Source organism: Malurus melanocephalus, unplaced genomic scaffold (genome assembly GCF_030028575.1).
Source record: "Malurus melanocephalus ecotype Western Australia unplaced genomic scaffold, MMel_1.1 scaffold_365, whole genome shotgun sequence".
Taxonomy (NCBI): domain Eukaryota; kingdom Metazoa; phylum Chordata; class Aves; order Passeriformes; family Maluridae; genus Malurus; species Malurus melanocephalus.
In genome coordinates, this window is record NW_026623597.1 from 518,565 (window position 1) to 662,743 (window position 144,179).

At 40.1% G+C, this 144,179-nt stretch overlaps 2 protein-coding genes across 2 annotated transcripts in view; one reads left to right on the forward strand and one right to left on the reverse strand.

Moving 5' to 3' along the window:
* Positions 1–11,389, forward strand: part of ANKRD33B (ankyrin repeat domain 33B) — a 45,651-nt gene extending 34,262 nt beyond the window's left edge. Inside the window, exons 3-4 of the mRNA XM_057378593.1 lie at positions 2,427–2,567; positions 8,988–11,389. Coding sequence (XP_057234576.1) covers positions 2,427–2,567; positions 8,988–9,835 — 989 coding nt within the window. The 3' untranslated portion in view covers positions 9,836–11,389. The remainder of the gene's footprint in view (positions 1–2,426; positions 2,568–8,987) is intronic.
* A 15,539-nt stretch (positions 11,390–26,928) lies between these two features.
* DAP (death associated protein) lies at positions 26,929–78,657 on the reverse strand. Its single transcript, XM_057378580.1, has 4 exons — positions 78,511–78,657; positions 72,014–72,110; positions 30,512–30,554; positions 26,929–28,584 (listed from the first exon to the last, which is right to left on the reverse strand). Exons 1-4 carry the CDS (start codon positions 78,563–78,565, stop codon positions 28,465–28,467), a joined length of 315 nt encoding a protein of 104 aa, XP_057234563.1. The 5' UTR covers positions 78,566–78,657; the 3' UTR covers positions 26,929–28,464.
* Between the last annotated feature and the right edge of the window lie 65,522 nt (positions 78,658–144,179).

Below are 144,179 nucleotides of genomic sequence, written 5' to 3' on the forward strand. Positions count from 1 at the left end.
ATCTTCCTAACAYGCCAGCTTATCCTTCTGCCTGCATTACATCGATTATTAGGTGATATTGTCATCATTATAGCATTTCCTTTGTGGCAGCAATTAAGTGAATTAAGCTATTACAGACATCTGTGCTGATCTCTGAATATGGCTCGAAGGGAGAAGTGAGCCCTTAGCATGCCAGTTCTGCTAGGAGATGGATCTGGCTTACAAACAGCAAGAGCCTGCTTTGAATTCACTATCACCAAACTGAGCCCAGGCTCATTTATTTTAGAGCTGCATACAGCTTCCATAGCAGACTTAACATCACAAAAGGCTCACCTGGTTTACAATTTAGGTACAGACACAGGAGAACCAAAGCAAACTTCATGGCCTTAAATCAAAAGCGTTTGACAGGATTTGAACAAAAACTTGGCAGCTCTGAGTTTTGCTTTGAATTTGGTATCTGTTTGAACTGGAAATCTGAAGCAAACCTCAGAGGACAGAGGATCCTCCAGATTAAAACAAGTGGTTTTAAGGAATCCCTGAGACACGAAACTTCTGGGAATCACAAACTTCTTTGTTTTCATTCTTATTTTATTGCTGGTATTTTTTTTCTGTCTCATTTGAGGCTGTTTCTACTCCCCTGGAGAGTTTTGGTTAAGCAAGATCTTTCAGGATTAATTCTTCGGATCACCTCAGATTTCCAAAACAGAAGTAATTATAYTTCTGGCAAAGGAAAGAACATCTTTAGTGATGTAATAACTGCTGAAAAATCTTTCATGTTGTTATTTCCACTTGTTTCAGTTTGTCTCTGGTTTCTGTGGTCAAAAAGCAGTATTGTAGCTGTTCCAAAACCTTCATGAAGGCTCRTGGTCTACAGCACTGAAACAGAGCATGTCTTGCAAAACAATTTGGGCACAAAGATTCTCCCAGTAGTAACTGATTCCTTGCTAGGATTTGATCTTATGCCATAAAGCCAGTGAAGCTGAAACCTCTGTATKGAGTAAGCAGGACCAGGTCACTTGATCCCACCCTGAACCCAGTTCACTTCTGCTTTGTTCAGCTTATTGTGGTTTGCTGCATCTTTATATTTTGTTCTCACTGGACTGCACAAGGTACAGGGAGATTTTTATTTGGTTTTCTATGACTCTGGAGTTGCTCATCTGGTCTGCACGGTCTCTACATCTGCTTAGGTTTCATGAGAATCTCCAGTTATGCAGAAAGGTAACAGAGTCAAAAAATTGTAGGAAAGAGTAACACCTGCAACACATATTAAATTAATTGGCAATGATTTTCTTAACTTGCTTCTCAAAGTGAATGGACGAGTGTGCTGGTACGAGTGACTGCTGATGAAATCTACACCAGATGTGATGCTTTTAAAATTGTCCTGTATAAATTATAATCTGCTTCGGTAACATTTCTAGATGAATTTGAATGGCACGCATTACAGAATAGTCATCTGGACTGCAGAGGGAGATGAGAGAATATTTTTACAGCTCCTACTAATTGAATTGTGATTGTTGCAGCTGCCTGACAGACARCATTATTTTATAGAGCATCAAAGCATCATAAAATGATTGACAAGTGAAGGAAAAACTCTTTTGAAAGAGTCACAATGGCACTAGCTATTCGTCTGATAGTCCAAATATAAAGATTTGATRTCTTAATTGGTCTTCCAACCATATAGCCAGAGATGTGTTCAGATCCTCRGTACAGCCTTGTAGACACCAGTAATCCTGCCATACAAGGCACATGAATGGCAACAACWGTTGCTTTTAGAAACAGAACTTAAATAATTGATTTTACTACCAARACTGAATATCAGTCCCTTTTTCCAACTGCAGGAGAGTAGACAAGTGGCTTTCCATTGTCAGACGGAAAAATAAAAATGTGGGATCCTGCACAAAATATTCCTTTCTTGTTTATCAAGCCTGGCATGACTCGTTAGCATTGTTGGCTGGAACAACTCTCACAATCATCACAGTTTAATGAAGCGCCAGGATTGTAAGGCTCAAATTTACCAGGGAAGAGAAAAAGCTCAACATTTGCAGTCAGTTCCCCATGGGGGTGGGCCTTCCATAAGCTGTAGGGATCCCCTCTGCAGTGCTACTCCCTGAGTCAAAAAACTGGGGCCCCTTGCAAACTCAGAATGACCATCTCTGATACTCAATTATTTCCTTACCTTAAACTGACTTTCAAAAAGGAGAGCAGCTTAAGAGAAGGTGGGAAGCCAGGTTTTCCACCTCCTATCCCAACATTCCGATCACAAGTCAGGGCCACTTAATCCTAAGGCTGATGACTGCAATGAGTGGAAGAGGGCACAAAAAAAGAGATCTTATAAATTATCTGCATTTTCCAGTTTTCAGATCTGCAGGAGTAATATTTTGGTGTATCCTTGAGACAGCATCTTCATTCTGTGACATATTTTCTCTGCTTTTTTTGTTTCTTTAAAGGGCACATAACKATCACAAACTATTTGCTGAACTATTTTCCTGGGCTCGATATTGAGAAGAGAAATGCGTTTGGATTCACAGCACTGATGAAATCTGCGATGCAGGGCCGAACGGAATGTGTGAAAGCCTTGGTGATGGCAGGTATGCAGAGTGCTTTGCTTCTTCTTTGTCATCATCTAACTAAATACTAGACAGTCACATGCAGCTACCCAGAAGAAAATTGGCTCTTGGGGTGTTTGTTCTGGGAGCTGTGGTACAGCCTTCCCTGGAAACGGGTGCGGCTTTTAAATAAACCATAGACAAGGCAGTGAAGGCACAAGCTGTGGAAGCACTCAGTTTGCCTACACAAACTCATGCAGGAACTCTCCTAGAGCTCTCAGAGTGGTTGATGGTCTCCAGGAGAGTCTGGGGAGCAGGGTTGTCAAATTTGTAAACAGGAGTTAGCGAAATTCATGGCACAGCTGGGACAGACACGCAGGTCTCTTGCTGCCAGCTCCGTGTGTGACAGAGCAAGGGTGGGACCACAGCCAGACCTCCACTTCAGCCTTGAACTGGGATTCCTGTCACGAGAGTTGGGTGCAGGAGCCATATCCCACAGGGAACATTGGTGGGAAATTTGGTGACTTGGAGGTTTTTTGTTAATGCCTCTATAGCTCTGAGCTTGGTCTCCAGGTTTATTTTATAGACAACAGGGCACCAGCAGGGYTGTCTCTGCTGCAAGCAGGGAGCTGTGGCACAGGGAGTGAGCAGGTCTCTCTCTCTCTGCCCACCTGWCTGTCTTCACATCCAAGAACAGGAATTGTTTCTGGCTCTTGGCTCTTGGGTGCAGTTGAATTTCCAGCTGTATTGCACTGCAAGGCAAAGGRGTGCTGGAGAGGAGACTCTAAGGCCCCTTGAGGGGTGGGAACCTGTACAGGAGCAATCGTGATGTACAGCATCTTCAGCTACAGTATTGTACGGGTTTTTATATTAAGTGATTGGTATAAAAACTATTAGATGATAATTAAATAACTGGCTTGTACTAGCATATATTGTTGGTTTTCAGTTGCAAATACTTGACACAAATTAAATATTATGGAAATAATAACAAATGGCATCTGAGTAGTGTTACAGTCTAGATCAAGAGTCCTACAGGTCCATTTTGCTGAAAAGATCTTGAATAAGTAGTCCATTCCAGTGATTTTGTTGTCACAAGAGTCTAGCCCCTAACAATCTGAATATTTTAAGTCGTAGGCTTTTATCAAGCATGGTGATTTTACTATCACTCATTTCATAATATCCAGTTTCTAGACATKGATAAGACACAGAAAACATGATGTGGTAACTGCTGTGTTATTTTCTGCAAGGTTCTGCAGCCTCTTGCACTGGAACAATGGCTTAGGAATAAGATTGTTCATTTTAGAGTTAAACTTCTATGACAAAAAAATATGGAACTACTGTCAGAGCTCGAGTACAGCTAGAAACAGATGCACTTTCTGGACTCACACATATTTCATGCAGATGCTAGTTCAGAATTTCCCAGAGCATGTTATAAATCATYGCTTAAAAGGAAACTTCAATCCTGTGACTTGTCAAATTGGCCTTACAGTATCATGACCTGTTATTATCACCAGACATCTGATGGAAGCTTGTTCTTTCTGTTTGGGTCACTAGAAGTTGTTTCACACCCTGTCAGCTATGTAAATTACTCAGTACTTGTTATTCTGATTCTTATAAAAAAAAGTATTGCTATCAAAGTTCACTGCTGTGGTTGCTGCCTCTGGCATCTGAATAGCYACTTCTTGTTTTCACAATTTGTAAGAATGCAGAATGCTGGGGAGAACAAACCTTTTAGCCAGCCAGAAAATGGCCTTCTTGAATTCCATCTTGAGTTTGCCTCCAGAAAGTTTTATTAGCCTGTTTGTGCATCAGAGATAGTGAGGATAYCAAAGATCCTCCATGGACTAAAGAGCTGTAGAGCTAATATTCTCTTGAGTTTCTAAATTGCAGTTTTGGTTGAGTACTTGCAGTTCCTCACATTTTCAGCTCACAATAGGGGCCACAAAGAAAGTGTGGTAAATTGCATGCACCCTTTTTAATATCCGAGTATTTTTTAGCACTGTGCAGTCTGGTGAAATGGAAGGAGGGAAGGCAGGAGATGCTCATTCAGAATGGGTTTTGAAGTAATTTGGGACTTAAGGGACACTTAAGTGTCTGCTGACAATGAAGTGTTAGTGTGCTGAAGAAGGTAAAAAGTCGTTATTAAAAGATTCGGTGAAAAAATCAATCTCACAAATAAAACAGCACAATTCTATATTAAAATGTAAAAATGCAACATAGAGGGGAAACACCCATAATCAGGTCTACTAGCACAGCTACAAAGCAGGTATGTGTGTCTAGAAAAGAGTTAGAGCCAGGAGGTTTTTTAACCAGTATCTGTTCAGTGGCTTGGGTAAGAYCTCTGCTGATGGCCAGCAACTCATATCAATGCAGGAGGTCAATAAAGCAGAATAACTCACCTCCCTAGCTGCCTAAACATGGATTTAGCGCAGTCAGATGGGGAAGGAGGTAACAGCAATGTGTGACAGATGGTYGGAGCTGGATTGCCAAAGTGACTGYTCTTTCTGAAATKTGAGTTCCTGGAGGGGGGCCAAGGTCAATCACTACAAGATTAAGGCACTCCGGGACACTTGGCCGTAATGTTGCTCTTTCAGAGGGGGTCTTTGGAACAAGTGAATTTGCTTTGGTGAGTGCACAGCGGCTGAAGGGGGAGCCGGGTCTCCCACCAGCAGTTTGTCACAGGCTGCTGCGCTGCCAGCTCCACACTGCCAGCGCTCGTCAGGAGAGCCAGCCAGAAATGCTGGTTGTTATTCACGTGTCAAGCCCTGCTGTAATCTCCAGTGTAAACTTGGTGCTGCTTCAGTAGTGCTGTCGGAGTGCTCCTGGATCTGGAGTGTGGGCTTTAAATACCGCCGATAAAACGGGCTGGTAACAGATGCCTGACCTCCTCAGCCCTGTCTTTAAACTCAAGGTGCCAGTTCTGCATCTCAAAKGACATTAAACATTAATAAATAGGATAATGATATCCTAAAAGAGCATGTGTATTCAAACTAATTGTGCTGAAAATGATCTTCAGGGAAACCTTTAAGAAAAGCAAGGCAAGTGGCAAGTGCAGCTTTCATAAAAGAAAACTTATGGGCTATACTTACAGTGAAATGACAATTAGTTCAATAAGACTSTTACCACATTTACAAAGGGAAATAACTACTTATGTCTATCCCAGATAAGGCATTCTGCCAAATGACAGGTTTGTTCAGGAATGTCTTCTGATTTGTGCAGAAAATCAATAAAATAATGGTATTTAGAAGAGATTTTGTGATATAAGGTACAAAGTCATCATCAATTTCTGTTGGAAGGTTGGGATTTCAATACTCTGTAGTATTGTTTTCTGAGATAAGTTTCCCAAACACCTGGGGGCTCATCTGTCAGAAGCAGTGGGCTCCTCCTCAAAGGGAGGTGAGCCAAGGGTAACAGCAAGGCCTCAGCACCAGCCACATCAGCAAAAGTGCTCCCTGAAGTAATGGGGCAGGGCTGGTGACAATAACCTGGATCAGCCAGCACTGCAGTGATTACCATAATGACAAGGGCAAATCCACAGAGACAAGATAGCTCTGAGGTCAAACAAGAAATCAAGTCTGTGGGTCATGGTCAAAACCAGCAGGGCACATGGCCAGGCACAGGGATAGCCCAGAGGAGGACGAGAGCTCAGTGCAGTCCCCAAGCAAAGGCAAGGAGCCCCCACTGAGCACTGTCACACTGCTCTTTTTGAACTACTCTGCTCCAAGGTCTCACAGCTGCAYCATATCAGAGTGAGAATGTTTTTCTTGAAGTTAATGGAAAAACAGCTGTTTATACCTCTTGCTTATTTACAAGCTGAGAATTAAGATTTGTATGTGAAGACARTTTCTTCAGCTGCTGTTCTTCCTGTATTAATTACTTTTCTTCAATCCACAGCTAGTGAAGTCTTTGATTTGATTGATTCTTCCTCTTTTTTGCTTCCTTTTTGCCTTCCATTCTGGGTCCCAAGCTTAACTCTCTGCAGTGTCATGGTGCTCTCTCTCTGAGTGGTCCTTCCTGCAAATTTCACTTAAATTACATTTAAACTGTGATCAGCAATTTTGCTAAGGGTGTCTCCTTCCACGTTCACTCTTGGTCTGTGTCCATAGCATCCTCTTTTCAGGAATTTTCTCAGAGATTTAGCAATTTACTTAATAGAGTTAAAATTGAGGTTTTGATGAGTTTTCCTATGCTCTCTTTCTTCCTTTGTTTTCCTGTAATGACAAGACATCCTTTGTGGGGAAGGTTATACTGAACCCGTCACAAATTGGTTTGTGGTTGCTATCAAGTCMTCCTTACTTTGGTTTGAAATGCTGTCACCAAGGTAATCCACCCTGAAAAAAAAATATCATGGTATTCTCTGACCTTTTCCTCYGGTGTCTGGACATCTTGCAAAGCAATGGGACAGACTCTTTTCTTTTTGTGACTAGATCTGTGTAGATCAGTTTTGTTTTAGCTGTTTGAAAATGATCCTTCATCTGGTAAAAAAGCCCTTCAACAAGCCAACATTGTTTGTATCCCATCTTTAGACTCTTTCAAGAAACCCAGAAATTACCTACCAGGCCAGTAATAGGAATAAACCATGAGTGAATGTTGCAGAGCTCAGTTATGTTGAAGGCAGGCGGGCGCAGTGCCCATGCCTGTCCCACAACAGGCTGCAGCCCTGCTGAACAGCCTGCAGCATGGAACGTGCAAAGCTACTTCAGAGATCAGTCAAAGCTCAAAGGCAGAATAGAAAACAAAGGATTTTCAGCTTGAGAACTTGCCTGCCTTACACCAGAGAGTATTCACTCATTCTCCTCTTGATTTCGTTCACCTTCATACCCATACTCTGTAAAACATCAAGATGTGTGTGCCCAGGTGGTGTGTCCGGGATCACTTGGATGCGAAGCGCAGGACACAATGCCAATTGTCATGTCCTTGACACATCCCTGAGATTCTTTTTAATTGGTGCCATCAAGCCAGTTTTTGGACAGGTCCTTTGTATCCTTTAGCATTCACCAGCTGTAATCTGTTGGGTGTTTGCAACAGTGTCCTGCCAACTTCAGCTTTCAGAACCAGTTGGTGCTGCTCTGTGCTCTGCAGCAATTCTTACAGGGGTGTACTCTGAAGTGAGCTTCCTCTGTCCTTTACAGAGCTCTTCTGTGTCAGCAGGACAGGGCACATGCTACCCTCATTGACAAATGCCCACAGTCCCACCCTAAAATCACGGGAGGACTCCTCTGCAATTTTTTGGTTGCCAAGGAATGTGGATATAGTACTAAAGAAGATGTAAAGTACACCATGGAGCAGACTAGGACGCCTGCTTCTCCTGTTACTCTTGTACCCTCTTTTCAAGCATCCAAGTGCCCTGGAGGAGCAGAATGTAACCCCACTTGAAAACAAAGAGTGATGAACAAGGGCAAAAACCAATGTGTGGGGTCTTACCGGAAGACGGAGAGATCAAAAGGAAGGCAAAGATGGAAAAGGATGGAGAAATACATGAAAAAAATAATCATGATGGAGATAGATGTCAGAATTGTAGCAATAAAGATTGTAAATTGGGAATGGGAGGAAGATAGGCCACCAGAAATCATTTCCTTCCAGGACCTAACTCTTCAAATGTATGAGCCTATGCTGTGTAGCCTGAATCCCAGCTGCCTCTTATGGCTGCTGTTATTGGCAATAGCAGAGTGTTTTTGCTAACAATTACTTAATTTCCATAGGGCTGGTATTCTCAGGTAGAGGAGAACAGCTGTTCTGGACTCAGACTGAAGGTCAATCTCACCCATTATCCGCTCTCTGAGATTTATGGAAACTTTCCTTATATTTGATCCCCCTTGTTACCATCCTCTCAACATTTMCTGATTCAGCAGGGTCATTTCAGACATAAGAGAGCCTGAATTGCAGGTTTGTTGTTTTCTCTATTTTATCTTCTTTTACTTTCTATTTTTCTCCATTTTTAAAGCTTTTTTAGAAATTCATTATAATTTATTTGCTGTTTTTACTTGTAGTGAGAAGTGAATATTTCCATGGAACTTGTGATCGTTAGCYTGAGAGCTTCCTTCCAAGTGGCAGTGATTGGTGCAAAGTCCCCTATTCTATATGGGAAAGGCTTTTTGTGTAGAGAATAGTTTCTTTCCATATTTTTGTGAGCTCAAGTGAATGGATTTTAAAATGGCAGTCAATTGTAAGTGCAGGTGAAATTCATTATTTGTAATTTTAAAAGAATTTCATATATACAGTCTTAATATCTTTCTTGTATTAAATAAATCAGAAGTTCAGAAAGTCAGGAACCCAATCTCTCCTTACTGCATTTTCATTTTGACAGAAATATTATTGTGTCTTTTATGTGACACTGTCTTGAAGGGATCTGTCTTACTCGCCTCTGATCACAGCAACAGGAGTGTGGGGGGTTTAAATAATTAATGCTAATTGTTTTTTTGTTGTTGTTCTTATGTTTTTGCTTTGTTTTGTTTCTTTGAGGGGCAAATGTTCACGCGACTGACCCAAGCCGTGGGCTGACTTCATGGGAATGGGCTTGTTTCACGGGAAGATCAGAATCTGCCTTTGTCATGCAAAAGCTGATGGACAGGCCATGCCCAGAACAGCTTTCTGACCAATATAAACCAGAATGGCCAAAAATGAAGGAACTTCTTGCCAAGGCTGCAGAGCCAAAAAGCTGCTTGCAGAAGATTTCTGAGTGCGTGAGGGCAGCTGTCTCATTCCGGTCTTTCTACGGCCCGGAAGAGGATGGGGTCCTTGACCACATGGTGAAGGTGACCACAAGCTTGGGAAGTCCCTTCATCGCTCTGGCRTGCCGGACCGTGTGCCCAGGCAGCCCACCTTCTGTGGGGAAACGCAGGCTGGCTGTGCAGGAAATCCTGAGGAAGCAGAGAGCAGAGGAGATCCGGTCTCTAGACAAAGACCACGTTAGCAGCTACGAGAAGCTCTTCCAGAACTCCAAAGTCACAGTGATCCCCAAGAAGAAGGAGCGCCGAGCCAGCCTGCAGCCCATCAGCGTGGCAATATCTCAAGTGAACACAGTAGCCACGAGGAAAGCAAGCCTCCTGCCGCTCCACCTGCTCAGAAGGAGCAGCGTCCGGCCRGGATTTGTCATCCCCAAAGTCCGCGTCAGCAAGGCTCCTCCGCCCACCTTCCAGCCGGAAAAGAGAAGGAGAAGCAGCGCRAAGGATGACCCCTATTTGCAGATTCCCAAATGGAGATACAAGGAGCTAAAGGAGGAGCGCAGGAAGGCAGAGGAGCAGGAGAAGAACAGAGCAGCAGAGGCCCAAAAGCCCAGGCAGGCGTCTCCTGCCCAAAGCAGGACCTGATTCAAAGGCAGCTGCTGAGAAGGTTCTGGAGCCGCTGGTCTCGTTATCCGAGTAAGATAACAGACTGAGAGCCTCTGTGCATGCCCTCTGYTCATGGAGCTGGGACACTGAGTCACGGCCTTCAAGGGGCAGAAACACAGCAAGGGCGATGCCACAGCATATCTGAGGGTGGAGCAGGATGCTGTTTGAGGGGGAAGACTTACTAAGATTACCTGTCTGCTGATTACAGGAACTTCTAAGTGGTGCAGTCCTCTTGTGGACTCCTGTCTTTTCAGCTCCTGGTGAACAACTGAGAAACAGCTTGAAAAGCACGTGTGTGAAAGGATCGTATTTTGTGTTTGTTCATTTCGTAATGGGCAAAATTAAGGAGYTGTGCTTTTGACACTAGACATGCCTCCCTCTCCTTGCTTAGGTAAACAATATTGCGAAGATTTTTAGTAATAATTTAAAGTTTAAAATATACCACAGTGTTGTTTGGCAGTGAAAATCCAGGTCTGCAATTGTTTTGGATATACTAAGCACTTTATTTCTATTCCAGTAAAAAGATTTTAAGGATAGGCATTAAACTCTACAGCTCTATACAGTCTGTATGGATGCAGTTCTTAATGCTATTGTTTGCTCTGTTGAATCTAAAAAGGGCTTAATATGAAATTTCTCTGCAGGTGAGATATTCACATCTTCTGCAGGTATAAACCAGGGGCAGGGACTGATTTCTTTGCAGCAACAGAGAAGCTGAGATAATTTTTGAATGCCACCATCACCTAAGATTTGCCTCCCCCACTAGATTTCCCTTTATCCATTATCTGTTGTCTCCTCTTTAGTCTCAGGGAATTTTTTGTCGTTGCTTTTAACTGTGAATTAAGGAGATGGTGAAGCACAGTGGATGTTTTTTAGGTTGATATTTAATTCCTGTTTAAAAAACTCACCAGGTTTATTGTGAGACTTTCCAGATCAYAGCCAGGAGAAGAATATTATGCAGCTTTCAGATGTTCAAGCAACTTTCCCAGGCGTCAAAATGAGCTGTGGTCAGAGATGCAGTATCGGGCAGCTCAGCCACTGATGTGGCCAAATGTCACCATAAGCTTTGGAACGACACCTCTGCGTGCCCAGAGAAGGCAGTACCTCACCCCTTTGTCTCCACATTGGCAGAGAACCTTCCCCAGCATGGAAGTGCACCCCCAAGCAGCAGTTCCCTCGGGCTGCTGCAGGTTCTTGTGCTCCACATGAAGGCTTTGGCTGCTCCAGCAGTCAGCCCAGACAGCACACCAAGCCTGGCCAATTCTGGTCAGGAAGGGCTGTACACCTGCTGCTGGCTGAAGGAACAGCACACTCACAGAAGCAGAGGTCAGATGCAAACAGCAAGTCACAGAGCACATGCCCAGGGTAAGGTTTTGCTCAGGCTTTGCACGTGTTTGTACTGARATGTGCTGCAGCATGTCCTCCCAAAGGCGTTGCTGTGCTGGAGCTGCTGCTGTTGTCACCAGCTTCTCCCCTCAGTTAAAGAGTGAAAAACTTTTCCATCCTTTAGTCCTACAGCACAAAGGCTGGCCATAGTCCTACTGAATAGGTAATGAAACTCTGCATGTCATGGGAGAAGTAAATTCAGTTGATTGAAAACTAGTGCCCAGATCAGCACTGCCAGCTCCCATCTGCGGGGGCTGACAGAGGGTAGCACAGATGTGTGAAACAAGGATTTTTCCACACAGCCTCTTCTTTTTATTTCTTGCTGTAGTGGCTGAGCTGGCCAGACTGCATTTCCAGGTAGCCTCCTAGGCAGAGCTAGAGGAATATGCACCTGCTAATACACCTGCCCAGTCCTGGGAATATAAAGAGGATTTTAAYCCACAAGTGCATCAGTGCTATGCAATTCATGGGCACCAATTTTGTTATGGTTTTGGAGTGACCAGAGTACAAGCTGAACTCATTTCTTTGGAAAACAGGAAGACAATCATTTGGCTCTCTGTGGCAAAGGTGTCAGGATAGATTTCAAACTGGACACTGGACGGAATGGTTAAACTGTTAATTTTTGTTTACTGCCAACCCAGCATTTTGAAGATTTAGCACTCAGATTCGGTATCTGAAACGCAACCTGTGCTGCAGCTGAGCACTGGAGTTTGCATTTTCAGTGCCACTTGCAAGAGACCGACAATTGACAGGTGCTCTCAGGGATTAACGTACAGTATGTTAGAATTAGGGGCTGGAAATTAAGCCTATTTTATAATCCTTTGTAMTTTACTGTGTTTATGTGCATAAATGTGATATTTCCATTAAAAGAGGCACAAGCTGTTATACTTATTTGGCCCCCTCATTCTTCACAGGGGTTTGGGGATACCACTTTTCACTTTCCAGTGGATCTAAAAGCCCATTCACTTTCACCAAAGGACTCATCAGCACCACCTGGAAGCAGTTTGGTTTCCCTGGAAGGAGTTATTGTGGGCTAACTTCCAYTCCTTGTGATTTTTTTCCCTAGGAGTGAGGGAAAATCACTACATTTGTACATTTTGTTCCTCACCAGCTTTTGGCTGGTCTTGTCACTGGAGAGGGGACACATTCCTTTCCTGGCCTGTGTCCCCATTGCTGTGCTGCACACAGGTGGTTTGCCAGCATCCTTGAGGACAGTGTGACTCTATTTTGGACATCTGTGAAAAGCTTTGCACGTGCTAGTTTTGGGAGTGCAGGCCACAGGTCTTTGTGTCCTCACTGCCTTCCTCCCCTGCTGTCCCCTCACTCCCCAGCCATCTTCTCCTCTTCATCACTGTCCTCAYCCTAAAGGCTGCACCCCTCATTTGCAGTTTATCTTGCCTGTCTGAAGGTTGCAGCAGGCAAAGCTCCCACAAAACATGTTCCCTGAAACCCGTGGCCAACAAACCACAKTGGAGGAGGAGGCACACCTGGCTTGTTTCCAGCCACCTGCCCCCTTGAGCTGCTGCTGCCGAGGAGGATTTGATTTCTGTTGGATTTCAGCACAAGTGGAGTGATTTGAGTGTTTTGTTGTGGATATTTTTTTTTCCCAAGAGATCCGTAACTATGAAATGCCAGGCAATACTGGATGCACTTCAGGTTGCTCCTGTTCACTCAAGCAGCACAGTTTACCTCCTAAAAAAGAGCAAGCAAACCCTTGGCAGCACTGCTGGGCAGCTGGAATCCCTGAGGGAAGGCAGAGGTGCTGCTGCAGAACCCTCAGAGGGAAAAGGGACATTAATTCCTAGGGCAGAGGAAGGTTTTSTACCTGCCTTCAGTGCCAGGCTGCAGTCTGGCACATCAGTGGGAAGAATGTTCCGGAGTGTTGTGGCTGCAGCAGGGGCTGTGTCTGTTGTCACAACCATGGCTTGTCTCGGTACACTGGGAACATCTCACTGTGATTCTCCTGGAAAGCTCCCAGCCCCATGGCCGACTGAATTCTGCAATAACTGTATTAAAAGGGATTTAATACAGTCACAGTGGAAGGTTGAAGTCCAGCTGCTTCCCAAYATTCTTGAAAAGTCCATTGTGCTCTCATCTCCGGTGAAAAAGAGCTCCAGCATGGGGGTCCCCAGCAGCCTTCCTCCCGGCAAGCACCATCTTCCCCATCACCCAAACACCAGCCACTGTGCTGAGCATCATCCAAGTGAGGAAAAAACCCCAAAAAGTAGTCATAGATACCTATGAATATAAAAATGAGAAGGGGCAACTTGTTTTGGAGAACAGGAATTTCCTTCTATCTGGAGAATTCCTATGTACAGCTAAATATAGCATTTAGGRAAAATCTTTATAAACTCTGGGCCCTTTTTGCTTTGGCTGTGGAGCAGCTGACCCCTGGGAAGTATAAATTATATCAGCCAAATCCATGCTGAGACTGAGATGTGCTTTGTAATGCTAAATACGCTAAATAAGGATATCCCAGATTTGGCAAACTGGATGCTTCAAAGCAGCTGCCCACTTAGAAAACACCAAAGTATTTAAGTTATTTTAATTATACAGGTTASTACACTAAACCATACCTATAAAAATATTTACTGGTAACACATAAACATAACATAACACACATAAACATCATTCATATATAAAGTAATAATGAGATACCTATATAAAACATCTATGCATACATATTTACAGATTTATAACATATATATGTATAAAAAGCCWCTTACCTCCCAGTGATAATGTGGAGCACTTACATATGTAATTGATGACCACCTTTAAAAAAGGCAGTATTAAATAATTGTTCTGTAAGAGGAACAGATCATTCAGGGTATGATATGGAGGCTACAAAGGGAAAACAGACCAGCTGCCTTTTCACTGAGCACTATGAAGCACTTGCATGGGGAGAGGCAGAGGATTATGTGAAAATTGTAATTCATCCAATARTTAAAGTTAATATGCATATTAATTTTGCCTAGTCAGGTTTAAATTTGYCACTTCTCTTGGCACATTTAAATTTACAATGGTTGTAGCATGCTTTTATATCTATAAAACAGTACAAAGGCTTGTGGATCCTTAGTGGGCCAAATGCTGCTGTTTCAGTCTGCTCTCAGGGAAGGAGAAGAGGTTGGGAAAATGGGTTCAGGTGGTTCATTTTCTAGCAGCTTCCCACATAGATGATAGTTTGCTACTTTGCCCAAGCCCTCCTTCCCAAACAGATAAAAAATAAACAGAAACCCTCCAGAGGCAGAGGTGCAAAATCCATGCTGGTAGGTGCTGTCCTGGATGCACTCAGTGGTTTCTCACAGGCCCTGATGGAGCAGTGAGCTGCTGTAAATGTGGATCAGGAAAGGGGCACGGGGAGMKYTGGAACACCTYTGCTCYGTGCGTGTGTGTGYGTGTGCGTGCCAATGGTATTTTTACTCTTGGTGCCATAGAAACTGAAGGCAGCTCAGAGCAGCGTTAACCACCAGAGGTGCTTCCTGAGTCTCTGTACGCAGCTTTCTGCTGACAAAGGTGATAAAATATTTACTTTCACACCACATGCAGCAGCAGGCAGTTAAGGTTTCCTTGTGTTTGATGCCACTATAGTGAAGCCAGCTTTTTGCAGAGGTCAGTAGTGTGGGGATGTTCTGCATTATYGTGTGAGAGTGTTAATGGGACACAAATCAATAGGTAAGTGGGGAATTTAAGTGATGGCCCCACTAAAAGTTCTGTTCCAAACCAAGGTGGAACAGTGTTTCAAAAGAATATACAAATGTCGTACTGAAAGCAGACGTGCTGTATTATCAGTTTGGCTGCCTTCCCAGACAAGAGTAGTGGAATAGTCATCATGCAGCATTTACCCAACTTCTGTGCAAGGAAAATGTGGTTTTTGACCGCCTGGTATCCTTTTCAAAAAGCTGCAGTTGCAGCTTCCTGAAGTGCATTCATATAGGTGAAATAAAACATTTGTTTGGTGAGCAATAGAACCAAACATACCAGCCATATTAAAYTAATTTTTCTTTGCTTTGCTGTCAAGAATTTGTTTAGCAAACACAAATTCCACTAACACACTCAGTTAAAAATATAATTTATGGGTGTTTTACATGATCAGTTTTTCACCTGTGGCTTTTGAAAAAAGTGGGTTTTATTCTTTGCATGACTGATTGTATTATCCTTTTTTTACATTAATGGACACAATGAGCAGTGTTTACGTTTACAATGAGCAGTGTTTGCCCGTGGTTTCCCAGCTCTTCTGCAAGAGCCTTTTTAGGCTTCTGAAGGGTTTCCAGCCCTCGTGAGATTCTGCACCTGCTCTTTTCTAGGAGAAGCTGTCAGGTACTGAGTGGTTGAGCCACAAGAACCAGGCTTTGCTCTATGATGGTGGCCGTCTCGGTCATGGTGACTGATGGGCATTACTTCTGGCTATATGCTCAAATGTTCCCTTGCCCAGCAATTAGCCCACTTATGAGCCTTAAATATCCTCAGCTATCTTAGGATTTCCATGACTAAACTACTGTGTTTAGTGAAAGCCAAGGAAAAAATGTTGTGTGTCAATTGTCCAAAGATGAGATAGCCAGGTATCATGGTGAGGCTTGGTCTGTATTCAAAAACACCACCAGAAAAAACAATTGGGTTATTTTAACTGAAAAGTTAAACTGAACCAATGTGCACAAACCCTCTTGGGCTGATTTTAATCAGGCTGATAGTCACTTGACTTAACCAATCAGAACCAGTTTGTGAGTAAAGCCATATAAATCATTCATCCTGAAATYAGTTTCCATGAAGAGAGCTGTGGCAGCTTAAGTGAGTTGTTTCCAGCAAAGAAGGCTGCCCTGCCACATCCCTGACCTAGGGCAAGGCTCTGACCTGGGCKCTCTGCCAACCCATCCTGGTTTCCTTGCAGCTTTCATTTTCCAACCCGGTACTTGTTTCCCTGCTACAGTATGTTTGTCGTTGATGAGCGCTCTCACACAYGGCACTCGATGGCATCTCCTGGAGCTGCTCAGTGTCCCTTGCTCACCTTCAGTTCATTAGCGGTGTCACTTTCATTAACATGGCTCACAACTGCCAGGGGTCTTTCCCTTCACTATCCCCAGCACCACGCTGCAGCTTTGCTCTGTCATTTGGATTTGGGAAACTCTAAACCCCCACATGCAGCGCTGGGTAAAGAGCCGCATTGTCACCGTCCTCCGCAGAGAACTGCTCTCTTTCCATCAAGTAAAACACTGGCTTAATCTTTAATTCAACACTGTCTTTTGAGGATCACAGCCCCTGCTCAGGAACAAAGTGAGCCTGACAACAGTCAGAGGCAGAAGATGAAATATTAATCCATGCTTTCGTGACATCCAGGCTGGATTATAGTAATTCCCTGTCTGCAGGTCTCCCAAGGCCGCCTCCTACAAAACACAGCTTGTACAGAAACCAGCCGTGGGATTTAACCCTGTCCTGCAGACAAACAGCCCACCTCCCAGACTCTAAACTTGGGCCTTGACCTCTCTTCCTTCTTTTTCTCCAGGTATGCTCTTCAATTGCCCAGTGCAGATCACATTCATAACTGCAGCTATTTTTAGTCTCTAGAAAAAAGCCCAGCTTCAAGATGTGTCAAATTAAAAACAAAGCATAAAAGCCATAAATAGAGTAGGAAGATCCTACGAACATGACAGAATATGGCTCTGGCTCTTTTTCTCCTAAGCCCATCATCCCAAGACACATGACCTATCTAATTTGGGTCACTTCTCTCCTTTTAGGGTGTTGAATGGCATTTCCTCAGGGCAAGAATCACTTAAATTGGAAAAGCAACAAAATGAGGCCATTGTGAAGAGCTGAGTGTTGTACACCAGTCAGCTCAGATATGACCAAATCAAAGAGAATGTGAGGTTGAATGAAAGACAGAAATCCATGACCACAGAGGAATATGGCTGAAGGAAACACTGAAGGAAGACAGGTTAAAGCCAATCACCATCTGGGTGTTTCCAGAAGTATCAAAGATGCATCTGTTCCTGTGCTGGCACATGTTGGATCACATGCAAGGCTTGTTCCAGTCAGACTTGCTTATGTCCTATGTGCCTAAGTATACCCCTCCACTGAAGAGGAATATTTTCCTAAATCCCAGGGGAATTCATAAGGTCAGCTCTTGGTTATCAATTAATGAGGGAAAAGGATGCATGGGAAAATTCATAGAAACAAAACCTCGTAACAAAAACAATGTCAATCAAGCAAACAGAGAACGTCATCTATCTGCTTTGGAAAACCAAAGTTCCTGAGAGAGGGCAGAGGCAGCCCCTGGGAAGGCYGGGGCCAAAGTGGAGCCTGTGGCAATCCCAGTGGCAATCTTCAGATGTCAAGTGATGGTGAGGCTGGGCACATCCAGGACACAGAGCATCTGCTGCTCRCAGCGGGAAAGAGCCTGAGCCCCAGAAAAGGGCAAGAGTGCCCATGAATTCCCTACAATACAGACATACAACATGAAAGAGATCCTCCTCCAAAATGCATTAAAAAGCATGCTTCCCTCTGAGTAACAGGAGGCTTTCAGCGTCTTTGGCCTGTTTTACCCACCAAGTGTTTCTTTAGGAAAATGGGTATTAGCGAAAGGTATATGGAAAGCTTAGCCTAGAAATGCAAGACTAAGAAAGTTTTGCATCATGTACCACCATCATGCCCTACTTTTCTGAAGAGTTCCCAGCTTTTGAAGATTCCAGTGGGCTATTTAAGAGATTTATGAAGTTATGAAAGCAAAAGTTAGGTCCATGCAGTTTAAATGCCATTAAATCCCTGTGCTGCTGTTTCCCATTAGCTGGGTTCTTCTGAAAGCCTTGTGCCAGCTGAGAAGACACATCTGAGAATGACACTTAGAAGGAATTTAAATGAACCCAGGGCAGGGAAAAAGAGGAGGGAGAGGCAGCAGCAGCAACCCTGAAGGAGGAGTTAAGTCAAACAAAGCCAAGATCTAATTTAATAGTGATCATCCCCAACCCAGTTACTTAAAAATCACATTAATGTACGGACATGAATCTTCTTACATAAGTGTGGGTTTACACTCATCCAAAATTGCCTTTGGACTCCTAGACCCATGGAAGAGTGAAGRAATCCTTGTGGCTTGAAGGTCTCTCCCTCATGCCAGAGAAGGCTATGCTGCTCACGGTTTAGGGTAGTGCCAAGGAAACCAAAGTAGTGAGAAGGAGCTGAAGTGGGAATTCTTGAGTACCATGCTACACCCAGACTTCTGCAGCAAGGGCTACACCTGCAGAAAGGTGAAACACTTTGGGAGCCACTCATACCTTTCCTAGGATTCCTTGCAAAGTGTTTCTGCTAATTTCAATTTTATACACATCTTTCCTTTGAGAAAATATCTACRGAGTCAGGCAGTGAATGCTGGGATGCTGGCAGGGCATGAAGCTATTTAAGGACTTTTTCACATCTGTTTTCACAGGCAAACCCTATTAAATTGTAACAATAAACCACACGGATTTTACTGGTAAGCAATCAATTTCCATGAAAGATAACAAAAGCTTTCAYTGAAATGGGCTAGAAATCCAAATCCCTTAAAATCTGAGTCCGTATTATAAACCCCACGCTCTAGGCACTGCCGTAAACACTGCTTATTGAGGGACTCAGGATGTGCTTTTCTTAGGTTGAGCATCACCAGCAGATGCAGTCACATGTGGYGTGCTACCCCCACACGTTTTATGTCTGCTGCAAACTCCAAATGTACCCCGGGGTCCAGAACAAAACAAAATTCCTTTTGCCCCCTCTCCCATCAGCTGCTCACCACCAGCACAAGCCCTCAGACTCCCCTGGTGGCTGGATTCTGCTTGTCACAGAAATGCCTCATGGGCTGGGACTCTGAGGTGCCTGATCCCCAAACACCACACGAGGCAGTGTCCTGAGTAGTGGCCTTGGCCCTCCAAACTCCTGCCTCAGTAAAACTCAGGTATAAACCTCAGACACCCTCACCAAGGAACAGTACAGAGATCATATTCTGATCTTCCATGCTGGCYTCTGGCTAAGAACAAAGGCTGTCCACTGATTCATCCAAAGAACTGGGGCAGAACAATCAGGAACTCAACTCTAATACAGAAGGGTCATGGGAACACTTAAAAGCACTTTCTGATACTGTATAGTGCCTTCTAGGTGTTGTTGATGCTCAAAGGCATCAGCATTTCCAAGGTGCATTTCTAAGAAATCTGTAGCATCAAACTATCAAGGTTAGAAGAGCYCAGCTGCTGTAACATCACACCATTGTTTATCATTAATATCTTCCCCAAATTCTGTTCATCTGCCAAACCATCTCTCAGCGAATCTACAGAAAATGCCTGCCTGAGGCTTGGCATCCAGTGGCAGTTTTAGGCAGTGAAAAGTGCAAGTTCATCTTGAGGTCTCTCTCCTGGATGCTCTCCCAGCCACTGCTTTTAGTCMCCTCCCCACACCTGGATGAGTTCCCCCTCTGAGCAGTCTGGCCCACAACAGAACACKACACCAAATTTGCTACATCAAATTTAATCTGTGGCTTTGCAAAGCACGGGCAGGAGCCAGGCCATGAAATGTCATGACAGCCTGCCCTTAGGAGTGGCAGCACTGGGAACTGAGATGCCAGCAGATGACACAAGCCTACATGTCAGACCCCGCTGCCTCAGTGACTCTGGGGGCACAGGGACTGATGATTTGTCTTTGAGAAGCATTTCTGTCAAGTTTGCAGAATAAAAGCAACTTCACCTCTCCTTCCACACTTGAAGAGTTTCTGCAGCACAGCTGRTGAAAGGCAAAAAGTCTTCAGCTCTATTGTTATTGATGCCAGCAAATATGGCTGAAAAAATATACAGGGCTCATATTCATTCTTTGTGGTTTAAATTACCTATTAGAACCATTATGCTATCAAAGTAATGTTCTCCATTTACATTGGCTCGAGCGTTTTACCTCGAGTACAAATGCTAAGCTATCAAAATGCAGTGCTCAGAATGAACACGAAGGTGCCATCTTTATCCAGCCACCTTTCAGAGTACCAGTGATGGGTCACTAATGCTATTTAGAATTGCTTCTCTGGGTAATTGGTACAGCTCTTCTTCCTGAACTKCTGGGCTTTAATCTTTTCACTCTATAACCTCGGCCTCAGAAATACTGGTATTTTCAGAACATAAAGGAAAATGAATCAAGAGTGAAGTTCCTGCTTGATTCTGACTATTAAAAGCATTTCAATGGCACCTGCAGGCTGAGCAGACACCTTTGCCAATTGTTTTGCAGTCTTGCTTGATTATAGGCAAAGTGACACATAAGTTAGAGAGAAACTGCAGAGCAGTAACCCTGGCACTGCTCTTGTAAATAAAGTATATAATTTTTCAAAGATATCTTTAGATCATTCCTCAAAACAGGGCTGTGGTTGGGCTTATGCTTGTTTCTACTGAAACAGACTGTCCATGTCTTTAGTAGTGAATGAAAAATTAGGATCTTTTCCCCCTAGTTATTATACTGAATTACACAACAGGAATTTGTTAAATGTACATGTACACCTGTGTGTTACAATGGTGATTCTCCCCCTTTTTCCATCTCATAAGCTAATTTACTCTGAAGCATTTTGTTCTACTGTTTTCAAAATAACTCACATTTTCACTCATATAATCTTTTCTTCTAAACTTGCTCTTCCAGCAAGGAGCACTGCACAGACAGATGKTCCTTCTTCCAAGGAGCTCTGTTGAATTCCAGTCCCTTATTTTTGAAATCATGGGRCCCACACAGTGACAGTCTGGGGTAATATTTTGCATGACAAACTTCATTTCACGCCCTGAAGCCAGAGCTTTATAACACATCTGTGWGTCAGGAAAAAGCCCAGAAATCAATCTTAAGAAAATGGTTTAGCAGGGACCAAGCTGCAGAACTGAGAATGGGACACAGCCCCATAACATTGGCATTCCTGTGCAGGACTCCACAAACAACTCACATAAAGGACAGGATCGTCCCACAWCTCTTCTTCACCACTTTTCAGATTGACAGACCTTACAGTGTTCGAAAAGAGAGACATTTGGAGGTCTCTACCTCATATAAAATACCTAGTTYTACTCTCTAGTGCTGCAAAATAAATCTGAATTTACCTTAATTCCTTGGAGAGTATCAGTGAAGTTAACAGGACTGTAAACACTCTAAACACTGATATACTCTAAAACATTGGTGGCCTGCACGAGATGGGAAAATAACCTGCCTTGAAAGGACCTACACTTGTAGGAATCCTAAATCTCCCAGGAGAGATCTGCTTAGATGATTGGTAACATTAATGTTACCAATGTAACATTATGTTCAGATTCTGCTTTTTAAGATTCTTTTATTCTGCACCCACCAGCAGTCATTCCTGTTGYGAAGGACCATCAGAGAGTGACATACACAGCACACCACAACAGTCAGGACAAAACCAGGTGCGTAAACAAACTAAACCTATGAATCTGGGGAAGAGGAGAATCATRAGTTGTGATGAACAGTCGGATCAAGCTCTACACTTTCTGTAAGTATTTATCTTGGCCACAGCTGGCTGGTGGTGAACCAGCCATCAGCACACAAAGCACAGATCTCACACTGTGAAGTTTTTTGTGTGGATGCTGTAGGAGCTCTTTGGGGCCACAAAATGCAAAGCCTGAGTGTTTAACCAAGAGCCTCGTAATGAGCTCAGTTGACGGGCTTATTTAAGGATTCAGCTTTTCATTCCAAGCCCCTCCAGCTGTCACAACTGTTACATCAGCAGCAGGCTAATGTTTATTATTTTCTGGGTAATAAATCAGGCCCTAAAAGGAGAATTCTTGCTTTTGCTATTCATTATCTCTTGTCCAGAGGGAAGGAATTAGGTAAGGAATTAGCTTCTGATGTAGGTATTTTTTTATTAGCAATTTAGATGTAACACAGCGAAAAGCTACCTGCAAAAAGGATGTTAAAAGGTGTTCACCCAAAGTGCATGTGCCCAAGAATCTCATCTCCTGTTGCTTAACATCTCTGGGATGAATAAAATCTTACAACCTAGTTTTTAAAATTGACTGGTCTCTCTCATGGTAGGAATACACACACACACACACACACACACACACACACACACACACACACAGATACAGACAAAGAGACATGCAAATACTAATTAGTTCAACTAGAATATGTCTTAGTTCTACATTCTATATGCACATACGTGCTGCCTTTTGCAGTGAAGAGAGATTATATTTCTTGATGATTAACCTTGTAGGTTAGAAGAACCAGAAATTTATTAAAATGTATTTGCATTTGCAGATTTCCCTCATCCAAAGGCCTCTTCCATGCCAAAAATATTCAAGGRCATGTCAATTTACAAATCAAAGAACTGACCTCTCAGTATGTAATTAGACAGTGAAAATTGAGGTCACTAAGCAGCATAAGAAATGRCCAGTATACAATTCTGAAACAATATGACAGCTCTGTTTCTTTCCCCTTATCATCTGACAACAGTCTTACAGAGCACAACTGAATCCACTTCTGTGTTCCTTTTACTACTCTACTTTGAATGTTTAAGGCTTTACTTCTCCAATCACAGCTCCTGTTCACTGCCAATGTAAATCCACCAGAATGTAAAATTAAGTGTGCAACGTTCCACTGGCATGTGCCCCAGTCTGCTGGTCTTCAAGAAACAAAGCCAGAAGACCTTTATCTTTTTCAGTAATATCACTTGAAAAATTAAATAAAGCTTAAGATGAAGTGTACATGACTTTAGAAATAAGGTGCTTTTTCTTTCTTTTTTAAATACCAAGCAAAGTTTTCAGTTAAATGCATTAGGTTCACAAGTAAGYCCAAAACCAGGAAAAAGGTGATGCCTCTCTTGCTTCAGACCCAAACACTGGCACTGGTGCAATTTTACTGAGAAAAGCATTGAACATGTGGTTTCAGTCACATCTGAAACATGACAAGATATTTGTCATTTCAGCCACTATCAGCATGCAGAAATTAGTGGCTAAGTTTTGCTTTTCATTTTAACTAAATTTACTGTTCTGTATTTCAAGAGCCACTGCTCGTTTAAGAGTGAAGCCAAGTGGGTTCCATCATGATCCTGAGATTAACTCAGCTGGCCAGAGCATCAATCACCCCAGGGTTGCGGGTCCAACCCCCATGTGGGCCGTGCACTGAAGAGTTGGACTCCCTGGATCCTGGGGAGTCACTTCCAGCTCAGAATATTCTGGGATCTGGGAAYTGTGATCTCATTGCTGTGCTCTCCAGTTCACTCGCTCCACCACGTGTAACAAGGTGATGTCACCATCCATCTTAACGTGGCATTAAACATCCATTGACACCTGAGACAGCTACCACACACGGCTTCTAAGAATTCATTTTACACACTTGAGCAACCTCCTGCTGCTTCTCTGCCAGAAAGGAGAATAAAAACCATTTTGCTGAACCAGCTTTAGTCAGRACAATGTGAGAATATACCCAAGGTAACATGACATGTCCTTACTGACACTGATGCGAGCTCCAGTGTCTTAAACAGCTAGCCAACTGTTATAATCCTTAAACACACTGTGGATTACTAATGCTTTTCTTTTTCTAAAGCTACGAGTGACCAGACACTCACATTTTCTAAAAATACCTCCAATGTAAGCTGGACAGCACAGATTATGTTACAGGGTTTCTTTCAAGGTCAGTTGCAAGATCTGTGCTTGTCATGGTTTTAGTATCCTGCATTTCAGTTTTGTCATTGACAGCATTCTGTGTCATCAGGAACCATGCATGCCTGTCAGCTCCAAATAGTAACCAATTACATTCTCAGAAAGAGGTATCATATTCTTTTCTCACCTCTGATCAGCATTCTTAAGGGAAACAGTCATTGCAACAGAAATTACTTGTTTGTTCATGGAGTGCTTTGTTGAATACAATGCACTCCACCTCTCCTCTCAGGTCTTATATCTARATGCTAGCGCTTCCATTTTACAAAAGGATTAAAAAAAATGGTATACTCCAGATGCAGTCTTTTCTCTGATGGGGGATGAAGAAAATCAATACATGCATGTTCCTAAAGGAGTTCCAAGAACACAGCGACAAGCAAAATACAAACCTCCACCTGCCTAAGAAATTAGCTTCACTAATTTTATATAATACAGCMATGCACAGCACTTACCAAAGGTTACAGCTACAATGCAGATTTACTTTACCCATGTGCTGAAGAAATCCAATGATTGGACTCAGTTTCAGTAGACATGACTCAGTTTCTTCTTGAGGAGTCAGCCAGTCACTATGATCTGCATCCCTCTGCAWCCTTACAGAGCACATAATGCTAGCTGTAACTAGTTATATTTAATTGGCTCTATTCCTGTGAGAGGTTTGTGTGCAAAGAATTTAAATTAAAACAGAGATTTAATTCTTTACATCACTGCATCACAGCCTCTGACCAGCAACGTGTCCCCCACTGTAAAATTAACTGTGCCCACACTAACATCCCCACATTTTCTAAAATGCAATTATGTGTATTAATCCAACAGCTTAAGGCATAAACTTAGACTTAAATCTCATTTTAAACTTAATATACCCAAATCTGAAGGGGACWCAAGAAGTGCCTTATAAAGCCCACACCTTCCTACTCCATGAAGATGAAGAGTATTCAGAATAAAGTTATTCCAAAGGGATTAAAACCTATGTCCATTCATTCCCTTYACCTTTGTATGGAAGACTGCTGTGAGTATTTTCATGAAACAGCATGTGATGATCACACTACTGKGGAAAAAAGCACAAGACTTCTCTTTCAAAGCATCTGGTGACAAAAAGGTAGATCATACCGTTGGCATTAAAAGTAAATAATTTCTAATTACTAATAWCATTTGTAGTACTGCTGATAACAAAACCATGGAATTTGGAGTAACAGTTAACAACTCCATCAACAGCATGCCAGACATCATGCACATGTATTTTTCCAATTTTAATCAAAGAAGATATCTTTTAAATAATGCAGCATGAAAAGGAGGCTCAGGGGAGACCTTCTTGCTCTTTACGACTAACTATTTGTAAGAAGGTGGTAGCAAGGTGGGGGTTGGTCTCTTCTCCTAACAAGTGACAGSATAAAAGGAAATGGCCTCAAGTTGTGCCAGGGGAGGTTTGGATTAGGTATAAGGAAAAATTTCTTCAGGCTGCCCAGGGAAGTGATTGATTCACCACCTCTGGAGGTATTTAAAAGATGTTTGGATGTGGCTCTTAGGAACATGGTTTAGTGATGGACTTGGCAGTGCTGGGTTAATGCTTGGACTTGATGACTTTAAGGGTCTTTCGCAATCTTAACAATTCTACGAATACGTGAGCACAGAGTCTAAGGATGTAATGTTGCAAATGTCCCAGGGCAGTAACTCTSATCTCTGCACTGTATTGTATTATATAATACAATATATACTGTATTATATACACACTACACATACGCTACACACAGGATGCCCAAAATATCAGAAACCTCCCAGAAATACTGTGGCAGTTTCTCCATATTCTTCAGCAATTCACTTACATTAAGGCATGCATTGTGTAATATTAACTGCAGCTTTATGAAAAGCATGACACCTCTTCTGATTACAACACTTGCTTTTTCTGAAAGCCWAGAACTTGAAAAGCAATGGAGAATGTTACATTTAATTTCCTTTACCATCCTGGTTTATTACCAGGGTTAGATTCTATAGCTGCGCAGGGGCTGAGTGAGCATTTCCAATTTCATAATGGAAAASAGCAACTCCCATTCTAGCTGGTAGCATCCACTTTTTACGTTACATGAGACTAGACTATTCAAAATAGCTCATCCRCTGTGTCATAAAACTTCATAATAAATTTCACTATCTATAAAATTTTGATTAGTCATGCAGCAGTCTGTAATAAAATCCCATAAATCCCACAAAGCTGCACCCTGCAGATTTACATTGCACTTACAGAAAAAAMGAGTCCAATATACAACTTCATGCTTTATTGTTGCATTATTACCACATTGCCAATTACAGAAAATTTCTTTTGCACTCATTTCAAGGTAACATCTGAACATCTCCTGTGCTTATATGTTATTTAACATATTTTAGAAGTATCAATAACCATCAGTTAGAAATCCAGTTCACCAGTTATGATTCTTTTGGATAAGGTAATGCTTTGGTAAGGATACCTATGAATAAACATGGATACCTCCCAACAACATATAATATGCTTTCATACAGAGACATTTTCTAATCATATATGAATTTCTGCACTCTAAAAGCCACTAAAGCTATCTTAGGAGTCATATTCCATTGTACAAACGTACCATATCTATCTAAATAATCAAAACCAAAAATCAGGTATTGTCTGTATATGCTGTATATATTGCATTAACAACCAGGAGGAGTAATTTGTAATTCGAAAGCATCCATGCTCCAAACTTTTACTGTCGGAATGGACATGTAGTGTGGCTTTCAAAAGCATTTCTATCAGTTATTCCAAGACATGGAGCAGAGGTACCCAGCCCCACCTAACCGTGTGCCTCCACACTGAGGTTTAGTTTTTCACTGCAGTCAAGGCAGCCAAGARTGATTCAGCTCCTCCTGAGAGACATTTCCCTTGGGTCAACAATGCCATACCTAAACTCTACTGACTGTCCTGACTGCACCACCACTGACTACACCGGGGTCTAGACACTGCTCCAGAGGTAGGCACAGCAAAAGGCAGAGCTGAATCCCACCCAGCTCCCCCTCAGTACCAGAACTGACTGCGATGATCTGCTCCTTCCTTGGGTTTAGAATAAATATATCCATGCATATAATTTGCAAAACATCATTTCCATTTCAAGCCTATAAAGAGATGGAAATGTCAGGTCCCTCACACCATATGAAGTGAGTTATTCCATYTGTGAAATGGACCATACTTCTCATTATTTTGTTGCTGTTGTTTTAAATCAGCTACTCAGGAAATAATTATTTAATCTGCAGAATTTCTTTAAAATAATAGTTTTTAAACTTYCCTCACTATTTTTTTAAAACATAAACAAACTGGTAAAGACCCGAGTAACCCTAAAATTTTACTGATTTGCCAGATGAATGGTTGTAGCAYTAACTCTTTGAAATCATTAGAAACTTCATAAACCTAGAGGGTACTAAAGGCTGTATTGTATTTGTAGTCAGTTAAAAACAGAAAGACACTTTAAAAAGGTAGGTAGAATGTATAAAACTTTTCTCCTGGTTTTTACAAAGATGAGTTACAGAAGGAAAATAATAGAGCTAAGTGATACTGAACTGAGCAAYCAAACAATTTAATTATGTGGTTAAAACTAAAAACAATTGCTCTATTTGAAAAATAAGTTTCTTTTTACTCCCTCATATCACTACTGTTCTTCAAAATAAGAAGACTAGGAAAAAATATGATGAGCAACAGAGGTTGGATCCTAAATGTATTTATCCATGGTATCTCTTAATTTCAAATAGTGATCTCAAATTCTAAATTAAAAAAAGTAAACAGATTTTTCACCAACCTATTTTAAGTTCAGGATGGAGGGTCATGAACTCCTTCAGCTTGTTACTGGAATTGGAAACCATCAYCTCAAAAATACAGCCCCCAGTGAGACCCATGAGATCACAAATGAGCTGTCTACAGCAGCAGTGCTCTCGTAATTCTGATTTCTCTCTCTGCTCTTCATACTCACAGACCGCCAGAGAGAAAAATCTCAGCAAGACTGTGAGTGCAAAAGAGTGTAAAGAAGATTCAGCTGGATCTCTGCCCACTGGAGAATGTATGAGGGCCCTTTTATCATCTCCCTGGTTGAACCCAGAGGGCACTGGGGTGTAACACCGTAGGGTACTGAAGGCTGCAAGGGTTCTATGTAATCAAGACAAGCGCTGATTTCTGTCTCGATACACACAACAAACTCCCTCCAGACAGTAAAAGTACCACTACAAAAGGGCTGTTCTTCCTTACTGGCTTAGCACAAAATCTACATTAACTATCTGCTATTGTGAGCCCACAAGTAAAAGTACAAATTKTAACCTCTTTAATCATATTATTAATATTCAAGTTTTTATCTTGGCAATAAGAAAATCTCATAAAAAAGCACCCCTGATCAGCAAATACTTAATACGGAATTTTCCATCCAGGATATCAACTGAACAATGTCTTCAATCTTATTAACCCTTAAGAATTAAAGTAAAAGAAACAGCATATTATTTTAGAGGTCAATTTTACTGATTTGACAGCATGAATCCCAAAGGGTTTTTGTCTTCTCTTGGCAACTCATTCACTGACAGCAGTTCAGCAGAGATCCTGATAGGAGCTCATTTGCGAGGCTGGTGGATCTGCTGTTTGACGTGTGGAGGGTGAGGAAGCTTCTCCACAGAAGGATGTGGTTTCTGGTGAGCCACCTGAGCYGCAGCTGGAGGGAAGTCCTTATCACCCTGTTGGAAGAATACAGCAGGAAATGTTTAAGGAATCTTAAAAATGCACTTTCCACTTCAAATTGATCCAAGTTCTAAAACATGTTAAAATCAGATGGAAAACAGTGTTGCATGTTACTTTGGAGTCTCCCTGTACACATTCTATCTTTCTATTCTTTTAGCCAACTTCTAAACTTTTCTTASATGAGCTTCAGTTCCAGTTAAACACACTATCCAATAATATAGTAACTTAATGACACCCTAGAGAAAGAACCCCAAATATTGCTATCTTCAGATGTGTTTGATTTTYAAAAAGCCACTAGAAAGAAGAGACTATTTTAAAAATAAGGCAGCATGAAAAACTTCCTGCACAAAAAGCCAGCTGTAGGAATCAGAATCACAGAATGGCCTGKGTTGGAAGGGACCTTTGAGATTATTCARTTCCAACTGCAGTGCCATGGGAAGGGATGTCTTCCACTGGACCATGCTGCTCAGGACCCCATCCAAAYTGGCTGTGAACAATTGCAGGGATGGGRCATCCACAAYTTCTTTGGGCAACSTGTTCTAGTGCCTCACCACCCCCACAGTAAATATCTTCTTAACATCTAATCTAAACTTGCTGTCTTTCAGTTTGAATCCACTCCCCCTTGTCCYGTCATTACATGTTTGTGCAATTAGACACTCCATCTTTCTTGTAGGCTCCCTTCAGGCACTGCAGGGCTGMAGTCAGGTCACCCCAAAGCCTTCTCTTYTCCAGTTCTTTAGGAACAATGCCAGTTCCTTAGGAAGAAAGTGGGATCTAAAAGTACTGATGACTCACATCGTAGGGGTGGCTGGCTTTTAAGTTTATCACGCGGTTTTAAGCAGCTCTGCTAGTGTTGGCATTCAGGTGCTGCTGTTGGGCAGTCTCAGTTCAGGTGTAACCCTCATGTCACCTATTTACCACTGACATTTCTAGGCTTGGTCCCATGAAGCTTTCAAAAAGCAACAGGAAACAAATACTATCAGTGCTCAGTGACAATAGCAGCACAACTTCCCCCTTCAGAAAATTGGACAAATGTATCATAAACCAGAAACTCCAGCATTCTATTGGCTCACAGGGAAACAATCTTACACAATTTTGTCTTGKTTTTTTTTTTWWAAATCACTATGTYAACTTGTTAGATTTCACATTTYTTGCCCTACTMCAAGTTGCYTCCAATTTTCAAAGATCTCCCCAMCTCAGACCTGACATTTTCTACCTTCTGTCCCCTGATGCTGCCAGTTGCCAATTCTTTACAGGGTAGGTTGAATGGCATCAGCTCACATTTTCCATCTATGGGATCTGACACAACCACAGCATCTTAGAGTAAACCACATCACAAATCCCAGTGATGTAAGGTTACCTTCACATAAAGCCATCATAAAACCCCTGTCACAACAAACAAGGCACAAATTTCTCATCATGTGATTAATGGCTGGTTAATACTAAGGATTCCGCTTACGGATTTACAGGTCCTGCCTGCTCTTAAAATCCAGGGAAAACCACCTTGAATCCTAAGTACATTAAGGCACTTATGGCAGCTGAAACACTATCTTCAAGCATGTAACCTTACAGGGGTGTTGCTCCTCATTACTGATCAAGCTCTAGCAGCGCTTTAATATGCAGCTGCTTCCAAAGGAAATGAATGCAGTAATATCTAGCTTAGATATAAAAAGATGATCCAATAAACTTAAAGTGCTAAAATTCAAAGAAAAACGGTGGAAATAATTTCAATGAATAATTTCAATTTCACACAAACCCAGAAAGAATGCTCAAAGGGCCTTACACGAATATAGAAAACATAAAGCCTCTTCTCATAAAAGAGAAAGGGGTATGAAAAAGATTAATTTTGCTCTGATTGACGATAATTCTGAAAAGACTTCAGTAATTTTGTTATGAATGAGAAAAATTTACTGATAATCTTACCCTAGCAATGACACCGGAGATGAACACCGCTGGTTTAGGTGGGCTGAAAAAAATAAGAGGGATTATTTGTACCAGTTATTTAGARGGTAAAAATGAAAAGGACATCACACACAATAGAAAAAAAAAAAAGGTGGCATTTTTGGCAAGTGAATAATGTTTCAAATAGACAAGACAAAATTTCTCTTCAATTGACTATTGCCTTAGTAGTACTTACTGCAGCCAAAACCAGAACTACAGGTTTTGGCTGCTATTACTTCACATTGATTGTGACAGCAGTAAGAGGCTAGTCCAACAATACTGCYTCTTCTTAAAGCTGAGTCTTTGTTTGCATTGGTTTCTTAATCCTCACATTTTATACATAAGCTGCCAGTAGTACTTTAGGCTTAGTGTATTTGTATTGCACAATGAAAACTGTAGCTGGACTAAAGTCACTGCCGTGTTAGARAATAACACAAATTTCAAGTTTACATCTGTCAATCAAATGAATTAGGATTTTGAGTCTCAGAAAGAGCAACACTCAGTAGTTTAAATCACAGATTTTCAAGCAGATAGTTACCTATTCTGTTACAAGAAAAAGAATCATGTCTGTAATAAAAGAAGTATTAAAAAACATAAAGCACAGCGTGTCCTAGTTTTTCATTTGCAGACCCTCCACCCMCACCAATAGGAAGAGACTCTCCACAGCCAGAGGTCTCTGAAGTTTGGTCAGCACGAGCCATGGTTTCCCTGAGCCACTGATCTCCTGAACTGACCAATTCCACCTGGAGGCCACAGTGCAGTCACATCCAACTGCTTGCCCTGCTGGCATTGCCGTGTCTGAATTACAGACACTCAGCAACCTCAGTGGCCTCCATGGCGAGTAAAATCATACATCTGCATGGAGTCTGAAGAAGCTCCAGAAAATCTCCACAACAGAGGTAATTCTCCTGTAAGAAAATGATGTAACCTGAGGCACTGCAAAGGGAAGCAGAGAGGGGAGGTGAGAGCATCCCTCCCTCTGAGAACATCTGTAAGTGGGGACTCTGAGCAGGCGGTTCATTAATCTGGACTATGAGAAGGGCTCTACCCTGTGATGTTACAGCTCACGAGGTTGGAACAACACAAATCAAATTACTTATTAGAGGAATGATAGTGATTACTATGATGCACTTTACAACTACATAGCTCGTAAAAATTTATTAACATGACGTTGTGTGAAGTTAAGATAACAAGCAGCACAGTATTAGACTTGATATCATGAACTCATAAATATTGCCTGAGCCCTGTTTAAGTCATGGGATTGGTACTCAGTCTCTGAACAGCCTGGTTATTTGACAAGGCTCAGAATCCCTCCTAGAAATTTTTTAAAAGTCAGAAAGATGAGATTAGAAAAATGGAGAAGGGAAAGGAGTTCTGCTCTAGAATAAAAGATTAAAGAGTAACCATGATATTTCCTGCAATGAGAAATAATATTTTGATAATGGTATTAGACCTTTCCAAACAAATGTTCTCTCAGTACAAACTAATAACAAGCAAAGATCAACAGCAAAACACTTTCATTTARTCCTAATTATTCTGAGCCAATAAGTATGTTACAGTCTGCATGAGACTTACTGGATGCTGAGTAACAAACTCAGAAATAACTCTGATTGAGAAAAAAAAGTACTGCAATGGCTCAAGGTACAATTCACAAACTAACACAATGACATTATAAAGGAAATGAACAGTAAATGGAAAAAAAAAGTGTGGCAAGTTATTCTTCAACTATACATGGAATATGGCTTTAGTCATACTCAGAGAACCTGTTTTTTTCTTGACTGTGTTATTAACAATATTGGATAGTGAAAAAGTCAAAACAGATGGATTTTTTAAAATATTCTTAACATGACCTTTCAATGTTCATTATGCTTGGATGATGCATGAAATTCAAATCAACATTTYCCCAACAGAGCCTGCATTTGCTGAATGTGCCACGACTTGTTCACTGACTACCACACTGTATTACCTGCTTGTGGTTCATACTTTACTTKTTTAAAAACAAGGGCAATGTTCCAYGGCTTTGGCCAAAAATGACAACCAGAAGGCATCTTTGGCATAATGGTCATTTCAAACACCATTTTTACTACTGCAGATTACAAAAATCTTCACAGCAACCTCAGTCTCCTGTTGCAATRTCATACTATTAAAATTCAAAGGACCCAAACTTGCAAGTGTTATGTTGCCCAAATACATGGTAGAGCTGGATAGAGTTAAATTTTTTGGCAGATTTATGAACTTGTTTTATCTTAGTTGCATATTCTGATATCTCAGGAACTAGGCTGAAGATCCTGCAAAGATCATTGCCTGTTTCAGTTAAGCTAAAATCCACTCAGAGGTTTATGTTTCAGGTAGTACCGCAGAAGCAGCTAGCACATCTTTAAAAAAAAAAAGAAGACAAATATCAGCAACATCATTTCCCTGGTAAAAACTATATTCTTTTATATAAACTACACAAAGCATTTATCATGAACTCTATCACGACACAACATATTCAGCCTTGTTTGTGTGCAATCGGCTGTGTGACCGCCTGCAGCGGCACTGCCTTGGAAACAGGGCACTGCTCAGGGCTCTCCCATATGTGTGGGGTAGGTACCAAAACACCTCACCTGGGGTTCATGTGGCACATGTGGCACATTCATGTGGACAGTGCTGGCACACAGGGAACAACCTAACAGGAAATCAGAGCTGCAAAAATGTATCCACTCCCAGACGCAGCTGGAACAATTTTCTCCTYCACTTTTCCCCTTGTTTGTTCTCTCCATGGATTTTTCACTGGACAGTTTCTCCTTTATGCTAGATTTCCAGCTTTTAAAYGGAAGAACTAATGGGAATGCTGCCCTGGCTTCCAGCTCAAGTGGCTCTACCTTCCATCCATAAAGATCTTACAGAAATCCCGGCATCTGTTTCTGGTTGCCCCGAGTTTCCATGATCGGCTGTGGGTGTGCACTGTAATGAGGCTTCACCTCTCTGCCTAACTCATTACACAGGCAAAATACTTCACTCCTGTGGAAGAARCACCAGCCTAATAGGAAGCTCATTTCCATGCATTAATTATCCTGCAGCAGGGAAAAAGACAGAAAGCTGGCCAGAAATGSCAATGATTGAGTGTGTTGGTATTTATGTTCTATGTCAAAGCTAATGGTTATCCTCACATTTTTAGCAGATTACATTGTTTCAGAAAAAAAAAAATAATTAATATTTAATATTATTCATTATCTTTGATGATCTATAGAACCAGAATCAGGCCAGAGCATATGTAATCACACATCTATACTAATGAAGATATTCAACAGATCAGAGAAAGACCTGGATAATCAGTCACTGATTCAGACTTTAATTTCATTCCTAATGAGAGAAATCTTTCCACAGATGAATTTTGTSATGATAAATTCAATCTCTACTGCCAGACTCCAAACCATTGGTTTTTGTGGACCCAGATTAGCTGCCAGGACCATAACTCCATAATTGCAYTCTGAGATATCTACTGGGATTGCAGTGTTGCAACATCACTATGCTTTCCAAGAACCTCCTGAAAAGAGAAACAAAAATGGAGAACAGGCACAGGCTATCATTACTACATTTGTAAAAYACTTTCAAGTGCTTTAAATTCTATTGGTGTTTTATGCAAAGCACAACCTACATTTTCAGTATTTTGTAAGCTGTGATGGTTGCTCTGAGGATATACTTAATCTGATGAAAATCGGTTTGACAGATGTTGTTTTGAAGATGCAGCATTCCTTTGTCTAGGCATCAGTAAACAAAAAAGCAAAAAAAAWATTATTTTCTGACAAAAACTGATTTTGTTTATACATATATGTGCTTTACAGCTATTTAATGCACATGTTTATTTAAAGTTAATTAATATCCACAGCTGATACTGTGAAAGGAATACAGTTTTGTGTTTGCCAAGACTGGTTAGTGTTTGTGTCAATACTTCCAGAGCAAATCCTTATTTTGTTATAACATATGGAGAAAAAGAACACATCTGTTAAGATCTAAGCATTCAGAGAACTTACCCTGATCTTACATGTGCGATGCTGCACCTGTTTAACATCAGATTCTCTACTGGTTCATTTATCCTGACTGCATTCAAATAGAATAAAGATTTCTATTATTTCATAATACTTAGCTTAAATAAGATCTTTATCTGACAYGGAAGGTAAATCACAAAGAAGATGAAATACTTAAAAAGATCATTAACTAGATGAAATGAGGCATTAATAATACTAAAACCTTATGCCTTCACCTTAGAGGGATTGGTTGAACTGAAGTATGACACACATACTGCAAAGACAAACACAGTGACACAGGAGTTACTGTGAAATCTCCTAGAGGCCACAGGGCAGACACAGGGCAGATGAGTCTTTATCCAACTCCATTAAAATAGAGAAACTGAATYAATCAGTTTTCTAATTTAACAGGGATATTTATAGTCAGCTCTACCTCTCTCTATAAATGCAGTGAATGTGTGCACAGACGTGTATACACAGTGAGATTACACAAATTCACAGCTGTTCCAGGGTGGTCCCAAATGCAGAACAAAGCAGAGCACATTCCCACTGCTGTGTGGGGATGAACACCTGCAGCCACTCTGCTGTCTGCAGCAGCCAAATTTCCTACTGCATCCTTTACCTGATGGCACGGATTGGATCTAATGCTGCCTTCCAGCAGCAGTTTGAACAGCAGATCCACTCTGGGGGAAGGACTGTGAGCACTGCTTCACAGTGCAGACCAAACCAAAAGGCAGAGTTGACAAACCAAGAAACACACCCACACAGAAGCATTGTTCCTGCTCACACGAACATAAATGCTCCTAAAAGGGAAAATACGTCTCGCTGCAGCCAGACAGTGCAGAAGGCGAGTGCTCCATGTACACTGGTGATCAGAAAAATCAAAATAGCATGCCAAGACAAAGACAGAACGAGAAAAAAACAATAGTAAAAATAGTACCTCACAGTATATCTCAATTAAAATATGGTATTCAGGCCAGGAACACCGTAAGTGAAGAACTAAAGGAAAAACAGAGATGGAAAAAGAGCTGAGAGAMCCTACATAAGGAGAGAGTGAAGAACTACTAGCAGACAGTATACAAAGAAATAGGTAATGTTGTTCTCAGTTACTTTCTTTACAGTGTAAGTAGAAAGTGACACTTGCAGAAGACTACATTTAAAATTAGTAATAGCAGATATCTTTAAAATTCCATAGAATTAAATATAGAACCTCCTGAAAATAAAGCATCAGTCTCAAAATTTCCACTATGCCAACATTCAAAACAGGTTAGCCTACTATAAAAAGGACAAAACTACATAGAAGCAAGGCTTTTGTCAGACTAGATGATTTGTCAAAATATGTTAGACGAAAGTCAAATTACTAAAACTGTGTTAAACTAATCTTCTTGTTGGAATGATTCATATTTATGATTAAAAAAAGGGAATTATTCATATTTATATTTTCATACTAGTGGGAATTAATGATATGTCTTATTACTGTGATCACCTTTTGCTCTTTTGAATGAACCTGGCAAACAGACATGTGGAATCTAGAAATATGTGTTWTTCAAACATTTTGGAACTACAGATTATGTCATAATTTTTAACTATCCAAGAATAACACTGGACTTTGTTACTTGGTGTTTCCATTGTTTTAATCAAATCATCCAGTGGCACATAMTGCAACTCACAGTTGGCCTTTAGCTGTGGAAAGCGGAGGAGAAATTTCTGTGATGGACTTGGAGAAAGCAAAGGAGAAGTTTCTGCAAACTGAAGAGATTACAGCASAGAACCTGGAGTTACACCCAGCTCCCTAACCCTTCAGGCAAAGGCAGCACACAGACAGCACACTCCTTACCTCTCCAGCACCCCAAAACAGCAGGGACTTGAAAAGTGAGCACAACCTTCCACTGATCAGCTTGCCCCTTATTACCCTGCTCATTTCCAAATAAACACCATTCACTTTCCTTATAATTTGCTTAGACAAGCAAAATGAAAACTATATATGAAACAGCATGATCTGCAGTTACTCACTGATCCCCCAACTTGACATGCACTCCACTGACAGAAAGTTCCCGAAGAATTCTGAGCAAAATTTCATTTTCAGTCAACAAAACTTCATACTTTAATCCTGCTCTTCTGCAATTAAGAGAATTGTGCCCAGTTGYTCAAACCATCCTGCTTAATCTTCAAGGCTGTTTGGGAATTCCTATTTTCTAGTTATGAAACATTAAAGTTAACTAGTCTTAGTTTCCATCTAATGCTTCTCTAAAGATGTCCAGATATGTCCAGATATGTCTTTATAGGGGTGCTTATTTGAATTTACATAGTTGCCTTTGATTTTGGCATTGTCTGCAAAAATAAATTCCAAGATGATTAAAACCACACCGAGATGATTAAAAACACACTTCTCAGCAACAGAATAAAACTAACAAGCATCCTGCTCATCAGCTTGCTTGAAATAATTTCCCGCTGGCTATAATACCTTTAGGTTATTAATTTTCTGGACAGAAAAGTAATAATTAGCCTGACTGACTACCAGAGGGAAATGTTTAGCTGATTGCATAGGGACATACAGTATCTGATATTCTATGATAATTTATCCTGTTGAGGTAATTTATTTATCTGCCAGAACTTTCAGATCTTTAAGATCATCCACAGGATGGCACTGTTGAACCTCAGAGCCTCTCATACATGAAGTAGGGAACAACTTCAAAAACACCCAGGTGCTGCAGCAAATACTAAAACAAGCAAAAACCACTACTTCCCTTGCATGCATGACAAATCTTGACTAAATGCAGGATGTACACACACACACACACACACACAAAATTCATACACATACTGCCAGATGCTACATTTGGGATATAATTTTCTTGTCCGCGTGTATTAGGCTGTGCCCTGATACATCCCAAGAGAATGCAATGCCCTATCAGAAAATTTTAATTATTATTTGTTTTGCTATTCACATACAGGCAAATTGGGTGTCCTGATCTTTAAATGAGGTGGTAAAGGGCTGGCCATTATATTTAATAGCAACTGATTGACATTCATTATTCTTTCACTCACTATCAATGCATTGCAGCATATGGCTTGATTAATCTCACCAGCCTCTCATTCATCTTTGGTTTTAGTGCATGTAGTAGCCATAAAAGGAAATTATTTAAGAAAGATATCCACCATCTCTTATCTATATTGTTGCACATGATACTGCTATCAGAGAATAAATTTCTCTTTCATGACACCTTCTGATCACAAAATGAAGATTTAAGTATTTCACCTTTTCTATAGACTCAGAAGATATAGAAATMGTCTGCAATTCTCCAACTGCTGGTTGATTTATAAAGGTTCAACCCTGTTATTGCAGTATCTCCATTAGCTCCTAGTGAACACCCAGGACCAACGTCTCACATACAGTAACTGAAGCATTAGCCCACTTAATAATCTGTAACTACTTAAMTGTGGAAAAAAGAGAGGTATGAAAACTTACATAAAGCAGGTAGTGCTTAAATGGTGACACAACTCAAAGGAAATTAAAAAATAAGGAATGAAATAGGGCAGACTTTAAACATCTGGAAAATGACCAAAGACTGTGATTTATAAGGGAGAGAGGACCAAGTCTTCCATGTGTTTCTCAAGTGCCAAAGTGCATCCCTGTGCACGTTTCTATGACTTCCATGTGCTGAGAATATCAGGACCATGGGCCTGCACTGCAGTGTCTTAGCTACRGAGACACAGGAGCCAGTTGTGGCAYTGTTGTACTCCTCCATCTCTCAGCAGATGAAAAAGATGGAGTGCAACAGGAAAAACAGCATGACGCTGTACGAGGAATACAGGGTGTCAGTGCAGTGAGAAAGACMCAAGAAGGTAGAAGCTGACAAGGTGAAAATCTTATCACTCCTGCCCAGGTGAATCWGTGTTTGTCTCAGAGACACACAGCAGTGGCCCAGAATGTCCCAACCTTTCCTGTTAGGAGTTCATAACCTGAATCTTGCTTTCCAGTGTTTCACAAWATTAATCTTTCAGTAGATGTGCACCTTTCACTATCCCACTGCTTTGAGCGATGGCAGTACAGTTTGTTATTATCCCAAAAACCACTGCAGACAAGATGTCAAATACGCAGGTGTCTGTGCATGCATAAATAGTACACTACCTTCCACAGCCACACAACTGTTGTGAGGAGCCTTCTCAACCCAATTTCACACACACATTCTGAATGGTTTCCACTCCATGGTTGCACCCTACTGTTATGTGAAGCTCTCCAAAGCTAAGTCTCKGCTCACAGCACACGAGACCATGAGGATGTTCTTGACCATTTCAATAGGCCACTCCTGGGGAAGCTCTGAACACAATAAAGGATGTTGTGAAAGGTTAYGAAGATACTCTGGTAGTATCAGATCCAGCTGAAAATTGTGTAAGCAGACTGTTCTTGGCCAAGGATGGGCTTTAGTTTAAATCTTGCCAACATTATCGACACAATTCTCCCTATTCTCTAGCAGCAAGTGGAGGCATAAATGATGTCATCCAGACACAGAAAATATTCTTTAAGTATGCAATTTTATATTCAGAGCTCACAAGGAGCAACAGAAGACAGAATTAAGCAATGTTTTTAACTKAACAGCTTACTTTTAATAGCAAGAAACCCCCTAGTCCCTAATACACTTAGMCCAGCTAGGTTTTTACTGTGACAAAGGACAAGGAACAAAGTTCTCTCAAAGGGTTTCAGACATGGGTGCATCTTTGTTTAAATGAATGTGGCGAAGTGTAATTTTTCCACACAAAGCTGACCTCCATTGACCTGAGAGGAAGCAAACACTTGATTCCTCTACGGCCATCACTACGCCTATGCTGAGCGGTTGCGGTCAGAAAGGCATCATCATTTTCCATCTAGAAACATCCAGTCACCAGAACATAATCAGAACAGGCTGTTTCTTCCTTCCATATTAATCTTAAGGGTTTAATCTAGAAGGTCAATACCAGATATTACTAYAATCATCTGCAAAACTTCCACTGTCAATGGGACTGGGACTTGGTGCCACGAAAATACACAGGAAATGACCTTGAAGAAATCAATAGCAATGGGATTCAAAGCACTGCAATCTGAAGGATGTCAAGAGGAGTTCTTAGACAATAAGCTTTCACTCAGAGTGRAAATAAATGTCTAGCTTTGTAAAGTGATAATACAAGCCATGACAATTCAAATGGATAACAGATCAATGTGCTGTTAAATCTGGATATAGTTCTAAAGTAGTACCCATTCATTTCAATGGGATGTAGAAATCTTAAGGCAACTACAAACTCCTGAATGTCAATATCACTACTGATTTTTCTGTTAATCAAACAAGAATGACTGCTACTTTCCTAGTTAAATCTCTTAGATCTGCCACTTSCTGGTGCTCCATTTGTTTGAACGGCTTTTAATTGCTTTAATAACAGCAAAAGCAGTTCAYTTCTTTAAAGAAGTACCACAGCACCTGCAGGATGGCAGCTGACCACCTGGCAGCATTACCTTCTACCATACAGAGCAGGGTTTGATTACATGTGATGGACAAGTAGCTTTGCTTCTTCCCTTTGCATCTATAAGACAAATACATTAGCCTCTCTGAGGAATGAAAATAAAACATAATACATGCACAATTTCAGCTGAATTTACATTCATTAAGCAGCAGCAGTACTGGTGGYACTTCATGCTGGGAGTTTGGAGCAGTATTTCATACTGGTCATTTCCATGCACAACACAACAAAAAAGAAAAATTACTTATTTTAYTTTATCCACTACCAGGTGGGACAGTTCTGGCTGGAGAAAGGTCTAAAGTTACGTGTCTCTAGCTGTAGGTGAAGAGTCCTTAGCAAGAACACAGTTTTTCCCAAAACAACTGCCTGATGATAGTACCTCTGGCCACTGTCTGGATATTATAAAAGGTGACAATRTAATAAATGGAGCTGACTTAAGAAATCATTACCCTGCTCACCTTTGAAAAGCGTAACTGTTTAAGCATCACCTTAGCTTGAATTAGCAAAAATAACAATACCATTCTTCTGTTTGCTTCACAAAACCTATTTCTGTCATCCTCTGTATATTGGGAAATGGAAATATCTTAATTAATGGCTTTTTATTTACTAATGAAGTGGGATTTGCTTTGTAGAAGCYTATTAACATGCAAATGTAGAGATCTCTCACAATTCAGATCATTTTTACTCCCATGTAGTTCAGCGGAGTCCCAATACATCTGTGTGAAGATTAATGAAAACATACAACACCACAACCAGATTTTTAAACTATTAAAAAGTGAAAATAGCAATTGTCACAATAAYTACACCACCTTTCATAACACAACCAGGTGTGCAATTCGTAAACACAACTTTCCACAATATGGTGTGACTTACAGCTTGTTCTTTTCAAATTTTCACACTTGGAGGGAAAATTTTGTAAATATGAGCTATTTCCACTACAAAAATGTATTTTCCATTATTTACCACTTGGTTCCATTATATTTTCTTATTTCTCTTCTCACCATTAAGACTCCTCAATATGCTGGGACACAGAGCGAAACATCAGTGTATTACTGACTATTTTAACAGTTTSGTATAAAACACATGACTGTTGAGTTTTCATTACAAAAACAAGTGGTTAGAGGGAGCTAAAGATCTGCAAGAACCAAAGGAATTTTTTTAATAGTATTTTTTGGTAGAGGGTACAGGGGAGGTAATGATCCTGTCTTTCTCTAACAGTCTTGTAGCTCCCAAGGGCTTGATCCCAAACGAGTAGTTTTTTTGGTTGTTTTTAATAGCAACGCATTAACTGAGCAACAGTGGCAAGTTAATCACCAAACTGTTTATTTTCTATGATGTGATGACTTTGGATAGTGTATTTCCAAAGTTGATGCTTTTCTGAGAGAACCTCTCTGTAAATTGCAGCATGATCACTTCACATGTAAATAGATCAAGAATTCAGAACTTGTAGCAACCAAATTTTGCTGCAGGTTGGAGTCTAAGATGATGCACTGCCTGATTCAGCTGAACTCTTCTGAATTCACATGATCTTAGACACTGTTGAAAACCTTTGCAAAAAGAAGTCTTAGAGGAACAACAGTACCAATTTGGATCTTACCGTTCTTCCTTTTTTTTTAATCAAAGACTTGGGGAGAAGATAAAAGAGACACTGCCCTGGGATTACTAAGTCAAAGAACACAGGAAAGGATTCAGATGGGTTATTCTGCTTTCATCAGAAGAACATACCATGAATAAGTGTGAGAGACAGAGTAGAAATCATACKGACAGAAATACATGTATCTGAGAAAAGTCTCAGATTCCACTAAGGTTCTACATTCTGGTTTGATATCTTATAGATAATCTTAAAAAAATTTGGCCTTGCCCAAAAAAAAAATTGAAAGTTTTCATTTAACTGAAAATTAGAGGTATTATTTGAATATTTTATTCAGATGAGAGCTGCAAAACATAAAATAGCAAAGATCAGTGGAAAGCAACAAATCTAGAAGYAGCAATAATGTATTTTGGGAAAGGATGCCTATCTGTGGACACTTCTCAAACTCCTGGTGACTCCCAGAGCACCTACCCATGGCAGGTGCAAAAAGTCGWGAGGCCAGACTACATGGCAGGCTGCTCTGAGACACAAAAGGCTCAATGAAAATCTACTCTCTGATAAGGGCTGAAAAAACACATGTATTACTACAGGTTTTTGGTAACAACCAGATAGCTGTGATCTCAAAAAGCTCAAAATAAGAACACATGAAGCCAAATTAATGTCTGAGATACTTACTACTTACACTTGTATTCACTCACAATCCTCCTTTCACAGTATTTTCTGAGATCACATTTTATAAACTGATATGTGTAAATTTTTGACCAACAAATAAGTCTGCACATTCTGTTCATGTTAAATGCCTACCCATTCATTCTATCACCACAAAAAAGCAAAAAGAGCAGGTGTAAAGTGAATGTCCTTAATTTATCAAAAGGCCAAATAATTTTCTAATTTCCACCCTCCATATTTATGGAAAAACTTTGTATTAACCAATGTGGCATACCTATTATTAACCTGCACTGTCAAGAGARGAAAAAGACCTCTTGAGTATTCTTGCTCTGAGTACTTGCTGCTATGACATTAAAATTGACAGAAGGGTATTGGGCTCCTGTCATATTTATTTAAAATCTTCATACAGAAGAAGCCCATAGAGACATACCCTAGGCACCCAGATGACAGCAATGCTATTGCTGCTACATAATGGCCAGCTGCAAACTGCAGTTTAATTTCATTTTTGCCTATCAGAGGGATCTCTTCTAGCTACTTCCAGTTATAAAGAAATTTCCATGAATTTTACAGCAGCAATCCTCATTCATAACTGCAGCACATCAAAAGAAGTAGAAAGTAAAGCATACAGGAGTTTTAAGGGAGAAAAGCAAGTTTTGTTGTGAAGCTCTGTTATGGAGAACAATAACACTTCCTGATGCAACTCGGAGAGGATAATAGCAAAATCCAGAGTTCAGAAAAAAACACAGTACAATCATGCTACTTGATCCACGGGTGGAAGAAGAGAAGGGTCCATTCTTCCTAGTTTCAACAGTTTTTTTGAGTGCTGGGCAGAAGTACAGTAGTAGAGGAAACTGCAAAGAGAGGGGAAAAAAAGGAAAAGGGTGAGGCGAAGGAAAAAAAGGGAAGGGAAAAAGAACCTCCACTCCTCTGGCAGCACTGCTGAATATGCATTAGGAAAAATTTCCTAAAACACAGTGGAAGTGTAAGCTACTATGACAGGCCCAGATAACAGGGCAGAGGAGATACTCAGAGATATGCTCCATGTCAAGCACAAGCTATCTTGTTTTGTAGACAATCGTAACACCAGAGAAAGCCTATAAAAAGACAATGCAAAGATGCCACTGATCTGCCATTGAAGTGCTTTGATGTCGGTACCACAGGGTTTCAGTAACATTGGTGCGGGCTTCCCACCTCGTGCAGACAAAAGGGCTCGGTCATGACCTTGTTAAGCATACAAAGGCAGACAACGCTGGTGCACAAATATTCTTTCTTCTCCCCCTTTTCTGTGAATGGGTTAAACACAGCCACACGTACACAACTCCTACCCCCCCTCCCCTTCAATGTTATTGATGTCACATGTGGAAATAATCCAAGTGTTTTGTAGCCTATGGAGAGATAAGGACCACTGTCATTCTTCTGAAAGACCACCAGGCATCTATGGATGAGTTTTAGTACTTCTGCTATTTCCTGAAGCCTTGTTTCCATTTAGACCACTGGAGATCCTCAATCTTTTATGAAACAGAATGTTGTGACATGAGCATCTGAAATAGAAAGCCTCTCCACAGAAGAAAAATGCRTGGGAAATTGCCCACTCTCTGTATCTGTCTGTGCTGGCAGGACACAAACCACGCTGTGTGACACAAAGCATCTACCTAGCATTGTGTCAAAGGGAGAGCTATGATCACCCTTGGAAGTGGCAGAAGTCATGCTGAGTTTAGCCTGCATTTGCTTTGCAGGGCTTCAAGTAACAGTAGGGTGTTATGGATGGAATAGAAAYACTCCAGAAAACACAAGCTAAGCCAATTCGCTATTATGAATGTCCAGCCTGAAATAATTTGTCTGTCTTTCTCTGGGTCTCACACTCTCATATCTTTCTCATCAACCATCCACTGCTCAAATGCTCAAAAAGTTTCATTTTATTTCACCAAATGTTATCTCAGTGTCACTCTTGACATATGAAGCAATTTCATCAGCTGTTACCATTCCTTTTAGGTATGGTAATCTTGAGGAACAAATTAATTAAAAACTTAAACCAGACTGACAGGTGTAACTTCAGCAGCAGTTTTTTAATGGAAATGCATATTTAGACTTCAGGAAGGCTTGTAATTATTTCAAGTAGGTCAGGTTTTAGATCAGATGAAAATATTAACATAGCAATAGGAAGGTRTAATTTGGTGGTGTTTATGTCCTTGGAAAATCTAATTTCAGTATCTCAGCTATTGTGCACATAATACAATAGTTTGAAATGCAGTTTGTAAAACTGAAGTCTGGATATTTTCATTCATATACCATTCTGCATTTTCCAAAGGGCTTAGGCCTTCACAAATGTGACTGATTTAAACAGGAACAACTGTGCCTCTGAATATTGAGTGAAGAGTATTAAGCAGGGTACTTGCACTTGAGAAACACTTCTGGATTTTCAGTAGAATGTGTGACTGARCCTGCAGAACCACAATCACAGAAGCATGACAGAAAGGGAAATATCTGATATAATCCTTGGGGAAAATATGAAAAGAATTTGAGCACWAATTAACACATAAACAGCATAAAGCAAAAGACCCAGTTGTTCACCATCTCATACATGCTTTTTTACTATAAACAATCTGGTTGTAAAGACAATGAAATATTGTGCAAAATGTGGAGTTGACAGCCCAGAAGACCATAATCCTTTAAWGCACAGAACAGGCAAGGCAAGCAGAGGCCAACTCAAACACCGTTGCTAATGTGACCTTGTCCCYGGACCTGCACTTCAGTGTCTTCCCTAGTGGTTTATCTGGCTGCAGCTTATGCTCGATCAGCAGTGCCACAAACAGATGCCAGCCCACAGATAACACTCCCAGCACCACAGCGATGTGCTGGGTCAGTGCTCAGGGCAGGCTGAATCTCTGAGGTTCAAATGCCCATGGCAGTTGTTTCACTCTGAAGATYATGGGCTTTTTCTTCCTTCATGGAGCATGTCATTTTGTATATATATATGTTTTTGCACTCATATCCCACACTGGCAGTCTACTGATCAGACCTCTGGTTACTTTGGACCAATACAGTTATAGAGACAACTGAGAGCTGGTTCCACGTTGTCCCATCAGATAATTTATAAGATGTGGGGATGACTGTACAAGGTCACACTCTGGAAAGGCTAGATGGCTCTCCTGGATCATCCAGTCCCTAGTATGTGTTGCTTGGGTGGCTCCTCCTGGAAAGCAGCACAAAGGACAAGTGCTTCTTCCTCTAAGATCCCTCTTACTAGAGGTCTGCCACCACACTTCAAATAGAAATTTAAAATCAATCTTAGATTRTATCACTTTCAGCCTAAGAGAGTCTTGGAAACACTCATTCCTAGYCTATTCTCTGGACATACTATTTACAGAGTTCAGAAACCAAAACTGCCTTCAATGATTTAAGAACTAAGCCTAGTCTAGCCTGAAAGTCTAAAAGGCAAACAATCCCGAAAAAACTAATAAAACAAATTACAGAACTGTAATTACAGAGCACTCCACAACAGAACCACAGGAAGGGTTGAGACTGGCAGTGACCTATGGAGAACATCTGGTCCAAGCCCCGGCTCAAGCTGGGCCATCGAGAACAGGCTGCCCACAACAATGTTCAGGCGGCWTTCTATTATTTCCAAGGATCAAGACTCAACATTTTCCTCTTTGGGAAATCTGTTCCAGTGCTCAGTCACTCTCACAGAAAACACATTTTTTGGTTTTTTTTTTGACTGATGTCCAGAGGAAACCTCTTGTATTTCAGCTTGTGCCCATCATCTCTGGTCCTGTCACAGGGCACCACTGAAAACCGCTGGTCTCTCTTTTCTTCGTGCCTTCCTTGTAGGTGTTTACACATATTGAAAAGCTCTCCCTGGCTCTTTCCACCTTGCTTTACAGCAAAGGTGCGCCAATTTCTTTATCATTTTGTGGCCCTTCACTGAGTAGACTCTCTTCAGTAGCTCCAACTCTCTCTTGTACCAAGGAGGCCATAACTGAACACAATCCTGTGGCATATCAGCCCTTCCTCTCAGTATTGTCATATACAAACTTGCTGTGGGCAGTCTGCCCCACCACCCAGACCATTAATGGAGATGTTGAAGAGGACTGGACCAGATCCAGTACTGACCACAGGGAAACAGTGCTAATTAGTGGCCTCTAACTAAACTTCCTTCCAATGATCACTGCCCTCTGGGCCCAGCTATTGAATCAGTTTTCAATTGACCTCACTCTGCTCATTCAGCCCATACTTCACCACTTCCTCTCTAGGAAGATCTTACAGCAGACAGCTTTAAAAGCCTTTCTGAAGCCTAGGTGGACAACATCCAAGGCTCTCCCCTTGTCAGTCAAGTTAGTATTTTCACTGCAAAAGTTTATCATGTTTATCAAGTATGATTGACTTTTCTATCACTTTCATGTCCTTCTRTTGCTTGAAAGTAGTTTCCAGGATTAGCTGCTCTATCAGGAAGTAAGGTGGGACTAACCAGCCTGTAGGTCCCTGGCTTCTCCTGACTGCCTTTATCGGAGTGCTTATAAATACTGGGAATTTTCTTATTATTATTCCAAGAGTTTCTGTTAGGCGCTTCAAGAAAAAAAAAAAAAAAGCTATTTTAAGGGTGGGACTTAAATGTTAAAATTATGAATATTTTATTCTTCAAAAKATTTTAACTTAGCTGAATCTTTTAAATGTCAAATACAGTTCCACACAAAGCATTCAAAACTTTTTAAGTTGAGATACAGACAACAGATTATGCAGTGATTATTCTGAAATAAATACCAAAGATAATTACAGAACTATGAACTGATGAGGTGATCAAGACATCCACATTTACATTTTATGGTTTCAAATTAACCATATACATGCACATACCTCTAGGAAAAACAGGAGACTAGTGAATTTCAGCAGTATTACACTTTGCTACAGATACGATCTTAAAAGTTATTATCTACAAAAAAAGTTTTTACGTAGTGCTATTGGACAGTAGAATTTTATTTACTCCTTGCTTGCATTTATGAAGTCAACTTCTGCATAAAACAATCCAACCATTCTAATACAATCATGTAACAGCAGAGAGACTTCCGTGGTAAGGAAACTTCAGGATTTATTATATGGAGACATATTTGAACTAAGCAGTACATGTAACACTAAAACATACTGTATCACTGATATGAAGTCTAGACAAATYTTGAGCTCCTAAAAATGGGGAAGATTTGTGTAAAATTTCTAGAAGGYAGACAAACTGGAAAACAATGGGTCTCCACAGTCAACCCTGTTCATCTTCACAGAAACTGTGCGGATTAAGAGACATTAAAAACTKAACAGAAGACTGGTGAACTTGTGACTCAGCAGCATTTTAGTCAAATCCCATGACAATTAACTTGTAAACTGCTTTTTTTTTTCCCCCCATTAGCCTTTTTTTCACCCTAAAATAAAGCTGTCCAAAGGTTGGCTGGCTGCTGTTTAATCCCATTTTGTTGGGAAACCAGAATCATGGTAGAGGAAGCAGGGTCTCTGTAAAAGTTACCACAGTAAAACACAATGACTTTAAAAATCCAGTTTGGAGAGCAGAGAATAGGGAGCCACTGATAAAAGTGACATCCCAAGAGTAATTCTGTAACTGCAACATGCAAACAAAGGCAAACAAATGAAATCAGAGCCTAAGAACTGCCTTTTCTTTTAGTGGGCCTGAGATGCTTCATGTAGCTTGGACATGGAAACCTCAAAATCCCCTTTAAAAGGCATACATAATACCTTCACATCAAAGTGTCCTTTGGCTCAAATTAATTCCACAGCTAGGAGAAAATGCTGGTATCAAATATCAAAATGCTGGTATCTCATAAAAAAGGCTGGTATCAAAATTCAGAATAACGAGTTTCTCTTAAGAGTAAGACACAGGGCTGACCTTTTTCCTATAGAAAACACAAAGCCGTTAACAAAAATTCTTTCCATTTTTCCAATGATAYAGAGATCTAGACCTTAGGCTTTCTAGTTTTGTATGTGCCCAGGCCTATTAAACTAATTTAAAAAAAACTCCAGTGCAGAGCCAGATGACTATTCCTGCGCTGTAGTTCAATAGCATTAGTTCATTTATTGGAGACAACTTCAACTATGAGAGCTTCATCCAAGATAATGTCTGTCTCAATAAGAATGAACCCCTTATCCAGGGCAGGAAGACGCTGATTGCAGCAAACTGATGATAATCTCACATGTTCTATATTATTATTCTCTGAATTTCCAAAAAACCTAGCAAAATTACCTCTGTTTCTCCCAGAATACCCTAAGAATAGCAAACAAAGGATTGTTTTTTGGGATCAAATGGTTCTTGCAATTCAGCTGAGGRAACGTAAATGCAAATAAAGATCTTGAAGAGATGTACAGCAGAAGTCACAGGGTGGAACTCACATGGCATTACTCACTAAAGCCTCTAGCTACACACAAACCAGAACATATTACTTCTTAGCTTATTAAAAATTCATCCTGATACTTCTAGAAATATTCCTGTGTGACTGACAGCCAAACCAAGYGAGTTCCAACCAGGATTTGACTTCCTCCAATGAGGATAGCAAYGAGGCTGTCCACCCTCTGCAGGTAGAAGTACCTACTCCATAAAGTGCTAAAAACAGGGATGTAGCTTAACTCTTTRAATAACTATCTTCAAGGGAAGATCAGCTGCTCTGCCCTGCCGAGACTGGAAGTGACTTTAAGAAGTTGGGGCAGTGCCACAGCTTATCAGGGACTCAACTGCCACTTGTTTGTCAAGAACATTTTTTCTCGCATTTGTGAATGCAGCAAAAAAAATGAGGTGTTGAGATGACAGTACTGTTCGGATCGAAATAAAGCAAGATGTGCAGGAAACTTCAGGCGCGAAACAGAAGTCTCAATATTTCAAATACATAAAGGTTCACGAGACCRAGAGGTCATCTAAATTTTCAGCTCTGTTAGGAGGTCTAATGAGATACACCATCTGTGCTTGCAGATAAGGCATTTCAACTTGCAGGTATCTGCTCTGCAGGGCTAAGGCAAAGCAATACAGCTCACACCACACAAGATTTCTCAAAGCTTCATGAGGCAAATGAGACTGTCCTGCAATTTTGGCAGATAACAGTATYCCCAAAAACAACACATAAAACACCAGCTATTCTTTATCATCACTGCTTCTGTGTGTTGTCCCTACTATACGCTATTACAAAGGCAAATCCCAGGAGATCCAAGGACAGAAAATATGAGCTTCACAAGCCAGACAAGAACAGATGCAGACAAAAAAGGCAAAAGACTGGGATTTGTGAAAAAAAAAGAGACACYGGAAGCTAAACTRGAGAGAAACCTGACGCAGAATGTAAGTTATAAAATATAGGCTAGAGATGATGAGGCTTATGAAGAGATCAGACTAAATTTTACAACTAATACACCTAATTTCTCTCCTGCATTCCTGGTGAACAGGAGGCTGAACATGAGCCAGCAGCCTTTTCCARAAGCATATAAAGCTGTCATTATTTTGTGATGAGGTTAACCTGCTCTGCTGAGTGTTCACTAGACTACATTGGAAATAACGTATTCAGTTCTGAGCCCCCAAAACATCAATAAAGTAGTGTGAGCACAGGGAGGGCCATCAGAATGTTTAGGGTGTTGGATCACCTATCCTGTGAGGAAAGGCTTGGAGAACTGGGCTTGTTCAACCTGCAGGAACAAAGGCTTTGGGAAAACCCAATAGCAGCTTGCCAATGCATGCAAGGATGTTACCAAGCAGACAGAGCCAAGCTCTAAACAGTGGTGCATGGCTGCAGGATGAGACAGCAGCAGYAAGCTGAAAAAAGGGAAGGTGTGTGAGGAAACACCATGAGGACTGTGGAGCAGAAGAACATGTTGCTTGTAGGGATTGTGTAGCCTCAATCTCTGGAGATCTACAAGACCTGGCTGAATAAAGCCATGAGKATTCATTCTGGTCTGAGCTCATGTTTATCCCTTTTTTGAGCCTACAGTAGTGATCTCTCAAGGCCCTCTCCAACCTCTGTTTCCTCACAATCCAGAGTCTGGGCCATGTCCTTAGATGCTATGGTTTGTAAGAAGCTTAGAACTTTAAGCCATGCAATCTGCACCTGGCAACAGGTTTCTAATAGTGACCAATTGCAAACTTCAGTGAAAGTGCTAATGACTAAATTAAACTCAAAGTGATCACTTCCCTGCTATTCATCTCATCAACAGCTCTTTGTCTTAATCTGTTCCCATCTATCTAAGCAATTGGATGAGAGATTTCCAAAGTCTCACCATGGCTTTTGGTGKCAGCACACATTTGAAATCACCTTCAATTAACATCCCCTCCCATCTAGTAGAAAACAAAATTCTGCTAATGGTATGTAAATGGTTTAAAATGAAAGAGGCTGAGAAACTGAAAGAAGAGTGGCATGAAGGTGTGTATAAACTGGGTGTTACKTACTGGAATTTAGATGATTCTACTCAGTTTGTCTAGTACTAAACAGAATTCACAAATTGCACTGAATGTTCGACTCATGTTTTTATGTTACCCTCATTTAACCCCATCTTTCTTCAGCAAACAGAACAGACTTCTGGTGAACAATGAGGATTAAAGTGCCCTTGCTGTAACAGCGGAAAAGGGTTTAGCAAAAAACCTAGGGAATGCTCCACAAAGAAGACATCYAGAACTAATCTAGTCATTTCCCAGAAAATATCCCAAAGCTATACTTAGCGAATCACATAACTAAACTTTTCACAGATTAAACTTGCTTCATTTTTTTTTACAATGTCCAACTTGAGATGCTTAWTTCAATGGAGGAAAGGCCAATGCAAACAAAGGCAACAGGAGCTATAGCTGGAAAATACCAAGTGCTACATACAAGCTAAGTATTCTAATATGACTGTGTTTTAGGGTCACGCTGGCCAGCCCATTAATTGTACTCTCTGCACTTTAACTTCAAACTTGGCTTCTTCATACCTGAAGAAGGCTTTAAAAATAAACTGATTCTGAAAGCACTACTTATAAGCACCATCAAAAAGCCCATAAGGAAATTATTCGAAGACTGCTGTGAAAAAAAGATTTTTAAAGTGTAATAAATAGGAACTAGAGCCATAGGAAAGTCAATGGGATTATAAAAAGTTGGGCAAGTACCTTCTTAATGGCATAAATTCTGTGGAATAAGGCAAGTTCTGAAGAAAACCTGGAGAGCTGATCATGCAACTGAAGTCTGTCASTGAATATATAGATGGGAACAGACTTAAYCCCAATCCTTAGGTTTGGGGGGAGGTTGTTTGCTTGTTTGAAGTGTCATTGTTATTTTAAAACAAMTTTACCACATATGGAGCTTCTGATTGGCAATATTTCAGTGTGATGGTCTAATAATTAAGAGAAGATAAATCTAAAACAGTTACTGAATTCTCAAGTCTGAAACAACTGACAGGTTTTCTGCAGTCCCCACTGGTTTTGTAAGAAAACACCAAAACAAAGGCCAATGATGTTTAGGTTGATTTCTCTTTTTTAAGCTTAGCTTAGCCTACCCTAGTAATATTATTTAGACTGAAATCTTTCTTGCAGCAGGATAAAGAAAAGAGAGAAAGCATCTTTTTTCTTCTGAAGTTCGCTTTCACAAGGGCTGAAGGGTTACACACAGCTTATTAGATGGTAAGGCTGCATGGGATTAAATCTTCAAGTTTGCCTTTAACAAGTGAAGCTGGAAAACAGATTTCATCATACAAATCATCACTCTGATGAAGGTTAGCTATTTAAGCCACAACTGATAGTAGTAATGAGCTGTCACCCTCTGTGCTGGCTAGTATTGCAGGAGGGAAGGACACTGCTAATAGCTGGTGCCCAGTTCCTGGCCACAAAGGAGAAGGAACAGAACTATTAGACGCAAATACATTTTTCTGCACTCCCTTCTGTTTCTCAAGTTTAATCCTTTGTGCCATTCTATCAAATTTGGATTTTGTTCTCTTCCTTCCTCTCCCTCTTTTTATCCAGCTCTTTATTAATTTCAATAGGCCTACCACTCAGTTTTCTGTATCTGTACTTCTATCTAGTACAGTTCACGTGTTTCTCTCACACTCAAAGACAATTACCTTCCAATTATCTTTTCAGACAATTGCAATCTTTCCTTCCAAGAGTCTCTTATTCCTTGACCCTCCCTTCTTTGTCCTAGAAAGATAGTCACCCCCTCAGGATCTTTAATTCCTTTCCCTTATTATCTAGCTCTGATAAATTATTGCTTGGAGACATTAGTCCCTGGGTAATTCTACAGCCAGGATCCTCTGCTGATTTACATCTTGTTGCAGGATCAAAAAAGAACTTCAGAAAACAGAACATTTCCCTGCTGCCACTAACCAGTATCCCTCCAGAGATGACAGCAAAGAGAAAAACCTCTGTAATAAAGAAACAAATGCTTACACATATTTAAGAGTCAACTTGAAAGTTTTGCTAAAATTTTTCCTGGTACTGTTGAGCAGTTTTGGCTGCTGTCACAAGGCAAGAGCCAATAAATGTTAAGTGACTTCTTCAGAAAATCAAAACAACTGCTGGAACAAAGCAAAGAGAAGAAACTGGTGGCAGCAGTAAAGACAGCTGCCTACAAAGACAGTACTTAGTCCAGACTGGTGCATGAAGTCCTACYTTCTTTTTCTATTTCAAAGCTGGTCTCACAGCAGCGTACAGCAAGCTGCTTTTAACTTTTGAGAGAACTCACCGCATTCTGTGACTGCCCAAAAGGTAATGCCTAATTACACCAGTCTGAAGCAATAACAATAAAACTTTGATGATTCATACAATTGGTTCCAAGTTTATCTATGCGATTTGCCAGGCAGTTATTTTCAGTCTTCACTTTGATCAGAGAAAGTGACCTTGCTGTCCTTTTAATACCAGCTGTAAAATAAGCTTGCAATTAGTTCTTTAAAGTTCAAGTGATACTAATGAAATCTCTTATGACCAAAAATGCAAATTAATTCTTTAGCTCTACATCTTGGTAGTTTGGGAATTCGGATTGCTCTCTGTCCCGGMTATGTTAGAGTAGGGAAGAAAATATTAACAAAACCAAAACCAGGATAAACATACTAACGTTGCCAGAGCTAGCAATATTTTTATGCTTATGTTAATTAGCAAAGATCATGAAACAAGAGTACAACAGTTTCTAAAAGCATTTGATGAAAAGAGTACAAAATCTTGCATTATTTCTATATAAGCAAAACTTWTAGGCAGCTGTTCCTAAAAACATGCATGTTTCAGCTCTTCCTTTCTCATTAAGCCAAACAACGGTTAGATAATAGAACTGAAAACGATTTTTGGTACCAATGTATTTATCGCGTTTCCCAGCACATCACGCTTTCAGACTAACAATTAGTTTCATTTCAAATTAAACCTGACAGGCAATCCCTTGGTGAAAGAACACATGCTAATTTAACTAAAACACATCCCTCTTCTCTTTCAAAATACYGCTTCCATCAAGCACACAGCTTTGTGATACTCTTCCTGATAGATTGTACTGCTCTTCCTGCCATTCCACAAATTCTTACAAAGAACACAGCAAACCTCTTACTTACCCTCAGGTGGTAWATAAAATAAGGGTTTTCTCTGCTCCCTAAAGAAGCAGACATGAAATCCAGATTTAGGTGTCACCATCATTCCCTAATGACCCTGCTAATAATGTATAGGAAACAAGRTAACTTCTGTATTACCCCATTAAATAAGGATGGCAACCCCCTCTGAGGAACTGACATTCAAGAAGCAGARTACCCTCTACACTTCATTGCTTTTCCTCAGACAGATTCTTCATCTATCTGTGCCCTTACCCTTTCACAAYTGAGGTCTACAAAGTGCCTCCAGGATTGAGGAACAACAGCCAAAGTCACGCAATGGGAACACTTGATGTTTAGCTACCAGAAACCAAAGGACACTGAAGGACAGCTGTCYTCCCGTATCAAATGAAAAGAAACACCCAAAGAAATGCCAGGAAAATCAGCCTTGAAGACTTGGTATTTTTAATTCAGTATCAGTCAGTGTTCCCTTTCCTTAACAGCCTCATCTTGCCTCAGGAAGAGGTGTCAGACATACAACAGCAAGCAAACTGTACCAGAATCTGCTTATAAGGAAATTTCTTCCTACTGTGTCATACGGAGGCTGGTATTTTTTAACAGAGATCGTTTATACACAAATTAGACGATAAACATTGCTACTGTCAGTCTTTCTTCTTCAAACCCTCCAAAGCTCTTGTTTGCAATAACATCAAATCTCTAGGTCATCTGTTAAACACCGTTTTTTTTTTTGCTTGGACTTTAAAAGTACAGTAATAAGAACTTTATTAGACCATTGAATATCGCTATTCAATGGTCTGAAATTCCCCCCTCCCAAATACAAAACAACATAAGCACTACCTGTAGACACAGAACCACCAAATGGTTTGGTTTGCAAAGGTTGTTTAAACATCTTCTAGCTGAACCYCCTCTGTCATGGGCAGGGACATCTTTAAGGCTGCATTGAGCAGTCTGCTCAAGGTCCCATTCAAACTGAGTACTTCCATCTGCTACTTCCCTGGGCAACCTGTTCCAGTGCCTCACCATGCTCACAGTAAAGATTTCTTCCTAATGCTTAATTAAACCCACCCTCTTTCAGCTTAAACCATTGCTCCTGGTCCTAACTGGTCCTATTAAAAAGTCTGCCCTCATCTCTCTTGTAAGACCCCTTCAAAAGCTGAAAGGCCACAAAGCGGTATCCTGTGAATCTGCTCTTCTCCAGGCTTAATARCCCCAACTCTCTCTCAGCCTTTCCTCATAGCAGAGGTTCCCCAACCCTCTCAGCATTTTTGTGGTCCTCCTCTAGACTGACTCCAACAGGTCTGCTCTTTATCTTGGGAGTCTCCAGAGCTGGATGCAGTACTCCAGGTGGGTGCAGGTAAGACACAACTTGCCTTCTGGACTGCATGTGCACACACTCAGCCTCTCATCCACCAGTATCCCCACAAGTCCTTCTCTGCAGGGCTGCCCTCAATCCATCAATTCCAAAGCCCCTGTGATGGCAATTGTCCCAACCTAGGCACAGGACCTTGAACTCGGCCAAGCCACGCTTCTCCGTGTTCACACTAGTTCCCTTCTCCAGACTGTCAAGCCTGCCAATCAACCTCAACTCAGTCCTTCTGCTCACTTAGGCAGGAACTGCCAAATTATCTGGCAAAACTGATTCTTTTTTTTTTTTTTTTTAAGAGACTTGGAGTATGTCAGACAGATTTTCATAACCTCCTCAGAACATTCTTGTAGCGTATTTTGGTGAGGAAACTCAAGTTCAGCAGCTGTGTTTATTACATGCCAGGTAATGAAGAACTGAACCATGCAGGACTTTCATTTGAAACCTTAAACTCCACAACTGATTAATGCACTTCAGTAAGAACCAGCAGAGATCTCAACAGAGCAGTGGCACAGATGCAGAAGATTACTTCATAAATATTTTAAGGAACTGTGCACTGGATACTGCTTCTCAGTGGGCYCTGATGAAGCACACAGCACCATCTGCACTACGGGGTCAAAGATCCTATGTTTAAAGGCAGGTAAAAAAAGGAGAAAGTTTTTAAAGCTGGTCTGCTTACCCTAGGAGTGTAACTGCAACCTGCCTGCCTTGCAGGGCTCCTCAATAATATCTTGTCTCATCTCACCCGGCCTGAGTACAACCAAGCTTACGGTCTTTAAAACGCACCTTAATCCCTGAAGAATTTTTCCATATATTACCCAGAGCAGGAAACAGATACCCATAGATAACAGCTATGTGGCCTCTAGGGCAAAAACCCAATTGCCTGCAATTTCTCTTGGATATCACACACAGGTGGGAACACAATCCAACTGTTTTCACAACCAATTTTTTTTATTTCAGAGATTGCTTACAGAAATGAACACTTATGCTGCCTCTTTTTCTTTTTTTTTTACTATGACAAGATCATCAATTTACAGTCAGTAGTTTCTAACTCACAACTRGGTTCATATAAAGTGAATCATTCACCTCTACAGAAACGTGAGAGAAGTAATAAACTTTGTCCCTGCACACGGTTCTTAATTATTTTCTCCTCAAGAAGGTATTTCAAATTGGAGTTAGAAGGTTAGCAGTATAGTCTGCAAACCCAAAACCACTACAAGCTAGTTCCTGGCTAAGATGAAAAGTAAGCACAAGGCTCAAATGCTCTGTAGATAACCTCAGGCAACAGATTATTCCTCCTAACTGGTAGAAGTGGGGGAAGGCTATTTCTCTGTCTGCAGCCTCGACTTCAGTAATTTTATCTGTAAACCAGCAGAAAACTATGTTAGACCATGGCCAGGGCTTGCAACAGCAGCAGAGCTCACACTGCAGAGATGTTTGACTGTTTTTTTCTGACAGCATGCTGTCCCCACCTCCACCTTTCTGTCTCTCCCTACCACCATGCCAGAGACACAGGATGCAAAGGTATCACATGAATATTTCAGAGAGTAACAAGACTGCCAACCACTTGGAAGTGTTTCAATGTGCAAGGCAAAGCAGGGATGACAGTACAATTGGAGGGCTTTTCATCTGTTTCTCATGTTGTTGTGATATTTGATTATAAAACCCACTCCCTATTCATGGGATTAATCTGAATTAAGACTGGGGAAGATTAGCAAAGCCAAAATAATGGAGGTTCTTGCTTATCATAAACCTTCTAGGAAAGAGCTCCAAAGCAGGGCAGCTTGAGAATGGAAGTGACCAGGAAGGACAGGTCCTTCCTGAGGTCAGACCAACCTTCCAGCTTCAAGGTGGGTTTACACCAGGTTTTCAATACAATACCACTGACAGAACAAACACCAATGGCACTCACCAGCCTAACTGACAGCCCATTAAATGCCCTACCAGTGACGAGGAATTCCAGAAGGGCATCAAACTGTGCAAAAAGAAGCTTTGGATTACAAAGGCTCCTGAAAATTTAATAGAAWATGGTTTGCTGAGGGCTACTATATACAGGAATACAAGAGGCTGCATGCTTTCAGAAGACTCTTCTCACCTCAGGAAATGCTGCTGTTGCTCTAATTTAGAGATTTACTTTTTAACACTGCTGAAGAGTTTCTGGTCCCAGCTACTGTGTGGGCACGTGACAGACGTCAGCTGTGATCATCTCTGGATTGCCTGTAATTACCAGCTGACAAGTGCTACCACAGAAGTCAATATTTATGCTGCCAAWGCTGCTTTCACCAAATGTGAACTCTTCTAGGACATTGTATCTAAAAGAACATCCCTTACAAATTATTTCAAGATGCCTAGCGGCAGATGGACCACAGATTCAACATCCTAAATGAAAAGTATCACACCAGGGCTGCAGGGGGCAGGTGGGTGAAGAGAAGCTCATTACCAAACATGAAAGGTCATGAACACCAAGTATTACACACTGAATTAAAGCAACTGTACTCTGCATAAAGATTTTCCAGGCCTCTTTCCATACAGCAATACTTTGTATCTTCCAATGGTTTACTTTAGGAAAGTGAAAGTAAGCGATGGATGTRCAGAACCAAATTAAACTTTTCCATCAAAACCATCCATCTATTGACTTTCATCCAAAGATTGACTGATCTCACTAGAATTTATTTGCAGAGACTGTGCTAGTTAGACTAACATGTAGTATATAAATTTTTCATCTATATTTACCAGGTTGTTTTCTCAATTTTCATCTGGAAAAACAGACAAATCTCAAAAAAAATCTCTGCCTGGTAAAGTTCTTTTTTTCTCAGAACGCTTACATTGSCTTCCTTTTCCATATTTTGAAAACTAAAACATGACTTTTAGGTGGTTTTTTTTTCCCTCCTCTTTTAGTCATGCTTATTTTGGCAGATCATGAATCACCAACCAACACTGGAACTCTTACCTTCCTTCATTTCAAGAAAGAGAAAATCAAACTGAAAAATGTACCAATTGAGGCTCTTCTCTCTTTGCTTTTCATGCTTTTTTTTTATCTGCTAGAAAAGCTCAGTGCMTATTTATGTCCATGACTACAGTCTGAAGAAATCACAAAATAATTAYTCATATTGAACTTATGCCATCACATTAAAGATAATGGATATAAATCTAAGGAAAGCCCAGAACTAAGGTGCTAATTCATACACTGTTATGCCAAAACGGAACTCCTGGAAGCACTCCTTGGCAATCAAATATTAAAAAAACAAACTAAAACAAAAARCCATATGTATGCCTTGAATTCACCCTCCCCTGAACTAATTCTCAGAATCTAGTCATGAGACATTTCCTGATACTGTAAACACTATCAGCATTATGTCTGAGCAATTAGATTTACATTTTTTCTAGCCCTTTTTGCCTAGGGAATCTTGCGAGATTCAAGGTATTAATAATATGTTCAGCAGTGATGAATCCAGACAACAACACTGCTTKTGAGTTGTTCCATGAATTTGCTGGAGTACCTACAGACATAGGGCACACAACACAGGGTACAGAGACCCAATCCTCATGTAAGAATCTTATGGAGGCAGGCCTGTCAACACCACTTGAGTCCAGCCTACTTAGCCTACTTAAAACAGGACTAAGAAAAGCAGCAGGTAATTAGAATAATTTAGAATCAGTTCTAAAATGTCTTCCTAGAAGGTTCTTTCAATTTTTCAAGTCGTGAAAATCCCACGCAAATGTTTTGCAGCCTAATGCAGCAGTATTGAGTTGCCTCCATAACCAACTAATACTACCACAGCTACTGAGAGGAAATTCCCAAACCTTTCTCTTACTCAGTTTCACTACAATAAATCTTTAATGAGATCACCATTCCTTCCCAGCACATCTCTCTCAGAAATAACAACTGATCTTAACATTAACTCAGTCTACAATTAGCTGGATGGGGCTGGACCAAATCCTCCCCTTGCTGCCTCTCAGGGGGCAGCAGTGAACACTGGGCAGGAGATGAGRATGGAGCATGCAGAAGTGTGTTCCTAAGAGCACTCTCCAAAAATCTACTGCTCAGGAACTTCCCAAACCAAGGCTGTGTCCTTGCATTGTCCTACAGTACCAACTACATTCCATGAATTTTGTAATCCAGAAYTTCTTTTTGCAGAGTTTATGGATGTGCTTCTGGAGCTCCTCACCGTTGGTGTGACATTTAACTAAGCAAAACAGCTATTTACCATCAGCAGACTTGAAGACTTTACTCCCAAGGTCACAGACAACAATCAACTCTTTTACTGTTGCACAGATCAAGTAATATGTCCACCATTTCCATAAACATAGCTTTTGTTTATTCATTCAAATCCTAATGCATGACTGTTTACCCAGAACCTTGGCTCAGTACTGCTTTCTCTACTGAAAGGTGACACATGCCATGGAATCTCATGGCTGTAAAAACTCCCCGAAATCATGGCAGACTAAACATCAACAGTGAGGATTCAATAATTCCAGTCAGCGAACATCACTTAAAATGCCGTGAAAATCCAAGGGGTTGTCTGATGGAAATTTTGCTGCTAGATTCTTTGCACAGATGCTTTGTCCCATTTGATGATAATCTTTTCCACCCCTTTTTGTTGTAACATAATTAAGTTCAATTAAAAACAAATAAGTGCCACTTACCTCAAAGAATCTATTTATTTGCCAAGGTTTCTCTCAAGTACGTACATAAAAAGAGCTTAGAAAAGGAAATATTAAAACCAAGCAAATAGAGATTTCATTTCTTTTAGCATTATAAGTACTAATTTAGATTCAGAAGATGAATCTATTACTTAATTCCTTTGTTTGCATATTTTTGCATGCCAACTAGTGAGTGTAACAGTAATAGGAAACCTTAGCTGAGGATTTTCGAAAGAGAGAATGAGTTTTTTTTTAAGGTAAAGTCACTGTGAATTACCCCAAAAGAGAGGTTATATTTGTTGGCTAAATATTTAATAAGACTGGCATTAAAATTGGAATGAATGATCAAATGACAAAAGAAACCCTTCAGTCTATTAGGTATGCACAGAAGCCCAAAAAATGCAAACAAGGCTCCTCAGTAAATAAACTGAGTTATCTTGGGATATGGCAGAAGACACTCTCGAGAGTCACAAACTGAAAATGGAGCACAGGAATAAATCAAATATCATTATGATGGAGGTTAACAGTGCGATCCTGCAAGAAACTTGAAAACAGGTCTAAATAGATGACAATATATGCTAATATTAGTGAATTATTCAGGATAAAAAAAGCCTGAATGTAAACAGTCACAAGAGATCTCAGAGTAGTGACAGAACAATAAAGGGAAAGAAAAAAGATGGCACCATGATAAATGCAGAAAACACACACTGTAAAAAAAAAATCCTAACTGTACCTACACGATGATGGCCTCTATTACAGTTATTAAACTCAAAAACAATGTTGGAATCACTGGGAAAGTATTTTCAAAATCAGYAGCTTAATATTTTAAAGGCAGTTAAAAAGACAACTAGAATACAACAACAATTAAGAGAAGGAAAAGAAGCAGAAAAAAAAATCATACCAGCWCATAAGTCTGGGGCAGGCTTTTACCCTCCCACCCTGCAATTCTAGTTATGCCACCACAAAACCAAACAAAAAGATAAAAGATAACTCAATAAAAATACACAGTAGAGARGAGACTGTAAAACAAATACTGTTATTCGCTATATCTTAGTAAACAAGACTTGCAGGGCACAGGAAAAAGCTACCAGGCATGCAAAGACTTTTTGCAGCACACACTGCTTAGACTGTGACACTGCCTTTTCAGGAAGGTGATTATCAAGGTGAGACATGTATATATGGTCAAAAGAGAGAYAGAGAAAGAAGAACTAGGTCAAATGGCAGTAATGTGATTAGCAAGTTTCTAAGCAGTTTATTTGGATTGCTAGGGGAGTTCATCRGGCTCATTCTGTGGAGATTCTTCTTGCACACTGCCCCAAAGGACCATCTGATGGGGAATTCCGCACAGGCAGAGTTCTGTGCTGGTACTGCAGAGACATCCATGCTCTTTGAAACAGAAGAGAAAGAGACTACAATATTTTAACTCCCTCTCTTCTTCATTGTATTACTACTTAWGTATTGTTTTAAGTGATGTGCCAACAGGCAGGAGAAATATGAAACATCCAGTGTCTTAAAAAAACATTAGGTAATAAATGCACAAAAATTTTTAAAAAGGCGGAAAGGAAGACAAAATCTGGTGCATTAACTGTCAGCAGTYATCTTCCCTTTCCTCCTCCCATGGCAGAGAAAAGCAGTGTGCATTAACGTGGCAATTTGCTCTTCCCAGCAAAAGATATAAAACCTGACAAAATTATCAAAGAAAAAAAAATCTTCTAGCCAACTTGGTTTGCAGAGATGTCCAAAAATGTCAGTAAAACCTCTTGTTGAACTGAGTTAGCATAGGATAGAGGAGGAGACACTCTTGAAGATGAGGAACTGGAATAATCAAATACAGAAATGACACATCACTGGCTTTAAAATATTACTATTACCTATCTATTCCTATTAGAGCTGTAGAGCTCCTAAACAGTGTATTTATTTATTTCTCTCTGACACAGAAAGTTTTTACAAAAGAGCCAAGTCCTGATTATCAGACCAGCTAAATTGTTAGCTCTGAATGGGAGGATGAGAGGTATAAAGGTGTCTCAGCATTAGAACTTATCCCAGGAAAAAATCCAAACCAACAGGATAAGAACCACTGGTGATGATTAACTAATATATAAATAATTTCAAGGGTAGGACACAACATGAAATAAGATCTTAAACCAGGAAACAAGGTATCAAAAAGGGAGATCTTCAGAAGAACAACAGAAGGAATAAATAATACATTATAAGCGGGAATTGCACATTTTCTGTAAATGTGATTGCTYATAAGGTATGARGGAAAAATGTAAYATTAAATTTCAAAGCCATACAGASGTCATCGAGACCAACCCAATACAGGGAAGGAACCAAACCAACCAGTGTTACCAGCCAGAAGGCCTTTGCTTGGAGAAAACAGCAGAACACAAAGCTCCCCTCCTCAGAAGCTTTTCTTGTTCTGGACTTTTTTTCCCCATTGTAGACTGGAACAAGAATAGAATCTTTCAAACACACCAGAAACAGAACTGTGTAATCTCTGAAAACAGGAAATTAATTCTACAGCAGTTTTCAAAGCAATAAATAAGAATGCTAAATTTCATTTAGTCAAAAGCCTTCTAAATAGCCTTATGTGGGAGAATTTCTGGTAATGCTATTAGTGTCACTGTTGATATAAAACAGCATACACATGGCTAAATACACTTTTCCTCCAGAATCACAAATTAACATGATACCAGAAATAAAGGAAAAAATCACGTAAGTGAAAAACACTCAGTTCAGTTTACTTAAATTTCATTCCATCACCTCCCATACAAAAGCAACATTTTAACAAACAAGCCAAATGGGATTGTGCATTAACTGGCTGGTTAATTTATTAGTGCTCCACAAAGTCAAAAGTCTAATASATTACATGCAAAAAAAAGTTGCTAATTAGCAACAGTAACATGTTGCACATGAGCACATATGCTAATAAGTTGCATAGAAAAATAAAATATGTAAACAAAAATTAAAATCTAGCAACGGCAGCTTTCATAAGTAGAGTAATGCAAAGTACTCTTGATCATCCTAACAACCCTTGAACAATAAACACAGTTTACCACTGCCTGTTCTAAACACTCATGTGAAGTTGCAGTTTCAGGAGAGTGACCACCAACAATGGAAAGCAGTCAAGCTTATTATCAACATTCAGGGTGTACAAGGACGCACACAGTGAGTAACGAGATTTTGCTTAATGAATTATTTTGCAGATTTTTGATAGTTTCAAATACTCTCAAAAGAGACACTTCAGCTTAAGCTGTTCTAGCAAAAAAAGCCAGCCTATCTCTTCCACTGTAACACTCAGAGCTCTGCATTTAGTTACTTATTTAAGGTAAGTGAGAAGGCTTTAGAATAGGGTTTGGAAAGCAATAGTAAATACTCAGCATGGCAAAGTACCTGGATCTCAAGGGATGTCTGATCAGTTCTGCAGTGTGAGGTGCTAGATGAACCAGAACATAATTAAGAGCTAGGCTAGCATTTTAATTACAACTCTAACAACCTGGGAAGAAAAAAAAAAGAAAGAAAAAAGTTGCATTTCAAGATTATTATGGAAAAAAACTAATCACTTTGGTTGTGCCCAGCAGCAACATAGCCAGCTGCCCTTTGAACATAGGGCCAGCCCCAGGCTGACTGCATTACTACATATATTCTCAGCAATGAGTGCCGGAGAAACTGAGATTTGTGTAAGTGTTGCTAAAGTATTTTTTTACTAAATGCCATCTATTTAATACGATGTCTGTGACCAAGATGCGGTCACTGAAATATTACACTGCTATCAGAAGGCAGCAAGCCTACTGCAGTGAACACTCCCCAGACAGCAATGYGCTGCAGTGAACAGGTCTATGAGCTGCTACAGCAGCCTAAATAAAGCTCTAATGATGACAATATAACAAATATTTTCACTGTTCTTACCTATCATGTATGTCCTGCTTTTAGTGCCAGTGTCCTGGGAGCAGCTGGGAGTGAAATAAATTCCCTCCTATTTGGCCCAGTAACAGTTAAGAAATTATAATTCAAAGTTTATTTTAATATTAAACTGCTTCAAAGTTTGGTGACAGTTAAGAAATGATAATTCAGAGTTTATTTTAATATTAAACTGCTTCAAAGTTTGGTGCTTGATGCAGCTGAGGCAGAGGAAACTTAAGGGAGAGGATGGTGCTACTGAAAAAAGATCCCCCTCCTTGGCACACACAGTGTCAATCGCACACACCTCCTACTCATTTCCAACTCATGGTGACTTCACTTCAAACATAGGTTTTTGATACTAAATAAATGAGTAGCATCTGGTCCCCACTGCAAGCTTTTTCTAGGAGAAATTCATACCTTTAGCTTTAGAAATACTCTCGGTGTTGTTGTTAACGCTTAAATAATAGAGATTTGGGCTCAGTTGCATGGTGAAATGGATTTGGCTGTACTTTTGGGTTTGAAATTTTTTGAGCTTATAATGCCTGTGTAGTATCTGTTTCAACACTGTGCCTTCAGACTGTAACAGTCAACTTCAGCCCATGCATTCTGATACTTCAGAAAGGTATCAAGAGAAAAGAACTAGGAAAAATACCACACAGGAGACTAGTTTAGGATAATTTACTTTTTGCTGCTGACGTGGAATGCTGTGCTAACTAAGCTGTGCCACTGTAAAGCGATCACTTGCCATCCATTCTCCTCTCATATACGACTAAGCTGTTCTCACCTTCCTCATCACACAGAATACAAATTAAAGACTTTCATTCTTTTAAAATCTTTTTTCTTATACCAGCTTGGCTGACAATTCAACTTAGCTTTCCAGCTAATTTCATAAGACAGCATATGTTTTTCTGGGACTGAACCTGGCTCTCACTGAGGTGGATGGTGTTATCTTCTATTCACTTTGAGGGGGTGAAATATCAGATCTTTTTTAGTTCTTTCACACATGCACACAGTACTTCAGGAATATGAAAGGAGCTATCCATATAATGTCATAACTGGCACTTACACTGATGGATTTATCAACTCACTGCTTCAATCATCAAGAAATACTGGAAGCATGAAACAGTCTTTTGGAAGACTCTCATCTTCCGGTATGAGAATGCTTCATTCATAATCTTGCCTAGCTTTTTCTCCATTCTCTACACTCCAAGATATTTTCAGTTCTTAAATGGAGATATTCACAGCCTATTTGATTGCTTTACAGTAGTTCTGCATTTAAAAATCAGTATTACACATTCTATTTTCTGTACAAACMCTTAAGTCTGTTACTGCATAGGCATTTGATAGAGTTCAGCAGAGGTCATAGCAATTACTTTGCTACTTCTCCAAGTAACCTCTCATCTGCAGAAGGTACTGTCCTGAAAAATCACATGAACACAGCTGCTACCGTTTTCAGGTTTTATAACTAATCAAAATATGTATGTATAAACTTTAGCAGACTTGAGCATCTGCTAATCACAAAAACTGTGCAAAAGGTTGAGACACAAAGATTATTAAAGTAAAAAAATATATTAAAGGCAATGCCATTTATGTAAAGGAGAGCTACTATTAGGAAGCTATTCCCTTAACTGTAAAGTGAATTTAAGTCCAAATTAATGAAGTTAAGAAGGGGGAAGGTATAAAAAAAAAAGCAAGCACTAAGCACAGAATCTTTTTTGGAAATAAAGATGTTTTGGAGAAGGTAGGAAGCTATTTCCCTTACTGTGCTATGTTCAATATTATGCTTAATAATATTACAAAATTACAGTTGCAATTCTTTGATAGCCTTTTTCCAGCAGGCCTTTCTTTTAATCTTTGGAGTATTTTGCCAAGTAAAGAAAAAGTTAGTCACACAAAACTCTGGTATGGCCATGGAATAATGTCCAATGTTTGGTGCAATTTGCATGTTTCCCACAAAGCACTAGCAGGGTATTCAGACAGGTTGCTTTTCCACTGCATTTCCCCAGACATTTCATTTTGAAGGCCAATTGCCTCCAAAGCTCCATACGCAACAAGAGCTCAAAGGCTAAAGATAAGAAAAAAACCCCTTTGAGTCATATCCATTCTATCCATACATGTAATAAAATTTAATTTTTTACATAGTCAAGTGTAAAATGACAATATAATCTGTGAACATAACCTYTTTTGTGAAACCCTATCAAATCACAGAGGTAACACGATCAGGCCACAAAAAGAAGGGAAAAAATGGTGGTTAGAAGCATGGTGGAGGAATTTTGAATTCTGCCAAAGAAGAGGATGACAGATGCTTTTACAGAGTACCAGTTCACTTCTTCAGGGTTGTCTCCACTGACACAATAACCCAAGAGACCTTTGAAGCAAAAGAGGACTCAGTCAGTCCTCTACCCACCAAAGTTGCACACTTCCTCTCCAGAAACTTAAGCAGAAGATGTAGCAGTCTATCTRTCCTGATCTCTTTCTTTTAACGTAAAATATTCATCACACTGAGTCAATACCTGCTTACTTTTTKTCCCAGTATTTTGGTTTTACAGATGCATGAACATAGGTAAAAAAGGTCTTTTTCAGCTTTATGTAAGTGAACTACATGGGAGAACCACAAACGGTTTGTTTACTCCAAGTATTTACAGAAGTACAATGCTGCCTGTTCACATTTATACGGGTTTGGTTTCCACGTTAAACAAGCTACCAAGTTTTGGTTTGGTTTTTTTTTGTTTGTTTGTTTTTTGTGTTGTTGCTGGGTTTTTGTTTGGGCTTTTTTCCTTTTTGTTTATTTTAATTTTCTTTTTAAACATAGAACTCTCAGGATTTCCCTCTGTCAAACACCTGTTCACTCTACAACAGACAACATCAAAATCACCTGGACTGGAACATCTTCATACCTGATGGAAACTGTCTCCTAAAGGATGTGCATGCAAGTGAGCTGAGCACTGCTCACCATTTCGCAGGTCTCGGCTGTGCTGCAGAGCAATTGCCCCCAAGCTAAATATCAGAAATTTGACTCTACACTTTCTACCCCAGCTAAAACAACCAGAACAATAAAACACAAGGAAKAGAAATTGTTTCAAACACTTCCATAATCAGGATGTAAACAGACACACAAACCTTCTCTAATGGCTTAATTAAATAACCTACTTATATTTTCTAAATTCTGCCAGAAGTTTGGTCAACATGGGTCATTACAAGGCAAAAATGAAGAATATTTCAATGGCAACAGAATCATCAGTGAAAATAAAAAAATGGAAATAATGCCTGTGATTTATTTCTTGTCAGTTGCAGCAGAGCAAAGTGAGGGAAAGGAAAAACAAATTTACTCTTGAATGAAAGTATATACTCGCAGCCAAGCTTCTGAGATTTTCACTGCACTTCTAAAAGAAAAGAAAAACAGGTTCAGCTTAACTTGTGTAYTTAGACTTAACAAGTAACACTGAAGGGCAGCGGGAGCCTTTGACAACTCCTCTCACCACGTAACTAAGTACTGAGAGTACTCTTTGACATACAAACACCCATATGCTTCATTAGCATGATTTTGCTTTTGAGTTACCACATTCTAAATAACCCTCTTGGTTTTTTTTCCTTTCACCTGATGGATATTACTAAGGCAAATATCCTCATCCTGAAAGTCAGGCATAAGGCTGTGTTCACAATCTCCAGGTAGGTTTAAGATACAAAACACAATTTACATATATGGAGAGAAACTACTATAGTGCATTTATCTTGAGTAATTAAATCATGGTTATTATCCACCTTGTTTCCAAAATATAATAAAAAGAGAAAGAAAGAGYCTTTAAGACATAACAGCCTTTGCAGTTTACCCTGTTGGTTAAAAAAAAAAAAAAGCCAGATATTTGCTTTAAGTATTTTTTTGAAATCCAGATCCTGTTAGATAATTATAGTTTCTTCTTCTTGAGATCCCAGAGTGACAATTAATGAATCTCTTGTGCAAAACTGAACAAGCAGCTCTCAATTCAAATTATCTGTCTTTCAGGAGTRTTTATTATGCCTAGAGTCAGCTGCTGGCACAGGAATGCACATGATACTGCAAATCTCAGTTAAACAGGCATTAATAGGCTTTTAATAAAGCCCAGGAACTATGAATAGCCTATTTTTTCCAAATAATTTCTATGACAACATACAGTCCTGGAAAATGATGGTTTTGATTTATAACCATACTTCTATTTATGTTTTACCCTCCTCTAGCATCACAATAAAAGCCTTACGGCAGCAATCAGTACGACTGTCAATCAATAAAAACTGCAACCATATGAAATAACCCAAACCAACACAAGTGAASAAATTACAAAAACCTAAGAAAAATCAGTRATTCATCAGTAAAGAAATTCATYCAGCTAGCATCCTAGCTCTAGCCAGRTTGATAAAAATCACTCATCTTGAAGAAAATGTGGGCCGACAATCCAAACTCACAATCTAGTTTAACAGTGACACCTTGACCCACAAGGGTGACACTGGCTTTGGGTGCCACACATATCTTTAGTTCACCTAAACCAAACTCTGCAACTTGTACCTTCTTTCACTGAGTCTTCCCTACCATATAATCATCCAGACATTCCCCTTTAAGTAAAACTATATTTATATCAGACACATAAAATTATTTCTGCTACAACTCAAGGCTGAGACGTGCCCTACAGGAGAAGTTTAAATTTGTGYAAAAGTCTTACCACATACAGTTTTAAGGGATCGTGAATCACCATCCTGACAAATCTCTCTGTGATTTCATGAAATGGGAGGTTGTCATAACAATTTTATTTTAGGAAACAGAATTGTGTAAAATACTTTGCTGAGTAACTTACAGTAACTAGATTGCAAGTTGCTAAACAACCGAGAAAAAGATGTATCAAAGAAGACAAACCTGGTGAATGTTAAAGTCACCTTTATCACAGCACAGTTAGCTGTATCAGGGTGTTTACCTGTGTCAGATTTGTTTACATTAAGACTAGAAATATTGATCCAAGTCTTTTCCTGCAAGYGTGCTGCAAAAACAATGCCAGCTGTCTCCAAAGCCACAACTAGTCAYATGAACCAAAGCTGAAAACTTTCTTGCTGAGCAACTGCTCAGATTTGTGTCATCATAGGAGGCCATGTGCTCTCAGAGAGAGAACTCTAGGAGAAATTGAATTCTTCTGCTTCCATTTACTGCCAGTTCCACTAATCTGTCTTCAACTAAGTTTACAATGAGATTAAAATAATGACTCAGTCATCCTAGCCTCCCTCTTCACACACAAATTACTCTTATMAGCTGCCTGTATCAGCTGACAGACATTTCCTGAAGGGCTGTTTGCTTCTTTTGATTTCAAATGCAATGGGGAGSAGAGATTGCATCATATCAACAATACCACCTTAAAATGGCAAACACTAAAACCATGACAAGTAGAAAGTTAAAGACACAGATGTTTCCACATCTGTTTAATCAAGGGACATAAAATACTAGCTAACAAAGCCCCAGAGGTACATATTATATTGGTGCAGGAGAAAGCAGAACAGAATGTTCACTTCTCCCCTCCCAACAAATCCATACCCATCTCCTTATAAACCACCCCTCACACACATCAGAAATCCAAGGGTTTTCAAAAAGCACCATGAATTATTGGGAGCAGACACAAACTCTGGGGGTCTACACCTTCTGGCACAAAAGCAGCTGACATGCTGCAAATCTAATTTGATTTTGACTAGCTTACTCCGTCTATGGCTAAATACCTTCTTGYTCACATCAATAGCTTGTACTGTCACCAAAACCGTGCAAGTATTCCCACAGCAGCCTGCAACAGGCTTACATGCACAAAAGGGTCTCAGTTCCACCAGGAAAACAACTCTTGTGCTGTAAACAAACTTAGGTTTCATAATAGAATTCATATTAATTCCCACCTATCTATGCTTCCTATGTCCCTCCTGCTGCTTTCTTTGTCAAGAGGATTAGATCAAAGAAATAAAATAGTTCAGCTCAATGTTTTCAGTGTTTATACACAGTCTCAGAGTAACTGTATGTAAAAGTGCCTAATACAAACCAACTATGTATCCTCTACATTAAAACCAAAGCAAAGGGCACACTCAAAGTGYGTGTTTTGACAATCAGCTGATCAGGTAGACGAAGGAATGGATTTTGASGTTCAACAGCCAACTATTCACTGTTAACAAGGTATCTCTCTGAGTCATTAAACTTTCTCCTGTCTTAAAAGCATAAACTTTGCTCACAGTTTCAATATACAGTTTGGTTTTGCTAGCATCTACAGATCAAGACTCCCAATCTAGCCTAGTTGCCTAGGCTTTGTTTCACACTGTGGCTTGGTCTCAGGGCACCTCACTTGGACTCCCAGCAGATGATGCTAAACTGGCACACATGGCTCAAGGAGACACCTAACACATGCCAGCTAGGACTGGTCCTTCAGTCCAGATGACCAAACTAATTAATCTCCAAAACACACAGAGTATGAACATGAAGTCCTCAGCATCCACTGAGCCCTACAGATGTGCTGGTACTGTGCCACAGCACCTGTTACAGCAGATACAGCCACAAATATCAAGGTTAAATTTTAACTTCTCCCTGAGCTATTTGATTGAAAGACGGAAAACATAATTTTGTTTGAAGAAAGGAATAAAGCTAGTGCTATGTTGTGACAGAGGCTTAGTCTGTGAACGGGCACAAGAAGTCTTGTCATTTGGACCCTAAGGAGGCTCCTTTCCAYGAGGATGGCATGCCAAAGAAAGACAAGAAAAAGCAGGTATACAGTGCTGTGCTGGGTCTCGCTGAGGTGATAAATTCTCCCCGTAGCAGCCCTCACAGTGCAGTGCTTTGCACTGGAAGCTAGAAAGGTGCTTGTAACACACCAGCCTTGGCTACTGCTGAGCAGCACTTCCAACATAAGCAGCTTCTCCAACATTATCCTCTCACCTGCAGGCAGTGCATAGGAGATCTTGGAAGGGGACACAGCCAGGACAGCTGACCCCAATCGACCAAGGGGATATTCCATACCATCTGCTCAGCAATACAAGCTAGGAGAAAGGAGGAGGAGGCAGGGACAATTCCTGGCTACGATTCCAGACCAATAACCACACGTACAGCAGCCCTGCTTCCCAGGAAGTGATGGAGATCATCTGCTGATGGGATGTAGTCAATACATATTTTATTTTCCTCTGMTTCCATGCATGGCCTTTGCTTTTGCTTTATTAAACTGTCTTTATCTTGACATGTGGTTTTTTCCATCTTACTTTCTCCCTCCTCATCCTGCTGGGTAGGGGAATAACAGAGCAGCTTTGTGGACACCTGCTGTCCAGCCAAGGTCAACACACCTCAAATAAAAGGATGCAGAATWACAAGATGACCAACTTTGCTGATGAAGAAATTACATAAATGTTCATTCTCCTGCCTTGTATKTAAATATATTAATGAAAATTACTTTTCCCTTCTCATAAAGCTGTTTCCTATTCAAGTAAATAAATACATTCAGGTTTATTTCTAGATGTTTTCACAATGCTTATTGATTACCATTGTTTTACATGTAAAATAAATATAAYCTAAGTCAGTCTACTTACCAAAGCACAAGAACAGCACTCTGGTTTGTTTTTTTAACGAGCAAATAGCAAGGACAAACTCATGACCTAAGTTAGCAGGTAAACATTTCAGGTAAATACAGTCTTGGCTAGAAAGAAAAATAGCTAGCTGAGGAAAGCAGCACAAAACCAGGTGGCTTTTGTATGAACAGAAAAACAGTGACAGTCCACTGAACCTCCCTGCTTTCATTTCTAAGCAGCAGTAATSCAATAAACCTAGTTAAAACTACTAAGTAACTGCAGTCTTAGTATCCTCCACCACCACAACTGAGAGATTCCCATCTAAAATAAAAGCAGATAATAGTAGCACCATCTATTTTTACTTGTCTTTTCAAAAGCGCCATATGGTCAAACACCTCACAGACACAGGAGTAGGGACCAAAGGGTAAAAGGAATTACTCAGCACACAGCAAGACCACCTCATAATGCCAACCTGTGTTCAAATATGCCTAGCCTCTATGCTTCTGCACAATCTGAATTTAATAGTACTTGTTTTCCTCCAGCCTTCTGTTACCTGGCAAGATAATTTAAAGGAAGGTCAGCAATATGAAAATTCCCAAATTCCCCAATTCTCTTGAAGGAGCATCTAACTTGCTACTGCTTTATGATACAAGAAAAATTGTACCTTTGGTCTCCTAGTTACAAGGAAAACAAACTGGTGATAAGGTTCAAGGGCATGGAAATTTACTRCACCAAATCGAAGTGCTCACCTGCTGGTTTCCCAGTCTTGGTCATCCTTATCTTTTTCTTCTTTGGCATCAGAATTGTGTGGGTGTTTCTGCACAATCCGCATCCCACCAGCTTTCACTGGAATGAAAAGAAATAGAGAACAACAAATCTCAGTCAAATCAGCCTAAGTGAAGAATGTTTCAAGGAAGACCCMCCCCACTTTCCTCCTGATACTTTGCATAGTAGTTTAAAAGTAATCACAGTCTGAAAAAGAAGCCCAAAGTGCTAAAAAGTGACAGACCTGTGGAACAACTACTTCAGRACCACATCTGCTATTCTCTTTTGAATGATGCCATCTTTGCTTATCTTGAAAGCTGCAGCTCATTTTATCACCTACTTCCAATGACATTTTAGAAAACTCAAATCTGTTTTAATTCCCCCTCCACCCCATWCTAACTTGCAGCAGTCAGAATAAAATGAGGTTGACTCGAGTAATACTACMCAAAAGGCCACAAACCAAAGAAACTAACCTGTCATCCCCTGTAGTTAAAAACTACATCTATAATAACAGTATTTATACAAAGAAGTACTTCACAGTGTAATAAAAAGCAACATTTAGGACGACGGTTAACTTGTATTTAGAACAGAGTTTTTTGTTTTGCAAAACATGAGCATTTACAACACTTGAAATCCTTGCATCATTTTAGAAGTGATGCAAACATAAAAGCAGGCCTTTGAAACACAAAACAAGAAGTGGAAGCAAATCCACTTATGTACATCACTTATCCACTCCAAAGTGCAATATAAAACAGGAACCAAGCCAGACTTAGCACTGCAGCTACTAAGCWGAGCAACAGGCAGGCTGCTCTTGATCTGCTTCCTGGTTCAATACTGTACTTTTCTTTTTCTTCAACAATTGCTACACACGCTTACAGGACCACGCAGGATAAGACGATGCATCTCGTTAGCTTAATTGGATGGGTTACACTGCCATCAGCAACTACATCAGAAAAACCACTACAGTGGTCAGAAGTCAATAAAACCACTTACAGACAAGCTGGTTTGTGTTTCAGTGCCTTGACACAGTAAGTCTGTGGTGAGCCTCAGCAGAGATGTCGAGCAGGATGCCAGAGCAGCACCTGGGAGAAGCTGAAGCGCTCGCTGGCACGTACAGGGGAGGTTGTAAATCTGCCAGCCCTCCKGTGTCCTGCCACAGAGGGAGCAGGGCACCTCACAGCAGTTCAGTCCTAATCCCAGAAACCTAGATACAGGTCTAATTCCCAATTCTTAACCAGGACACCAATGGAAAGGACACTGCTATTTTTAAATTTTACAGCCTGGGTGAAGGAAAGCAAGGAAGAGAAAGTGAACTGCGCCAGGAGAAAGTGGCAGCTCTTTGGCCCTGTCTTTTATAAACAGATTWTAAGCTTTGAGTGGTATTTGAAAGGTAAATTCTAATTTGATAGAGATCATTACTAAAGACAGGCAATCAACAGACAAACTCRAAGAAATATCTTTTAAAACCTATCAAAACTGTGTCCTCTTATCACACACTAAGAAAACCCCAAAGCCAAATCACTAACCATTTTGTGTTCTCTCTCCAGTATAAAACTCACACTTTAATCAGTGAGAAATGTTTCACATGGGACAAGGAAAGAAAGACAGATTGAAAAACGACATTTCTCTGTTGCCTCAAGTGAAGGAAAAATTAAAATTCCAATTCATTTTTTCTGGATTCAGGCTCTTTAGAAATTTAAGTTTATTTGCAAAAGCAAACACGAAGAGTTCGGTCAAGTGCAGTCCTGTTTTAACATCTCAGTTAATCAAAGCACTGCTATGCTTTATTTACATTAATTTATAAATTATTAAATTATTTTAATTAATCTCTAAAATTAACATCATTGCACAATCAGATCTTTTTACTTATTTATTTCAAATGACTTTGTGGAAGATACTGTCTCCACAGCAACATCTGCCTGGGTTCCGCAGTTCGGAACAATACACACACTTCCATGTCCTTCAACATCTAACAGAAAACTAGAGAAAACAATACCTGCAGATTTAATGCTAATATAATCCTAAAGTGTCTCTCCTCTCATATTGTATATCATCAGGCCACCAGCCACTTCTTTTCTCTTTATCTGTCACTGCAAAAGATATGCAGCTAACACATTCAGATTTATCTCTATGCAGAATTAACAAGGATTAAAAAGCAAATAACCAGACAACTAAAAGGAATAATAGTGACTAATGCAGCAACTTAGAATTTTTAATCTGATTTTTTGAACTAATATCAGCAGGCATATTATAGACAGCCTAAAGTACTTAGGTGCATAATTAAATCATATTCAGCAACCCAAGGCTATTGTGCATAAGAATCCAGCAAACAGCTGCAATAATCATGTGTATTTGTGAGACCAAAAGTGAAATAATTAGATAGCACTCTRTATACACAACTGATGTACCTCTCTGCCACCCTTGACAGAGCATGCTCATACCCAATCCAGTTTCAAGAGATTTAACTTAAGATGAYAGATACCCTTGCAACATAATTCACCTTCCTTTTTCAAAAGTTATCAACTAAGCTACACTACCTCAGGGTGTGAAAASAGAAGAAATTATTACATCCACTAAGCTAATGAAAAACCCACACAACATTTGTGAGATTTTCTTGGGAGTTAGGAGGAKTCATTTATTTCCTACTTGCCTAGCATTTACTACATAATTTGACAGATGCTTACCATGGTGATTTTGTCACTTAGAAGTTATCCTTAAAAGAGCTGAGATTTCCTTATCCTGCAAACAAAGGATTTACATAACTGATAAACCACRTTCCAGAACACCATCAGAAAGCAGTGTCCAAAAGTGGACAGCATCAATGACACTGTACTGGGATTAGGGAGAAAGCAGCTCCTGTGATGAAGAGCAGGAGAAGAGCTCAAGTGCTAAGGCAGGAGAAGACAGGGAATGGCTCCCTGGAGCGGTTATGGCCAAGCGGCCATAAACCTTTACTAAAGCATGAAAAAAATATGGGTTCATTTGCCACCACACTGAGAAGAGCAACAAGTCTATTAGCCTCACTGCTGAACACAAGTTTGGGATTTTAATTATCATCTGTATGTTTTCTCCCCTCAAGAGGCAGACAGGACTACCTTGTCAGTCCTGTGAATGCCAGCCTGTGCTCCCCATAAGGGTAATACTACTCCTGAAAATGTATTAAGCAACTGTGTTAATCAATTACCACTCAAGCTGATCTGGAGTGGGGAAGCATTCTACTTTTTCCTCCCTGCCCCCACTGCTGATCTCCTCTCTGTTTCTGAGACTGAATTCTGAAATAAATCCACTGAGTTGGAGTGAGTACCAAGCGCCTAGAAAAGCATCACAGGTCATGGGCACCCTTGGTCCCAGTTCACTCAGGGAGCACACCTGAGACAGTCCTTCCCAGGGAAACCTTCCAGCTCTACCCAAATCACCCACTGCTCATGGCAATTAGACAGAAACTTTTAGAAATACAGAGTACAATGAGAGTCTTAGCAGCTTTCTTTAGTCTTGAGTACGGTATTCAATACTAACACAAAAATTTATTTCTTATGCACTGTGTAGTAACAGATTYCATTACAACGATGAGATTTGTGAAAAGGGAAATACAAAATATGCCCCAAGACTAAGGGAGCATACATTAGTGTTCAACGAAGTAAGTACAGAAGTAAGAGTTATTATATGCCTTCATTTCACAGAATTCTTGGCTCASAGCTATTTTTTTAATGCAGGAAAAATCATGTAACTATTTTCACTAATCTATCATACAACTTTGTAAATACACTATAAAYACAATCACCTTCCTTTATCCCTCCACAGTAAGTACTAGATGGACAGCTAAAGCATAATTACACAGATCTCTTCAGAGGGACTGTACAAWCCTACTCAGCAATGTATTATGGGCACACTTGATCTCACTAACAGACGGATATKTAATAAAGATTAAGTGAGAGCCCTCTTAAATTTCAGAGGGGAGGTCAAAGTCGCTTCCTGCACTGAGGTCCTGAGGTTTCTTTCCATTTCATTATCCTTTCTCTTTCCAAGTGCCTTTTCTTTCCCTGCTATGTCAAAGATCAATGCAGAGAGAAACGCAGTGCAGTCAGTAAGCAAGGGCCAGCAGTGCACATGAAAAACAACAGATTTGTCAATTTTGTTTTCAATTTGATGACTCACATCCTTCCCTTTACATGTCCAACATATTCAATACGGTAAGGCATATCTGGGCTTACAGGTAGTGCTCTTAAAAAAAACTGTATGCAGCAAAACCTGAGTTTTCAAGCCATCTATCAAAAGAGATCACCTGTTGACATATTTTCTTTGATAGAAATTTGCCTTATTTATGAACAAAATTCCACTTCTATTAATTTTTAGAAGAATTTCTTACTTTCATTTTATTAAAACTTATTTGCAGACTGATTTACTGCATTATTCTAATATTCAGGGTTCCAAATCAGCTTGAGATAGAAGGATTAAAACCTAGCTTCAGCCACTAGAGTAAATATATACACTTGCTAGTCAAAACATTTCTTGCGGATTTTCCAAGTATTAGAAGACCACAGGGCCAGACAGGTCAGAAAAATCTTCTTCCTGAGGCGCCCTGAAGATATGGTAAAACATTAGCTTTTTTCTCACTTCAAAGACAGACTCAGTGATCATCTTCCTTCCAAAACTCATTATTTTTGTGCGTCCTCACAAAAAATAATAAAAGAAACCCAACAAAACAGGGATACAAATGATCTTAAATGGCACATAGTTGAAGGCATCCTTCAGTTCGTATGTTGGGCCCATGTTTTACAAAGAAAAAATCCAAAATGAAATATTTTGACGGTGAAGGAAACCTGTACTCTACTCCAGTTATGCTTTCACATTGTGTGTTGCTAGTTTCTCATGTGACCTAGAGAGGCTCTCTTCAGGTCTTTAAAAAATTTCCACCAGTTTCAAGAGAGAGGTTTTGAAGCAAAAATCTCAAACACGGAACAACATCAGAAAGTACAGTTAACAAAGCATCTTCACTTCATCAATGGTGTAGCTGGAAGACACAGCTAAACCGCTGTAAGATCTTAATGATCCCTCCACTCTGAAGCTGACGTGTACCTGAAGACAAGCCAGCTCAGGGAGCTAGGGCTAAAAGAGCTTGTCAGCATTGGAAAATGATGCTTTGGTTTGGTTCCCTGACGCAGCTCAACAGGAAGCCAGGCAAGAGCTAATGTCATGACAAGGGAGGCTGCAGGACTGGAATGACTGCTCAGCCAAGAGACTGACCTTTACTGCTGGACTGTGTCTGCCATGTAAAGCAAAGCCATTACTTCTCACYTCTGTTGAGAGGAATTTCAGGTCCTCATTACAAAGGGCACAGAATAGGGTTCAACAGCTGTTTACAAATTCAGCTTTAAATCTCATCAATTTACCTGAAGATAAACTAGCAACCTTGAGAATTTAGAATTTCAGTACTTTTTACTAAAATGCCTAAAAAAAAAACTCACCAACTACTCCACAGAGAAACGTTAGATGACATATGAAAAGCTGTTTGTGAAGGAACAACAGTTCCCTTTTGTAAGAAAATTCTAAGAAGCAAAACTAAGAGTAGGTGAAGGAACACAGCTTCAATACCGCAAGTAACTGTACAGAGATGAGCGGCCATCTGGACAGTGGCAGATGAGTGACCCGCTGAAGGTGACACACAGCTCCCACCCTGACCGCCCACTCGCTCACAGCAGCAGGATGGAAGGCGATGGAGCTCCTTTGCTGGGCACTTCTCAAGCAGCTTTACCTGTTTCCTACCCTGCCCGGCTCYAGAATTGCAGGCAGGAGCGTGCAGGCTGCTCTGGCACTCACACCGTGACAGGCAAAATGGATGCAGAGAGCACTCCTGTTTTGCAGTGTGTCTGTTCAYTCAGCGTACACTGCTGCAAGAGCCCCGCAGGCTGCGTGGGGCYGAGACCGCTCCGCTCCCCGTCCCACACCAGCCCCAGGGGGGGGTTGCGGAGGCCTCCGCCGCCTTTGGAGGGTGGGATGCGGGTGAAGGGAACGCTGTCTGCCTGCCGGCTTGGAGCCCGCAGATGCCAAGCGGTACACACCCGCCGAGGGCTTGGCGACAGCCAGAGAGCTCCTCGGGGAGAGGCAGGGCAGGGAGCGTCTCCCGTCACCGGGGAAGGCAGCCGGGGGGCAGGGAGCGTCAGGGCGCCCAGGGCTCGGGAGGGGATCCCAGCGCTCCTCCCGCGGCCAGAGCGCCGCATCGCGCCCGAGCAGTGGGGAGCGAGGAACCCATCCCGGGGGGGCTCGAACCCACCGGGGCTCACACCCTCCGGGCTCGCATCCCCAGCAGCGGCGGGACCCGCCCGAGGCCGCCCTGGCCCTCCTCAGCCCCGGCGCGCACAGGACCGGCATTTGTCGGGGGTACGGCTCCCGGCCCCGCCGGCCCGCGGCCGCCCCGGCCCCCCCGTCCCGTCCCCCGGCGTGGCAAGAGAAAGAGCGGAGAGACGGGAACCGGCGGCCGTACCAGCAGGAGGGTGTCCGGCCCGCGTCTCTGCTTTTTCTTTGGGAGGCGAAGACATTTTTACTGTGGCAGCGGCCCCGTTCCCGCACCGGGCACACGGACACGGCACGGCGAACACGGCCCCGCTCCCGCCCTGTCAACGTGGCCGCCGGGGGGGCGGTGCTGGCCGGGCTCGGGCCCTGCCCCGGCCGGGCGGGGACGTGGCGCCCGCAACAGGCGGGCTCTGCTGAGCCTCCGGGCGTGTGGGCAGCGCTGCCAGCCGCATCCGCCCGGTTTGTGTGTCTGTCTGTCTGCCGAGGGAAAACGGCGCGGGAAGTTAACGCCGTGATTTTGACTCATCGGCGTGTGCGCTTGCAATAATACTTGTGGTAATTGGTGGCTAATTGGCAGTTCGCGCCTTGCGYTTTGTTGTGTTCTGCCAAACCGCCTATGTGTGAAGTGGCATTAAGAGAGCTATGCTGGTTTTGGCTGCGGCAGAATTAATTTTCTTCACAATAGATGGTATGGGCCGTGTTTTGGGTTTGTGCTGGAGACAGCATTGATAACTCGGAGCAATGAGTGCCCAGCTTGCCTTACCTTCAGATCTCATTTCCTTCCTGTTTGAAATGACAGTGCTGATTCACATCGTTTTAAGAAAATTTTCTAACACTTGAGTTATGTTTTCCAAGTCACATGTAGAAAGGCACGGAGCGTAATAGCGGAATGAATTATATTAGCAGCAAAGTGTAAACCATGCGAGCCATTCTGCTTTTCTTATAGTTTGAAATAAGAAAGCAAGTACCCCAGAAGATGAGTTTGGAAGTAGACCCTCCCCCAAAGTGGTATAGAAATATTTCATCATACATTTTTCATAGGGAAATGAAGGTTTTAAAACTAAAATTATTTTAAAACAGTATTTATTATAAAGATATTTAGATATAAATTCATAATATATATCAAATAAATATTAAATCATTTTATATAGATATAAAAATTATATTGAAATATTTTATTTATTTGCTATCACTCATTGTTTCAACTATGTTGCAATTGCCAAAATATGTGCAATGTGTAAATGCATGTTTTGGGATTTTTTTTGCGACAAGCCAAAATATAATCACGTTATGCTATCCTCAGCAGCCTGAATGAGCAAATGTTGTAAAAACATTGTAACTAAGTTCTTATATTTTGCTGCTGAGTTATTTCAATTTTTTACACATGCAGCACTTTAAAGTCTCAGATTATGTTTTCAGCTCTGTCACCTTCTGTGGAGCCKAACACAAATTACTCCAATTCCTTTTCTAGTCTCTGTCAAAGTCTATCCAGATTATAATTTCTTTTAGGGTAGAATTTTATCCTTAATGGAATTTTTTTTTTGTCTACCATCCTCTAAAATGGAAATTTTAATTTTTTTTTTGTCCACCATCCTCTAAATTTGAATTAAAATATTACATTTTCACTTTTTCTTGGTTTTCCCACATTTGTTTGCTTTGGATTTCCTTGTTCAGGTCACAGCAGTTGGTAGGAATTTTTGCCGTTGCAGGTTTAATCTAAACCAAACTCTTATAGAAATGAAATTAAAGAAAATGTGTTTTATGACATTAAAACACCTGCAAGTTAATGATTTTTCTCWAAGGAGCAGTAATAAATTCCTGTTTAATCACAAAGCTTTAGTACATGAAGATGCACTGGGAGGAAGTGTTACATCAAAGATGGGCTTTGGCTGTTCTTTCTACAGCTAGCAAYATTTCTTAATGTTAGGAGAATTTGCATGTTGCCATTAGCACATGTCCTTGTATGAAGGCTTGCTGTGGCTTTGCAGCTAAAATTCAACATCTTAGAGACAAAGAGCTGAAAATGCAGCTGTGCATTGGGTTTGGAAGCTGGGATCTCAAGGTAAGCCATTCTAGCACAGAAGGAGCAAGGACTGGAAGAGGGGAAGAGAGACCAAAACAGGAAAAAATGCGTAACAGGAGGACTTGGCCTGAGTGAACAAGGAGACAAGGTTAAAAAGTTGATTAGGGGGTGGTGGAGAGGTAACATGAGAATTGCAAAGCAGAGCAAATACCATGACAGAAGGAAAGAAATTCATTTCCTCAAACAATGAAATAAGGAGCCAGGAGAACTGGTTGAGTTAGATCAGGATGAGGACCCCAGGGAAAAGGGAGAAAGGTAGGTCAGGCAGGAGCAAGCACACAGAGCATCAGGCTTGTGGGAGGGAGAGGGAAGGATCTTTGCTACTTTCCGTTGTCTGGAGCTTCTCAGACCAACCTCTCTATAGCTGTCAGTGCACACAATTACTCCTTTCCTTGAATGCTACATTTGTATGCTTGCAGAATAATTATACAAGTATGATGCCAGAGATCAGATTTTTTTTTTTAAATGTTGCAAGAAAAGCAAAAAGGAGAGAAAAATCCAAAATGAAAATAAATACTTAAGTAAATAAATTGAGATTTATAAAACTGAGGATGTAAATGAGGAGATGCTGTAAAGTTTGTGAGTGGGACTTCAATTTTGTGAAACAAAATGATGATTTCTTTGGAAGATATAAGGCAACATGCATTTTTCCAGCTAGTGGTGGTGCTATCATATTAGTAGCAATCACATAATCAGAGAATCATTAAGGTTGGAAACCTTAATGACCTTAATGACCCTTAAGATCATCTAGTCCAACCATCAACTTAGCACTGCCCATGGAAGTGTTCAAAAATGTGTGGCTATGGCACTTGAGGACATGGTTTAACGGTGAACATAGTTCGCCCTGGGCAATCTGTTCCAATCCTTTACAACCCTTTCAGTGAAGACATTTTTCCTAATAATCAATCTAAACCACACTTGGCACAACTTGAGGCGGTTTCCTCCTATCCTGTTACTTGATACCTGRGAGAAGATATTGGCACCCTCCTGGCTACAGCCTCCTTTCACAGGTACCTGTACAAAGCACTAAGGTCTGGCCCTGAGCCTCCTTTCCCCCAGGCTAAACAATGTCCTGCTCAATTATGCCAATGTACAAGAAATACAGTCATTCTTAACAACAGGCAGTAAAATGCCAGGATTTTTCAGTCACTTAGTCATTTCCAGCAGGCCTGTTGTTTGTACCAGCACGCACAAATGGCAGCGACAGCGGGGAAACTTCATCAGAAAACAGGCAGAGATTTTACAAAAAGTTGGCTGTGGAGTCACTTCCTTTGCCAATTCAGCCACGCCTGGTGCTGACACACTTTCCCCAGAGATTGTAGCAAAGGCAAGTCCCTACTGGAAAAATGAGTGAATGACAGCATCACAGGGCACTGAAATGTAACAGCGTGCTGAGGGAAGAGTAAATAAATCATGTTTTTTAGAATATTTCATGTTTTAATGTGTTTTGAAGTCTGGCGGATGTTTTAGAATTATGAGTATTTTTGTGGAGGGTTCCACTGCATGCTTCCTCAGCTCATGGGTAAGAGCTGGTAATAGACATCTCAAGTCTCTGTGTCATTATCCAGCACAACCAAGAAAAAGAATTCTCCAGCTACTACTAATTTTAACTAAAATAGCAAGCAGAYGGAAGTTACGTCTTTTGTGGTAAAGGTGCAGGCAAAAACCCAACTCCCGCATTAAAAAAAAGCCAACCAAAAATAGGAAAAAAAAACCTTTCCAGATCCTGAAGGCTAAGTTAAAAAAACCAGCCTGGAGAGAATAGTTAGGAAAGTATGCMAAAGTATGCATGTAACAGCTATTTTCAGTGGGCAGTTGGGTCTTCACAGCACTTTTGACAGTAATGCCAGATTCTCATTTTTTGTGCTTTACAGCCCAAAGTATGTTCAATAAGCAATCTTTGTTAAAAATAAACAGTCTGTTRAACTATGATTAGGACACCATTTATGTCAATTTTGAAAATGCTCACCAGTGCTAAACAGATGGCTGTAGTTTTGGTGCTTTCACCCAGGGCCTGCAGCAAAATTTTGTGTTCTTTCTGAAAATAGTGACACTGAAAAGCAATTTTTTGGTTCAAGTCAATGAGAAATTATAATAGTGCAACCTGGGGTCACTCAGCATTTAAAAGGCAGCTAACTGCTTTGCCACACGATTTCTGCTGTCATTTTTAGCACACATATGCCTAAGCATGCTGTAAATCCTGGGAAGTATGATAATCTGCTCTGTATTTAGCTTTTGGGTAGGCAAAACTCTTTCAGTGAATAGGGTTTTACCAAATTTATAGACAGGCATCAAGTTAATGAAAACAACCAGCTGATTTTGATAATGCACGCAGGATAGTTTTGCTTGAAAGCAGGTAGTTGTTTTGAAATTTTGAATGTTTTATTTCAATATCATGTTTTAAAATGTTGCTGTTTTTAAAGATTAAAAACCATGGGGAAACATAATTATTTTCTCTTTTTGTCTTGTTATTTTTCTTTTTTCTCCCCCTACCAGTTAGTAAAAAAATCAGTTCTCCTCATAGTTCTAATCTTACATGGCATTTTTAGGGTGCTATAATTTCTGAGAAATGGTAAAACAAACCAAAGGGTTTACTTAGGAATTTGATCCTTCACTTCGACTTTTTGAGTTTGCAGATCTTTGTTTGTATATGTTGCTATTCACTGCTTAATAGAATGGACTTAGTCTGATACAGCCACCTGATGGGAAAAWTCCTTGCTTTTTTGCTTATGTGGAAATATGTAAAGATTTTAACGAAGGTCAAATAATGTARTTTCAGTTCTGTTCACTTCTATGCCAGATTGAGGAAAGGGTGCTGTGTTTAAGACTATGGTTTGTTAAGAAGTCTTCAGAGATTGTGTGGGCTGCCACCCAAAAAGGTGACTTTGTTATAATGTGCAGATGTGGGAAAATTGGTTGTGTAAGAAAACAAGCAAATAAAATTGGGGCAAAGTATAACATGCTTTAATAACTGTTTTCCATCCTTCTCTTACCAATTGTCATTGCATTGACTCATTAAAGTCACTTGGGTTGCAATGTTTGCTGGTTTCTCTGTATCTTGATGATCTGATTAATTCCATGGTGTTACTCTGACAAGGAACTCAAATTTATTTGCGTGCTTGATTTACTAATTCAGTGTTCCAGGAAAACCTAAAAATTTTTTTTCTTTAGAAAAAGTTCCCACTGGGACAAACAAAAATTTGTTGAGTGTTAAAAGTTTCTGAATTGAATCACACTGTAATTTTAAGACTCAAAAGCTCTTTTTTCTTAGTTTCTTATTRGATTTCCTTGGAAATATTTCTGATAAAATGTATGCTACAGGTCTATCTCACGAGAAAGGTAGAATGATGATGTTTTCAGAAAGAAATGTTGCAATGTTATATTGCGACTCTTATATTGTCATAAAATTCAGACTTCTGAGCTGTTATCAAATATTAAATCAGCATGAAAAGCAATTTCTCAGTATGATGGATTACTGCTGAAATATGAATCAAATTCAGGAGGCTTGTAGCAAATTAAGAAATTGTTCTATATGCCTTTTTCACAAAAGCAGTGTCTTATTCTGTTAATATCTGTCTTAGCTGCAATGACTGCTTTTTACATTTTCTCCWCCCCACTCTACAGTATTATTTTAGCTGTTAAGTTTTATACATAGTACATGGTAGAATGACATYATTTGTTGCAGGTTTCTTTTCTTCCAATAGCAGGTTGCTGTTTGCCATGCAGCTGAAATAAAAATTTATATTGAGTTCACATGAGAATTCTGCCTTTGAGGAAAACCCAAATGGAAACTGCTGTCAAAATGCATCCTCACATTAAGCTAAAAAATATTGCTTTTCATTAAATGAAATAAAATTATATGTAAATGTCTTTACCACTATATACTAAAAGGAAAATAAGGAGAATAAATGTCTGTTAGTTTCCAGAGGCTTTGCCTTGCAAAATATTGCTGTTCGTTCTTCCTCCAATGCAGTGCACTGCAGTTCTGCCTTAAAACACTACCCATGGTGATAATACTACAGAAATATTCTGATATGGATGATTAATAAAGCAATTTATAGATTCAATGGAAGAAAGGTAGAAAGCGGGGAGGAGGCAAAAGGAAGAAGAAACAGAGGGAGAAAGAGAGMAAAAGAGAAAAGTAGGTAGGGATATGTCTGCTACAACAGGGAAAGTAAATGCCATGTTTTGGAGAATATTTTTATCCAAGGAGATCAATATTCTTCATAAAGGCCATAATTTTCATTATGCACTGCCTTATAACAGGTAAACAGAAGTACAGAAAATTAAGTTGCCAAAGACAAACTAGTAGCAGAGATGAAAACAGAAGCCAAGGGGCACAGTTCTCTCTGTCTCATCAGCCTGGGACTCACTAAAGAAACACTGTATTTTATCATGGTAATGGGCACATTAGTACTGCCCAGTTAGAGAGAGCCTTCCTCTTCTAGCTCTATGGATGACAAGRCTTCCCTCCACCTGAGGCAAATGTGCAGAGCCTCTTTCAGTTTTGGACTTTCATCAGCCTCAGGATCARTGTGACTGGGGGCTTACTGGGGGTTACTGGTGTTTATACCAAGTGATGCTCAAGGGTGTTGAGTACAAACTCAGCAAGTGGGTCTTACCCATTCCTCTCTTCCTTTCTTTTTTCCCATCCCATTCTGTCTTACTGATTTGGAYCTGTGCAAGCTGTGCTTTTTCAAAAAAGGAAAGAATTAGTATTATTTCAAAAGTGAAAATAAAAGAAGTCAAGCTAATTTAACTTCTTAGTGTTTACAAACACATTGGATTTGTTGTGGKTTTTTTCTGCATTTTATTTTTGAAAACAGTTAACATCAGAATTTGGGGGTTTTGTGGTTGTGATGGAAACAGAGAACCTGGCTAAGTACAAGCCTAGCAGTAAGCACTCAGTACAGAACTGATGGCTGCTTATTGTCYGTATTTCATATTTAAAGTCAGATATATGGTAAATAACATCAACCTTCACTGATTTTCATATTTTTCAGGTTCCTTCTAGTCTTTCATAGGAACTTAGCTGGCTTCAGAGGGMATTTTGTATGTATGCAAGTAAGTTGCCACCAGCTTCTAGGAAATAACTTCTTAAGATTGTGGGTTTGACTGCTGCAGGTGCTAAAGAGCTGCCATTTTCTCCTCATAGGTCAGCACCTTTCAGTATCTGACAGGTGATGTCTTTTAGGTGATATACAAGCAGTAACTCCTTATATCTTCACTCCTAAGGCACGAGTAAAGTTGGCACCAGCACCCGATGTAGGCTTTGCCTGGCTCTGCTTTATCCTGATACAGCCAGACCTACTGTAAAAGACACTTTTTCTCCTGGAAGAGTCTTAGTGCCTTYGTTTCAGAGCTAAGGTTTCTGTTAACTTTGCAGTAAACATATCAATTGCAGAGTTCTGGTCTTTACACTCTGCATTACTTATTTATGTTCCTTCCAGAGAAYGTTAAGTAATAGACAACAAGAAATTATATATTGTGGTGTATATTTAGTCCAAATGTGTCTTTCTCTAGAATAATGTAGTCATTTTTTAATCTTTGAACTGATCTRAACACATACCTCAATTGTAAATCTACCCAATAATTTTCCTTTAGAAACATTGCTTTGTGTTACAGAGAGAACTAATTGCTATACAGCAAAATCCCTTTTCAGTTGAATTCTAGATGCCAGATTTCCAACTATAATTCTTCATTCTTATTAGAAGGAGTCTCAGTGTGTCAACATTCTTATTGATGTTTTCTGCTGAATGCTTTGTTATAAACTGAACATAATTAAATGTAAGTAGACTGGTATTTCATCACAGCTCAAGGGTATAAGGCTAACACATTTTTTCTCCTGTTATCTCTCCAGTCCTCTTTCTTCCTACATGAAAAGAATGCAAAGTATCAGCATTCTTTAAGGCTGGAAAGTTTTATGACCTCTCCTTAGGAAGCTGCAGCTTTTTAACAATGGTGGAAGGGCTGTTTTCTTCTCAGTTGTGCCCCACAATTATGTCAATTTTAATGAGTATATTTCCAAAGTACTTGCTGGCTGAGAGCTAGAGGTTATAAGATGTTTTTAAAGTATGTATCTATATTTTTTTTCCTTTGCACAAAGATTTAGCAGTTTAGCAGTTTTAATTTTTTTCTTGCTTGTCCAGATTACATAATTTAAATTCTTCTTTGTTGTTGCTGCTAGTATAACAGTTTTTTATACTTTCCACAGAAATATATTTTTTATAATCTATAATTATAATTATATATATTATATATATATTAATAATATATATAATATATATAATATAATTATATATATTTTTATAATCTATAATTATAATTATATGATTGTATTATATATACATATAATATACAATATATACTATAAAATATAATTATATTATGCAATATAATTATATAAAATTATAGTTAATTATCCCGTGTTAAGAATTTAACCTGACCTGTGATGAGCTTGTGTTAATGGCAGCTCTTCAGCACCTGTAGCAGACAGCCCTACAGTTCTAAATGACTTCCAGGAAAATTTGTTCCYCAACGTCTCCATACAGGACTGAGTGGCCTGTATTTCTCCTCATCTTCCTTCTTGCCCCTCTTGAAGAGGCCAATGAAATTTGCTTTCTTCTGTCTTCAGAAACCTATTTGTGATTGCCATCCCCTTTCAAAAGTGATAAAGAACTTGCGATGACAGCTGCCAGGTGTCCCAGCACTATTGAATGTACCCCATCCAGTCTCATATGCTGGCTTAAGTGATCCCTAGCTCTGCTGCTGACCCTTTACCATGAGTAAAGCTTCAGTTGCACTGAGCATTATTAGGTTCCTGGCATACCTGACAAAAGTATGTCAGTAAAAACTAGGCAAAAAGAACACTGAACACCTCACCTTGTCTATATCCTTTGTCACTCCCTGCCACTACATTTTATTGTGCTACTGTTCTTTCTTCCCTTACTTTCCAGCTAAAACCAGGGGACAGTAAACTGCCAGAGGCTTTCCACTTCCCATTTTAYTGCCTATACTGCATTTTGATGAATTACCAGAAGCAGTACCAGCCACCAGGCAACATACTGGCATTGCTTTCTTGAAAAAATACTGTCCCTGGCTCTTGAATCCCAGCAAAATTGAAATAATGTTGTTGGTCTGGTAATAGCTGAACTGCCAATTTGGTGTTACAATTTGCAAGCCATGTTACAAGGCCATGGAGGAGARTGACTGATACTGCCAGGTCAAGGAAAATGTCTATCAACGAACACATTGAGGGTCACCACCATCATTTATGGACACTCTGCGAGGATAAGAGGTGGGCTGAATGGGTCATTCTGAATTCATCACATTCTTTTGTCAATATCTGTCCTAGAGGACTAAAGGGACCCATAATCCTCTTTGCAGCAAMCTCATTTATTATTTTTTATWGGCCATTTCTTTCCAWCTCCACTGATTTTAAATTCTTGGCYGTTACAGTATTCCTGGTTTCCCCTGAAGGACAAGTCTGCTAGAAATATTGTCTCTTAGGGTCATCCTGAAGCAGCCTCAAGTTTACAAAGATTACCTGGGGAAGTTTTGGCTCCCCAAACTATCTCATCCTTCTGTTGCAGGGTTAGTGCTTCTTCCTTGCCCGTTTCATCTACTCCCTGTCATCCTTCTTGCCCTCTTCCATGGCACAAGCTTATCTCAGTTTTCTAACCTGTGTCTGACACAACGGTTTGAGAGTTTATGACCCTAAAAGACAGTGCTTTGCACTGAAACTGAGCTGCACTTTTGCTGTCATTAGCAGTGGCCATAAGTCATATCCATGCTACTGTCCCCTGTCCATCAGTTAACTCTTTTTTAGATTCAATCACAGGTTAAAAGTGCATCCTTCACAACAGTCTATTAGGCATTCTGTAATCTGCTTCTGTTCTTGTTGTCTCTGGTCTCTCCTTTCTGTGCTCTGTTGCTATCTTTTTCCAATGCAGCAATGAAAACAGCTCCACGTGTTCCTCTTTCAAATGCCTTTATGGAAGGTTAGCCAGTCCTCCATGTTGCTACTACCTCCAAACACCCTCCACCAAGAGGTTGCTCAGGAAGAAATGCCCTGTTTCTTTGCTCTTCTCTGCCCCATATGAGAATTAAATACATGCTGCTTTGCCTGCTTCTGCTCACATAGCCTTTGTGCACCTTTGGGGATAATCCTGGAATAAAACTCTCCTGCATCAAACTCACCATTGTATCTGATAGACATATGTGGCATAGTATAAAATATTAGTGAAGTCTTAGGTGACATAAAACTTTCTAATTAAAGTGATAATACACACTGACTTCCAGAAGTATTTTCAGTTTTGGTCAGGTAGGAAGAGAAGTGCATCAGCTGTGAATAAACTCATTGACAGTTTGCTAATACTCAAGCCAATGAGATGACTGTWTCTGATTTGCCAGAAAGAAAGCAGCGTTTTCGAAGAGGTATGGAAAATTAATAGTCAAGAAAAAGATCGAAAGAGAAGGACCACTTTTCATTTAAGAAGTGAAAGTTAAAATTTTTGTGGGAAGATGTGAGATGACTGAGGGTAAAAAGGTGATGGTATGGAAGTTACAGGGGAAAGTGTGGTTGCTGTTTCCSATATGGAACATGGCCAGCGTGTCTGACCTCCCCCACAYRGTACAATCCAAGGGGGACTAAAGAAACAATGGAGGGGAGTGAGGCCACCATGGCCCTGTCCAAACCTTTGCAGAGGAGGGAACTCAGTGATATTTTCCAGCTTATAAACCACRTGGCAATCAAAACCAAGGGAGATAAAGGAAGATTTCCTGCTGTTGAATTAGCAGCAGTGGCAAAATCTTGGGCTGACCCATGTCCTCATCCCAAGGGTATCTCAGGTACTATCCTGAGATTTCCACCCCCAAGATATGGGCACCCCTCACTGGTAAGATGTGTGACTAAAGTCACCCAATCTCCACCTAAATGTAAAAAAAATAGTCTAAAAGTAAGCTTAGAATGGGGAGAAGTGGGGGAAGACTCCAGCTGGGATCAGTTGAGGGGCTGAACCTGTCTTCTCCTCCATAGAGATGCCTTTTGGGTAAGAACTGTGTCCTCTGTGTGCTGAATGACTATCTTGAGYCAGCTTTTATTGGGGTTTGGAGCTTGGTAGTATATAGGTTTGAATTAGTATTACTTTGAATATATTTTTGCAGCCAGATACTATCACCAGCAATTCTTGAACCTTAAAATCTCTAATTTCATCTGTGAAGAGCATTATTCTGTAAACTGTAATGTGAGTCCTTCCAGGGAACTGGCAGTTGCTGGCAGCAGGTAAAGGTCTGGAGAGCCAGGAGGGATTTCTCGGGTTTCTCTGCTTGGTGTGTGACCCTGAACAAGTCAGTCTCTGATCTAGTGAAGGCTCAGTGAAGGGTTCCTGTAACAGGATTCTGACTGTCTGGTCATGCACAAGGGTCTCAGCTTTCCTGGATCTTGGCTTTTCTCAACTAATCGAACAAAGGGTTTGAGTAAATCCCTCTTTTTCCTGTATCAGAAAAGAAATTTGATTTTAAATACATCCTTAAAATGTGTTTAAATGAACTTATTATGAAAGGTAACATTCTTCTCTGAGCCAAGATCTCCTTCCATGACCTCAGCCTRAGGATGTTTTCAGGTTTTTCAAGATTAGATCCTCTGTCAAGAGGATGTGAATTCCTACAGTCTCAGCTGTCTCATAATGGGTGAGAAGAAACTTTAGAGCCAACATAAATAATGACTACAGATCTGCATGCGTTTTCTGTTTCTTTTTGGCACTTTGACTTCAGAAAATTCTGTAAGCACCTATTTAAAATTCTGTCGGCAAACAGTTTTTTTCCCTTTTAGTTTAGTATTCAATTAAGGGCAATTTCAAGGTAAATAGCTAATGACTTAATCCCATGGGTGCAGCTAACCTTAGAACAAGTTTCGTGTAATCTTGCAATACCCAGCATGCCGTACTTTTTTTTTTCCTTTTTGGAGCTTTTCGGATAGGGGTTTAAGTGGAAGAAACATTGTCTGGTGACTTGARCTAGTCAGGAAAGCAGCAGAATAGTGGAGGAGAATATTTAGGCTAAGAATTGTGCCAGTGTCAAAGTATTTCTAATACTGAATGACAAGACTTTTTTTAATGCTGAGTTTCATGAAATGCAAGGCATGCAGCAYTGTGAGAAGGAGTAGGAAAATGGTCTGTTATAAATATTTGAACTCTTGCTGAGGTATCTTTTCTCCTTTGTCCTCTCTGGTATAGCTAAAACTAACATCTCTATTGAGCTTAAAGAACCGGGTCAATCAACTATTGAACACGGAGTGTTTGTCGCCTAGGGAAATGAATAATTAATGTAGCCTCACTAATCTGATATCAAAGAGAAGGAAATGTAATAGCAAATAGGCCTATGTGTAAGGGGAAAAAAAGAAAATAGCAACATCCTATCAGCTCTGCTTAAGTGGTTCACACACGTGAACCTGAGCTGGAGGTGCAAACTGAAATGATTAGTGAAAATAGGCTGACTGAAAAACCAGAATAATTTCTTCTGCTGGGAAGAAAAGTGAGATGAAGGAAGAAAAGGTTTCTGAGCCTTTTCAAAAGAAAGCAAGGAATGTATTTTCAGCTGAAGATTTTGGACTTAGAGATGAAATCACTGCTGCTAAGCTTGGCTATTCTCTAAGGTAATGAAAGATTCAGGCTGCTTGTATTTCTGTAACTTCTTCAGTATATCCTGCCTCTGAATGTAACTTAGCCAAATCTAGAGGTAGAAATCCATTTCATTTTCTATTCAGTGTCAGAATATTTCTTTTTAATGGTTSTTTCTCTATTAAAAGGTAAGAATGTGTTGGGGGAATGGTGGGAGGGATATATTCTGAAGATATTCCTAGAAGCTTGGTCAAATTTTTGAAAGAAGATGTTGTAGTCCAAATGTTCAAAATTGTTTTAGAGACAGTACAATTCACAGAGAAAGTGGGGAAAAAGAAGGTTAAAAAAGGAAACAGAAGCTGGTGAATAGGAAGTGTAACCACAAGAATATTTCTTGAGATCGTTGAGGTCCCCAGAAGCTGAAGTGAAATTTATGCAAGTTTCTGTTTTATGAAACAACTGAAAAACTGAGCTTGCAATCAGAAGTGTGGAAAGGATAGGGAACTCATAGTATAGTGGGAAGAACACTCTAGGGCACTGTTTGTACTTTTTTCTTATCTTTCTGTGTATATTTTAAAACATGTTCTCCATGAGAAAGTTGCACCAGTCTGTTTAAGTATGCAGTTTTAAATAAATATGGTAGACATTCCTAATTGAGCTTAAACTGATTTCTTTTCTCTTTAATTCAGGAAAATGAAAAACTTGCATAAGCTATACCAAGTAAGATGTCTGTGCAAGAACCTGCATTTGTTAAACAAGATTGGTTTAAAAYCTGGTTTAAATTAAATGAGTGCATTTTTCTGTTGTGAAGAAGGCTTCCTGCATGTGTATTGTCTGCATCAGTGGCAAACCTGATACAAGTATTTCACTGCTGTTGAGAGACTACTGAGGGCTCAACATTTTTCTGAGAAGTACTTTGAAAAAGAAGCTGGAAATAAGAACATTTGCCTGGCTTTCAGAAACAATGACAACAAAAAACGGTCAAATACCTGCACCTCAAAATAAACCAGGAAATTCCACATACAGCACAAAATTGGATCACAAAATTGGATCACAAAATAAAGAAATTGAATACACTGAAAGACAGAAGGACCTATTCAATAAGCAGCTTTATGGAAAGCAGGATCATTCATAGAGCCAGAGAAGCATCACATTTATCTTGGTGAAGGAACCAGCTGACAAATTCAGAGATTTTAAAGCATGTCATGTTTAGCMCTCTGAAAGGTGAAAGAAGAGTTAGTGACACATCTTTGTTTTTAACAGATTGCAGCCAAGTCAGAAAGGCTGCCGTGTTTGCATGTCACAGGCAAAGAGCACAGGCAAAGTCTGTTCAGCACATAAGAGAWCTGTAATCTGGACTTCAAAAAGATCAGTGTCACATTCTGCTGCAAGGTGGGTGGACCATTGGAAATCTGTTGTGGTTTAAGGAAACTGAACTCCTTTCTCAAGAGGYTGACATGAAGATTTTCTCTTCTCCAGTGGTTCGTACATCTTTGTGAAAGCATGGTAAGCAGTAGAATGGAGTCTGGGTAGAAGRCAGACTGTTCAGATCTAGGAAAAAWAATACAGAATTTGAGAAGAAATAARTGGCAAATTTWGCAATATTTTTAATGAAAAAWTTCCTCCTTTTACARCCATCTGTATGTTGCAATGAGGWGACCATGAGAGAAATATGRAAAGATAAAGTATATGGAATTCTTTCAATAACACAGAATGGCAGTGAAGGGAGAAAAGCAATTCTGATAATAAATGTAAGCTGGGGAAAGAAAGAAGGCATAGCTGAGAAATAAGAGAATCCATGGACTAAAAATACCTAGTGGTAGTAGTAGGAGACCATTACATGGCTGACTGCAGACTAATTGCATTTGTTCAGTCATTGTGAAAATGGATACAGATGGGATGCACAAGTTTGGAAATATCTTACTGCTAAAGAGAAAATAAAGCAAATGTTACGTGATAAGCCATTACCTTAGATGATGTTGGAGAGAACTCAGAAGATCATATGAYGAAAGTATTCTTTTCTGCTTTAGCAGCTCTTTTAATTAAATTTACTAATTCTTTTTTTTCCCTGACCAAAAGAAATGGAGGATGGTGATTGGGTCAGAAAAAGGAGAAGGCAGATCTTAGCTGGTGAAACAGGTTTTTTTTAGTCTGTTCCTGAGTAAAGGTTCCTTGCTTAAAACTGAACTTAKCTTTGTTAAAGAATTAGAATTGGTTGTAGAGAATCAGCGGCTCAATGATTGTTTTGCATTTTCTTCACTTCTGTAATATTGCAAGTTCTTAGTGGGATGCCTTTGGAGGCACAGTCCAGATTTTACAAGCTTTTTCTGAGTAGAAACAGCTGGGGAAACAGCTGATTTCAAAGTTAACAATTCCTCAGAAGTCTGAATACATTCCAGATGAAAAGGAGAAGAAGAGTCCAGACCCATCTTTTGTATCTGATTTTCATATACTGATAATACAACTAGTGGCAATGGAGACTCACAACTGTTATTCTTGACTGCTCGGATTTTATTAAATGGTTCCTGGAAARTTTTCTTGAGTCCCAGCAAATCTTGTGTTGGTCAGAGGGAAAGCAYAAAGTATAAAACTCTGTCTCCAGCTGCATAAACAACTCAGTGGATTCTTACTTAGTTCTCAAAATAGTAGGAGATGGCTGATGTATGCCAGGGAGGAAATCTGCCTTGCCAGTTAGTGTCCATCATTTCCCACAGTTCAGACAGATTTACCACTCAGACACCGGGCAGCCTTTGGGCCAGATGGYTGGCATGTCACTCTGCAGCTGAGGAAGGACACGTGGTACTCTTCACTGGAGGAATCATGAGCTGTGCAGGGCACTGTTTCTCCGAGCAGGGTGACTGTGACATTTTGTGTGAGTCTCTCAGAGAGCGCCTTCACTTTTCATCTCTGYGCCACAGGTAAATCAGCTTTACTGTGCGCACTTTTCTCTTTATTTGTCTCTTAAAACACCCTGACACAAAACTAGTACATGTTTTTCTGCAAAAAGCTTTGAGGCTGATGGATAAAAGCAGAAAGAAAATGCAAAAGATGTTTTGTGGATAGCTTTAAGTCGGAAGATTAAAATACTGTGTGGTGAGCAGCTCTGAGGTATTTATGGTACCTCTTTAGGCTCTGTCGATTACCCAAATAAAGAGGAAATGCAGGCCCTTGAGCTCTGGTAATTTAGCACAAATTTTCATTCATTTTGACTAAATTGCTGAAAAACGTACACAAGCCACATTAAGCCTGAAGAACAGGAAACAGCAGCAGGAAGGACCTGTCAGAGAAGACCTTATGGCCTTTGAAGAAAATGCTAGAAAAYCATAGAAGAGATTAAAATTATGCCACAGAAACTCAGAAAATTGAATTGTCAGGGGGAAAAAGAGCTTGTGAGGAAAGGAACAATAGGCAGGGGACACAGAGCCGGTGATAGTAGTTTCAATGTTATTTAGAAGAAAGACAAGGTCAGGCAGAGCAGTATACAGCAAAGAATTGTGTCTGGAACTTCACAAATCAGAAAGAAAAGCTCACACACTTGCTAGCAATAATCCACATTTCTCACATTTAGCTGACAGMAACAGGGAAGACTGAAAAAGAATTCCTGTGGGTACATAACTAAGAAAGTTTAGAGAGCATTGCTATTCACTCTGAGAAAGACAGATATTAAATATTTAAATCAATTTAAATGCAACTGCCCTGTTCCAAGTCAGAGAAAATCTGCAAGTGCATCAAAGATGCTTGAGGGTTTTGGTGTCAGGCTTTCCAAGGAAAGGACCTGAAAAGCAGTTACCTGAGATGTAATACCTAAACATCAGTCAGCCATGTCTGAAAACCAGGTGCTAAAGCTGGTATGACAAAGCCATTTTCTGAATATGTGGGTGTGGCTGCAAAGGAGAGGCTCTAATTAGCATTCACAGATGTGTGTCCTATGGACTCCCAACCATTCCTCCATCTGAGCCTACAAAAGACAAAGCAGACATGCCTTTAACAGGTACATTTCAAACAGTAATGCTAAAATCAGGGCTTGTCAGGCCAAACAAGAGCCAAAATTCCTGGCTGGAAGGAAGAGAGCAGATGTGTGGATGGCATATGTGCCCACAAGTCTTGTTCTCTGTACCTTGAGATCAGAGGTGGCCCTGAGCAAGTCACTTAAGAATAATAATTTGGAGAGAATCAGTTGTATGCCACATTGCCTAATGTCATAGCACTGAAATTTGATGCATGCAGTTTGATGTATTCACCTGAATGAAAGCTCTCAATAGGAAACACAAAGCAAAGATCCCATTTCCTCTGAAGAAATATCTGGAAGATTCAAATCCACATCAGTGGTTTTCTAGGAGAATATTCTCAACAATGAGCAGATCATTATCCCAGTGGAAGGGAGYAGGAGAGACTGCTCCTGCTGGGATATGCCTCTTGCCTGTACTGGCTGGAGCACACTTAACCTAAGGAACAATGTTATATTTAGACACAATTGTTCACCTGCAACAACGTGTCTGCCAGTACCTTAAAMAGGGCTGAASARTCTTCTGTGGCYGTGATCTTTGTAGACCTGGCCTGGCTGGCCTGACCTGTGTGCATCCATGGCATAGCAAACAGCCTAAAGTCTCCTCCATGGGATGTTTCTGTGGCTCCAGGATGTAAATACCAGGTTTCTGTGGRTAGGGATGGGCAAACCTGTGTTAGYGACCGTGCTAAACAATGTGGCACAGAGTCAGGCAGCCACAGTGTGTTCTTGAATGAGCCTCCAAATCTTGTTCTAGTAAGGTGCACAAGCACAGTCAAAACAAGAGCAGTCCAAGTACAAGAACAAGCATCTTCAAGCATCTAAGTAGCTTGACTGGTAGAAACAAAAATACTCAGTGGAATAAAAAGGAGTTTTTAAGGATCAGATGCCTAACTTGTTTTCTGGCCTTTGTGTGCCTCAGCTTATCAGCAGCGAGGGTAATCACATGCTCCTCTGCTCAGTGTTGGGAGGGTGAATAACAAAACGATTTTATAGCATTCAAATAAAAGAATAATGAGAGTCAAACTAGGACTTTGAGTAGTTTGGCCATGAGAACAGAAATGCAGTTYGGCTGCAATAATATCGCTCAGTGTTGCAGACTCTCTCAGCTCTGTCAAGTACAGTTAACTGCACTACTGTAAATTGGATACAGTATTCAATACAATACAGTATCGTATTGAAATTTTCCAATTCCAGATACCTCTGTAGCCATTTAAATAACCACTGAAGCAGCAGTATGTGGCTAAGCCAGGTTCCTCTGATCCACATTGTTGATGAGGAAACCAAAAATCGATGTATGTAATTATTCTTGCACTTTTTCATCCGAATCTCCTACATTACTCACCAAAGTCCTCGAAGTATATCATGTCAGCCTCCAAGGTGCACTGAAATCCCAGGTGGGCTGGGCTCTCTCTGTTTCATGCTTTGAGCTGCATGACAGCACTATGAAGTGGAACTCCATTCAGCCTTCAGAAATTGGAGAGTCATTGCAAAGTAATGTGTCCTTCCCAGGCCAGGCTTAGTTTGTATTATTGTGTGCTGCATGGCAATGTCTCTGATGCCAGCATTTGAGTTCTGTCAGAAATCCCAATTAGTTGCTTTTCCCTCTGTAGGTCAGAGAAAATATTTYAGATGYCCTTTARYGTGTTGCTTTTGCAGTGCCTTGAAATCTTCTGAGTTTTATGAAGCCTTTCTCCATCAGGCTTTGGTGCAGTTAGTGTAATCTGTTACTGCTTCCAGCCACCATTCCCTCTGAAGGACGCTCTGTAGAAGAACTTGGTCTTTTGCCCAAGCACACAGCATGGAAACCCCTCTCCTAGGAGGGTGGGCTGAGAGATCTGGGTCTGTTCAGCCTGGAGGAGAGAAGGCTCTGGGGAGACCTTAGAGCACCTTACTGTTCTGTATCTAAAGGGCCTGTAAGAAATATGAGGCAAAACTTTTTAGTAAGGCCTGTGGTGATAGGACAAGGGGTAATGATTTTAAAAGAGGGTTGACCTAAACTAGATATAAGGAAAACGTTTTTTACACTGAGGATGATAAAACAGTGGAGCAGGTTGCCTGGAGAAGTGGTTGGTGCCTTATCCTTGGAAATAWTCAAGGCCASCTTGGACAGGGCTCTGAGCAMCCTGATCTACTTAAAGAWGACCCTCCTCATTGCAGGGGGTTTGGGCTAGATGACCTTTAAAGGTCYGTCCCAACACAAACTATTAAGGATTAAGAACTTCAGTGTTGGAACTAGAGTTATTGGACTGGGTTGTGGGGAAAGGGGAACTCTGGTTTTGAGACCTACATGCTCACTTCCAAGGTGCTGTGGACTTCATTTCTAAGAGTGYTCTGTACTGTTCCCTGGGCACCCTGGGCCTTTTAGGAAGAACATTCCSAGCAGGCTGATGAAGATTATCCTTTCCTTTTGCTCAGCACTAGTGAGGCTGTGTCTGGAGTGCTGGGTTCCCAGTACAAGACCTTGGCATASTGGGRCAARAGYGAAGAGCCRCAAAGATGATGAAGGGGCTGGAGCRTGTCTCACATGGTGAAAGGCTGAGAGAACTGGTACTGCTCAACCTGAAGAAGAGAAGGCTCAGAAAGGATGTTGATGAAATGGAGCCAGACTTTTCTCAGTAGTGGCYGGTGAYAGGATGAGAGGCAGTGAGCASAGACACACAGYTCTTAAACCTGAGAACATTCCTTTTGCTGTGAAGCTGAGCGGGCCCTGGAACAGTCCAGAAAGGTTGTAGAGTGTMCATCCATGGGGATATCTGCACATGACCCTGAGCAAATTCTTGTAGGTGACTGTTTTTAGTAGAGGGTTTGGACTAAACAATCTTCTGAGTTCCTTCTAGTTTCAGTGTTGATCTGATTTTGTGATTCTGTTTTATCTGTTTCCAAGGTATAACAGGGACACTAAAAGGGATGATGAAGGCTGTGAAGTGCTTAAATCAATAATGGGGTGAAAGATTACTTAAAAAGCCAAGTTTTGAAAATTTAGTTTCCCCTGGAGAACACTGAAGAATGAAAAGGCTGTTGATGTCTTCCTTCCTGCCTAAATACATTGCTCTGTAAACTCTGTGCAGTTTCAGGTGTTTTAAGTATAGCCATTTGCTATTTGCTCAATTACAGAGACACAGTTCAGGCTGCCCAGGCACATTTAAGAGCTGTATCAGGAACTTAAAATGAGTCGGTGCTGTAACTGAGAGTTTTCTATCTTTGTTTTTGTCTTGTTTTAGCAGTCACATTGCAGGCTGTACTACCTAAACTCAATTCTAGTACAAATGGAATTTATTTATTCMTTTATTTATTGTAAGAGGAAATTGACTTTGGTATGCACGCTAAATAACACAATAGAAATATTCCACAGYTGGAAAAGCCGAATGTTAAGTTACATTGTTCTATTGTTTTCCTGTCATGGCAGATTTAATCGTTGCCAAGCATTCTGGTACATTTCTGTATTGCTGTGGCAKATTCTCAGCAGAATGGAGTTTTTATCTATCATGTTAATGAATGGTTTAATAATACAGTGAGAGAGACTACTCACATAAAATGCTTTAATGATGGATGTCAGAACAGTTTCTAGAATGGATTTGTTTTAACAAAGGCAAATGTGCTTCCTCAGGCATCTGTGGGATTACCACTAATAAAAAGCAGAAACGTTATTAAGTCGGCAACATYATGAGCCTACTCTCTTATCATCCATACTTTTTCTTTTATTACATTTTACTGTATGTTTTTTAAACATAAATTGTAAAATATTTTTTGTCACATTTATCAGAGGAGTTGAAGAACCTRTGTTCATTGCAGTGTTCCCCACAGCATGTTCCTCTTGTAGCACGTATTTAAATATTTCTAAGCCGCACGCATGGAGAAGTTAAAGGACTGCAACTCTGTCTATTAGATTGATGTTCCCTGGGAATAATCAATGCCAAATGATGATGCTATTAAAAAATCTAATCACTATTCTGTATTTGAGAGAGTGTTATAAGTTTTTTGTTCCTCTTTGTTTGACTAGCAAGTCATGGCTGCATTTTAAACCTAAGACGGAATAAAGTCTCTACCAGACAATTCAGATTATTACCCTGAAGTATTAAGCAACCCTGAATATTAAGCAAACCCTGAAGTGTTAAGCAACCTTCATTACCCTAAAGTATTAAGCACCAAACGTTTATTCCTAGAGTTTCTGTAAAGACATAATTAGAAAAGTTAAGTTAATCTTTTTCTGGTACCAGGAACAGAAACAAGACAGGTGTAGAAAGGAGAAGTCCTGAATGAAAGTAGAAAAAGAAGAACAGATTTAAGGAGAGAACAGATTTCTTTATAATACTGAAACTCTTTAGATTATAAAATATCAACTCTTGTTGAATGTTTTCTCCTGGAAAGTCATACTAATCTCTAAAACCATGTAGAAAACAGTTTTATTTAGCAGTCAATATCTGCAAACATTTTTTTGCTTTTTGAAGTAGAAAAAAAAGTTATAAATTACATGTATCTTGTATTAAAATATATCTACAGTTTGCATGTCTTGTGTATATCCTATGCAATACACTGGGGAGACAATATTTCCTCTATGCATGAATCTCTCATTTAGGAGCATAGTAAACCTCAGATTAAATTTTGTATTGAATCTCTCTGTGTTTTTGCTGCATAGGAGCCACAGAGTTGCAAGCTCTAGGCAGAAGAAATTTTTGCTAATGCTCAGGCAGAAGAGATTTATTCTGAAGAATTTTCCGGATTGTTCATTTCATTGATGAAAATAACATTGAAAGGTCAATTGCAATTGCAAATTTTTAAGTATTCTTTTTCTGTGTTTTTTGCCCTCACAGCTGTACTCTAAAGCTTTGACAAGTTTCCAGGGGAACTGATGTCTGCAAATGTGACTGATAATTGAATAACACAATTTTATTTCCTAATGGTACTACTAAATCTAAGTGGCACAATGCATTTTCCTGAAATCTTTGTGTCTTTAAAAAGTGACTCTACTTTCTTCAATTCTATAAAAAAAATGTTATTAGTGTTCATTATTTCACAAGTTGTGATTTGTCCTTTTTCCCTACCACTCTACAAAGCTGGAAAAAGATGTTTACATAACTGCGTAACTGCTTGGACAGGATTTAGATATCCAAGACCAGCATTGCAACCAACATTGCAAAGTTCCTTTTTTTTTTTTTTTAAATACATTACTCATGGTTTTGTGCTTATGGGCAAACTTAGAAGTGTCTGAGTCATTTCAGGGCAAAGCCTCTCCAAACCTATTAATGCATAATCTCCGGTAGCAGCCATTAGACAGGTACTTGTCCACCTATTTTGCCGGAGGGACCCTGTCACAGGCACTGCCTAAGTGCCTTAAATGGCTTAGGATAGAATGGTTATCCGCCCAGAGGTCAGCGGTGGCTGTCGTTCTGCTCCACTTGCACTCACCCCTCCTCCTCTGCTCCATGGTCARTGCATTTGGCTCAGCAATCTGAGTCCAAATCCCTGCTTTTGCTTTCCAGAAGCTGCTTTTAAGAATGCAGCTTTGGAGAGACCGACATTGTACAATTTACACCTTTTCTGTATTTAAAGTTTCTCCAAACTGCCCTGTAATTGATTGAATAAATTAAGCATTCCGTCTTGGAAAATGGAAAATTTTAAACAGGTTTTATGATTTCCTGTGTTTGGTGTTTCATGTATYCAGAAACCCCGAGGCTTGTGTCATCCAAAGAGGTTCCCTGAGAGCGGAAATTATTCCCACTTTACTGTGCTAATCGACAAATGCTGTTTTTCTTGGGAAGGTCATTTTCCATGACATCTCAAGCCTTGAGCTCCCAGCTAAAAATAGCAGCAGGGAGCCCAGAYGTGCCAGTCATTTTTGCAAGGCAGCTTCTTAACAATCGACCAGCTGTAGGAGGCACAAATATCTGCAGAGCAAATCCTTCTGCATCCTCTAGGGAAGGATGGAAAGAGAAGACAAGCGGGCTGTGCCAGACATGAGGAAGCAGCAAGTCCTAAAAGAAGCCCATATGGAATAAATGTGATATTTTCCAAGCTCATCTATACTTTTAAGTATAGATGAGCTTGGAAATAAGCCCCATAATCAGTTAACTATTGCCCCACTTAGAAATACACAGGTCTGTAGGGCCAGATGGGACCCACTCAAGGCTACAGAGGGAGCTGGTAGAAGGGATCACCATGACACTTTTTATCATTTACCAGCAGTCCTAACAGTCCCAGATGGCTGGAGGTTAGCAAACATGATGCCTGTCAGCAAGAACAGCCAGAAGGAGGATCTGGGGAACAACAGGCCTGTCAACCTGACCTTGGTGCAGGGAAAGGCCATGGAGCAGATCATCTTGAGCATCACATGTACAGGATAACCAGGGGATCGGGCCAGCCAGTGTGGATTTAGGAAAGGCAGGTGCTGCTTGGCCAATGTGAGCTCCTTCTGTGGCAAGATGATGTGATTTATGGACGAGGGAAAAGCTGTGGGTGTCATGTACCTGAACTTTGGGACTTTGACAGCATTTCCAGCMACATTCTCCTGGAGAAACTGCCTGCTCATGGCTTGGATGTGCCCTCTTTGCTGGGTAAAAAATTGGCTGGATGGCCACTAGAGATTGATGGTGAATGGAGTTAAATCAGGATGTCAGTCATCAGTGGGGTTCCCCAGGGCTGTGCTGGAGTCAGATCATTTAATATCTTTACAAATGATCTGGATGAGGGACTCCTGTTCACCCTCCATCAGTTCACAGATGACACCAAGCTGGGCTGGAGTGTTGGTCTGCTGGAGAGTGTCCAGAGAAGGCAACAAGGCTGGTGAAGAGCCTGGAGTACAATCTGATGAGGAGTGGCTGAGGGAGCTGGGGTGCTTAGCCTGGAGAAAAGGAGGCTCAGGGAAAACCTTATTTCTCTCCACAATTGCCTGAAAGGAGGGTGTGGTGAGGTGGGGGTTGGYCTCTTCTCACGAGTGACAAGTGATAGGATGAGAGGAAACTGCCTCAAGTTGCACCAAGGAAAGTTTAGATTGCATGTTCAGGAAAATTTATTCACTGAAAAGTTGATCAGATAAAGGAAAAGGCTGTCCAGGGTGGAGTCACCATCCCTGAAGGTATTTAAAAGTAATGTCTATGTGGCTTTTAGGAACACGGTTTTGTGGTGGGCTTAGTAATGCTGGGTTAATGGTTGGACTCAATGATCTACAAGGTCTTTTTTCAACCCAAACTAAACTATGATTTTATGAGTCTACTTCAGCAGAGCCTCAAGCCAGCTCTGCCTCAGGTTAGAAGTGTTGGATCCACATTGTACCTTTACCCAAAAGTCATCATTTATTCTACTCAAGAAAATTCCCTCAGAAATCAATGGATTGAAAGCTTTGGAATTTGCAATAGTTGCAATAAAAATGTTGGTTACTAAATAAGCCTCCAGGCCATCCACAAAGCTTTCAAAAGAGTGTGTCTTTCCTTACTATTCTAAACTTGCAGAAGTTTATTTTCWGTGGYTTATTTCTGTTTATATTTTCTGTGGTACAGAGGGACAYGWGTCAAAGCYTGYCATACAACTTCATGAATAAAACTTYCAGAACAYGCAATTTTAGTTGTGCAAGAGAAGGTAGGGAAGGGGCATCTGCCCCCTCCAATGTACAGGATAAGTCACCAGATCATGGTGAAAGATGCTTCTGCCAGACCTCATTCCACATTGTCTGTGCTCCAACTTTTCTCCTACTTAGTGTCTTTTGTCATTTTGTCTTTACTCAATCAGCACAGTATTCCAAATCTTCTAGGTGCAGAGAGGTTTATAGCCACATGTCCACTCCTGCTCCTGCAGGGCTCCCAGGATTCTAAGCCATAAACAACATGATGCTGCTTTCATAATGTGCTTTAACTTCAGTAGTTTGCTGCATTTTTCTCCAATCTTTGCTATACTTCTTTAAAATCAAAYTTAAATTAAAAGTGAGGGAAAAGAACAACTCAACTTCTTAGTTATTCTTGGACTGTTGTTGAGAGTTATGCTGTCAGACTCAGATAAATAATCACATCTGACAACTCGAAGTGAAGGTTTATTCTTGACTAAGGGGAAATAAAATAGAAGTTGGTGCACAAGAAGTTTATTTGTAGAATGACCATTTTTCTCTATTACCCTATATAGAGGTGTCACAGAGATAGACTGCATGGAASGCTCTGAAGAGTACTAAAAAGGCCACAAAGTGACAAAGTGGTTATTTATAGAGAGTTGAAATATTTCCCAGAGGTTTATGTTGACTGCAGCACCCTTTTTATCCCAGTGTAAATGGACTCTGATTTTAAAGGCAGAAGCCTCCAATATGCATTTAGTTGATCTCCATGACTCACACAGAGGAACATTTCTCTTTTTTTTTTTTTTTTAATTTTATTTTTCAACAGCAGACAAATATCTTTCAATTTCAGCACACAGTGTGGGCAGAAGAAAGGCTCAGGAGCAGGGGTGCACCTGGTAGAAAGGATAGATTTTCACTTCAGTGATTAAAATTGTACCCTATATTTWACAGTACTGAGAAAAGCTCAGCAGTGAAATTCTGTAAGAACAAAACTGCTTACTCTGTCTAGACAATTTGCCAGTCTATAAGGGATGTAAAGAAATTTAAGTACATTTCAAAATGGCCTTTTAATTTTTTTCTTACATTTCATATGCAAATTTTGAACAATAGTATTCCAATAAGTCCTGCATTTTGCTAACCATAAGACATGGAAATACTTCAATAAAAGTACACTATTCAAGTGTTTTAACTGCTGACAAATKAAAATAATAAGCTGTACCCTCCATGGGACTAATTTTGCACTGAAAAGTATTATTTAGGTTAAGGAGATGCTTGATGCATCTCTGGAATCAACATCTTCCTAAATGTTTTGAAACAGCAAATASAGATGCATTTCTTTTAACCAATTTTTTATGTTTTCTGAAAGCCAGATATATTTTTATTTTTGTTAAAAGCATTTTAAAGTTTTCCAATAGTTACTTGCTGTTTGTATAAACATTATTTTTTAAAATCTATTCCTCATTTCCAATGCAGCTACATAAAACTTTTTTTTAGAGCAAGTCCAATTTGTGAAATTTCCTGCTTCTCCCATTTAATATGGTGAGAACGAGCTACTTTTTTCAGGCACTCTGCTTGGTAACTGAGAAAAGCAGTTCCTATATCAGGAAGCAGGCAAGAATTCTTTCTTCTTTTGAGGTTATTTAAAAAACAATTTATTTTTCAATCACATGCAGGCACTCAAGTTAGAGTGAGGCTCCACTTTGTGGGAAGGCTTATAGAGCAGAAATGCATCCTATATCCTAAAAATATTTCTAGTCCAATGCTTTAGCCACACTGGGATTTATGTTTCTACTTCAGCAGGGCCCTAATGTCAAGCAGATGGAGGAGTGCTTGCAGGATTGGACCAAGCTAAGGCAAGAGCCCAAAGACAGCATAAAGATCAACAGAGAAGTGAGGAAGACAGGCAGAACAAAACTATAAGTGTGTGGTAAAAGGAAACATCTGTGAGAAGTAAGATGATTGAGGTTTATTTCCATTTTAATTGAAAAATGACAGATGTAACCTATGGAAAATGCTACAATAAGGAAAAAATAAAACATTATTAATGAAAGGCATATTTCTGCTATGAGTTTTCTCAAAAGTTGTTACAAATATCTGTCATTCCTCTAAAATAATTCATATTTTTATTTTTATTTTCCAGAGTCCTGGCAGATACAYAAATCAAATCACAACCACACTGAAACTTTATCCATTCAGGAAACCTTTTGCAAAGCAGATGACATTGGAGATGCCCCAGCTAAAAGACATCCAGTTCAACGATTGCAACACGTTCCAATATTTGAGGCAGTCCCACTGGAAATAAAAAAAAAAGTGCTGATTCTCCATCTGAAGAAGAGATTCACATCAGGAGAAAACACTTGTGTGGATAATGTCTCACTTTTGCCTACCTGTGGCAGAGAAAATTGAATTCAATCAGGAACTGATGCTAGAAAGAARGTCTATTAGAATTATGAGAAAAGGAGAGGCTAACACACAGAAGATTATTCAAATAGCCTTCTTAGGAAACATAGTGTGAATGTTGTCTAAAAACTTCAGGGTTTGGGTTATATTATCAKGAGGGAAGAAGAGCTATTTTAAATATTGGACTTTAGGAGACCTATTCACTGGAACACTTGACCAGGACTCAAAAAGGCTTGTCTTCAGCTGCATCCCAGCACAGTCTGGGTAGTGACCTGCGTTTTTTCTGCCTAAGCAGGCGTCAAATCAGTGGGTTAGAGACATGTTTATTCTCTCTCTTGTAGTTTCACATGAAGTAGAGCTAGCGTAAGAGAAGAAACAGAATCTGCTTCACAAGGTTTTAACCCAGAATGCTGCAGCCTGGTGTTTTCCAAATTGTGATATGTCCAAAAAATATGAGTACTCCATCTTCTTCGCAATAAAAAAAGGCAAAAAGGTTGCTATAGCAAAAGATATTCTTTTACACAGCCCTCATATCTAATGCAACACACTTTGGTAAGGCATGTACCTCTTTTGGGATTTCTGGAGCCGGATGGTGAAAACATTTTCCTTCAAAAGAGAAAGCTGAACCAGAAGATCCCATTTCAGTAACTGAGCTGTCACATACAATCTATTTTTTAAACAAAACAACCTATTTTAATCCTCTTTTTGCTTTGGTATACTGCCTAAGGACCTTCCTCCCTTCCTCTTTTAGGATAAGGCGTCCAGGCTCTAAAGAGGGCAAAAATGTAAGGTGGACTTTTTTTTTTTTTTTTGGTGAGTTTGCTGCCTGGCAGAGCCAGTCTGCTACTGTCATGTGTGGATTCCTTAGGCATGTATCTGTTTCTCTGTCTCCATGGATTATCCAGAGAAACCCAGCCTGAAAAACTCCTRTATTCTGCCTTGTTACTGGCTTCATGATACCAGTGTGCAAGATTTAAGAGTATGAGAAGAAAAAGTTGTGACAGTGAAAGTGCTTCATGCTGTATTGGAAGGTCCTCAGATGACAAAAAGTGTAGCCTAGTTTAAAAATGTCTAGCTACTCATGGTAGAGACCATACAGGGCTTTGGTTTAATGTAGGTTCTTGCTTCCATAAATCTACCTGGAAATCTTGCAGTCCAGTTGAGTTGAWYGTACAGAACATATCTTTATTCTATYTTGCAATCTATCTTATMTTTTTAGCACATGTATCTTGTAAATTCAGTGCATGATTTTTAGTGCATCAGTGTTCAGACAACTGGAGGCCAAGATGTTCTGATCTCAGTATAAAGTTTTCATTGTTTTGTCACAACAAACTTGTTAATCTAAAAAGAAGACACTGAGTACTGTGCCACTAGCTTTGCCTTGATGCTTTTTTTCCTCTTGTCCCATTTTCCCAAAACACACAGCAAAGTTATAAAAAATTGAAAAGTAGAACTATTAATGAGTCTCAGCCAACATGACAATTTTTTTTCTTTTCTGTTTATCAAAGAACCACACTTTTTTTTTCCAGCATAGCACAATTCCTTAAGGCATCTAATCATAAAAATGTTGGCTCCAATCAAGGAAAGGGAGTGAAACTAAGGTTTAGCCCAATCTAAGTCAAAACCTATTGAAAAATCCCTGCCAAGAAGGTAGTCTAAGGCTGCATTCTTTGACCGTGCTTTCTTTTTGAGCAGTCAGCCTGTAGAGTCATAATTTCCAGCCAGATCTCACAATTCCCAGAAGATGGCTGCCAGAGCTGGTGAGCAGCTAAAATGAGCATCAAAGATAAAATTACTAACACTATAGTTGAAATGATGTGTGAAAAACTGGAATAAAAAAGGTAATTAACTTTGAGACTACTGCCAGAGCAAAGGCTGCATAACGAGCAGTGCAGATTATTCAAAATTGGGGGATTTAGTTTTGTTTCTAAAATAGAAYGCAGATTACCTTTTGAATGTCTTCTTTTTACAGTCTTGTTTGTGAGTAATCCCATGAACAGCTGTTTAGCCCAACACTTTGAGCAAAGAGCCCAAATGACTGACCTGATGTCACCTCTCTCCAGCTACTACTCCTGATCTAGACTGCATCAGAGACTCACACCATGATGCAATAACTGTGGTTAATTAATAGATTGTTTTCTCTCTTTGATTTTAGGGCTTCACTGAAAAACATACAGTGAATAGCCAGGCTGCTGCCAAAAGTGATAAAGACCTTGCTACATAAAAGGACAGACAGGAATTGATTCATAAGGCYTGAGACGTGCAGGACAAAATTGCAAATTAAACATGAAGGATTTTACTATGTGCTGTTTCACATGCATTTGACTCTTATTTTTATACACATCCTTAAAACCTTTGGATGTTCCAATTGTGTCCTCACTGTTAGATCTGTCTTCTGAATGTTGGGTTGCTTAAGGAAAAGGGCAGTAGATACACATTTATATTTCAGAATTAATTCTGGTTTTGCTGTCCAAATCAAACTGGAATTTGAGAACTGTTCCAGTTGGTATTATTACCACACCCCATGATTAGATTCATTGATGTCAGGATGTAACAATAAATTCAGGGGTCTAAAAAGARGCAAGTTTTAGTCTATTTATGATACACGTAAAAGCTTTTGAAATGCAGGTAAAAGCTTTTGAAGTGGACCAATTTCTGCCTCTACRGGCAATAGAATATATAGATACAGACAGAGATTCCCCGTAAGCAGATATTTTTTGGATGGATCTGCCCAGCTGTTGATCATCTTAGCAATGGAAGGCGTATATAGGCGTTCAAGAGACATGAATAATTATCATGTGGAGACACAGCTCCTTCAGAATCCTCTTCACCTACTCCATGTGTTTGTGTACTGAGCTCTCAGTCATTGCTGCATGATCTGTTTTTTGTGTCTGGAAAGTTGGTACAGCAGTCTGCCAAGAGTGTCATGTAATTTCCCCATGCAAAGGCCAAAATGAGAATGATGTGACTCGTATATTAATGAGGACTAGGAAATAATTATTCTGATTTTGCAGTTATTCAACCTTCTGCCCTACTCTGTGAGTGAGTGACTGGTTGAGTATGTGTGTGTGATTTTAAGGAATTTACAAACACCTCCATTTATGATRGGACCTGATCCACGGAATATGTTTCTGAATTAGCCCAGGCCAAGAAAGAACAGATGAAAAATGTGCAGAGGGAACAGAGCAGTTGTGAAATTCTCCTTTTCCTCCATTGATTTACTAATGGATAATCATTTGCCAGTCTGTTCCTGTGCCATTTAGTAGAGCAAATATGATGGCATATTTTTAGTCAATTGGTAATTAKTATCTTAATATTAATTGCAATTTTGTGAAATGTAGTGAAAAACCTCAATGTGTTGATGTGTTGAAGAAAAGATGCTCTACCACTCTAYTGYTGCCTTTTTCAGCCCTRGAATSAAACTYRAGATGATTTTAGAATAGGAGGTRAYATAAAAGTGGRTCTTTATTGAAGYTCCAGGGGCAGTCATGGAAGAATATCCASAAAAGCCYAYSCCCASARSGGTGAAYACAATYTYATAGAYTTTAGKAAATTAGCATAATTGWTAAAAAGCACCARTTAGGAGGACAAGTGRTGATGTAATTMCCCCCASGTCAAGCCCCTTCTCTGGAGGCCCCCACCTTTRGTAACACCTRTAATTATTTGTGAAAAGGTGTCTCGAAGAYCTTGGYTCCCACRAAGAACCAGCATAGGATAGGRGCCTTGTRCCWMCCAGGGCWTGGAGCTCTGSAATGTGWTTGGTCTTCTAGCTAGGGAAAAGGGTAGGGAAAATACTGGGAAGGTTACAAGTATATAAAAGAAAAAAGACAAAAATCATTCCGGCATCACTATRACTTTGAAACTTCAATTTTTTCCGTATTTACTTGGCATAGTATTCTCAGGCTAGGCATATCAGACAAAAACAATAGYATAGATTGATATGGCTCACCGGGGATAGCAAAGCCCACAATATAACCAAACTCTAACACTAAATACATAATATCCTATAACATCCACAATTAAAAAAAAAAAAAGGAAAAGTGTCTTGCCAGAGAAGGAATGAAGAGTAATTACTAACTTGTTMTATCTCCAGCATCTAAATGGTTTTGGTTTTCAGCCTTCATCAGTCATAAGAAAAATCAAGCACATATTTCATAATTCATTAACATTGAAATGAAATTATTTTGCAACATATCATTAGTTGAACATTTAATACATTGTGCATATATGAGGTTGAAGGCAGACATATGTTAGAAGAACAAATCAGATAATAAGACTTTCTAGAATCACTCCCATGCATCAAAATCATAAAGAGGCAAAGTCGAAGTGCTCTGTAAGCTAAAATAGTTTATTTTTTAGCTAAAGTAATACTTTAAAGATAGAAGTATTATACTGTAGTGACAAAGTCTTCTTTTCTGATAAGAATTCTTTTGCGTGAATAGTTTGACAGARGAGATAGCAGCCAGTTCAACAGCACTGTGCTGACTGCTTCCTTACTTGAGATGAAATAAGTCACTGACGTCCAACCAAGCCTGCCTGCACTCTCAGGACTCAAAAGGATGAAATGTGGTGTTTAGTTGGAGTAGCCCCTGGCATTTACAGTTTTTGCAATCAACAAAGGCTGCTTCTGCCAGAAAGATTACTTTCTGTAGCCTGGCTAATGCCTGGGAGCCTGTGTAGAACAATCTACATCCTGCAGTACACACACAAGTCATGACTGCAATAACCCAGAGAAACCCTCTAGCACTCATGACTTAGTGCAATCTTGTTTCAAGCTAATCTGCAACCAGAATGAGATCATCATTCTCACTCTCAGCTGCCCTGCTCCTGATAAAGGGTGCTAGGGACCAGAAGTGTACAGCTGAGGCAGCTTCAGGCCAATGTGCAAAACTCGCCTCTGCAGAAAATCCCTGTAATGAGAATTCAGAGACTTGCTGCACTCTCTACTTGAAGGGATATTATCCATGTTTCCTCTTGAAAGAATTAATTCCTCCCTTTTAAAACACTAAAGCCTCTATAATAAAGTGATCATCAGAGCTCTAAGTCAAAGTGACAGATGGTCTCAGATGCTGTGATCCTAAAAGTAATATATTCAAGGATATCAATGAGCAGGTCTTATTAAATGTAAGGCTTAGAAAGTGAAAATTCCCGATTGAGTTGTTCTATTTTCTGTAATTTTCAGAGGTTTCAAAATGGAAATTCTACTCTGCTTTTGTGAGATCCCACCTGCAGTGAAACATCCAGCTCTGGTTCCCCAACAGAAGAAGGACATGAACCCTCTGGATCAAGTCCAGAGGAAGTCCATGAAGATGATCAGAGGGCTGGAGCACCTCTCTGGTGAAGACAGGCTGGGAATTGGGGTTGTTCAGCTTGGAGAAGAGAAGGCTCCMGAGAGAACTTAGAGCACCTTCCAGGACCTAAAAGATCCCACAAGAAAGCTGGAGAGKGACATTTYGCAAGGGCAATTGTTATGATCTGATTATTAAGAGATGCCTCTGYTCAAGTTAAGGTWCAAACAAGRTCATGTGCCAAAGTCAATAATACGAAYTTTATTTAACAGTGAATGCGAGGTAGAGAGAYAGAAAGAAACAGGAAAGTGGAGTTGGGAGAGAAAGAGAGTGAGAGAAACAGATTAAGTAGAAAGGYATCACCACCCCATGGATCCAGGCAGTATCCTCCTGGCCTTTCTTCTTCTRCCCTTCTCAGTGGTGGGTCTTYAGGTCTCTTACAGCATGYAGTGACAGGACAAGGAGCAGTGGCTTTAAACTGAAAGAGTRTRGGCTTAGATTGGGTATTGGGAAGAAATTTTTTACTCTAAGGGTGGTGAGGCACTGAAAGAWGTGGCCCAGAGAGGTTGTGGWTGCCCCATCCCTGGAGGTATTTAAAGTCAGGTTGGATGGGGCTCTGAGTWACCCGGTCTAGTGGTAGGTTCCCTGTCCACRGCAGTAGAGTTTGAACTAGATGATCTTTTAAGGTCCCTTCCAGCCCAAATAATTCTATGATTATGTTTAAAAGTGCCTTCTTGCACAGTAAATTCTACCTCATCATAAGGGAAKAATTCTCTAGTGATTCTGGAAGCTACAGTATTTGAGGAAGTTCAACATGGCACAGTGTTTGAGAAAAGAATATAAAGGAACTACACATAATTCAATATGAATCAAGCATTAGCCAATTTATTGCAGTTTCTTACACCTTTTTATAACCAAAACTACTTCTGTACACGCAACTACATATATCATGATTGGTTACATGCACTGTTCACGCAGCGTTCATGCAGCAAAACTACTTCTATTGTTGGCTAGCGTTATTTACATCAAGTTGGCAACAAATAGTTAAACAAAAAGCTTCTTGAGGCCCTTATCACTCAAATTTCTTACTCCTTATCTCTTTATAAAATTCTTTCTTCCTTTGCTCATCTTTGTTAACTTGGCCTATGTGTCAGCAGACCTGTCTTGTTATGGCTGGTGCAGAATGTGTCCATTTTCTTGTAAGAATCTGTCCTTCACAGCACAGGGTCTTTCAAGAACATCAGTTTGTAGGAATGAGTTTTTTCTGATCTGTCACTGATCAGAAAGATTTGAACAGCAGTGCAAAGATATCAGAAAGATCTAGTGCTCTTTGCTAAGGTATTGGGGTTTTATTTTTGTGGTCATTGYTTAGGGACCACATTTTTAGCACTCTTTGAGTTGCCTGGATTTTGCCTTGCTGCACAAATCTTTGCTTACAGACTCTGGGGAATCCTCTTGGAGAAAAGACCTGCCTAGCAAAAAGCCATCAGACCCTTGTTGCAGTTTAACAGTGAATTTATGTCCTTGTGCCTACAGTTTTATTTAGTGGCATTCATAGATGARGGTCTCAAAGTAACTTAAGAGTAAAAAAAAATAAACATAAGAGAATGTGAGTACCAAATCAAAGAAATCCAGTGAAAGAAAAGGAAATATTTTAACCCTTCAGCTAGAAATCTCCCCCTCCCCTTTGTATATTTTTTTGGTGTGTGTCAATCTTTCTTTCTTTTGTAGTCTAGGAATGGTATTCCCCAACTTAATGTTCCAAAACCACTCCAATTAACATTAACTAAAATGTTCCAAACCATGCACTGATTGTGCACTTCCCCAAGTCCTCTTCCTATGCAGCAGGATGGAGAGGACAACTGGACGTACAAAAGGTAAAGATCATGGGTTGAGGTAAGAACAATTTATTGGAAACAGCAATGAGATAAGAAAGCAAACAGTGACACCTACAATATCAATAACAAAGTGTACAGGATTGACAAATGATTCACACAAAACTTCTGGGAACTGGTGGGAGCCTTTGCCACATTTGCTTGACTGGAAGTGGCCCCTTCCCCTGCCCCCAGCAATGAGGTGAKGTGGCACAGAATAACCTCTGGGTCCTGGCCATGCTCCTWCTGGCTACTGCAAAAATTAACCCYGTCCTGSYKGGAGCCAGGACACTCAAACACAGAAGAGCTRTACACATGGAGTTTACCATCTTCCTAACCCTTCTTCTGGCTTTTCAAAGTTGACAGGGCAGAAGTCATGCAAGTATATGTCACCCGTGTTCCTAACATATCCTTGGGACATGACAAGYCATGAAGACACTTCAGGATGGAGCTCGTTGCTCCCTGCCTCCCTTCAGCTGGGCCCATCTTGACCCATGACACTTCCCCTGGCCTTGCTCAGTGGATTCCAGGGCAAGAACAATCTTTTGCTCCATCCAGAGGTTTCTTTTTCTTCTGACTCAGGCAGCAGCAGCCAGGGCAAGGCTGTGGGGTAAGACAGTGAACATTCTGTAGCAAACCACAAACACAGCAGATGCCAACTGCCAAAGCTGCTCCCTTCCGTCATTGTCTCTCTGTTGGTTTTGTGGGTCTTTGCGCAAGAAATGGCACTCATTAACAGATTCATAAAATCTTCTAGGTTGGGAAAAAAAACCTCTAAAATTATTAAATCCAGCCATTAATTTGGCACAGCCAATTCCACCACTAGACTACCAAGTGTCACATCAAATMATCTTTTAAATGTCTCCAGGGATGGTGACTTCAACATTTCCCTGGGCAGCATGTTCCAGTACGAATGCATGCTAGCAGTGTCTGTTAGAAATACTAATTCTATGAACAAAGGACATCTATGCTAACACATATACAACAGAGACTTCACCCACAGAAAAATGGAGGASCAAATCGTCAAGAAAACTGTGCATAAGCACCTAGAAGATAATGAGATGAAGTGGCACACCCAAAATGGACTTSTAAATCCATCCAGAATTACAAGTCTTGTGTATATGGAGAAAGCATAAGATTTCATGTATCTTGTATTTGAATATGCATTGCCATTCATTAGTCTAAAATTAGGTTAAAGAAACATCAACCACTATGTGAATGAATTTTATGCAGAGGAAAAACTGTCTAGAATGGGAGAAAGGTGAAGCAGCATTCCAGGAAGAGTTGATCTGCGTACAATGTTTCATAAATTTTTCATGATTWACCTGAGTCAGGAAGTTTGGGGACTGAAAGTGGGACAGTGGAAGCAACAGAAGGGGAAGTATGACTACTGAATCTACAGAAGGTGTCAAACTAGGAAGGACCTTGGAGAGCAAGCTTAGGATTCTGGATAATTTTGTTGAATTGGATGAATATTCTTCAAAGAAGACTGGTTACTGTTCAGTAATAATAAGCAATACACTTTGTCAGGACAAGTTCTTTATATTAAGATAGCAAGAGTAAGAACTGGCAAGAAATCGTTCTGAGGGGGAAAAAAAATATAGCGAGGAATATAAGTCAGCAATGTCATGTCATTGCTAAAAAAAAGAAATCAGCACTAAACCGTCTACACTGAAAGATAATTTATATTTTTATATCTCTATATATGGGTAGAGAAAGAAGGGATTACAGCTTAAAAGACTGAATTCCACTGCAGTCAGCATTGCCAGGGTCTCAGCAGGACGACTATGTCCACTTTTGATGACATGCTTCAAAAAGGCTGTGCAAAAAGGCATTGCAGAGAGAACAATGAGAGCACTATAAAACATCACCTACAGGGAAAAGTTAAGTCAGCTGAGGTTATTTAATCTGGAGAGGAAAATGTCAAGGAGAGACGTAATAACAGTCTTYGGATGTGTAAAGAAGTCGCTGCTAAAAGCAAGTGAATAAGCTCTTCTCTACATCTGTAATAGGCAGGGAGATAAAGTAATAGGTTTAAACTCAGGAGGAAAGATTCAGGTTCGACATCTGGATATCAGGCATGCTACATGTTCCCACTGGAAGAAGAAAATTTAAGACAATTGAGCTTGATTTATCTCAGCAAGGGGACTGCACATAATGGGGTCTCAGGGAATGATCAAAACTTTCCTGACAATTACTGGATTTGATGCTACTCCAAGCTGTGATGTGSAGAGAGGAAAGGTGGGGAGTACAGTGTAAATAACATTGAAAAAGAAAGATTAAAGAGGAGAATTAGGAGGCAGTAGGTGAAAGGAAGCAAAGGGAAATAAATAAAGGTGGTGAGGGAAAAGTAAGGATGCACCCAGATGATAAAAAGGTGAGGATGGGGGTGAAAAAGAGGGAACCTTGCACAGAAGATCCGGTCCTGGTTGGATCCATTTAAAGGTCTGGGGTAAAGACGCAGAAAATTGGTCCAAAATATTTATAGCATCCCCGACTTTTSTAGAAAATACTGCTTTTCAAACACTTCAACAAAGCCCTGTATGTTCTGCACTCAGGAATGACTGTAAAACCCCCTGGCAGAGTTTGCTCCCTTTCTTCTTCCTTGTTTYCTCACAGCAGTTCATTGCACAGSCCYAAGATTTCTCAGTGTTCTCAGAGGYTGACATTTTGGCAACCCCAGCCCTTTCTGTGCTTGACTTTGGGTGCAGGAACTAATTATTTTGGCAAGTTTAGTGACAAGCATCATGTAGGAATTCTCCAGCGGGACACTGTGGGATAAAGCACATTTCTCCATGGCACCATTCCGCTRGCTCATGCCTTCTTTTTATTCCTGCAGGCTCCTTCTTTACTCACCCCACACTTCCCAAAAGCTGCAGCATGGGAATCAAGGGAGCTGTAGAAAACAATGTAATTTGATGCTTGACTACCTCTTCCATCTGCACACAGCCTTMTCCTCTCGCTTCAGACACTGCACAGCAACCAAAACCCAAGAGTTAGGCATCCAAACAATACTTCTGAGGGTCTGGTATACATGCTGGTGTCTTTTACTGTGACTGTAGCATAACTATAAAATAATCACCATAAATCTGCAGCGTACAGGTAACACTACTTGAAGCAAGAACGTGCAAACAGCACAGAGATGGTTGCCCCTTTTGCTCAGGTTGTTCTATGCTCCCTCTTTTCCTGTGGGAWTGGAAGGGAGTCACTAGCCATGATGATTTATTTGTGAATGCTAGTGTCAGTGACAAAATGACAGGGAGGAAAACCATCAAACAGCACGAAAGAGGGAAAAATGTCTGAGCAATTTGCTTCCCATGGCACCAAGTGTAGTGTTGCATCTTTGAACAGCCAGATATTTAAACTGCTATGATCACACAGAGGAGGCATTTAGCGTTTGTTGGAAAAAAYTCCAAGTTCATTTTAAAAACACGTTTCCCTATTAATGTTTTCAGCCACATGTCTGTAAATCATTTATCAGCTAATTCTCTGCAGGTGCATTGTCTTGGAAGTACAACTTTTTCCCCTCTCAGCAACATTGCTTAATTTGATGAAAAATGTTGTCATGATGAGCTTCAATAATTTTCCCCTAGCCAATAATTCATTGAATTACAGCCAGACTAGAGGAACTTTATGAAATTAGAAAGAGCCCCCAACAAATTATTCTGTGAGAAGAAAAGGAACTGAGCACTGTAGTGTTTGGTTGCCTGGGAAAGGGGTAAGATGGCTGTGACAACAATTTAAAGAGGTCACTGACCTGCTGTTGTTATTGGGAGGTGGGGAAATGTTGCCATAAGCAGTGTTTTTCACCATCTAGAAAAAAAGTTATGCATGAAAAATGCAGAAAGCTCCAGCTTTATCAAGCTTTCTTCATCATGCCTTTTTTTTCTCTAGGGAATGTTTTCTAGCTACGTTATAATTAACATTAGTATACTTTTCCAATGAAGTTTTTTGGATTGGTAGCAAAACTCGTAGGGAAAAAAAATCCTGACATGAAGATCTGTCAAGCTGAAGAGAAAGTCATGAACAAAAGCCAAAMAAGGTAAAAAGGTCAAACTAACAGCAAACAAGTAGTGTCCAAATCTTGTGTACAATAAAGCTCTCCAAGACTGAACACAAAGCTCYACATCTGTCATTTCTGCCCTTTTTGGGCTGCTGTATCCTCACTTTTAAGATTATTTCCTAATCACAAGGGAAGAGAAAATTAAACTGGACAACCCTTAGGTCCCAGGAACTGTGCTTCTCACCACATCCTGGACTGACACAGAAGAGCATCCCTAGTGTACAAAGAAAATGTGCTAAYGAACTTATTTTCTCTCCTGCTCAGAGATAAAAGATACCTTTCCTGAAATGGAGTTCTGCTAGAAGGTGTCATTGAATTAAAGCAGCAGCAGGCAGCAGGTTGTCATTATTTCTGGATTCCACTGACGCAAGAGGAAATTATTTTTTTTTGTTTTGAACAACAGACATTCAGAATTGGAAAACAAATTTCAAAAATCTTACATTATAAATCTATGCTGCTGCTTTCACTTCATTTAGCAGGTTCTCTCCCCTTTCCTTTCCCCCCATAAAGAACAAACACTTTTTTGATAATGTCTCCTCACACAGGAGCTCCCAGCCTTTCCTCTTGTTTTCAGAAGGAATTTTCAAAGCAGATGAAAGCTCTAGAAATCATTTGTTGGATGTCCCAGGGTATTTCCTTGAAATCAGAAAGTGTATAGTCTCCAGTGAGAACAAAATGTGTCTTGGTTTCAAAAGTCTTCATTAATGGAGATTGCATTGTCCAATGCTAAATTTTTTTGTTTTTCCTCATGTCTTAGTGAGGTTTGTGTTTGTTTCATGCACATTCAGCAATCCTTAAAAAGCAAGCTATGTTTTGTTCCTTCCCAGCAATGGAGAACCATGTTTCATGACCTGAGAAAACCAAACTGTTCAAGGCTCATTGCACATAGCTGGAAACAGCAGCTTTTGAAATCCCTCAACATACTGCTCTTCATGMAATCAGACAGATTTTTATGGAGAAGATTGTTCTTGAGGAAATAAATGTGAAATAACAGTGCAACAGCCAAAAATTTCTTGGAAGGATGACTCRGGGGGTGCTATCCTGCACGACTGGYKACYTAAAAAWGGGAAGCTGTGCAGCACTGCAAGACTGGAAAGTGATTCTACATGCCAGTGGGAAGAGAAAAGCAGGGGATGGATACAGTGACCTTGAGTGCTCTGCCCTCCTGTTTGCCTTAGTACTGCYAGAGGCTGCCCTGGGTAAATGTCATCCAAGGGCTCCACTCCTTCATTTCTCCTGGGTGTTCTGCAAGCTGGTGACAAGGCTGTGCCCTCAGAATGGCTGCACGATACCTGCAGTGCACACTGGGGCCTGCAGTTCCTGTGACTGGATCAGAGTGTTTGGAATTATTTACTCACAGAGGTGGGAAAGAGCTTTCTGAAGTGTGGAGACACGGATTGCTTATGAACTGCCTTGGAGCAGTAGGCCAGCTTGGACTCTGTGTGCTCTTCTTTAGGGAGGAAAAAAGGCRCATCAGGATGGCCTCAGATCACTAAGTAAGTGCTGGAATCGAGTCAGTCCTTTCGGTGCACATTTGAATCTGTTATCCCACAGTTCTTTTGGAGTTTATCACTTTTTAACCTTTATTATGTGGTTGGTTGCCKGCATGCGAATCTGTCTTCTGTTACATATCGTATTGATGCTGAATTCTGTATATTACATAGCTGTACTGCTGTGCTAGACAGAGATTTGCTGCATGCACTTAATAGCAATTGATACACTATTTCAGTACCACTAAAAACCATTAAAATGCAAAGTTCCGTTTCAGTCATTACAGGAGACAGTACTGTGAAGGTTCTTGTTTGTGCAAAAAGTTCAATATAACATGGTTTTCATATGAAAACAGGAAATCCCTCTCATTTTGTGTGAGAGATTATTCCATAGAAGATTTTTTTTTTGTTTGTTTGTTTTTGTTTTTTGTTTTTTGTTTTTTGTTTTTTGTTTTTCTTCCCTAGGTTTCACTAGAAGGTAATTTCATTAATTTGGGAGAACCGAACAAAGCAGTGCTGCTGACAGCCTTTCACTGTCTGGGATGTCTGGGATGGTCAGGGGTCTGCAGTTAGAGGGAGCTGAGCTTGTGTCATCTGCAGGAGAGGAAAATAAGGAGCCCTGTAACAGCTGCCAAGAGCACTTCAAGGAAAGTCACAAAGATCAGGAGCCAAATTCTGCATAGCAGTCACAGATGACACAGCAGGGTGCACAGGGCACCAGCTGTGTCTTGGGAGCTTCAGATGGGATTTGGGGAAAAACTTTCCCACTAAGAGGTCAGTGCAGCACAGGAACCTCTTACCTGGGAATGTGGGAAACATTGAAGATTTTCAAGAACTGGCCTAGCAAAGCAATAGCTGACCTGAAAATGAATTGCTGATACATTTGCTTTGAGTGACATAGTGGACTAAATCGCTTTCAGAGGTCCCTCCTGCCAATGTGAACACGATTCTTTGATTCTCACCAACCTGTAGTGCAAGTGAGAAATTTTGTACCATTAACAATTGCAAAGCCATTCTAGATCACCTATCCACAGGAGCTGTAAGCACAATATTAATTTCCCAGAAGAACTATATTATATTTTTCCTGATGAGAAACAGTTCCAACAGTTCATTTTTCAATTTTACCTTTCACTTTAGGCACTTTAGGCACCAGATGTCCCAAATAAGGCAGTTTTCCTGAAATAAGGACATACAAGGTAACATTTCTGCCTTCCCAAAACAGAAAACTTAATATTGGCCTTCTGTTGATTGTTGTTATATTGAACAAGATTAACTAAGCACTGTTGTTGTTTTTTTGCATAATGATAACAGTTAGCAGTGCCAAAAAATCTTTCACCACTGTGTCTGKTGTTACCCATAGTAAGAGTGAATCATTGCCATAATGAATGGGCAGCCTAGGGCAGGAAAATAATGGAAAATAGGGAGTATAGATAGTGAAAAATAGAGGAAGGGACATAAGCCATGATTCACCAAACATTGCCTAGAATGGGGAAAGATGAGCTATTAGATGAATGTTGTTCCTCTAAGGTCTAAGTCAGTACCCCAACGCAAATGTCTTCCAAGAATTGTTAAAGCTGGTGTCGGTTTTGTTCTTTCCACTAATGAGCAGAGTGAGTTTTTCAGAAAATCATGTTCTTCAGCCTCCCAGGGAAAACAGACACTTTCATAATGCTTTTGATGAAGCGTCCTGGGTCCCTGCCCCTGCTGCTTGCTGCGCAGGCAGAGAAGTTCCCAGTTCTTCTTTCAGAAAAAGAACTGCAGACAAGTTTTTGTGGCAGTTTTATTTCATTCACTGCCTTTGAGAGTATTTACATATTGCTCAGGGCAGAGACACAACTCAGCAGCAAATTACTGGAGTCACAATTCATGTTCGGATTTTCTGATGGCAGAGTCATGCCTGACTCATTTTTAAGTGGGGGGAGAAATAATATCATGAGCAAACAAAGCTGTGGATATAAAGCTCTCTTGCAGTGTACAAATAAATGAAAGAGTCCCCAGTGAGACCTGAACTAGTTTGTTTCTTGGGTTTAGCTAATCTGACAGATATTTCTTGTGCTGYTCTGCAGTTCCTGTAAGCCAAGGGGTGAGCACCAAGGCCAGAYATCTCAAATATTGTTTCCTCCTTAAGGAATTCCAGGTTGTGTTCAAAGCTGACCTCTTCACTTCTACATAGTGAGGCAAAGTGCTGCCTGCAAGGCACTGGAGTAAGAGCACTTCAGCTACCAGTAGTGGGTGCATTCTGAAACCATCCCACACAGCTGGACAGCAGCACAGACAGAGAGTTTTGGACACTAGGAAGATGCTGGTGTCTATACTGTAATAATATGTACAGTCATGTTCTCATGCATCTTCACAATTATGGAGAATTTTCTGCAAAACTTAGTGAGAATATGGGAATTTCTGCTTGCCTGTAAYATGAGGCAGAGCAGGTTTATAAAATAAGTGTGCCCCAAAGCCATTGCTCAGCTCACTGGTTCCTGTGAGATAACATATGGTGCATGTCCAGCCTAGCAAAGATGAGTGATCTGCATGGGTTAAAAAAGGGACGGGAAAAAGTCATGGTAGGAGCAACCCATTCACATCMAATAAACCCCAGAGACACCAGTTCTGGTTCAGGAAGCCCCTAGAGGGATGGCAATTTACTGGAGGCTGCTTATACTCAGAATCAGTTTGCATTCCAAACCTTGTTATTGGCATAAAGGAATGTTTAACATTAGCCCTTTTAATATTTTAACAGCCTAATAGTCCAAATTACTGGTGCATTTACAATAACATGCAAATTTCATATCGAAAAACTTGATGAGTAATACAGTTAAAATTGCTTTACAAGAAGGTTTTTGGACATGTCCTCCTTTTCTCTGTTGCTTTGAAGAGCCTTCCAAGAGCTCTCTCAGGTCTAAGGTCAAGGAGCTGAGTGTCCCTCATAAAAAGTGGAGAGGRATTGCAACAAGTAATCAGTGTCCTGAGATATTTGCTGTGAGCAGTGTGAGGTTGACCAGGAATCTCTTTCTCCTCAGCCCTGGGTCTCTTTGGGAATATTTTATATAAAGTTTTAACACAGCCTACCACTCTCTCCCTGCTTCCCAGCCAAGGTTTGGAGAAGCTGTTTGTCCCACAGTGACTACACATGGGTGCCAACATCCTGCCCTGGGCACTCCATGTGGTCATGCAACAGGCACATGGACACCAAGCAATTGATGCCACACCTAAAAYCTGTATCCTTTTACTTCTTAGTCTCAAAAATCTTATTTACAGGGTTACAACTATGAAAAAATTGTAAGAAAATGCTGTCACTGTTGTATGTTACATTACTTTATAGCCTTTTTCATGTATGTGGGCTGCTGAGCAGAGGMTCCCAGACTAGACAGATGCTTGGCTTGCCCCACTGCAGCCCCTTTATGTCTCTGTAAACAGAGGTGGAGCCAAGAGCCAGTATCCTGTCAGCTGCACATTATGCCAGTGTGTCCTAGTGTAGACGAGTATGTGTATTCCTATCATCTGCTTATGTTAAAGGAAAGGTAAACAACCCGTCTGTAACTATACATTAGTTGAGACTGCTCTGGTTTGTTTTGTGATGTTTCTCCCTTCAAGGACAGTGGGAGGGAGAGGTACAAGTTACTCACATTCCTGGAGGAGTCTCGGGCTCAGCGATGGAGAAGCTGCCTGATCCCTGGGACTGCTCCTTTTTTCCCTCTTCTTTGGACTTGTTTTTTTCCTCGATTTTTTTTTTCTTCATCATCTGAGAATTGGAAGATTCCTGTGGCACAGCAGGCAAGAAAGATCCTCCAGTGAACCACCGGAGCAACTCTGTCCAACRCCTCTGGGGGCCCCGGAGGGGGAAGCCACTCCCAGGAGGAAGAGAAAGGCTTTAAGATCCAACAGCTGGTCCCACAGGTTTTTTTTTTGTTTGTTTGTTTTATATTTTTTTCCCCCTCTCTTCTTTGTGGGCATATTGTTGTTGTTGTTGTTTTGTTAAATAAATAGGGTTTTTTTTTCTTTTTCTTTTTACTTTCCTCTCTGTGGAAAAGTTTGTCTGTAGGACCTGGGTGGGGAAAGGAGCGGGGTTTGCTGGAACTTGGGAGTGTTCGTCCGCATTAAATTCACTCAAACCACAACACAGTGCCTCTTGGCTTTCTKTATTTTTAAAACATTACCTAAAAAGCACATCTTTAGCAGGGACACATCGTAGTTTGTGTTTCCTCATTTCCGAGGGAACAAAGGATACCAGTAGGTCTGAAGGAAGAACGGCAGCATCAGTGGTGTGGCAGAGTTGGCAGAGCTGCAGGCCTGGGTGAGGTGCATGATATGATGCTGAACATGTGAAGAAAGSCCAGGGAGGGTGAGGTTAGCACTGGAGTGCTGACAGGGAATATGGGAGAGCTGAGAGGGTGATGATTCCTCATGTAAACATCATCTTATTTGAAGAAGAGATCCATTACACATTTTWGTAAAGTCTTCATTGTATGCTCAATTGACTTATGGTAGAGCTTCTGTTTGGGTACCCAAYAGGAATGTACATCTGTCAGCTAAAAACAGATAAAAGCAATCCTAAATTATATAATAAAAATTATCAACTAATTAAAAGAAGACTAAGTAAAGAGAAGACTACATTATATCCTATCTGAGTCCTTTCTTGGTGCCTGCTAAAACATGAAGGTTTTTGCATAGCAGCATGAATATAATTTCGATGTGGACATACAAGTAATAGCTTTTCTTCACTATTTGCCTCTTGGATGTAGTAGTGGTAAWGCACTTTTTAAAGCATACATTTTAGAAGGTGATGACAACCCTTGTTGGGAAACCTAAATCTTCTTAACTTCTCTCTCCTTCCTCTTCCTGTGACAACCCAGCAACAGTGGCCAGGCATCTTTGTCCTGCTCCACAAACAGGAGTTAACTTCCCTGTGGAGTAAGTGCTGAYAAGTTATTACTCATTCCCTTGTTTATCTAGTCAATTCTCCACAGAGAATGATTTTCATGTTGCATTTTTTTCCTGTTCTGCAACTCATTGTCTGRGGGTACATCCATCACAGGAACGAGCTGGAGTGGCTCCAGTGAGATCAGTGATTCAGATTTTGTGAATTATTATTAATCTGACCCATACTGACTTTTTGATACATTGTATATTAAAATTGTGTATTGAATGCAAACATTTATTTTCACACAATGAAATGATAAGAAACTTCTGTCTGAATGCTTTATATGAAATGWGTTATTAGGAACTTGTTGAGGTTATTGATCCAAAAAGAGCAGGATGATAGGTCTGCATTTTTATATACTGCATTTTGGATTCCTAAGCCAGTTGATCTAAACAATCTGCTTCAACCCTGAAGCAGTGTTAACTGTTACTTTACCTCTCTTATTAAATTACTTTCCAAATGAGGTATGTCTGATTAAATMATTTTAAAGACCAAACAAACAGTTCTAAATTTGATTAATTTGCTATTCATGAGTCACGCTGAAGTCAGAAGAGGCTTTGTTTAGCAGCAAATTGATATTAAACAATGCAGGTTCATATTAATACAGTATCACTGAAAACCCAATAGAGAATATGCCTTACTTAAATAGTTTATGACTGACAAAGAATTAATCATCACATTTATTAGATTCTTCTTGCCTGTATTGTAAAAAGTTAGGAATATTTACTGAAATAATTGTCGTTGCTGAGATGGAAAATTTATAATCAATAGAAGAAGTGAGTCCATATTAGTGACAGTGTAAACCATCCCCTCGGGTTTTTGGAAAAAGGATGAAGATGACTACAGTGGAATTACATTGATGTGTGTTATCATGAGAGAGGGGTCAGTGCTTGGCATTCCTGAGATTAATGAAAGGCAGCAGATAAGGCTGTCATATGTCATGCTGTGTTTTTTTCTTGCTTTTTCTTCCCCTAAGAAGTCTCATTTTTAAAGCCTCACTCAAATCCCAGAAACACAAGGCTATACTGCACTTCTACCTTCCTTTTGAAGATAATTTTTAAATTCTTGGAGACTGCTGGACAACAAGGATTGCATGTTGCATCACTTGCATTTGTATTTAACATGCAAACAATGCCCTGCACAGACACAACCTCTTGACCCTTCCTGAAGGAGGAAAGGAGAATGAGCTCAGRTGGCTGCATCCACTCAGTGATGCTTTCCAAGCTCCCCTGCATGTCTTCATGTTTTCCTGGTGTTTGCCATAATTTTGTCCTTCCCTTCCTATGTGAATTTAGCAACATTAGTTTTTTAGATGTCTGTATCTGGTACAAGTATAATCCTTCATTTTATTAACTGTGCAGGGTAAGAYATAAGGTCAGGCCTAGTGACCAGGCTGGCGCTGGTTGTCTCTAAATGAATTCCAGTGTCATGGAATTCACACTTTGCCATTCTAAAATACAGATCCTTCGTTTRAGGTCAGTCATGTTAACTGAAAAGAAGCTAAGCATCTTCAGAATTCAATACCAAGATGAATCCTCCTGTATTCCAGAGGAAGCCTAAATACTGCCTTAAACCAAATGCCTCATAATGCCTGCAGCSCAATGGGGTGTATTTCATCCCTTTGTCTAAGGAAGGGAAACAGCTACAGCCTCTACAGACAGAAGCTCAATATGGTGCATAATATTCTTAATGGTGAATACTTGAAACCGTGTCACTGGTAACTCACCCAGAATTGCAAGAACAGGTCKCTGAATTGCTATTTATAGTGAAGCTTATTAGCATTTACCCTCCTCAGGTTGGGCGACCTTGGAATTTTGGTACATCAGACCCTTGAAATTTCATTTAYTGCCTGGTCTCTGGCAAGGGAAGGAGACCATCTACATGCTCTGGTTGTTAATGTGARCAGTAGAAGCAGTAATTGCTACAGTGCTCTAGCTCTTCATTTGGCTTTTTACCATCACCCCATGTTGACAGTCACACTTTGTAAAGAATGGAGGAGGAACTGAGTTTCATCCCAGAACAGGTGCTGCTGTCTAGAGTGTCTTCTGTCCTTTACCCTCCTCTTTTTAGTTCTTCTTGTCTCTCTCCATCAYAGGCACCACAAACAAAAGTTTCAAGGCAGGGTAACACAACCCAGAATATGAAGATATAAGTATAGAAAATATAAAACCATGGACAGTGCAGTGAGCTCCCTTCACTCTGGGCAAATAAGCCCAACTTCTCCCTCTTTTTCACAGAAGTTGACTTTTGTTTTTTTCTATCCAGAAGGGTTTTTTTTTTTTTTTGTTTGTTTGTTTGGGTTTTTTTGTTTTTTTGGGGTTTTTTTTGGTAAAATGTTGCAATTTCCCACATAGTGGAAAATCCAGTTGCACATGTAGATTGACACATTGGCACAGTGGTACAAGGTAAGGTGACAGGGCATTTTGGCTCTGGCTGACTTAGACTGCCATGACCTTGCAGCTACAATAACACCCTTCTTGTAAATGCATTTTGGTTACAACTGCCTGTAGTTCTAAAAATGCAAATATAAATGTAAAAAAACCAGCACAAATAGTCCTGCCAGTGAATAAGAGCAGCATCAGGGGGTAGGACCTATTTTATCCTGAAGTTTCCCTTCTTTGAAGCAATTTTGTAATTGAATTTTTAATTTCTGGGCAATAGATAGTGTAAAAGAAAATAAACTCCTGTTATTTCCAGATCAGCTCTCTACATTTTCCTTTGTTGATTTAAATGGTATCCATTGTTTTGTCTCATGCACAGTGTAATACACAGTCTCTGCAGACTCCACAAATTATTTTCTGTAATCTTTACTGAAAGGTAAACTACTCAAAGTGCAGCATAATCTTTCCAAGACTGGCTCTTTCATTTTTAAAAAGCATGTGTATAGATAACCAAATGGCAGGTTACATGGGGCCTATTCATAATATAATCAGGCAGTTTCAATTTTGAAACACATTATTCGAGCAGCAGCTTCCATTATTAATACAATAGATATTCCAGGTGCTGCTGGATATTATACTATCCACATTCTCTCTGCTTTGTGGATCAATGCAGAATTCCCGACTCTGGGCACTTCTTCCCTGTCCTGTACAGTTTAAGCAGGTCTCTGGCAGAAGCTTGTATGCTACATACAGAGAACCAAATCTGCAGATGTTGTAGCTGCTGTGTGTTCTGTGGGAAGYCCTCTTGCTTTCCACCTCTCAGGAGATCCATCCAGGAGCTGGGTGGTTGCTTCATATGTATGAGTTGAACCAGACAGATAAACAAGGTTTCCATATGTCTGGATGCTCTTCAGGTATAATTATATAATTCCTCTGATCATTATTTTGAAGACTTCTATTATTTTCAAACAYCCTTCAGTTATGCTGCTCTGCATCTGCAAATATGTTTCATAACAACTTCAAATACACAATCATGTTGGGAAGGAACTGTGACCCTACATGGTTCTCTGTTTTCCAACGTATTGTATTGAATGACAGCTTTGAATTCCGTGGGAGCCTAGATCCTTGATCTTTAAAAAGTCAGGAATCATGATCTGAGATGAAAGGAAATCACGATTATGGTTGGCTTTATAAATGTAGTGGACCGTATGCATTCTGTCTACCACAGCACATATGAAAAGTGTATCCTTGTCCATCTTACATGGCAGCAAACATGCACCAAATTGCATAAATGCATAAATACATAAAGAACATTTTTTAACYTTTTTTCCTCATTCCTTTCAACCCACACTTTACATGTCCTATTTTTATCCAGCTTCCAGTAACTCACTCTAATCAGGAAAGATCTGTGCATCATTTGGTGTGCACCAGCCCAGCATGGTATTAGAGTCATAAATGTATAAATATGTGCAGCTTCAGGCCTGCTGCTGCTGCATGTAAAAGCCATTCACAACAGCAGTGGGAAGCAGAGACAGGTCCCCTTTTGTAAATGCACACGACTCTGCTCCCTGGACACAAGAGAAATGACCTTTAAATTTACAGCAGTACCCAGCTTATYGTGGCTCCATGGCACAGATGCACATGCAGCTGAGACAGCTCATTACAGCACATTTTAGACCACATCTAATTTGCCTTTTTCATTAGCCAAGTTACTTGCTTGGTCATTGCAGCTCTGGAATGGTACTTGTTAATAGAATTTTTGAATTTCAGTTTCCAAACAAGATGATGATGCTAGACAAGTAGAAGACAATATCCCAGATGAAAAAAAAAAACTATAAAAGGAATCCTGAGAGATGGGGCTTGTTTTTATTAATGATTGCCTATGCTCTGTTAATTTCTTGCATTAGTGGTAAAAGATAGGTATTTTCTTATTAAACCTATGAAACTCTTAAATTTAACCTAATTTGAAGGAGTTTGATGTTACTCATTTGCTTTAAATGTACATTTGATACTCTTAACAGCTGGATGGTTACTGCTTGACACATGGTYCTAAAATTTCCTCTGAAAATCAGTGTAGGTATAGTTTGAACATCAAGAGGCAAAAGGGGACATGCCTGAGAGATGTGTTTRTCACATCTTGGTGTCCTGGAATCTATGTCAGCAAATCTTTTTCTGGGCTTTGGTCTCCTTTGTAGCATTGTGGGGCTAAATATTATTTTGCACTGCTGAAAGCCATTTTTTCACTTTTTATTCATTTGTTTTTCTCAAGAAAGTTGACATCTTTTAATGAGTAGGCATGCAACCACAGAGCATGTTAAAGAGAAAATATGCTGCACATCACCTAGGCAGAATGCTTARCCATAATGATAGTGCATTACTAGCAGCCTGAAAAAACATTCCTTTACAACAATCKGTCCAAAGATCACAAAACAGTGACATTTCACTTGAAAGTAGACCTGAAACTGTATCCTTTCAAATGTAAGTATGTTAATCGTTATTCAGGAAGATTGATTAAACTCAATATCAGTAAATTTTCAGTCCCTTTCCACCAATCTGTTGTTCCATATGCCCAAATCTACAGCAGAGAAGTATCTCAGGAGACAGCAACACATTTTGTGCTCTGAGGCATCCTTCACAGCTGGCTCTGAGCTTTGCCTCCTCAAATGTCTGCACCAGTGCCTGCAAGTGCCTTCCTCATCAGTGGCATCCACATGAGCCTACCTATGGGGGTTATTCAGCTGCTCCAGCTGACGGGAAAACRTGGAGTGGTAGTAGAGATCATATAATTTGTAAGCCTTCCTTYGAAGGCAGCCAGTAGCTGGAGAGATGATGGAAGGCACACAGACAGGAGCTACCCTAGACATGCTATTACAAAGCTTTTAATGGTACAGGAGCTGTTGCAATCTCAACAAACATCATATTTCATGCCTTGGTCTGTGCTCTAAGAATGAAGATGTGATAAATGAGCAGAAGATCACAGAGACACTGCAGTGCCATTTGCCTTGCTTTTTCAAGGCACTGGATGAAATTTTAGACAAGCAGCTTCCTTGGAAGTGGATAGATGTGGTAACAGACGTTCACAGAGCTGCCAAGAGCGCTGATTTGTGCATCTGTTTGGTCCATGGTTAAGATGCCTATACTTGACAGAAATACACATCATTCTTTGGTTCTTCCCTAGAAAATTGATTAAAAAAACACCAAACCTTCCTAAAATAGTCTAAAATATCAATGAAAATACCTTTGTCCCTGTAACAGGACAGGTCATTCTTTAAGAGATTGTGGAACTTAAGGCCAATCCCCAGTGTGCTCCATGATGTGACCTCTTTAATGCAACAGATGTTTAAAGGTGCAACAGGCAAGCTAGGCAAGGAAAGAAAACTGCTTGCCAAAGAGCAGTCCCAAATCCAAAGAAAAGTCCAGCTGGAAACTAATTTTAGAGGGTTTTTTTGGTTGGTTTTTTTTTTTTTTTTTTTTCCATTTCTATTTGGTGAGAAGAAGGCTATCAGTACTGCTCCACTCAGACTCCTTCTTCATGCAAAAGATCAGCTGATGAGTGGAAGCCAATTTGGAGAAAAACACTGTGATGTGATACTGATTGGTTTGCTCCTAAAGCAGASAGAAAATCTCTCTAGAGTAATACCTCTTGCAAGACTGCTGTCTAAAGAATGACTGGGCATATATTTTTTGGCTTATGAAATTTATGTTTTGATTATGAAATTCAAAAATATGGGTGCTGAGCTATATTTATGCTAATAAACAATTTATAGTACACAAATAAGCACCATATTTGCATGGTAAGAAATTACAAGGCTTGACAGAAGAACAAAAAAACACCAACCAACCAACCAACCAACCAATGCACCAACCAACCAAAAACACCCCAGGAAAACCTCAAATACCTTTGATGTGCTTTTCTGCTTTTCAGGTTAGCATTTATCAGTGCTTTCATTGATTTCAACCTTCCCTGGGAAACAACAGTTAAAGTTTACTCCAGRCCATGATTTCTAAGACTCAAATAAATTCTCCTCTCTCTCATTCTCCTGACGTTATTCTGTGCAGGTTTGTGACCCCTTTTTTACTTCCATCTTCCAAAAATGTCTGTGTTTCCCTAGCCCTTAAAAATGTTCCTTACTTTTTTAGATAAAACATTGCTGCTAGACTCACTTTCCTTTATCTTTAATCACCTTTGCATATTCCTRCTTTTTCCTGTTACACATGGGCCAGCCTGGAGCTGCTTTGGGGCAATATGTATAGAAACTTACTCATAAATTTTACCTACTTGTTCCAATGCATAAGTATTTCAAGCRATACATGCTGTGATAAGTGGTACAGTGTTTGCWGGAAGCTCTACCATCTACAAAACCACTTCCACAGGTAAAGAACAAGGTAGAAATACATGGACATGTGTGCAGCTCGTCCTGATAGACCTGCTTGAGGTGTTGATTGGCTTGGAAGAGGAATGTGAATGAGTGAAAGAGCACGGTATGTTGTTGCATATTTTAGAAATACTTGTGAAGAGMTTCAGAGTTATCATTTGGTAACACCTAATAACACAATACTCCACAGTTTCTGGATATGCTGCAATTTCTTAAAAAATGGGAACCATTTTGAGCTATAGAATGAAGAAGCTGCTTAGGCCATATTTGGTGTGTCAAACAATACATAGTTTTGATACCAAATAAAATTTCGGGTTGGGAAGTTGGACTATACAAAGGAATATGAGGAGTGAAATATAAAAAAAATATTTCAGAAATGCCACAGTGCAACCTAAGAAGTATTTCAGAAATGCCACATCTTACCCTCCTTGTCTTGGATAGCCCAATCATACTTTATTACTTCATTTCAAGAGGAACATAACTGAAACAAAAGCAGCTGGCTTGGGAAGGGYAGCAGATCATCAGAGAGTTGGAGCTGCTGCCTTTGTGAAGGGAGCTGGAAATGATCATGGCTATTACTGGAAAGAGTATTAGGAGAAGATATGATAAGGGAACCTAAAATGCTGTTGCAACTCAGGACAGACAACTACAACCCAGGAAAGATATTTTGGAGCCATTGCTGACTGTCTTCCAAATTCTGCAACAGCAGCCAGAGAAGTCAATAAGGCTCTGGGCATCATCAGGAAAAGTTTTGGGAATGCCAGTCTGCATTTCAAGAAGAACATGGTGGTCTTAGAGAAGGTACAGAGAAGAGAAAGCTTCAGTGATCAAAGGGATGCAGGGGTTTCTTCMTAAGGAGTGACTAAAGAGGCTGTGGCTCTTCTGTGAATAGAGGAGATCTGTGGGGCATTAGACTGAGGTTTACAAATCAGAGAAGCAGAAGATGAACTGAATATGTAACTGGGCTGTTAACTGGATCCCATGAAGTACTGGCACTGGGTATGCYCAAGGGAACTGGCAGGAGACTGGTTTAAAACAGAGAAATGAGAGCACCTCTYGGGGCTGTGGGTGGTGAGCACCTGGTGTTCTATGCTGTGGGATATTGTGGAGGCAGACACCATCAGCTGGTCCAGGGGGGAGGGCAGCAGCCAAATTCAGGGTCTGCAGGTCCTCTCACACATTAAACAGAGCAGGCAGGGCTGCACACCCTCTAGCATCCCTCACACACCATTCCCATGGATAGAGGGGCATGAGGAGGGTGGGCTGCAGACAGTGGCAGCCATGTGCCACCTCCATGAGATTGTTCATCTGCTCCCATCAGGCATTTTATTTATATTCTTAATTCATAATGTAGTAAAGGTAATTAGGAGATCTCATTACCACCAGCCTACGACATGTGGGCAAAGAGACAATTTATTGCATAATCAGCAAAATGTAAACAAAAAATAGAAATTGTCTTGAATACTCCAAATTCATGGAAATCATTGTGAGTGACACAGAATTAAGTAGGTCACCCAGCTCAGACATGAGCCTATCCACCAATTAGGGGAACATCAAGAGGAATTCTTGTCAGCTAATCCCTGAGGACAGGAAGAGATTCATTCTGTACAGAATTTGTTAATCACAGTATGACTTGGGTTGGTTTGCTTGTTTTCTGGCACAGTATTTCTCTTGCCCATGTGGAAGAAGGGAATTAATTCACTGTGTATTTGTGTCACTTTCTACAAGGGCAAGGGCTTTAAAGGGCAAGTGGTGGAAGGTAACTTCCATAAATGCAAGTGCTTTTACTTCTGCTTCTATAATCATGRCAATTAAGAATTCAGGAAAGGCTGRTGTGTTCAGTTCCTYCRRCACACAGATTTTGGCACACAAAATAAAGGTATATTCATAAACTTCCTCCATGTAAACATTTTTTACGTCTGTCTCTTTGCTGGTCATGTCTGCCAACTATTGCTCTTTCTCGTTATTTTCTGCCAGTGTATGGAGTAATTTTTCTTTTGCTTTCATATTAGAGCAGCTTGAGGACCCAGAGCTGAGCTCCACACTACTGAGAGACAATGAAGCATGACCAGCAAAAACTCCAGTAGCACAAGTGAAGTCCTCAATCTAATGGCTGGAAAATATTTGATAATTACAAAACAGAAGTGAAACCCCAGGGTGTGACAGTGTACATGACTTTCTATGAATACACTATTTTTTTCAAATTTTTACCCTGGTAGAAAACCCAGGCTTTCAACAGCCAAATTGTTAGAAGTTATAGGGAGTTTTTGCTATTTTTTTATGATTCTAGATTACATCTCCTGTCACATTTAACAGGGTTAGGCACGTTATAAGATGGTATCTCTAGCCAATGCATGAGAGGGATTTGTTCTGGTTTTTTTTTTTTTTTTTTTTTTTTTTGTTTTTTTTTTTTTTTTTTTTTTTTGTTTTCTTTATTTTTTACATTTTTTTTTTTAACTTTGAGTTTCTAGTTTAATAAAGCTTTGAAGATTTAGGCATGTTTTGCTCTTCTGCTTTTCCTCCTCTCCGTGTCCCTCTTGTTAAATGTGGATATTTGTTACTGCACAGTAATGTTGTCAGTGGCTGTTTCTAGGGCTGAAACTCCAGATTAAAAGGGAGTGATTGAAAACTCACCTACCGTGTTACTTCCACGTGAAGTCACAACTACAAGAAATGTTTTGATGGAACTTTGTACTATAAGCCTCCTCTGCTAGTCAGCATCCAAAATTCCTGGGAATCTGAGATGCTCTTGTGTCAGTTCAYGCCTGAATCATTCAACAAGACAGTTCACACATCCTTGCAGCCCTTTGTAGATGCAGGTGCCTTGGATTACAGGATTAGCTGCATCTACAACATTCTTGTTTTGTAGTGTCTGTGTTCAACCCATGCCTCAAGACCTGACTGACAGCACTAAGGGTCAGCAGTAAGTTCAAATTTCAGAAGTTACTAATAAAACACTGGCTTTCATTCTTATCCAGAAACTGGKGGAAATTAAATTAAACCTTCAGTTCCTCAATGACCTAATCTTCCTCACTTGTGAATGAATTGGCTTTATAAAAGAACAGAGCAATAACTGAAGAACAGGAAAAATATCCCCACAGATACGTTTATATAAGGCATGCTTCATGGGTCTTTTTATTAATCTCTCCTTTCCATCAGATGTCAAGAGGAGAGGCTGTTCTACCCTTTAAGGCATCAGCAGCTGCAAGCTCCTGTGCACAGAATCTGTCTGCCTTGACAAGAAAGGCGACTGTAGCTGCAAATGTTAAGAAAAAGAGTGGTAGCACCTTCTTACATGGAAATAAATGGAGTTTTATCAGTGTCATACTGCTAACTTTGTCCTGCTGGAATAAAGGGGGACAGGAAGTTTTCCTGCAAATCCCTCAGTATATCTGCAGCAGAAAAAAAAGACGTGTCCACCATAGCAGTGTCCCATCAGCAGGGGAGCAAGGGGTAAACACGTCTGGTCTGGTGATTGGCTCCTCTCTATAAGGCTCAGGTACAACTGGAATATTTCAGGCAGCTCACCTCTATCTGATCTCTTCAGTGATCACTGAACCCAGTGTGCAGCGAGGGGCAAACCCCCCCAGAATAACACCACAATGTGGTGGTAACCCACCTGGAAAGCATGGAGAAGCACTTAAAATCTGAGGAAAACTGAATCCCTCCAGAAGCCAGGAGGACACCTGGGAGACCGAAAGCAGCCCCTTGCTCTGCATCTGCAAGCAGCATCCACCAACAGGAATAACACAGAGGGTGCCTTTGGTTTTTAATTCTGATGGTTTTGCTGGTTTCCAGTTAACTAGGAATCAGTTTTACAAACACGAGATTGGTATTGTCTGCGTTTACAGGGAGCTCCAAAAGAGATAAAACCAAATAATTTGCAACTGACTTAAGGCCAAGGGATGTACTCTGCAGTGTTGGCAGCAAAACCAAGCAGCAAAAAGAGAAGTTTACCTTGACATCCTAGTTACTGTCATCATGCAAGGAAAGGGACAGAGAGTACGAGTAGCACRAGCATTGTACGGGTTCAGCCCAAATGCAGGTGAGGCAGTCACATCAGACAAATCCCTTTTACAATATCACAATGTCACCTCCAAATTCCTGAAAAAAAGGGGGAGTAAAGGTGGCTGGTTTTACCTGATGGGATTTTAGCAACAGCTGTAGTTTTGAAATTAGAAATCCAGAACCTACTGATGTCAGAGCAGAGACCGTGAAGTTCACAATAGGCTACTGCACAGATTAGCCATCAGACTCTAGGTAATGCAAATATGTAAGGACTTCAATTTTACAGTGTGRCAGATTTTTTAATCTTAAATGCTGGTCTTGGATTTGTTTCAGAAAATGAGAAGGTTTTGTCACGACCCAGTTGGAATAGGTCACTGTGTTTTGGGGCTGCTCATGGTCTGGCTGTAATGCTGTGAGAGAGAGATAGTGCACTCCTTAGTTATCCTTCAATGAGAGTGCAAGGTCGGGGACAGACAATGGGATGAATGTGCCTGAGAGAAAGGCTGGAGACCTCCAGATATATTTCTTGGAAGCAGTGCTGCCCAGAGACACTTACAGAGCAAGGACATGTAAATTGAATTCTAATGGGACAAAGGCCCTTCAGCATTTACCACCTTATGCTCAAAAATGCATGTGACAGGACTCCAGATGGTGTACAAATGTGAAGAGGATTTGCCTGGACCTTTTCCTGCAGTGAATTCCCCAGGCAGCTTTTAAACTCAGAAAAGCCCAGGTTCATTACAATACTCCATTGCTCGCATTTGTGAATGGAGACAGCACTAAGCCACTGATAGGGCTGCAATCCCACACAAGGCAGAGCCAAGAAGATAGAGAAGGGCAAAGTTTTGGCAGGATTAGTGAGTATTCAATCAAGTTTGTGCATTTTTTTTCAAATACCTATAAGTCTTCAACTGGCCTAATTGAGCTGGGAATACTCCCCCAACTACTTCTCAATGTATCAATAGTGGGGTTGACTTTTTCACAGGAAAAATTTTCTTGCTTTAATTAGGCTTGAAATGTTGGCTTCATGACTGGTTTTCAACTCCTGCCTTCATTCCACASTGCCTTTCTAAAAAGCTCTTCCTCTAAGCAGCCTTCATCTCCTCATTGTAAGGCTGTGGTAATTAGTTGGAGCTTTGCTGAATTTATGGAAATCTTCAAGTGAAGTCATTATAACAGAGTTCAGTGTTTCAGCCTCTTGCTTTTATTTGCAGAATTGTTGGCTTAATAAAAGGAACAGACTTCAACTTATGCAATGGCTGTGGATACTTGAAAAATTGTCTCCAAACTGGTCTCTTAGTTAAGTGCACAGTGCAGTCCCTTATTTAAGRGCCACAGTGACATTGTGGGTAGGAATATGGGATATGTCACCATCCAGGGATGTGGTRACAAGTAGGTACCATTCAGCCTGCTTAATAGAGCACACAGTGTCATCTATTTAGTTATCAGGCCCCAGAGGTGGCTGAACACATATATTTGCATCTTGTTACCACTTTTTGTGAGTTCTAAATTGCCTTTAGTTTAAAAACAAACAAAGAAAACATTATTTGCACTCTGTAGTTTATTCAGTAGTGATTCAGGCAATGTAAGGCAAGTGGTGTGTTTGAAAACAAAAGAAATTCAGTGTTATTAATACAAGCACAAACTTACAGGTCTCCAGAAATGATATCTTCAATTCCTTCCAATCAAAAGTTCTATGTCAGGAAGAAAAATCCCTCCAAGGCACACTGGGCATCAGACAATGCAGCTGTCTTCATAGACTATTTAAAGTGAAGTGGTTTGATAGATTAGATAATAAACTGGTGCTGGAAGGGGCACAATGAGAACAAAAGCAAAAGTGGGTATGCTTGCAATGCAGCTGATGGAAAAGCCAAACAAGTGCCAAGTGAGTTGGAGTCTGGCTGAGTAGCACAGCAARTGTTAAGGGGCTCCAGTGACTGAAGGGACTTTTGAGCAGAAAGGTTTGAAAAAGTCAGGCCAGGATAAGGATGGCTGCCTGCTAAACCTCCACCTTAAACATCAGCTSATGTGGAAATTAAATGAAAGTTCAGCTTAAGCTCCATATTGGAACAGGATTTGAAAAGCAATATGTTGTAATTTCCAGTAATGTTATCCAAGGCTATGTAATGGTGTTTAAATAAGAGAATCTGGAGAGCCAGCTTGTTCATCTGTCTTGTGAAGAGGGTTAATGTTGGGAACCAAAGGCAATTAATCAGCACATCTTCTAAAACCTGTGTATTTCCCGTGGGAATTGATTTCAGACTTGGAAGTCTTAGAGTCCTTATGGCTAAATAAAATAACTCAGTGCAACATTTGAAGTATGCAAATGGCTTTATGACAATTGTAGCTCTTTGTCTTTTAGCAAAGCATTTGCCAACAGGCTATGAATTTGAATTTGTTCCCAAACTGATTTCAACATAATTCTAGCATAATTTTTGTCATCTTGCCATGATGAGTATTCATTGTTTATTTGTGCCATATGAATATTCATTCAAGTTTGCAATGGTGTTTCTCTCTACTGATTTGGCAACAATCACATAAGCAAATAATTCATTGAATACATGTAATTTTTAAATACATCTTTGGTCTGAAGTCTACCAAGAGCATTGCAGCACTGAGAAAGTTTTTCATCCAGCCACTCTCAAAAGTATTTGTGTTAGTGCATTTGATGTCTGGCTTTTGATAAAACTTCACGGACCCGTCATCCTCAGCTTGCCACCTCAGTGCTACAGCACAGACTGCAGTCACAGATTTGCATAAGTGCTGAAGTTTGAACTGCTGATTTAATAGTTTATTCATGGAGTGAATAACCTACAATATACATAATTTAAGATCCTGTAAACCATCTTGTGGTGCCTATAGGCATGGTTGTGTGAAGTGTTATGCTTATGTAAGATGCAAGTTTTCATCTAAGRCTCTTAAAGGCAAGGTTAGCAAAGGGGATTTCAAGATAATATAGCATAATGAGGATTATGTGTTGGTTATGTTTAATGCTGATTATTTTAATTATCCAATTTCCTGATAGAAAAAAAAAGGATTTTCAAATGGAAATGAGAACATTTCAGTTTTCCMTTCACTTCTATCTTCTTCTATATTTCCATATTTCATTTCATATTTTAAAACAAAGGAAAAACTAACTAAAAGTATATTTGAGTGGAATATTTTTTCTGCTGCCTTCACAATTTTTTTTTAGTCTCCCAAGCCCACAAAGAAATCATAAGATAATTATGACACTTTTCTGACTTTAAATTGATAATGACATGCAGAGACTCAGTCTTATAGCAATCTTTCAAAAAATATTTTCTATCTGAAAAAGGTAGTTGGTAAAAAGATAGTAAAAGCTACCATAGATGCTGTAAAGGGCTAGTGAAGTTTCTTTGGTAAAATTCTCAGGCAGTATATTATGAACTTTTCTGCAATGATTCATTCCAGAGCAATTTTCCAGTTTATAGTTTCTCTGATTGTTTGAGTAGAATAAAACCTGGGAAMAGGATTTGAAAAAAAAAGGAACATTAAAACTTTCCCACCTTGGATTRCATTCAGCCTTTGGCACACTGAGAAATTTATCATGCAACTGGAATGGCGTATTTCTATTTTCATAATTGCTCTGTGTGTGATAAGATATTTCTAAAATAGAACATTTTGGGTGCAAACCAACTGCATTACAGTTACTGTGTTATTGTTTGTCTTTTGACAACTTTGTTGGCTGTTTGGTAAAAGGACAAATCACTTAGCCTTGTGTCCATGTTCACTGCTATACTCTGCAAATAAAAAAGGGGCAATAAGCATGGCTTTACTATTTTTTTTTATCACGATTTGCCTTTTACTGGGATTAATGGAACACATTGCTTAAATTCCTGCTCAATATCCCACTTTATTCTTCAAGCAGGTGGTAGCTGGTCCTCAAAGTATGCAGTAGGYCTGGAAATGCAATCAGACATCTGCTGTGTGTGGAAATGAAGGGAGGGGGATGTCTCTGTATATATACACATACCTAAATATGCACACATACATATAAAAATGTGCATTCATATATGCTTGCATCTGAGTARTGTGCATGGATAAGCAAATATGCATGCATATTCTAGATTTTCAAAATAAACCCCCAAATTAACCAGCTAACTCAATGTGTTTAAGAGCTTTCTCCGATTTCACTGCTGATATTTCCATGTGAGGTTCTTTGTTTTGAAAATAAACAAGTATTTCCCTGTCTGAACCTCCCCCACTCACATTATCTTCCCAGACAACACAATTTCTCTTCTTTATTTTCAATTTCATGTTCTTTTTCAAAGAAGCACCTCTGTCTCCTCCAGAATCACAGGGCTCTGACAGCTGTCTACTCTTAACTGATTTTTTTTTCTTCTTGAAATACAACATTCCTGGCAGCCCAACACCCCATACTGTAGCTGCTTTGTAGTTTTAAATTCTTCTCCACCCTCCACACCCATTAGTCACATTCCCTTCCCCATGGTGGATCTCTCTATGTTTATCTTGCTCACCATGATGAATTTACCCTGTGCTGGTTAACGATGTACTCACAGAGCCAATTCATAAAACTAAGTTAGTTATTTATTAAGAGCAATGATGGAGAGGTGCAATTGCACCTGCCTTTTAGCAATGTGTACACAGACTCCAAATCATGCCTTCCTCACACTTGGGCTCACCAATTCCCACACAGCTCAGTAGTTAATTTGAAAAATAGCTTGTAAGGGCTTGGATTTCTCAGTTATTCCACTGTGAGTTTATCACTGTCATATCTGTATGGCACCACTATAAAGGCACCTGTGAAGTGATGTTTATTTCATACTTTGCATTGGGGCAGTTGTTTTTGAGGCAGYGTCTCAAAAGCATCATATTGACCTGTGCAACTGGAATGGTGTTTGYAAGATAATCACTGAGTTAATTAGATCTGCTAGAAATCCCATYCATGCTCCTCCTTCCAATAGAGCAAAATGCCTCGGAGGGAAGTSTTTCATCTGCTTTCCAACAGGACCAGTGAACATTTGGGCAATATTTTATGTATTGTTGTATGTGTAGGAAATGTGTCCTGGAGGAATTGATTTTAAAATCTGAGGAAAAACCTGCCTGAAACTGTGGCCTCCCACTTCTCTAATGACAGGTACAAGTCAATAAGCAAAATTACAACTGCACTCCTGAACTTAATTTAGTCAACAGTGTTTGAGCTTGTGCATGGAGCAATTAACAATACCCAAACTCTTCCCTTCACCAAAGAGAAAAGGAAAAACTCCATCTATGTGAAGTGGTTTGAGACAATTCATTAAGGGTGGGAGGTGAGTGACTTCTCCCAGTTCTCCCACGATTGTACCAAACAAGACAGCAAACTGGCAGCCTGCTCAGATGGATCTTTCAGTTAAAAAACATACAGTTTTTTTAATGAAAATAGAAATTATTATCCTTTGCACAGTAGTTAATTCTTCAAAGCTTGTGTTCAGAGTGGTTACTAAAACCTATTTCTGTGCAAATGATGTGAGGCTTCTGCAGAGTGATGAAAAAATATTTAATTACAAAAGAAATCTGAGAACTCTGTCTTCTCACAATTATATCAGAGCCTCCAGAACTTCATTTACTTARTTACTGTCAAGAAATGTTTGAACAGTTTTGAGGGTAGGGTAGAAACTAGAGATGATAATTGCCCTGTTTTGTGTGTGACACCTTGCAGTAACCAGGAATTTTAAGTTATGCAGCATAAATGAGCAAGAGAAACTGAGGCTGTGTCCTTTGTCAAGCAAAGGCATTTTCTGGTGTGCCTTGCCTCCCAACTCTTCTTATTGCTCCCATCAGATGTTGTTCAGAAACTGAATGTGGATTTCCTCTGCCCTTCATGTGGTTCTTGTTTSGGAGGGACAGCAGGATGTTGAAGCATCTTCCTGCTGTGAAATAGGAATGTGACCCTGATCAGCAGCTCTGGGGCATAGAAGAGGGCTTGCAGGTTAAGTACTGTGTCCATTAATTTCTTGTTCCAGAATTGATCTTTGAAAGCTTAATGGTCCAAATTTCMATCTGTGATGTTATCATGGACCTGTAGATAACAGGTCCACAGATAATTGGATTCGTTCATTGCCAATATCAGAATTGTGCTAAGCCAGATGCTGAAATAAATACTCATGTACCAAATATGCCTGCTCACGCACAGACAAACCATGAATATAAATAATTTATATGAATGACAATGCACAATGCTTTAATAGCACTCTTATAACACTCTTTCTGTTAATTTTATTTTTACTTTATCTCTGCATGCCAGCTGTAACTTTCGATTTCAATGTCTGACTTTTCTTATTTCAAAAAAAATACAACTTTATTGTAATATTAACAGAGTTGGATTTGGGGGTTGGGGTTTGATTTGTTTATCGTTTTGGTTGTTTTTTTTGGTTTTTTCTTGGGTTTTTTTTTTTTCCCCTTTAGGAAAGAACTTTTGCCTTGAAAGTGAAGATAATATTTATAGATTCCAAGACAGGTGCTGTAAATAGACATTTAGATGATGACATAAAATGGAAATAAAATTTGAGAGACCAGAAACTGTTTTCAGAGAACTAGAACTAAATCTTTTAAATATTTCAAGTTTTATTTTTGTGAGCAATAGTAAACAAAGTTATATGCTTGTATGTTGGTCATATAGTCAAGTTTAGGACTGACTTTACAAGGAACTTGCCTCTTTGTTTGAAACGTAAATCCCTAATGATTAAAAGTCAGAATATCTGATGTTTGTGAGGTTTTTGTAACCAAAAAGCACTGGGTTTAAGACATCATTATCCCTAAAGAAACTCTGAAATGATTGTTGCTCAGTCAGGAGTGAGGGTGGCAATGAGCCCTCCACATGCATGAGAGACTGGACCACAACAACCTCTCTGCTGAGGTCCTTTAATGAAGTCATTGAATGGTGCTGATTACACAATACTTACCCAGATCATATCAGGAAACAACCATTTTTGGGTGGCTGGGGAGGATCAGTTTCCTTTCCTGCAAGTTCCTCATGGCTTTGATTCAGGCGGTTGCCAGGATTTTCATGGTTCCAGCTGAGAAAGCTGAGATAGAAATGCACCAGGTTCCCTGCCCTAGATAGAAAAAGAAAGACCTGGACATGTCCCTGGTTTAGGGATCTGCAAATTCTCCGTGAGTGTTGCCAGCCCTGAAGGCACCTCTGACTTTGGCCCCTACAAGCTGGAGCGAGGGCCAGAGCTCCGCAGAGCGCGCGTACTGTGGAGATGGGGGCTGGCAGCCTGGAGCTACACCACCTCTCCTCKGAGACAGAGCAAGAAGGGAAGGCAGCTGGAAACAGCAGAGCTGCTAGACCCAGGAGAGGCCATTTCCCTRGAAATGGAATGTATGGTTCTCTCAAAGTGAAATTGCATTTGATTATCCAAAACAAAAAAAAGAGGAGCTGGAAATGGAGACCAGTCCACAATGTGGTGCTCCCATACTGAAATATTCTCCTCCATGAGGACAGATGTTGTTTGCTGTATCAGACAGATGTTTTAGGACTGAGGTGCTCTGCTCTGACAGCAGCTTCTAGTGCAAAAGTCAGCAGGCCCATACMTAGAGCTAAGCAAAGACATTTTTATAATGCTTAGAAAACAGGAATGTCAACTGACCGTAACTAGATGAATCTCACAAATGGAATAATTTGGAGCAAAATGTTTTCTTGAGCTCAGTACAAAATAAAATCTCTTCCTGTGGTGAAGTATGTGAGAAGTTAAAAATTTCAGACAAGAAGTACCCGTGCCAAGAGGATGYTACCTGTTGTCAATATAATGTCCATCAGATGTCAGAGAAGGGCCTGCTTGGTGAGCCTGAAAGCCATAAAAGTCTCAACAGAGAAATTACAAGATGTTTTTTACAACCGTGTCCAATATTGCAACTAAGGTAACATTGAAGCTACATGGGAAWCCCCCACTACATTCCATATGCACTCAGCTGAGCCGTGGTGCCCTGAATTGTTCCAAGCTGGATTTCCATTGTCTCACTTCTTGCTCATGCTCGCTATCAGTCAAAAAAATATTACAAAACAGGAACGTCATGCAAAAGTTTTTCAGGTTTTTGGGCTCCAGGGAGCATACAAAATCAGATCAACTGAAGGGAAAATAAAATCGTTTTAAGGAAAAATTCCACTGATTTACCTGGAAGTGACAGAGAAAACTGAGGGCTGTGTTCACCCTCAGGGCGTGGAGGCACATTTTGCAGTTCATAACCCAAGTKGGAAGCCAGGACTCTGATCCTGGAAATAGCGCACAGTCCTGTGCAGTTTAACACCTGCAAACAGTTTTGCTGGACCAGACCTTGGGTCTGTTCATGCAGGCAGTGGTACTCACAGAAATATCTGCAGCATCAAACCCAAATGATCAGTGGCAGTCCCAGATGTGGTATTCCCATTTCCCATTTCTCAGGCCCAGTTCTAACCACCAGAAGACTTGAATGAGAAAGCTTGCTGTCCTAATTGTACAGTGAAATGTGATCTTAAATACTGTAAAATTGTTAAAATCATAATAAAAATAAAATCAGCTTTATKCAGCTTCCCCTCCATCCCTGAAATGCATCTTATTTWTTTTTTTTCTCACTGATCCTGAAAGCTGTTTAATTTTTATATTTTATCACAGCCACTCTCTTTTAGAGAATAATATGTTTTTTCAAATCAGGAAGAGTTGGACAGTTGTTCTTTGCTGACTAAAACTGGAAAAGTCTTGCTTGGGTCCTTTAAAATTTAAGCTCTTGTGCATTTTAATTGTTGCTGTTGTTAAACTATTGTAAGCATACATTCAAAATCTCCTAAAGGTGAAACAAACATCTGGTGCAGGAACTTCCATGCCAACATTTAGCCTCATGGCAATGCAAATTTTAGCCCAAACTTCAACTCAGAATAAAAAGGCAGAGGGACAGCAGGGATTCAAGACCTGTCAGGTTATGCTTACCTGTCAAGTTTCTTTCTATCATCTGCCAACTAATTAAAGTAACCTTGTCAAAAAATTAAATTAACACTCAAGTGACATGACAGGGCTTTAGATGTTCTGGTTAGAGGTTATCCCACTTCTCTCTTCTTGGCTGCAAGTAGCTGTTGCACACAGCTTTCTGCTGCCCCACTGACATTATTTTCCATTGCACCACTGAGACATTGCAGAGATGATTAATCTTTCCTCTCCTTCAGAAAGCCAATTTCTTTTTCTCTCTGCTTCCTTGTTGAATTTTATGCACTGTAGCCAGACAAAACAAGGGCTGCACAGTGGAAGGATTTTGGGCTGTAAAAACACAACATAATGAGTGAGGATATGGTGCCCATTTCTGCTGGCATTGCTACAAACACGCTGTGCAGCCCATCAGCTGTTTGATAGAAGATGTATTTTATGAAAGAGGGTCAGGGAGAAATTTTTCAAAAGGAAYTCATGTTTGCTAATGAGATCTTCTGAAAAAAATATCTGCCCATGAAAATTATGTTTGAAGCTTTAAAGTGCTGAGCATTTTATAATTTTTTTTAAATGCTTGTTAGGTTTATCTGTATGCTTTGCATTACCTTGATTCTTCATCCATGTAATAGYGTTTTGCCTCTTACAGATATTTTGGGCAAAGGAATTCATTGCTGTCCAGAACACAATCACAGACTGAGAAAAATCACTGAGACAAACCCATTGGGTGGGCAAAACCAGATCCTACTGAATACACCTAATTCCCATTTTCCAGGAATATTAGCAACCCCTCTGACATCTGTGATCTGTCAAATTCAATCAGCATAAAGGGGGCAGAGTTGGATCTATAGGAAGGTTTTCTTCAGAAAGATCCCAGTACTAATATCAGAAATGAAYTGGATAATAAAGTAGATTGTTTATGAAAAACTCAAGTTTGTTGAGTTGAAAAGATTGGAAAAATCACTTTAAATCAGTGAAAATACGACAAGCAAAAAAGGAAGCTGAGGCAGCAGTGTCAGCTAAAGGTGGAGTTATCAGTGAATTTTATAGCTCTCCAGGGAAAGGGAAGACTCAAGACATAGGAAAAAAAATCTGCAAGCTCATCCAGGCCGGAGAACAAATGATAAGGGATGCAAACACTCTTGCTTATGTAAGAGATAAATAAGGTATTTTGGAAATGAATGCTGAATTAATTAGCAATGCTTGGAGCCATTATTTTGCAAGAGTACCACATGAAGAGAAAACAGGAGAGGAATTAAATCRTATAAATCCAACTGGGATGAGATAGGCTGTATTTAGAAGGAGCAAGTCATAAAAGCAGGTAGGAATATGAAAGGGAGGGAAGTCTCTTGATGAAGTGCCAGTACATTTGGTGAGGTGACTTGTTATGGAAGACATGTTTGATTGCTTTCCTAAGTCTAAGAAAGTACTYAACCAATGCTGTAAAAGCTCTGCAGAGTATCTATTTAAATGTGGAGAAGTGTTAAGCTCAGCACAAATTATTCAAGTGAAATGGTGCTGCAGARTATGAAGCTTTGGCATAGATTACTGGAAGCATCTGTAGAGAGACTGAAATTTAGATGTGTTAGACAGTTTCATGACTGGAGAGACTGGAAAACTTGCTGTATTTATTTTCTTGAGAATGTGCAGAAAAAAGACAGCAACCAAAATGGTCCTYGTAGAAATGGAAAAGGTACGTGTTGCAGAATGAGAACAAGCAAGCTGTTTTGGAGAACTTTGTATATGTCACCTTTACCAGAAAAGGTGCTCAAAAGAGAGAAAATGTGAAGAGGACTGCCGCAGAACATGCTATCACACCACGAAAGGCAAAACCTTGTGATGACACATCAGCTAAATGCTAACTAAGGCAACACTTYCTTACTCAGGCATGAGTTAGG